Raw genomic sequence first — 121896 nt, forward strand, 5'->3', positions numbered from 1 at the left:
GGTTGGGATTAGGGTTAGGGGTGTGTTGGGCTTAGGGTTGTGATTAGCGTTAAGGGTGTGTTCGGGTTAGGCTTGTGGTCAGGGTTATGGTTAGAATGAGGGTTAGGGGTGTGTTGAGGTTAGGGTTGGAGTTAGAATTGGGGGGTTTCCACTGTTTACGCACATCAGGGGCTCTCCAAATGCGACATGGCGTCCGATCTCAATTCCAGCCAACTGGGGTATCAGCGAACTCAGGACAAATTGGACAACAACTTTTGTGGGAAAAAAATGCTTTATAAACTTTAGTGAAACACTTGGGGGTTTAAAGTTCTCACAGCACATCTAGATAAGTTCCTTGGGGGTCTAGTTTCCAAAATTATGTCAATTTTTGGGGGGCTTCTACTGTTTAGGCACATCAGTGGCTCTGCAAATGCAACATGATGCCCGCAGACCATTCCATCAAAGTCTGCATTCCAAAACATCACTACTTCCCTTCCAAGCCCCGACATGTGCCCAAACAGTAGTTTTCTCCCACATGTGGGGTATTACCATACTCAGGACAAATTGCACAACAACTTTTGGTGTCCAATTTCTCCTGTTACCCTTGGGAAAATACAAAATTGAGGCTAAAAATACATTTTTGTGGAAAAAAATGATTTTTTATTTTCAAGTCACTGCGTTATAAACTTTAGTGAAACACTTGGGGGTTCAAAGTTCTCACAACACATCTAGATAAGTTCCTGGGGGGGGGGGCGGGTCTACTTTCCAATATGCAGTCACTAGTGGGGGGCTTCTACTGTTTAGGTACATCAGGGGCCCTACAAACACAACATGACGCCCGCAGACCATTCCATCAACGTCTGCATTCCAAAACGGTGCTCCTTTCCTTCCGAGCTCTGACATGCACCCAAACAGTGGTTTACTCCCACATATGGGGTATTAGCATACTCAGAAAAAATTGCACAACAACTTTTGGGGTCCAATTTCTCATGTTACCCTTGGAAAAATTAATGATTGAGGGTGAAAAATCATTTTTGTGAAAACAATATTTTTTATTTTTACAGCTCTACATTATATACTTCTGTGAAGCACTTGGGGGTTTAAAGTGCTCACCACACATCTAGATAAGTTCCTTAGGGGGTCTACTTTTCAGAATGGTGTCACTTGTGGGGGGGTTCCACTGTTAAGGCGCATCAGGAGCTCTCCAAACGCGACATGGCGTCCAATCTCAATTCCAGCCAATTTTGCATTGAAAAGTCAAACGGCGCTCCTTCCCTTCCGAGCTCTGCCATGCGTCCAAAGTGGTTTACCCCCACATATGGGGTATCAGCGTACTCAGGACAAATTGCGCAACAACTTTTGGTGTCCTATTTCTCCTCTTACCCTTGGTAAAATTAAACAAATTGGATCTGACGTAAATTTTTTGTGAAAAAAAGTTAAATGTTCATTTTTTTTTTAAATATTCCAAAAATTCCTGTGAAGCACCTGAAAGGTTAATAAACTATGTGAGTGTGGTTTTGAGCCCCTTGGAGGTGTAGTCTTTACAATGTTGTCACACTTGGTTATTTTCTATCATATAGACCCCTCAAAATGACTTCAAATGTGATGTGGTCCCTAAAAAAAAAATGGTGTTGTAAAAATGAGAAATTGCTGGTCAACTTTTAACCCTTATAACTCCCTAACAAAAAAAAATTGTGTTTCCAAAATTGTGCTGATGTAAAGTAGACATGTCGGAAATGTTATTTATTAACTATTTTTCGTGACATATCTCTCTGATTTAAGGGCATAAAAATACAAAGTTTGAAAATTGCAAAATTTTAAAAATTTTCGCCATATTTCCGTTTTTTCATAAATAATCGCAAGTAATATCGAAGAAATGTTACCATTAACATGAAGTACAATATGTCACGATCTCAGAATCAGCGGGATCCGTTGAAGTGTTCCAGAGTTATAACCTCATAAAGTGACAGTGGTCAGAATTGTAAAAATTGGCTCGGTCATTAAGTACCAAATTGGCTCTGTCACTAAGGGGTTAAATTAAGGGGGTGTACGGTCTTAAGGGTCCATATCCATCTAATTTCTAGTTTGGCAAGTGAATTACCAATTTTACCACCCCTTATATTGGAAGGGATCATGTCAATCTCCCTGACTTGCAGAAGGGAGGCATCACAGTTGTGGAAAGCCAAAGTGGCAAGGCAACGTTTTAAATGAGGAAATATCCTCAATAAACATTATATATTTTTATACCATCAATTTTTATCCCATATCTCTGTAGAAAGCTCAGTTCTGCTCCCATATCTCTGTAGTAAGATCGGTTCTGCTCCCATATCTCTGTAGTTAGCTCTGTTCTGCTCCCTTATCTTTGTAGTAAGCTTGGTCCTGCTCCCTTATCTCTGTAGTAAGCTTGCTTCTGCTCCCATATCTCTGTTGTAAGCTCAGTTCTGCTCCATTATCTACGTAATCTTGGTTCTATTCTCGTGTCTATGTAGTAGGCTCGGTTCTGCTCCCTTATCTCTGTAGTAAGCCTGGTTCTGCTACCATATTTCTGTAGTAAGCTCAATTCTGCTCCCATATCTCTGTAGTAAGCTTGGTTCTCCTCCCATATTTCTGTAGTAAGCTCAGTTCTGCTCCCATATCTCCGTAGTAAGCTCGATTCTGCTCCCATATCTCTGTAGCAAGCTTGGTTTTCCTCCCATATCTCTGTAGTAAGCTCAGTTCTGCTCCCATATCTCTGTATTAAGCTCAGTTCTGCTCCCATATCTCTGTAGTAAGCTCGGTTCTGCTCCCTTATCTCTGTAGTAAGCTCATTTCTGCTCCCATATCTCTGTAGTAAGCTCAGTTCTGCTCCCTTATCACTGTAGTAAGGTTGGTTCTGCTCCCTTATCTCTGTAGCAAGCTCAGTTCTGCTCCCATATCTGTGTAGTAAGCTCGGTTCTGCTCCCATATCTCTGTAGGAAGCTCGGTTCTGCTCCCATATCTCTGTAGTAAGCTTGGTCTTGCTCCCTTATCTCTGTAATAAGCTCACTTCTGCTCCCTTATCACTGTAGTAAGGTTGGTTCTGCTCCCTTATCTCTGTAGCAAGCTCGGTTCTGATCCCATTAAGTTAATGTACTTAATGAGATGATGAACACAGAGAGGTATTTATATATGTAGATTGGTAATACAATAAATTGGTTTGATAAATAGAGGCTAAAAAAATGTCTAGTGGTTGTGGTGCCACCTACAGGTTATTGTTTTTTTCTGCAGGTTTCTGAAAATGAATGTTTAAACTGCATTTGTTGATCAAATCGTGAATGTGTGGTTTGTAACTTTTTTTGCTGAAGGGGGCAAGTTTACCTTTCAAATGGTGTATTATTTGTGTGTGAGGGGCGAAGTAATCACCGAAAAAGCAGTGCATGTTTACAAATGTGTTTGCATATGTGACTCACCTGCAGTTTAGTGTGCAATCCTCCAGTGTGCCTGAAATTGGCTGGGCAAGGCATTCGGCAAGCTAGAGCCCCAAGGCAAATGTTATGATTTGTTTGTGATGCCTGTAAGCAGCTTTGTGGTAGTGTGCTATGGGGTAGTGTGGTGCCACCTGCAGGTCATTTTTCCTTACTGCAGGTTTATGAAAATTAATGTTTAAACTGTATTTTGTGATGGTTTGGTTGGCTATTTTCTTAACCGAACAGGGCAAGTTTACCTTTCAAATGGTGTATCATTTGTGTGTGTTGGTGCAGTATGAACGGAGCTACAAAGTAATCACCTGAAAAGTGTTTAGAAATAATATAGGATTTTAGGAGTCGGTCGATTTTATATCAACCCAAACTGGCCAAGGACAGACCCCTCAGCCCTGCTCACCTACTCTTACACTGAATAGGATCATGGAAACCTACATTTTAAAAAAAATGGCAGATCAGCAGTTTTTTTCTCTCAGAAACAGTAATTTTCTTAAAGAAAGACTAAGAAAAGCAGCCAGTGCCCCGGACCTTCCTGGTGTGTGACATGTCACCTAGGTGAGGGCAGCAGGTACAGAGCCGGCATACCGGGCTCTACACCACACATTGCTGGCTTCCTGCAAACTCCGTCGCCCGCTCTTCTCCGCCTCCTCCGTGCGCGCCCCCGCTCCTCAGTGCGCGCCCCCGCTCCATGCTCGGTCCCCTCTTTTCCGTCTCCGGTGTCGCCTTATAGGCACAGCTGACCCGCGGCTCTCCCGTTGCCCTCCGTGTTTCCGCAGCACCACAGACCTCCTCTCCGCTCTGTGCTGCGCCATTTCCCCGACAGCGGAGGCGCCCTTCGTTCGGAGGCTTCGTCCCTTCCCCTAGACCCGATTCCGTCCGTGGAGGGACCCCCACCCGGAGCAAATATTCCGGAGAAAAAGAGACTCCCGGAGAGGACTGCTGCGGAGATGGAGGCGGTGGGGCCCGGTAAGTGGTGTCCGCCTGGCTCCATGTAGGCCGGGGCAGCCCGGGATGGGTAGGCCTCACCTGAGGCAGGTCGGCTATGGTGCGGACGTGATGTGTGGTGTGCCCGGCTGTGCTAGTAATATGCCGCCTGCACGGGAGGGGGGCGCTGCATTCTTCCGGGAGTGCCCGGGCCACAGTGAGACCTTCCCCGGGAAAGCGGCTGCTCCATGGCTGTAGTAGGGGACAACGGTGGGGCAGCACACATGTCATGGGAACGAACAGCACTGAGGTGCACGGTGTGTGTGTGACGTGTGCTACGTATTATACATATATGTGCACGGTGTGTGTGACGTGTGCTATGTATTATACATATATGTACACGGTGTGTGCTACGTATTATACATATATGTGCACGGTGTGTGTGACGTGTGCTATGTATTATACATATATGTACACGGTGTGTGTGACGTGTGCTACGTATTATACATATATGTGCACGGTGTGTGCTACGTATTATACATATATGTACACGGTGTGTGTGACGTGTGCTATGTATTATACATATATGTACACGGTGTGTGCTACGTATTATACATATATGTACACGGTGTGTGTGACGTGTGCTATGTATTATACATATATGTGCACGGTGTGTGTGACGTGTGCTACGTATTATACATATATGTGCACGGTGTGTGTGACGTGTGCTATGTATTATACATATATGTGCACGGTGTGTGTGACGTGTGCTACGTATTATACATATATGTACACGGGTGTGTGTGACGTGTGCTACGTATTATACATATATGTGCACGGTGTGTGTGACGTGCGCTATGTATTATACATATATGTACACGGGTGTTTGTGACGTGTGCTACGTATTATACATATATGTGCACGGTGTGTGTGACGTGCGCTATGTATTATACATATATGTGCACGGGTGTTTGTGACGTGCGCTATGTATTATACGTGTATGTACACGGTGTGTGTGACGTGTGCTATGTATTATACATATATGTGCACGGTGTGTGTGACGTGTGCTATGTATTATACATATATGTACACGGTGTGTGTGACGTGTGCTATGTATTATACATATATGTGCACGGTGTGTGTGACGTGTGCTACGTATTATACATATATGTGCACGGTGTGTGTGACGTGTGCTATGTATTATACATATATGTGCACGGTGTGTGTGACGTGTGCTACGTAGTATACATATATGTACACGGGTGTGTGTGACGTGTGCTACGTATTATACATATATGTGCACGGTGTGTGTGACGTGTGCTATGTATTATACATATATGTACACGGGTGTTTGTGACGTGCGCTATGTATTATACGTGTATGTACACGGGTGTGTGACGTGTTCTACGTATTATACGTGTATATACACAGTGTGTGTGACGTGCGCTATGTATTATACATATATGTGCACGGTGTGTGTGACGTGTGCTACGTATTATACATATATGTGCACGGTGTGTGTGACGTGTGCTATGTATTATACATATATGTGCACGGTGTGTGTGACGTGTGCTACGTAGTATACATATATGTACACGGGTGTGTGTGACGTGTGCTACGTATTATACATATATGTGCACGGTGTGTGTGACGTGTGCTATGTATTATACATATATGTACACGGGTGTTTGTGACGTGCGCTATGTATTATACGTGTATGTACACGGGTGTGTGACGTGTTCTACGTATTATACGTGTATATACACAGTGTGTGTGACGTGCGCTATGTATTATACATAGTAACATAGTTATTAAGGCTAGGTTCATATTGCGTTAGAGTAATCCGTTTAGCGCCTAGCGCTAGCGGATTGCGCTAACGCAATGTTGTTTTATGGGGTTGCATTAAACGTCCCCGCTCTCGCAGATGTCCGCGGCGCGCCACAAAACACCGGCACATCGCTAGCTAGTGATGCGTGTCACCATTGCTGTTAATGGGCGCGCTAATGGACGCGTTGCACGGCGTTAATTTCGCCGTGCAACGCTGTCCGTTAGCGTGGTCACATTAACGCAATATGAACCAAGCCTAATGTTGAAGGAAAACTTTAAGTCCATCTAGTTCAACCCATAGCCTAACCTAACTTGCCCTAACATGTTGATCCAGAGGAAGGCAAAAAAAAACCCATGTGGCAAAGAGTAAGCTCCACATTGGGGAAAAAAATTCCTTCCCGACTCCACATACGGCAATCAGACTAGTTCCCTGGATCAACACTTCATCAAGGAATCTAGTGTATATATAACCTATAACATTATACTTTTCAAGAAAGGCATCCAGTCCCCTTTTAAATTTAAGTAACGAATCACTCATTACAACATCATACGGCAGAGAGTTCCATAGTCTCACTGCTCTTACAGTAAAGAACCCGCGTCTGTTATTATGCTTAAACCTTCTTTCCTCCAGACGTAGAGGATGCCCTCTTGTCCCTGTCTCAGGTCTATGATTAAAAAGATCATCAGAAAGGTCTTTGTACTGTCCCCTCATATATTTATACATTAAAATAAGATCACCCCTTACTCTTCGTTTTTCCAAACTAAATAGCCCCAAGTGTAATAACCTATCTTGGTATTGCCGACCCCCCAGTCCTCTAATAACCTTGGTCGCTCTTCTCTGCACCCGCTCCAGTTCAGATATGTCTTAGGCTACGTTCACATTAGCGTTGCGCGCCGGTGCGTCGGCGACGCAACGCGCGACGCACCAAAAACGCGCGCAAAAACGCTGCGTTTTTCGACGCGTGCGTCGTTTTTTGACGAAAATCGGACGCACGAAAAATGCAACTTGTTGCATTTTCGTGCGTCCGACGCTAGCGTCGAAAACGATGCACATGTCGAAAAACGCAAACAAAAAAACGCACGCGTCCCCTATGTTAAACATAGGGGCGCGTCGCCGACGCAACAGCGACGCACATTAGCGTAACGCGAATGTGAACGTAGCCTTATACACCGAAGACGAGAACTGTGCACAGTATTCTAAGTGTGGTCGAACTAGTGACTTGTATAGAGGTAAAATTATGTTCTCCTCATGAGCATCTATGCCTCTTTTAATGCATCCCATTATTTTATTTGCCTTTGTAGCAGCTGCCTGACACTGGCCACTAAATGTGAGTTTGTCATCCACCCATACTCCCAGGTCGTTTTCATTGACGGTTTTGCCCAGAGTTTTGGAATTAAGCACATAATTATACATCTTATTACTTCTACCCAAGTGCATGACCTTACATTTATCCCCATTAAAGCTGATTTGCCATTTATCAGCCCAAGCTTCTAGTTTACATAAATCATCCTGTAATATAAAATTGTCCTCCTCTGTATTGATTACCCTGCAGAGTTTAGTGTCATCTGTAAATATTGAAATTATGCTCTGAATGCCCCCTACAAGGTCATTAATAAATATGTTAAAAAGAAGAGGGCCCAATACTGACCCCTGTGGTACCCCACTGCTAACCGCGACCCAGTGCGAGCGTGCTCCGTTAATAACCACCCTTTGTTTCCTATCCCTGAGCCAGCTCTTAACCCACTTACATATTTTCCCCTATCCCCATTATTCTCATTTTATGTATCAACCTTTTGTGTGGCACTGTATCAAAAGCTTTTGAAAAGTCCATATACACTACGTCCACTGGGTTCCTTTGGTCAAGTCCATAACTTACCTCTTCATAGAAATTGATGAGATTAGTCTGACAGGAACGGTCCCTAGTAAACCCATACTGATATTGGGTCATGAGGTTATTCCTCTACAGATACCCCAGCATAGCGTCCCTTAGAATACCCTCCAGGATTTTACCCACAGTAGAGGTTAAGCTTACTGGCCTATAATTACCGAGTTCATTTTTTGCCCTCTTTTTGAATATTGGCACCACATTTGCTATACGCCAGTCCTGTGGTACAGACCCTGTTATTATGGAGTCTTTACAAATTAAAAATAATGGTCTATCAATGACTGTACTTAATTCCTGCTTTACTCGGGGGTGTATCCCATCCAGGCCATAGAGATTTGTCAATTTTAGTGATTTTTAGACTCCGCCGCACTTCCTGCTGGGTTAAGCAGGTGACACTGAGGGTATGTTCACACGTCAGGATTTCTGGCCGAAATTTTCCTGACAAAAACCTGACATTTCTGCCAGAAATCCACATGCGTTTTTTTTGCATTTTTCTTTGCGGTTTTTAAGCGTTTTTGATGCGTTTTTTTTCTTGCGTTTTTTCCAAATGCATAGAATAGCGGGAAAAATGCAGAAAATCCGTAAAATTAATGAACATGCTGCTTTTTTTTACAGCAATGCGTTTTTTCCGCAAAATAAACGCATCATGTATTGTGCACAAAAATTGCAGAATGCATTCTAAATGATAGGATGGATATGTAGGCGTTTTCTAATGTGTTCTTATTGCGAAAAAACCTGAACGTGTGCACATACCCTGAATGGTGAATTTTTGTTATCACTGATCATATTGTCTGCCATGGAATTTTCTTGTGTAAATACTGATGAAAAGAAGTCATTTAGCATATTGGCTTTTTCCTCATCCTCATCCACCATCTCACCCAGACTATTTTTAAGGGGGCCAACACTATCATTTTTTAGTTTCTTACTATTTATGTAGTTAAAGAATATTTTAGGATTATTTTTACTCTCTCTGGCAATGAGTCTCTCTGTCTCAATCTTTGCTGCCTTGATTTGCTTTTTACAGAATTTATTTAACCCCTTAGTGACCGAGCCAAATTTTTGAAATCTGACCAGTGTCACTTTATGTGGTAATAACTCTGCAACGCTTCAACAAATCCCAGTGATTTTGAGATTGTTTTTTCGTGACACATTATACTTTATGATAATGGTAAATTTAGTTCAATATTTTTTGTGTTTATTTATAAAAAATATAAAAAAATTGAGAAAAATGTTAAAAAATTAGCAATTGTCTAAATTTGAATGATTATCCCTTTAATCCAGATAGTCATACAACAGCAAACCATTAATAAATAACATTTCCCACATGTCTGCTTTACATCAGCATCATTTGTAAAATGTTCTTTTATTTTGTTAGCATTTTAGGAGGTTTAAAAATGTAGCAGTAATTTTTCATTTTTTCAAAGAAATTTACCACATTTATTTTTTTAGGGACTTATCCATGTTTGAAGTGACTTTAGGGGTCCCATATATTGGGAAACCCCTAAACGTGATACCATTTTAAAAACAGCACCCCCTGACATATTGAAAACTGCTGTCAGGTAGTTTATTAACCCTTCAGGTGCTTTACAGGAATTAATGCAAAGTGGCATGACAGAAATGAAAATGTGTATTTTTACCACCTAAATGTTGCTAACTTCTAAACAGATTGCTACAGCTGTCAGACTCTAAGGCCGCTATTTGGTCATGAATTGCCATGGCAAACATCAGGACAACAAAATCATGATCTGAGGGCACCAATTGGGATAAAGAAGAAGCCCCCACACTCTGTTAACCATTTATAATGATGTAGTCACTATTGACAGCAGCATCTAAGGGGTTAAACAGATTTAGATGGTGCAAATACTGATCGTGGCTGATACAGCAAGTTGTCAGCTATAGTGTACAACTGACAGATGCTGGATTGTCACCTGTATGGGGAGGCTATTCTCTTATATCTCAGGTCAGTTAAAAGACGTATTGGCGGTCATTAAGGGGTTAATTTACTGTAATTATTTAATGCCTCATCACTACCTACTTCCTTTAATTCTCTAAATGCTTTCTTTTTGTCACTTATTGCACCCCTTACAGCTCTATTTAGCCATATTGGATTCCTCCTATTTCTAGTATGTTTATTCCCATACGGTATATACTGTACACAGGTCCTATCCAGGATGCTAATAAATGTCTCCCATTTTCTTTGTGTATTTTTATGTCTCAGGATATTGTCCCAGTTAATTACACTAAGATCCTCTCTCATCCGTTGGAAATTTGCCCTCATAAAGTTTAGTGTCCTTGTCACCCCTCTACTACACATCTTATTAAAGGATACATGAAAACTTATTATTTTGTGATCACAATTCCCCAAATGACCCTCAACCCTTATATTTGCTATGCGGTCTGGCCTGTTGGTTAATATTAGGTCTAGCGGTGCCCCCCTTCTTGTTGGGTCCTGAACCAGTTGTGAAAGGTAATTGTCTCTCATAGTTGTCAAAAACCGATTACCTTTGCTGGAATTGCAGGTTTCTGCTCCCCAATCTATTTCAGGGTAGTTGAAGTCCCCCATAATAATGACTTCTCCTTGAGTCGCAGCTTCATCTATTTGCTTTACGAGGATATTCTCCGTTGCTTCCATTATTTTTGGAGACTTATAACAAACCCCTATCAGTAATTTATTATTTGTTCTCCCTCCCCTTATCTCCACCCACAGGGACTCTACATTTTCATTAAATTCACCTATATTATCACGCAGGATGGGTTTTAAGGATGATTGTACATATAGACACACCCCACCCCCTCGCCTATCCGTTCGGTCATTTCTGTACAGACTATAACCCTGCAAGTTAACAACCCAGTCGTGGCTCTCATCCAGCCATGTTTCAGATATCCCCACTATGTCATAATTATGCTCCAACACCATTAATTCTAATTCGTCCATTTTGTTGGCAAGGCTTCTGGCATTAGTTTACATACATTTTATGTATCTCTCTGCACCTCTATTCTTTCTTAAATTATTAACTGTTCTAACCCCACCCTCCCATGCCACCAACACACCCAACTTCCTTATTTGTGCCCAGGTCTCTATCTGCACTATCTCCCGTTGCCTCTCTGGCCTGGCACGTGGTACAGGCAGTATTTTGGAAAATACCACGTTGGAGGTCCTTGCTTTCAGCTTGCGGCCTAATTCCCTGAAATCATCTTTAAGGACCTTCCACCTACCTCTAACGTTGTCATTTGTGCCAATGTGCACAATGACTGCTGGGTCCTCACCAGCCCCTCCCCAGTAATCTGTCCACCCGATCAGCGATGTGTTGGACTCGAGCGCCAGGTAGGCAGCACACCGTTCGACGATCCCTGTCTTTGTGACAAATTGCCCTATCTGTTCCCCTAATAATTGAGCCCCCACCTACCAGCACCTGTCTGGCCTGCCCTGCTCTCCTATTTCCCTCCTTACTGGAGCAGTCACTCCTCCGGCTTTCTGATATACTGTATGTATATGGGGGTGTGATGTGTGCTACGTATTATACTTATATGTACACGGGTGTGTGACGTGCGCTACGTATTATACATTTATGTACGTGTGTGTGTGTCACTGAACCGTGCGGAATCACCGCGCCCAGTACATTGGATTGGAAATTTATTTTGCAGAGACAGAGCGTCTCCGCAAGATAAATTAACAAGCTGCGTCTCGAAAGACATGCCGCATGTCAGTCTCCACAGGGATGCCGGAGTAGTCCCTGCCCGCATAGTGGAGATGGGATTTCTTGAAATCGCATCCACTATGCTGTAAAATCTGGCCGCTACGGGTTTGACACTGCGGATGAATTCGGCGTCAAACCCGCATCATTTACTGACCGTGGAAGCATACCCACAGACTTTCATTAGATGTGGTAAAACCGCATTATCTTCCTAGTCACATGCGTATTTAGTGCGGGAACGCAGCTTACTACGCATGTGTACTAATTTAAATAATGGTGAATCTTGGGACCCAGCTGGACATACACAACACAGGAAGTGAAGGAAAGCACGGAGGCCCCCCTTAAAAAAAAAAAAAAAAAAAAAAAAAAAAAAAATATATATATATATATATATATATATATATATATATATATATATATATATATATATATATATATATATATATATATATATATATATATATATATATATATATATATATATATTTAGCTATTGAACCCGTTCTACGCCCGGGTGGCGAGCATTTATATTGGTATATTGTCTCCATCCTGGTATGTGCTGCTCCATCCTGCGTCCCCATCCTGTCATGCGCTGCTCCATCCTGCGTCCCCATCCTGTCATGCGCTGCTCCATCCTGCGTCCCCATCCTGTCATGCGCTGCTCCATCCTGCGTCCCCATCCTGTCATGCGCTGCTCCATCCTGCGTTCCCCTTCCTGTCATGCGCTGCTCCCATCCTGCGTCCCCATCCTGTCATGCGCTGCTCCCATCCTGCGTCCCCATCCTGTCATGCGCTGCTCCCATCCTGCGTCCCCATCCTGTCATGCGCTGCTCCATCCTGCGTTCCCCTTCCTGTCATGCGCTGCTCCCATCCTGCGTCCCCATCCTGTCATGCGCTGCTCCCATCCTGCGTCCCCATCCTTATGTGCTGCTCCATCCTGCGTCCCCATCCTGTCATGCGCTGCTCCATCCTGCGTCCCCATCCTGATGTGCTGCTCCATTCTGCGTCCCCATACTGCCTCTGACCCGCTCGGCGCTGGGGGGCCTGAGCAGGCGGGGACACCGGCGCGCTGTGGGGGTCAGGTGCCGTTATCGCCGCCAGCTCAGGCCCCCCCAGCACTTACTATATTCACCTGTCCCCGTTCCATCGCTGAGCGCCGCCATCTTCCCGGTCTCCTGGCTGTGACTGTTCAGTCAGAGGGCGGCGCCGGCGCGCATTAAGCATACATACATACATACATACATACATACATACATACATACATACATACATACATACATACACACACACACATACATACATACATACATACATACATACACACACACACACACACACACACACACACACACACACACACATACATACATACACACATATATATATATATATATATATATATATATATACATATACACACACACACATATATACAGTTAGGGCCAGAAATATTTGGACAGTGACACAATTTTCGCGAGTTGGGCTCTGCATGCCACCACATTGGATTTGAAATGAAACCTCTACAACAGAATTCAAGTGCAGATTGTAACGTTTAATTTGAAGGGTTGAACAAAAATATCTGATAGAAAATGTAGGAATTGTACACACTTCTTTACAAACACTCCACATTTTAGGAGGTCAAAAGTAATTGGACAAATAAACATAACCCAAACAAAATATTTTTATTTTCAATATTTTGTTGCAAATCCTTTGGAGGCAATCACTGCCTTAAGTCTGGAACCCATGGACATCACCAAACGCTGGGTTTCCTCCTTCTTAATGCTTTGCCAGGCCTTTACAGCCGCAGCCTTCAGGTCTTGCTTGTTTGTGGGTCTTTCCGTCTTAAGTCTGGATTTGAGCAAGTGAAATGCATGCTCAATTGGGTTTAGATCTGGAGATTGACTTGGCCTTTGCAGAATGTTCCACTTTTTGGCACTCATGAACTCCTGGGTAGCTTTGGCTGTATGCTTGGGGTCATTGTCCATCTGTACTATGAAGCGCCGTCCAATCAACTTTGCAGCATTTGGCTGAATCTGGGCTGAAAGTATATCCCGGTGCACTTCAGAATTCATCCGGCTACTCTTATCTGCTCTTATGTCATCAATAAACACAAGTGACCCAGTGCCATTGAAAGCCATGCATGCCCATGCCATCACGTTGCCTCCACCATGTTTTACAGAGGATGTGGTGTGCCTTGGATCATGTGGCGTTCCCTTTCTTCTCCAAACTTTTTTCTTCCCATCATTCTGGTACAGGTTGATCTTTGTCTCATCTGTCCATAGAATACTTTTCCAGAACTGAGCTGGCTTCTTGAGGTGTTTTTCTGCAAATTTAACTCTGGCCTGTCTATTTTTGTTATTGATGAATGGTTTGCATCTAGATGTGAACCCTTTGTATTTACTGTCATGGAGTTTTCTCTTTACTGTTGACTTAGAGACAGATACACCTACTTCACTGAGAGTGTTCTGGACTTCAGTTGATGTTGTGAACGGGTTCTTCTTCACCAAATTAAGTATGCGGCGATCATCCACCACTGTTGTCATCCGTGGACGCCCAGGCCTTTTTGAGTTCCCAAGCTCACCAGTCAATTCCTTTTTTCTCAGAATGTACCCAACTGTTGATTTTGCTACTCCAAGCATGTCTGCTATCTCTCTGATGGATTTTTTTTTTTTTTCAGCCTCAGGATGTTCTGCTTCACCTCAATTGAGAGTTCCTTTGACCGCATGTTGTCTGCTCACAGCAACAGCTTCCAAATGCAAAACCACACACCTGGAATCCACCCCTGACCTTTTAACTACTTCATTGATTACAGGTTAATGAGGGAGACGCCTTCAGAGTTAATTGCAGCCCTTAGAGTCCATTGTCCAATTACTTTTGGTCCCTTGAAAAAGAGGACGCTATGCATTACAGAGCTATGATTCCTAAACCCTTTCTCCGATTTGGATGTGGAAACTATCATATTGCAGCTGGGAGTGTGCACTTTCAGCCCATATTATATATATAATTGTATTTCTGAACATGTTTTTGTAAACAGCTAAAATAACAAAACTTGTGTCACTGTCCAAATATTTCTGGCCCTAACTGTGTGTGTATATATATATATATATATATATATATATATATATATATATATATATATATATATATATATATATATATATATATATATATATATATATATATATATATATATACCGTATTTTCCGCTTTGTAAGACGCACTTTATTTCCCCCAAATTTGGGGGGGAAATGTGGGTGCGTCTAACAAAGCGGATATACCGCTTACCATTACAGGCTGGGAGGAGGGGGTGTCCGCCGCCGCTACCGCCTGCCGCCGCTGTCGTCCGCCGCCACTGCCGGGGTTGTCCGCTGCTGCCCCGGGTGATGCTGAAGGCTCCGGTGCTGCGGGGGGCTCTGGCGACATATTGTGAAAGACCAGAGCCCCCCGGCAGTTCTTCCATGCGTTCCAGTATGACTTATTCCGGGAAAATGGCCGCCGGAATCTCGGGAGATGAGATTTCAGCGCTGAGATCTCATCTCTCGAGATTCCGGCGGCCATTTTCCCGGAGTTAGTTCCAGTATGACTGACTCCGGGAAAATGGCCGCCGGAATCTCGGGAGATGAGATTTCAGCGCTGAGATCTCATCTCTCGAGATTCCGGCGGCCATTTTCCCGGAATTAGTCATACTGGAACGCATGGAAGAACTGCCGGGGGGCTCTGGTCTTTCACAAAATGTCGCCAGAGCCCCCCGCAGCACCGGAGACAGCCCTACAGCACAGGAGCCCCCTGCAGACCCCTCATCCCAGCCTGCAGCAAAGGAGCCCCCTGCAGACCCCTCATCCCAGCCTGCAGCAAAGGAGCCCCCTGCAGACCCCTCATCCCAGGCTGCAGCACAGGAGCCCCCCTGCAGCACAGGAGCCCCCTGCAGACCCCCTCATCCCAGCCTGCAGCAATGCTCCACTCCTGCCTCCGGCAACGAGCCTGGGACCCTGATCCACCACAACGACAACCCCTGGTAAGTAATAAGACGCATGGATTATAAGACGCCCCACCAATTTATTAAAAAATAGTTTTTTCCTATTTTTCTCCTCAAAATTTGGGGTGCGTCTTATAATCCGGAGCGTCTTACAAAGCGAAAAATACGGTATATATATATATATATATATTAGATTGTGGCCCGATTCTAACGCATCGGGTATTCTAGAATATACATGTCCCCGTAGTATATGGCCAATGATGATTTGTGCATATTTATGTATGGTTGTCTGTTGTGCGACCTTTATGACATCATCGTCGCCATGGCAACCATTATGACATCATCGTCGTTGTGCCCGTTGCTGATTGGTCGAGGCCTGGCGGCCTCGACCAATCAGAGAGCCGGGATTTCCAAGACAGACAGACAGACAGACAGACGGAAAAACCCTTAGACAATTATATATATAGATATATATAATTTTATTAAATAAATAAATTTAATAAATTAATTATTTATTAATTATTATTATTATTTTTTTTTTTTTATGGCTTGGGGTTTTCCTATATTTAACTAGACAGAGTAAAGCAGACTACTAGGACTGGTATATCAGGCTAGTAAGGATCCAATATCCATGTACCTTACCAGCCTGATACTGGGCTGCAGCAGTCTGCTTACCTTGGATGGTTAGCAAAAATAGTGGGATCCCCTCCCAAAAAAAAAAAAGCGTGGTGTCCCCCTATATTAGTTAACCAGCCAAAGAAAAGGCAGACAGCTGCGGCCTGGTATTCTCAGGCTGGTGAGGCCCATGTATTTTGTCCCTCACCTGCCTAAAAATAGCAGCCCGCAGCCGCCCCAAAATTGGCACATCCAAAGATCCGCCAAATTGTGGCACTTTACCCGGCTCTTCCCACTTGCCCTGTAGTGGCGGCAAGCGGGGTAATATTTGTGAGGTTGATGTCACCTTTGTATTGTCCTGTTACATCAAACCCACGGCTTAGTAATGGAGAAGCGTCAATAAGACATTACTAATCCTATAGTTATATTTTAAATAAAGACACGGCAAGAATAAAATCCTTTAATTGAAATGACAGAGTCCTTTAATATTCGAAATTAAACCATACTTACTTCATCGCCAATTCCACCAAAGCCCTCGATCTCCTGTAAAAAAAGAAAAAAAAGCAACAGTATACCATATTTGTCCGTCGAAGATAATCCATAATGTCGCATGACGAGTCCAAATCTGCTACATCTGGATGCATTTGGCTGAACGGTGGCAATATTCCACCACCCAGCCTGACATCCAGACACAGCAGAGCTTGTAGATGACCACCGGAGATAACTCGGTCTTCGGTGGTCACCTGCAGAGCAGTTCTCACGATCAGCTGACCGTGAGAACTTTGCAAGTGACCGGAGACAACCCTGGTGGTCACGTGCACGGCAGTTCTCGTGCTCAGCTTAGCTCATTGCGAAGTTTCGGCTGTGTCACAAGGTAAGACATGATTTAAATTTGTACACATGAGTAGTAAGCTGCGTTTCCGCACTTAATACGCATGTGACTTGGAAGATAATGCTGTTTTACCGCATCTAATGATGGTGTATGGGAAATTTGTGTTGCGAAGACGGAGCAGGGAGGCCGCTGGTGTCTTTTTAACGCATAGTGGACATGGAATTTCTTAAAATCCCATCCACTTTGCTGTAACATCTGGCTGCTGCGGATGAGCGCAGCGTCAAACCCACAGCGTTTACTGACTGTGGAAACATACCCTTAGGCTACTTTCACACTTCCGTCTTCTGGGCTCCGTCAAAAATCCATCGTTATGGGCAAAAAACGCATCCTGCAAATGTGCTTGCAGGATGCGTTTTTTACCCTTCGCCATGACAGCACCCACTGGAGAGATAGGGATCCGCCCCAAGGGACAGGAAACCTACAGAGACATAAAAGGGGGCGGTCCCCTTCTCCTCCTCAGTTTAGGTTTCCTGTTCCCAGGGGACAGGATCTCTGGATTCTCCAAGAAGACTTACAGAAAATCATACCTGGGCCATAAGCATCCGCCTGTGCGGTCTCTGCGGGAGCGGCAGGGGATGCGGTCCAGTAGCAGCGTCGGGGGAGACTCCGTTAGACGGCTCCCCCCTCGTCTGGCCGGCATGTGGGATGGCTGGGTCCATGGGGGCCGGCCGAATCCTGGTACGATGCTGCGGGAGTGCGGCCGAAGGAGGCGCTGGACGCTGGACCGGCTTATTTGGGGTCCGCGATCCGTGGCTCTGCAGCAGCGGCAGCCGGCACACCGCTCCCAGACGCAGGCCGGAATAATGGCGGCCGCGCATGCGGGGAGCGGTGGAAGATTCCCCTTACTGACCCGGAGGTGTTGGACTACTTCCGGGTCACTCACACAGCGGTGAGGGAAAGCGCGGTTTCGCGCATGCGCAGTACACCGCTGTGTGAAGGGGTGGGGGAAGGGAAAAAAAAAAAGACCGGATCCTGGCAGTTAAAAGGGGATGGTTGCAAACGCACAGGCGATGCAACATGTCGTCCCCAAGCAAGTCAGTGGACCCAGCAGGTGAGCCATCCAGCAGGAGGTCCTCAGATGCCAGCCGTAGAGGTGAAGCCACAGATTCCAGATCCAGGAAGACGCTTCAACAACCTGATCCGGTACCGTACAGCTTCACTGGGTGAGTGTTAAAATCCCTCTGCCTATAAAGCTGACACACTTTTCCACAATATCTTCCTCACCCAGGCCAAAAGGAGACAAAAGTCTAAACACAAACAGTGTGCATTATGTGACGAGCCTCTCCCAGACGCCCACCCCAAAAAACTCTGCAACCAGTGTATCACCGAAACAATGCAGAGTCAATCCATGTCGGTTACGGATATACGGGCCATAATTAGGGAAGAGTTGCAGGCCATTACACAAGCCAGTGCACCCCCTAAAAAATCCAGTAAGGAAAAGGCTGTATCCAGCTCTGAGTCTGATGAGGAAGGCGTCATCCACTCTGATTCCTCACGTTCATCATCCTCATCCTCGACACAATCTGACATTGGAGGTCGAGCTTGTTTCCCCCTTGATGGGGTTGACAACCTGGTAAAATCTATCAGGAATACCATAGGTTGTGAGGATGCAAAAGACGACCAAACTGCACAAGACATCATGTTTGCAGGGTTGGCAGAGAGGAAGAGAAGAGCCTTCCCAGTAATTCCTGCGGTTAAGGCACTAATAAGGAGGGAATGGGAAAAGCAGGACCAGAGGGGCTTTCTCCCATCAGCCTCCAAAAGGAAGTACCCCTTTAGCGACGAGGAATTAAACACATGGACCAAAATTCCTAAAGTGGACGCTGCGGTGGCCTCCACTTCTAAACAGTCAGCCTTACCAGTCGAGGATGCAGGGCTACTCTCTGATCCTCTAGATCGGAAAGCAGAGTCGTCACTGAAAAGGTCATGGGAAGCTTCCACGGGCATATTTAAGCCTACGATTGCCAGCACGTGCACAGCTAGATCTATGCTTGTTTGGATCGATCAGTTGGATCAACAGATTGAGCAGGGGATCTCCAGACAAAAATTGCGGGATGCACTGCCATTAATTAGAGGAGCAGCAGCATTCATGGCCGATGCGTCAGCCGACTCTCTACGCCTTGCAGCGAGGTCAGCAGGCCTAGTGAATAATGCCAGACGTGCATTGTGGATGAAGAGTTGGAAGGGGGATACACATTCGAAAGCTAAGATCTGTGGTATCCCGTGTGAGGGTGAGTTTCTTTTTGGAAAAGCTTTAGATGACATCCTCAAAAAAGCAAAAGAGAGGAAAAAAGCCTTCCCTGACCCCTCAATTCCTTTCTATAGGAAGACCTTTAGGAGGAGACCGTTCGGGAAATGAACGCAAAATGAAAGACCGTCACGGTGGGCTACAAGAGAGGGAAAACAGAGTGGCACTATGTTTAAAGGGCCCCCCTTCCGTAGAGACAACAAATATTAAAGGGCCAGTTACCCCAGTAGGGGGCAGGTTAAAATTTTTCTTTCCCCAATGGCAGAAGATTACATTAAATTCCTGGGTTCTGAATATTATTAAAGAAGGAATGAAAATAGAATTCCTCCAAATTCCCCATGATTTTTTTGTTTTAACAGCCCTTTCCTCACCAGTTCAACAAAGGGCCCTTGAACTGGAAATCCAAAGTCTGATAATTAAAAATGTCTTAGTTAGGGTGCCGAAGGGACAAGAGGGTAGGGGGTTCTACTCTCCGTTATTTTTAATCCCTAAACCCAATGGTTCCTTTAGAACGATTATAAATCTAAAAAAAAACCTCAATACGTTTATAAAAAATTATACGTTTAAAATGGAATTTATTAGATCTGCCATTAAACTCCTGTATCCAAATTGTAAAATGGGCGGCATTGATTTAAAAGATGCCTACTACCATCTCCCTATTCATAACAGGTATCAAAAATACTTAAGAGTGGCGGTAACTCTTGAGGGGGAGATACATCATTTCCAATACACGGCTATGCCCTTTGGTCTCTCTACAGCTCCAAGGATTTTCACCAAAGTTATGTTAGAAGTGATGGCCTACCTCCGCCAAAAAGACACCTTAATCATCCCCTATTTGGATGATTTTTTAGTTGTTGGAAATTCATCCCTTCAGTGTGCTGAGCGGTTTGCGAACACTGTCTCATCCCTAAAAGACCTGGGCTGGATCATCAACTATGAAAAGTCCAGACTCATCCCACTTTCTCTCCAGACATTCCTAGGTTTCAATCTAGACTCCACAAAACAAAAATGTCTACTCCCACAAGTAAAGATATCACTAATAGAGGAGAAAGTAGTAGCGGCCATTCAAAAACCCCATATGTCCTTGAGGGCAGGTATGTCCTTACTAGGATCCCTTTCCTCCTGTACTCCAGCCGTTCAGTGGGCACAACTCCATACCCGAACATTGCAACATCAGATACTTCGGGAACAGAGGAAATTTTTAGGGCACCTCGAATCAAAAATAACATTATCAGGAAAAGTGTTATCTTCCTTGTCGTGGTGGTTGGATAGCAAAAACTTAACGGAAGGTGTCCCTTGGGTGATAACACCATCCCACACGGTAACCACTGATGCTAGTCCCCACGGGTGGGGTGCACACATGGGAGATAAATTCAGCCAGGGAATATGGAATAAGAAGGAGATTTTAGATTCATCCAATTTGAAAGAGTTGAAGGCAGTAAACTATGCACTGCATCAATTTCTCCCACAGCTACGAGGAAACCACGTCAGAGTCTGTTCAGACAACACTACGACAGTGGCGTATTTAAACAAACAAGGCGGCACACGATCAGACGCTCTAATGTCTTCCGCAAAGAATACCTTAACCCTGGCCGAAAATCATCTATTGTCCCTCTCTGCGGTCCACATCAAATGAGAGAACAATCAACAAGCAGACTTTCTAAGTCGACACACTCTACATCAAGGAGAATGATGTCTAAATCCTCACATATTCCACAAAGTGACAGTATTGTGGGGCAGGCCCCAGATAGACCTGTTTGCTACGAAACAGAACAGACAGGTCCAAAAATTTGCATCTCGGTTCCGTGCAGACCACCCGGACATTCTAGATGCTCTTCAAACACCCTGGCAATTCAAGCTGGCATATGCCTTCCCTCCGATAATTCTGCTTCCGCAAGTAATACGGAAGATCAGGGAAGAACAAGCCAGGATAATATTGATCGCACCATTCTGGCCCAAAAGACCATGGTTCTCGTGCCTGCAGTCAATGTCGGTGACAGATCCATGGGTCCTTCCCTCAATCCCAGACCTTCTCTCTCAGGGACCTTTCTTCCACCCTCAAGTGGACAGCCTCCACTTGACGGCCTGGAATTTGAAAGGCAGATACTAAATTCCAGGGGGTTCTCAAAAGGCCTCATTGATACACTCCTGCTCAGCAGGAAACCATCTACAACTAAAATTTATACCAAAATATGGAAAAAGTTTCTTCAGTTCCATACAGGTTCAAACCCCTCTGAGGTTCCAATAAAATCTATCCTAGAGTTTCTACAGAAAGGGAAAGAATTAGGTCTGTCAGTTAACACACTAAAAGTACAGGTGTCCGCTCTAGGAGCCCTCTATGGCCATAATATTGCGGGTAATAAATGGGTATCCCGATTCATCACGGCTTGTGAGCGAGTTACTCCGGTCCACATACCTAGAATAGCTCCTTGGGACCTAAACCTAGTTTTAGACTCTCTAACGGAACCTCCATTTGAGCCTATAGACACAATATCCCTGAAACACTTATCGCTAAAGACAGCCTTCTTAGTAGCCTTAACATCGGCTAGAAGAGTCAGCGACATTCAGGCCTTGTCGATAGATCAACCTTACCTTCTCACATTTCATGACAGACTAGTTTTAAAACCAGACCCCTTATACCTTCCTAAGGTAGCAGGGAAATTCCACAGGTCACAAGAAATACACCTTCCTACTTTCTTTAAAGACCCCTCTACTCCTGAAGAACAAAAATTTCACACTTTAGAGGTCAGGAGAATAGTCTTAAAATATATTGAGAAAACTAGTAGTTGGAGGCAGAGTAGGGCTCTGTTCATTTCCTTTCAGGGTAGAAAGAAAGGGTATGGAGTCACGAAAGCAACATTGTCCAGATGGATAAGAGATGCTATCCGGCTGGCCTACTCCATCAAGAATATAGAGCCTCCGGAGGGCATTAAAGCACATTCCACTAGAGCCATGGCTTCCTCCTGGGCCGAAAAAGGGAACGTTCCAATTGAGGACCTATGTAAGGCCGCAACCTGGTTGGCTCCTTCCACTTTCTATAATCACTACAGGCTTAATCTTTCATCAGACTCTGACCTACACTTTGGCAGGACTATCCTCAGCACGGTGGTCCCCCCCTAGGTGTTGGTCTCTGGAAATCTCTCCAGTGGGTGCTGTCATGGCGAAGGGTAAATAACCGGATTACTTACGGTAATGCTCTTTTAATGAGTCCATGACAGCACCCAGTCACATCCCTCCCTAATAGAGGAAAAATGTAATTACTTCTATGAAGTTTATAACCTGATAATATGTTGCAATATATGACTAACACTGGCGGTCCTCCGGGTACTCTGAAATTAAACTGAGGAGGAGAAGGGGACCTCCCCCTTTTATGTCTCTGTAGGTTTCCTGTTCCTTGGGGCGGATCCCTATCTCTCCAGTGGGTGCTGTCATGGCGAAGGGTAAAAAACGCATCCTGCAAGCACATTTGCAGGATGCGTTTTTTGCCCATAACGATGGATTTTTGACGGAGCCCAGAAGACGGAAGTGTGAAAGTAGCCTAAGGGTATGTTTCCACAGTCAGTAAACGCTGTGGGTTTGACGCTGCGCTCATCCGCAGCAGCCAGATGTTACAGCAAAGTGGATGGGATTTTAAGAAATTCCATGTCCACTATGCGTTAAAAAGACACCAGCGGCCTCCCTGCTCCGTCTTCGCAACACAAATTTCCCATACACCATCATTAGATGCGGTAAAACAGCATTATCTTCCAAGTCACATGCGTATTAAGTGCGGAAACGCAGCTTACTACTCATGTGTACAAATTTAAATCATGTCTTACCTTGTGACACAGCCGGAACTTCGCAATGAGCTAAGCTGAGCACGAGAACTGCCGTGCACGTGACCACCAGGGTTGTCTCCAGTCACTTGCCAAGTTCTCACGGTCAGCTGATCGTGAGAACTGCTCTGCAGGTGACCACCGAAGACCGAGTTATCTCCGGTGGTCATCTACAAGCTCTGCTGTGTCTGGATGTCAGGCTGGGTGGTGGAATATTGCCACCGTTCAGCCAAATGCATCCAGATGTAGCAGATTTGGACTCGTCATGCGACATTATGGATTATCTTCGACGGACAAATATGGTATACTGTTGCTTTTTTTTCTTTTTTTACAGGAGATCGAGGGCTTTGGTGGAATTGGCGATGAAGTAAGTATGGTTTAATTTCGAATATTAAAGGACTCTGTCATTTCAATTAAAGGATTTTATTCTTGCCGTGTCTTTATTTAACATATAACTATAGGATTAGTAATGTCTTATTGACGCTTCTCCATTACTAAGCCGTGGGTTTGATGTAACAGGACAATACAAAGGTGACATCAACCTCACAAATGTTACCCCGCTTGCCGCCACTACAGGGCAAGTGGGAAGAGCCGGGTAAAGTGCCACAATTTGGCGGATCTTTGGAAGAGCAAAAAGAGCATTACCGTAAGTAATCCGGTTATTTGCCCATATACTTGTATTGCAGAAGGATGGGCACACTTCGCATCCGTCGTGCGACGGATCCGTCGTGTTTTGCTGACGCGACGCACAAAAAACGTTCAATGTAACTTTTTTGTGCGACGTGTCCACCATTTCTGACCGCGCATGCGTGGCCGGAACTCCGCCCCCTCCTCCCTGCTTATCACAATGGGCAGCGGATGCGTTGTAAAACTGTATCCGCTGCCCACGTTGTGCTAAATTTTGCACAATGTACGTCGGGCCGACGGAAGTGTGAAAGTAGCCTAAGGGGAAACTGACAGGTCCTCCAACCCACTACATTTGTATAATTGCACTGCCTAACACATGACACAATAACAGATGTTTAAAGAAAAAAAAGTATTTTTAAAGTCCTTTTTTAATATGCGTTTTGTCGATGGGACAATGGTTTCTCCAGACAAGTTGTCCCTCTCGTGAGACATCCTGCCATGATATGACTTGCAAGAGCCGTCATCATTGTACAGACGTGCAACTTTCTTACCTACACGTTATTAAATCCAGGATTTTGATTCTTGGCTACAGAGGCTCACTGCACATGTCCGGAAAGAGAAGGCAGCTGCCGTCTATGGAGGAGCCATAGATCGGCTGCTGATTCGCTGTAATTGCTGTTCGAACGTCATATTGCTTCTTTTCTTCCAAACACGCGCAGTGCTCCTCTGAAGCCAGGAAGCGTACATCCGTCTTCAGAGGCGCAATAACGTGTAGTTAAGAAACTCGCGCATAACCTGCTACATGAGAAGAACAGTCAAAAGTTATTTGCATATTTGAAAGCTCTCTTTAAAGGGAACCTGTCACCCCGTTTTTTCAAGAAGAGCTAAAAATAGCGTTAAATAGGGGCAGAGCTGGGCTTTACATTAGTGTATTTTGGAGCCTTTATTCCCCACCTATGCTGCCGAAATACCTTTGTAAAGTCGCCGTTTTGGGCTGTCACTCACGCTGGTCAGGTCATATGGGCGTGGTGACAGCGCTGTTTCTCCCCCAGATCTCCGTTGGTGGCGTAGTGGTGTGCGCATGTCCAAGTGGCGAATCCACTGCGCAGCTTCAAGGAAAATAGCGCGATCTGCGCTATTCAGCCGTTTATCAGTGGGCGCGGCCATCTTTGTGAGGCCGCGCGTGCGCAGATGGTTCTTCTCGGCTTCCCGGGGCTTCAGGAAAATGGCCGCGGGATGCCGCGCGTGCGCAGCTGACATCCGGCACTATGTGCCAGGAGCTGTCACGTACCGCCCCCGGCACATTAACCCCCGGCACACCGCGATCAAAGATGATCGCGATGTGCCGGCGGTGCAGGGAAGCACCGCACAGGGAGGGGGCTCCCTGCGGGCTTCCCTGAGCCCCCCGCAGCAACGCGATGTGATCGCGTTGCTGCGAGGGTCTTACCTCCCTCCCTCCCTGCTCCAGGCCCGGATCCAAGATGGCCGCGGATCCGGGTCCTGCAGGGAGGGAGGTGGCTTCACAGAGCCTGCTCAGAGCAGGCACTGTGAAGGCTGCAGCGCTGCATGTCAGATCAGTGATCTGACAGAGTGCTGTGCAAACTGTCAGATCACTGATCTGTGATGTGCCCCCATGGGACAAAGTAAAAAAGTTAAAAAAAATTTTTCCAAATGTGTAAAAAAACAAAATTAAAAAAAATATTCCTAAATAATGAAAAAAAAAAAAAAATATTATTCCCATAAATACATTAATTCATCTAAATAAAAAAAAAACAATAAAAGTGCACATATTTAGTATCGCCGCGTCTGTAACGACCCGACCTATAAAACTGGCCCACTAGCCGAACAAAAAGTGGAATAACACGCGATCAAAAAGACAGATATAAATAACCATGGTACCGCTGAAAACGTCATCATGTCCCGCAAAAAATGAACCGCCATACAGCATCATCAGCAAAAAAATAAAAAAGTTATAGTCCTGAGAATAAAGCGATGCAAAAATAATTATTTTTCCTGTAAAATAGTCTTTATCGTATAAAAGCGCCAAAACATAAAAAAATGATATAAATGAGGTGTCGCTGTAATCGTACTGACCCGAAGAATAAAACTGCTTTATCAATTTTACCAAACGCGGAACGGTATAAACGCCTCCCCCAAAAGAAATTCATGAATAGCTGGTTTTTGGTCATTCTTCCTCACAAAAATCGGAATAAAAAGCGATAAAAAAATGTCACGTGCCCGAAAATGTTACCAATAAAAACGTCAACTCGTCCCGCAAAAAACAAGACCTCACATGACTCTGTGGACCAAAATATGGAAAAATTATAGCTCTCAAAATGTGGTAACGCAAAAAATATTTTTTCCAATAAAAAGCGTCTTTCAGTGTATGACGGCTGCCAATCATAAAAATCCGCTAAAAAACTCGCTATGAAAGTAAATCAAACCCCCCTTCATCACCCCCTTAGTTAGGGAAAAATAAAAAAAATGTATTTATTTCCATTTTCCCATTAGGGTTAGGGCTAGGATTAAGGCTAGGGTTAGGGCTAGGGCTAGGGTTGGGGCTAAAGTTAGGGTTAGGGTTTAGATTACATTTACAGTTGGGAATAGGGTTGGGATTAGGGTTAGGGGTTTGTCAGCGTTAGAGGTGTGGTTAGGGTTACCGTTGGAATTAGGGTTAGGGGTGTGTTTGGATTAGGGTTTCAGTTATAATTGGGGGGTTTCCACTGTTTAGGCACATCAGGGGCTCTCCAAACACGACATGGCGTCCGATCTCAATTCCAGCCAATTCTACGTTGAAAAAGTTAAACAGTGCTCCTTCCCTTTCGAGCTCTCCCGTGTGCTCAAACAGGGGTTTACCCAACATATGGGGTATCAGCATACTCAGGACAAATAGGACAACAACTTTTGGGGTCCAATTTCTCCTGTTACCCTTGGGAAAATACAAAACTGGGGGCTAAAAAATAATTTTTGTGGGAAAACAAAAAGATTTTTTATTTTCACGGCTCTGCGTTATAAACTGTAGTGAAACACTTGGGGGTTCAAAGTTCTCACAACACATCTAGATAAGTTTGTGGGGGGGTCTAGTTTCCAATATGGGGTCACTTGTGGGGGGTTTCTACTGTTTAGGTACATTAGGGGCTCTGCAAACGCAATGTGATGCCTGCAGACCAATCCATCTAAGTCTGCATTCCAAATGATGCTCCTTCCCTTCCGAGCCCTCCCATGCGCCCAAACGGTGGTTCTCCCCCACATATGGGGTATCAGCGTACTCAGGACAAATTGGACAACAACTTTTGGGGTCCATTTTCTCCTGTTACCCTTAGTAAAATAAAACAAATTGGAGCTGAAGTAAATTTTTTGTGAAAAAAAGTTAAATGTTCATTTTTATTTAAACATTCCAAAAATTCCTATGAAACACCTGAAGGGTTAATAAACTTCTTGAATGTGGTTTTCAGCACCTTAAGGGGTGCAGTTTTTAGAGTGGTGTCACACTTGGGTATTTTCTATCATATAGACCCCTCAAAATGACTTCAAATGAGATGTGGTCCCTAAAAAAAAATGGTGTTGTAAAAATGAGAAATTGCTGGTCAACTTTTAACCCTTATAACTCCCTAACAAAAAAAAATTTTGGTTCCAAAATTATGCTGATGTAGACATGTGGGAAATGTTACTTATTAAGTATTTTGTGTGACCTATCTCTGTGATTTAATTGCATAAAAATTCAAAGTTTGAAAATTGCAAAATTTTCGCCAAATTTCCGTTTTTTTCACAAATAAACGCAGGTACTATCAAAGAAATTTTACCACTATCATGAAGTACAATATGTCTTGAGAAAACAATGTCAGAATCACTGGGATCCGTTGAAGCGTTCCAGAGTTATAACCTCACAAAGGGACAGTGGTCAGAATTGTAAAAATTGGCCCGGTCATTGACGTGCAAACCACCCTTGGGGGTAAAGGGGTTAATACATTTTTATTTTTTTAATGTCGCAATTTTGTGGTACAGTCAATTCTTCCTGACCAAATAAGCAGTCATGCATCAACACGTAAGTATTTGTTTGGCCATATAATATTGATGTCCTACCCTCTGGATATGTCATCTGTATCGGATCGGTCCTACAGCTGGCACACCCCACTGATTAGTGGTTTTCTAGCTGTTGCAGTGGCCTTATGTGAGCATTGAATGGAACTGAACATTTCCGTTCTGTTTAAGGTTAGAGCTAAGGAGTAGGGTTGAGCGAAACGGGTCGTTCATTTTCAAAAGTCGCCGACTTTTGGCAAAGTCGGGTTTCATGAAACCCGATCCGACCCCTGTGCGGGGTCGGCCATGCGGTACGCGACTTTCGCGCCAAAGTCGCGTTTCAATGACGCGAAAAGCGCCATTTCTCAGCCAATGAAGGTAAACGCAGAGTGTGGGCAGCGTGATGACATAGGTCCTGGTCCCCACCATCTTAGAGAAGGGCATTGCAGTGATTGGCTTGCTGTCCGCGGCGTCACAGGGGCTATAAAGGGGCGTTCCCGCCGACCGCCATGTTACTGCTGCTGATCTGAGCTTAGGGAGAGGTTGCTGCCGCTTCGTCAGAAGCAGGGATAGCGTTAGGCAGGGTCCATTAACCACCAAACCGCTTGTGCTGTAGCGATTTCCACAGCCCAACACCACCTTCGGTGTGCAAGGACAGTGGAAGCTACATTTTTTTTTTTTTTTTCCTCAGCGCTGTAGCTCATTGGGCTGCCCTAGAAGGCTCCCTGATAGCTGCATTGCTGTGTGTACGCCGCTGTGCAAACCAACTGCTTTTTTCAAAGCACAAATCCTCTTGTTCCTTCCTTTCTGCACAGCTATCTTGTTTGTTTGTCCACACTTTTTATTTAATTTGTGCATCAGTCCACTCCTTATTGCTGCCTGCCATACCTGGCTGAGATTACTGCAGGGAGATAGTAATTGAAGGACAGTTCCTTTTTTTTTTTTTTTTTTGTGGGAGATTAAGATTGGCATTTCTGCTAGAGTGCCATCCCTGTCTGTGTCATCTCTCACTCAGTGGGCCATAGAAAGCCTATTTATTTTTTTTGCTTGATTTGGGTTCTAAAATCTACCTGAAAAAATCACAACATCAATCAGTGGGAGATTAATATTGGCCTTTGGGCTTGCGTGCCAGTCCTAAGCGTGCCATCTCTCTCAGATAGTGGGCCATAGAAAGCCTATTTATTTTTTTTTTTTATTGGGTTTATAAATTTTCCCTGGAAAAAAAAAAAAAAAAAGTGGGAGATTAATATTGGCCTCTGGGCTTGTGTGCCAGTCCTGAGCGTGCCATCTCTCTCACAAATAGTGGGCGATAGAAAGCCTATTTATTTTTTGGGTTGATTTGGGTTCCAAAATCTACCTGAAAAAATCACTAAATCAATCAGTGGGAGATAAATATTGGCCTCTGGGCTTGTGTGCCACTCCTGACTCCTGTGTGCGTCCTCTCTCTCAGTGGGCCATAGAAAGCCTATTTTTTTTTTTTTTATTTGTTTTCTAAATTCTCCCTGAAACAATCATTTAATTTTATTTGGTTTATAAATTCTTCCTTAAAAAATCATTTTTTTTTATATTTTTTTTTTCTAAAGTCTCCCTTTTAAAAAAACAAAACAAAAAACAACAAATCAGTGGGAGATTAATATTTACATTTGCGCTTCAGTGACAGTCCTGCGTGTGTGGCATCTCTCTCATTTGTTGCCACCAACAACAGAGTGCAACATTGTGCCTGATTTTCGTTGTGGTCTCACCCACCTGTAAAGGGGTAGCTAAATCATACTGAAGTTATAGCTCACCGTGTAAGTTGTGTGACAGCAACAAATACCGTTAGTTTGGTAACGTTTTTAAATCAATGAGGAAGTCTGGTGGAAGAGGTCGTGGCCGGGGGCGTTCATTGTCAGCTGGTAATGAGGGTAGTGGTAGTGGTGGAGCATCAGGTGGTCGTGGGAAAAAAAATATTGCACCTAAGTCTGGAGCTGTGGAGCCAGGTTCGTCGTCTGGCTACACAAGGCCTCGAACGCTCCCTTTTCTGGGAGTAGGAAAACCGCTTTTAAAGCCGGAGCAGCAAGAGCAAGTTTTGGCTTGTCTTGCTGACTCAGCCTCTAGCTCTTTTGCCTCCTCTCGTGAAACTGGTAAATGTCAAAGCAGCGCGTCGTTAGTGGATGTTCACGGTCAGGGACAAGTCGCTTCCTTGTCCTCTTCAGCAAAAACAACAACAGAGAAGAATGCAGCAGGCGACACAACGGGTTACTCCATGGAGCTCTTTACACATACCGTCCCTGGCTTAGAAAGTGAAGCAGTTAACAGTCCATGCCCATTACAAGTTGAATCTGACATGGAGTGCACTGATGCACAGCCACAGCCAGACTACTATGCTGGTCATTTGACTCAGACCACAACATTGCCCTCGCAGGGTGCTGATCAAGAATCAGACCCTGATGAGACTATGTTGCCCCATCACGAACGCTATACCACCGACCGACACGGTGACACAGACGAAGTTGCACACGAGCTACAAGAAGAGGTAATAGATGACCCAGTTCTTGACCCCGATTGGCAGCCATTGGGGGAACAGGGTGCAGGCGGCAGCAGTTCTGAAGCGGAGGAGGAGGGGCCGCAGCAGGCATCAACATCGCAACAGGTTCCATCTGCCGGGCCCGTATCTTGCCCAAAACGCGTGGCAAAGTCAAAACCTGTTGGAGGACAGCGTGGCCATCCGGTTAAAGCTCAGTCTGCAATGCCTGAAAAGGTATCCGATGCTAGAAAGAGTGCAGTCTGGCATTTTTTTAAACAACATCCAAATGATCAGCGCAAAGTCATCTGTCAAAAATGTTCAACTACCTTAAGCAGAGGGCAGAATCTGAAAAGTCTCAATACAAGTTGCATGCATAGACATTTAACCACCATGCATTTGCAAGCTTGGACTAACTACCAAACGTCCCTTAAGGTTGTAGCACCCTCGGCCAATGAAGCTAGTCATCAACGCAACATCCTTTCCGGCAGTGTAGGGCCACCATTTTCTGCACCACCTGCAGTATCTGTGCAGGTTTCTTTGCCAGGCCAAAGCAGTCGGGGTCAGGGAATCACCAGTTTCGTAGTAGGAAACACTGCATCTAGGGCACCGGCGGCAACAATACCATCTCCCACCGTCTCTCAGTCTGCCATGTCCAACGGCACCCCCGCTAGTTCCACGATCTCCAGCTCTCCAGTCCAGCTCACCCTACATGAGACTATGGTTAGAAAAAGGAAGTACTTAGCCTCGCATCCGCGTACACAGGGTTTGAACGCACACATAGCTAGACTAATCTCGTTAGAGATGATGCCCTACCGGTTAGTTGAAAGCGAAGCTTTCAAAGCCCTGATGGACTACGCTGTACCACGCTACGAGCTACCCAGTCGACACTTTTTTTCCAGAAAAGCCATCCCAGCCCTCCACCAGCATGTTAAAGAGCGCATCGTCCATGCACTCAGGCAATCTGTGAGCACAAAGGTGCACCTGACAACAGATGCATGGACCAGTAGGCATGGCCAGGGACGTTACGTGTCCATCACGGCACACTGGGTAAATGTGGTGGATGCAGGGTCCACAGGGGACAGCAAGTTTGGGACAGTTCTGCCTAGCCCACGGTCTAGGAAACAGTTGGCTGTAGCCGTTCGCACCCCCTCCTCCTCGTCCTCCTGCAGAAGCGAGACCTCGTCCACAGACCGCAGTCGCACAACCACTCCATCCGCAGCTGCCACTGTTGCACACCAGGTCTCCCATTATGGGGCAGCTACTGGCAAACGTCAGCAGGCTGTATTGGCTATGAAGTGTTTGGGCGACAACAGACACACCGCTGAAGTTCTGTCCGAGTTCTTGCAGAAAGAAACGCAGTCGTGGCTGGGCACTGTAGATCTTGAGGCAGGCAAGGTAGTGAGTGATAACGGAAGGAATTTCATGGCTGCCATCTCCCTTTCCCAACTGAAACACATTCCTTGCCTGGCTCACACCTTAAACCTGGTGGTGCAGTGCTTCCTGAAAAGTTATCCGGGGTTATCCGACCTGCTCCTCAAAGTGCGTGGACTTTGCTCACATATCCGCCGTTCGCCCGTACACTCCAGCCGTATGCAGACCTATCAGCGTTCTTTGAACCTTCCCCAGCATCGCCTAATCATAGACGTTGCAACAAGGTGGAACTCAACACTGCACATGCTTCAGAGACTGTGTGAACAGAGGCGGGCTGTTATGTTTTTGTGGGAGGATACACATACACGGGCAGGCAGTAGGATGGCCGACATGGAGTTGTCAGGTGTGCAGTGGTCGAAGATTCAAGACATGTGTCAAGTCCTTCAGTGTTTTGAGGAATGCACACGGCTGGTTAGTGCAGACAACGCCATAATAAGCATGAGCATCCCCCTAATGCGTCTGCTGATGCAAAGTTTGACGCACATAAAGGATCAGGCGTCTGCAGCTGAGGAAGAGGAAAGCCTTGATGACAGTCAGCCATTGTGTGGCCAGGGCAGTGTACAGGACGAGGTAGCGGGCGAACAGGAGGAGGAGGACGAGGAGGATGATGGGGATGATTATATTTTTAATGAGGAAGCTTTTCCGGGGCCAGTGGAAATTGTTGGCGCGGCAAGGCCGGGTTCTGGTTTTTGGAGGGACACAAGTGACGTGGATTTGCCTGAAACTGCCCCTCAACCAAGCACAACCACAGATTTGAGAACTGGAACTTTGGGCCACATGGCGGATTATGCCTTACGTATCCTCAAAAGGGACACACGCATTACTAAAATGATGAACGATGACGATTACTGGTTGGCCTGCCTCCTTGATCCTCGCTATAAAGGCAAATTGCAAAATATAATGCCACATGAGAACTTGGAACTAATATTAGCAACCAAACAATCAACTCTTGTTGACCGTTTGCTTCTGGCATTCCCTGCACACAGCGCCCGTGATCATTCTAACACGAGCTGCAGGGGCCAGCAAACCAGAGGTGTTAGAGGGGCAGAAATCAGAAGTGGCGTTGGCCAGAGGGGTTTTCTGACCAGGTTGTGGAGTGATTTTGCTATGACCGCAGACAGGACAGGTACTGCAGCATCAATTCAAAGTGACAGGAGACAACATTTGTCCAGTATGGTTACTAACTATTTTTCATCCCTTATCGACGTTCTCCCTCAACCGTCATTCCCATTTGATTACTGGGCATCAAAATTAGACACCTGGCCAGAATTGGCAGAATATGCATTGCAGGAGCTTGCTTGCCCGGCAGCTAGTGTCCTATCAGAAAGAGTATTCAGTGCTGCAGGTTCAATACTAACAGAAAAAAGGACTCGTCTGGCTACCCAAAATGTAGATGATCTAACCTTCATTAAAATGAACCACAACTGGATTTCGAAATCTTTTGCCCCACCTTGCCCGGCTGACACCTAGCTTTCCTATGAAAAGGTCTTGCCTGTGGACTATTATGAACGACTTTTCCAATCTCGTAATTTGCAGCACCTGATTGTCCAGCATCCGACATGTTTACACCTCCCTAAATGGCCAAAGTCCCCACACGGGGCCGTGGTATCGCCACTTGGCGCCAGCACCCGTGCGAGTACTGTTTGTCTGAGGAGGTGGGTGTGCCCGCTTTTGGTCGACGGCACTGCCACTAGGTCCCTCATAGTACAATAAAGTGTCTGGCGGTGGTGGTGCGCACCCAACGTCAGACACATCGTTGTAATATGAGGGTCCCTGGGCCTGTACCGCCGGCCACAAGACAGTCCCCCCACCAGCTCAAACAGTGCTCTACCACTTGCAAAATTATCTCACAGCTCCACCAATGTTTAGTCTATGCGCTGACATCCTTCAATGCCTGGCACTGTCAATACCATTGTATTGACATTTTTCTTATGTTAGGCCTTCGAAGCCTGTCTGCGGCCCGTTCTTTACACTACTACTACACTGACCAGGCCACTGCTGCCCGTGTTCCCCTGGAACCAATTTTAAATTGCCTACAGCCAGCCCAATTTATTATGTTAGGCCTTCGAAGCCTGTCTGCGGTCCCTCCTTCCACTAGGCCTCCACTGACCTGTCTACTGCTGCCCGTGTACCCCTTGAACCAACATCAGAAAATATAAAAATAAGTATTTTGCTTATAAAAAAGAAAATACTGGAGAGATATCAAATGCAGACATTTTAACATTAAAAACAAACACATACAACAAAAATCTGGTACAGTACTAAAAATGGCCACCAGCTACAATAACTTTCTCCTGCAAGTAGTTAACTGAAAGTTTTTTTCAATTTAAAACACAGATATGGCATCCACCGAGTGTTGTCCTGTCGCGTCTTCTTTATATTATTGCCAAGAAGATGCAAAACAATGAAAATAATAAAATCGTTATTTACCAAAAAAATAGAGTAAGTCAAAACCACATTGCAAATAAACATTCATTACAAATAAAGAAGCAGGGCGCGTCCCAGGGTGAGTATATACCTAATAAGAATATAATCACCCTCGGACGCGCCCTGCTTCTTTCCGACAGCCTTCCTTCCTAAGAATCAGCCCTTCCGTGGTGTAGAGAGAGGGTTTGTTACACTCCAAGGTGTTCCCCAGGGTTCCTTGCCATTGCTTCGGTCTTCCGACTCTCGTTTAGTAGTTGTAGAAAACTACACTGCATTAGGCCATCTTTTACTAGCACTTGCGGATTACTGCAACATTTTTTCAAACTGAGTGTTTTTGGTTTTACTATTCTCTTTTGTGTCTTCAGGTTTCTTGGTGGTGTGTGAACATGATCATACAGACTTGTTCACTGTGCAAGTAGCCCATGTGTTCCTGTTTCCATAATTGTTCTCTTGTGTCTACAAGACTGGGGAGTTCCACCACTCCTCTTGGGCTATCTGCACAATAGCTGTTCTACCCTGTATGCACACATGGATTTTTCCTCTCTGAACCCTGTTCACACAGGTTATATACAGATGATCAGGTTTTTAAATACATCAGATAGGGATTGCATACATTAGTTAGGACTGCTCTGATAAGGGTATACCGTGAAGATTGGTAGAGCAGCTTAGTATACATTTTTTGCAAAAAACGTATCAACCAAATACCCTGTTTTTTTACATCTTTTACTAGCACTTGCGGATTACTGCAACATTTTTTCAAACTGAGTGTTTTTGGTTTTACTATTCTCTTTTGTGTCTTCAGGTTTCTTGGTGGTGTGTGAACATGAGCATACAGACTTGTTCACTGTGCAAGTAGCCCATGTGTTCCTGTTTCCATAATTGTTCTCTTGTGTCTACAAGACTGGGGAGTTCCACCACTCCTCTTGGGCTATCTGCACAATAGCTGTTCTACCCTGTATGCACACATGGATTTTTCCTCTCTGAACCCTGTTCACACAGGTTATATACAGATGATCAGGTTTTTAAATACATCAGATAGGGATTGCATACATTAGTTAGGACTGCTCTGATAAGGGTATACCGTGAAGATTGGTAGAGCAGCTTAGTATACATTTTTTGCAAAAAACGTATCAACCAAATACCCTGTTTTTTTACATCTTTTACTAGCACTTGCGGATTACTGCAACATTTTTTCAAACTGAGTGTTTTTGGTTTTACTATTCTCTTTTGTGTCTTCAGGTTTCTTGGTGGTGTGTGAACATGATCATACAGACTTGTTCACTGTGCAAGTAGCCCATGTGTTCCTGTTTCTACAAAATGGGTATCGGGTGGAGAGAGATGGTGTGTTACACTCCAAGGTGTTCCCCAGGTTTCCTTGCCATTGCTTCGGTCTTCCGACTCTCGTTTAGTAGTTGTAGAAAACTACACTGCATTAGGCCTACAAAATGGGTATCGGGTGGAGAGAGATGGTGTGTTACACTCCAAGGTGTTCTCCAGGTTGCCTTTCCAGAGCTTCGATCTTAATGCTCTCGTTTAGTAGTTGTTGGAAACTACACTGCATTAGGCCTCCAAATTGGCTATGGGGTGGAGAGAGATGGTGTGTTCCACTCCAAGGTGTTCTCCAGGTTGCCTTTCCTGAGCTTCTATCTTCAGGCTCTCGTTAAATTGTGGTTAAATGGAACAACTGCATTTGGCGTACTAGTTGGTGTGGGGCCTACTAACAGTGTCTGCCGCTCCTTGCTGTTCTCCTGGTTTCCTGTCCTGAAATTCCGTTTTCAGGCGCTCGTTAAGTAGTTGTTAATGTTAGACTGCATTTGGCCTACTAGTTGGGTTGGGGCCTACTATCGGTGTCTGCCACTCCTTGCTGTTCAACTCCACTGAACAAAGCTGTGCCGCCTGTTTACTACGGTTGCCAATTTTGAACTGCATTTCGACTACTTACTGATTTGGGCCTACTCTCTGTGTCAGCCTCTCATTCCAGTTGTCCTCCACTGCAATGCCCCCTGGTTATTCCTGTGTTACCAATTTTGAACTGCATTTAGCCAACTTTATTCTTTGGGCCTATATCTGTGTTTCCTCCTCATCCTGCCCATTGCCCAGCCAGTGATAGATGAGTCTGCTGGTACATTGACCCATAACGCAACATTCCCCGTGCACGCTACACAACAACATTGTGACCCTGCTGAAAGTCAGGTTGCTCTTCCCGCATACCATACCACCTTACACGGGGACAAAGAGGAAGGTGCAGATGAAAGTGCAGGTTCCTTCATCAGGTGGGGGGAGGAATACTAGTTGGCGACGTCACTGGCACAGGGCCTCTCATAGTACGCAAAAGTGTTGCTGCCGGTGGGAGGCGCCCCCGCCGTGCAAACACACCGCTGTACTTTGAGGGGCCCTGTGCCAGTGCCAATGCCAACGAGTGGGCCCCCCCTGCTTGCTCAGGTTCACAGCACTTGCAAAGTTGAAATACTTACCTCTCCCTGCTCCACTGCCGTGACGTGGTCCAGATTTCCTGGGCCCACTAATTACTTGAACCAGCCCTACCCACCACAACTTTAGCCAAATGACCCCCAATTTCAAATGCCTTCCAATTATTATAAGGTAAATTACGCTTGACAAGCTTCATTAAGAAGAATGGATGGTTTTGACATTAAAATGGGCACTCTAGGTGTTTTCCTGGCCCCCACTCACTGCCGACTATGCTGCCCCATTGACTTGCATTGGGTTTCGTGTTTCGGTCGATCCCGACTTTACGTCATAATCGGCCGATTTCACTCGACCCGACTTTTGAGATAGTCGGGTTTCGCGAAACCCGGCTCGACTCTAAAAAGGTCAAGGTCGCTCAACTCTACTAAAGAGTGATGCGTGTCACATTGCGACTCCACATGTAATGATTTTGCATGGTGTGGCATTGTCACCTACCACGACTTCAAGAATTTTCTGTCGCTTTTCTCAAGTTACCATTAACTTCAAATTAAGCCAAATGTGACTGCAACTTGTCTGTGTGGCTTTTGGTAAACAACAAAATCTAAAATATTCACTCAGCAAAAAATGTGGCAGACAAATTGGGCAAATATTCAGTCACATGACATGTTGCTTTGATCGGGTCAGGGCTTATTCGGCAAGCTATAGCACTTACTGAATAAGCTGCAGAGGGAACCTGGATACCTGTTTGTTGGGCTCTCCATGCATGTGTTGTGACAGTGACACAGCCGCGACACAGGCAGCTGTGGCACCGAACAGCTGATCAGCCGGAGTGATCCAGGAAGCTGGGTTCCCTCTGCAGCATATTCAGTAAGCGCTATAGCTTGCCAAATAAGTCCTGACCTGATCAAATTTGCTCATCTCTACTTAGCAGCAACCGCTAAATCAGAAAACGACCTGTTTAACCCCTTGGTGACAGAGCCAATTTGGTACTTAAAGGGAAGGTACCGCGTTTGTAGGTCATTAATAAATCACTGTAATGTAGCATAACATGCTGCTATAAGCAAGTTTGAAATTCATGTGAAACAGATTTCATGTGTTATGAGTTTAAAGAATGCACTGGGGGCTGACATCTTGGTTTTGCAGCAGTAGCCGGGCACTATCAGTGTCAGATTACGGCACTCCATGGACATAGGGTTAGCGCCGGTCTATTATCTCCCATCTGTAACATTGCAGCAGCATTAGCAGTGAGCTGGGCACGCCTCTGTGGGCTGCACAACTCACTGCTGTAGGTGTGACTAGCTGCCATTTTATTATAGCCCTGTGCTATCTGCCGAGCTCCACTTACTCTCTATGGCAGGACAGAAGAAGCCCTCACTGCTCCTCTGTACTCCAGGCAGGCACATCCTCTGCTCCTCACATGCTGCCCTGTGTGCTTCTCCTGCTGTCTCCCCCTCCCCCTCACACAGTCCCTGTGATCTCTGGAAAGCTGCACTCACAGCCTGCAGAGAGGGAGGTGACACCTGGAGAGAGAGCAGGGCAGCTGACAGGACATTATTCACAAAAAATGCTGCTGAGCCCACTGTGTTCTGCTCCTCTGTAAACAGCTGTGCCTCTGATGCAGTAACTGCTGGTGATAGCAGGTCACGGGGCAGTCACACACAAAATGGCTCTGCCCTGTGATGCTGCTCTTCATTCTGCCCCAGGGATATTCGACTACCCAAAAGGGGAGGGAAATGGTGATGTCGGCAGTTACTGCCCCAATTTTCCAGCAAAGAGTTAAGCTGCTAAATCTTACTATAGCTGCTTGAGGTCTAAAACGGAAAATGCTCCTCCTAGTGTAAATATGTACATTTGTAGAAAAATATGTAATATTTTTCATATAGAAATGTTTGCAAACAGTGCAAACATTGCATTAATACATTTTTAATTACCATTTTAAGCTTAATTTCACAAAAAACAAAATACAAGAAAACTGGTGACACCTTCCCTTTAATGACCGAGCCAATTTTTATAATTCTGACCACTGTCACTTTATGAGGTTATAACTCGGGAACGCTTCAACGGATCCCGCTGATTCTGAGATTGTTTTTTCGTGACATATTGTACTTCATGTTAGTGGTAACATTTCTTCGATATTACTTGCGATTATTTAAGAAAAAAATGGAAATATGGCAAATTTTAAAAATTTTGCAATTTTCAAACTTTGTATTTTTATGCACTTATTAATCAGTGAGATATGTCACGAAAAATAGTTAATAAATAACATTTCCCACATGTCTACTTTACATCCGCACAATTTTGGAAACAAATTTTTTTTTTGTTAGGGAGTTATAAGGGTTAAAAGTTGATCAGCAATTTCTCATTTTTACAACACCATTTTTTTTTTTTTTAGGGGCCACATCACATTTGAAGTCATTTTGAGGGGTCTATATGATAGAAAATACCCAAGTGTGACAGCATTCTAAAAACTGCACCTCTCAAGGTGCTCAAAACCACATTCAAGAAGTTTATTAACCCTTTACGTGCTTCACAGGAACTGAAACAATGTGGAAGGAAAAAATAAACGTTCAACTTTTTTTGCAAACATTTTACTTCAGAACCATTTTTTTTTGTTTTTACAAGTGTAAAAACAGAAATTTAACCATAAATTTTGTTGTGCAATTTCTCCTGAATACGGCGATACCCCATAAGTGGGGGTAAACCACTGTTTGGGCGCACGGCAGAGCTCAGAAGGGAAGGAGCGCTGTTTTGGAACGCAGACTTTGATAGAATGGTCTGCGGGCATTATGTTGCGATTGCAGAGCCCCTGATGTACCTAAACAGTAAAAAAAAAAAAAAGACACAAGTGACCCCATTTTGGAAACTAGACCCCCCAAGGAACTTATCTAGATGTGTGGTGAGAACTTTGAATGCCCAAGTGCTTCACAGAAGTTTATAATGCAGAGTCGTAAAAATAAAAAATATTTTTTTTTTCCACAAAAAAGATATTGTAGCCCCCAAGTTTTTATTTTCACAAGGGTAACAAGAGAAATTGGACCCCAAAAGTTGTTGTCCAATTTATCCCGAGTACGCTGATGCCCCATATGTGGGGGTAACGCAATGTTTGGGCGCACGGCAGAGCTCAGAAGGGAGGGAGCACCATTTGACTTTTTGAACGCAAAATTGGCTGTCGTGTTTGGAGACCCCCTAATGTACCTAAACAGTGGAAACCCCCCCCCCCAATTCTAACTCCAACCCTAACCCCAACACACCCCTAATCACAACCCTAACGATAATCACAACTCTAACCCCAAAACAACCCTAACCATAACCCTAATCAAAACCTCAAATCCAACACACCCCTAATCCTAATCTCAACCCTAACCTCAAACCTAACCCTAATCCCAATACACCCCTAACCTTAACCCTTATACCAAACGTAACCCTAATGCCAACCCTAACCCTATTCCTAACCCTAGCCCCAACCCTAATCCCCAGTCCTAGCCCTAAGGCTACTTTCATACTTGCGTCGTGTGGGATCCGTCGCAATCCGTCGTTTTGGACAAAAAACGGATCCTGCAAATGTGCCCGCATGATGCGTTTTTTGCCCATAGACTTGTATTGCCGACTGATCGCGTTGGATGGCCACACTTCGCGTTCGTCGTGCACTGGATCCGTTGTGTTTTGGCGGACCGTCGTCACAAAAAACGTTCAATGTAACTTTTTTTGTACGTCGCGTCCGCCCCCTCCTCCCCAGGACATAGACTGGGCAGCGGATGCGTTGAAAAACTGCATCCGCTGCACACGTTGTGCACAATTTTCACAACGTGCGTCTGTACGTTGGGCCGATGCATTGCGACGGCCCTGTACCGACGCAAGTGTGAATGAAGCCTACCCCTAACCCTAAATCTAGCCCCAACCCTAACCCTAAATTTAGCCCCAACTCCTCTAGCTGCCGGCCGGCAGATCATGGTGGGCGCACTGCACATGCGCCCGCCATTTTCTTAACGGAGGAAGAAGCTGACGGGCAGGAGGGGACGCAGGAGGACCCAGGGACACCGGTAAGTATAACAGGGTCCCCGAATCCCCCTATTTCTTTGTCCTCTGATGTGCGATCACATCAGAGGACAGAGAATGACAGATCACTTTTTTTTTTTTGCGGCCGTCGGTAAACAGTTAACTACCGGCGATCGCAAAACAGATATCTGTAAAAACCGACCCCGATCATGTTCTTTGGGGTCTCGGCTACCCCTGGCAGCCGAGACCCAAAAGATCTTGCGGGTGCCGGCTGGTGGCCAGAGAAAGATGGCGGAGCCCATCGGGAGCCACGAGGAGCACCGGGGGAGAAAGGTGAGTATCGGGGACCCCATTTCTCTGTCCTCTGATGTGCGATCACATCGGAGGACAGAGAAATTAAATGGGAAATTGCGTTTTGTTTGTTTTTTTTGCGACCGCCGGTAAATGGTAAATTACCAGCGATCGAAACCCGGGGGTCGGTAAAAAAAAAAACCCTGAATCATGTTCTCAGGGGTCTCGGCTACCCCCGGCAACCGAGACCCCAGAGAAAATCCGGCTCTGGGGGCGCTATTCACTTAATTAACGGCGCTGTGGTTTAAGTACCCTTAACTGCCACTGTTAAAAGGCGTATCTGTGGTCGTTAAGGGGTTAAATCAGGGTTGAGGAGTCTGAGTCCATTTTGGTGGAGTCATTGTCATGGAAATTGAGGAGTCAGAGGTTTGGCTTACTGTCTCCACAGCCCTGATTTAAATGAGGTTTTTATGCTAAACGTATTGGGTTTTTTTTTTCTTGCTATACAGAACCCTCAATTATTAGCATTTTTCACACTGTCCGCAAAATACACCCTTATGCATTAAATGAGTCGCCCAAAGCAGCTGATTATCTGATTTGTCTCCTTTGACATATGATGTTGATGTAGAAAAGGATCAGTTAGAATTTCAATGCCAGATTCTTTGTTTTCATAAAAATTAAGACTCTGCCAAAGGTGAATAGCAGCATCTCTGTTGAAAGCACGAGAGCCCACGTCTATGGGATTTCAGCCAAACGTTTTTATGGCCATCTCCAGACTAAAGGACCCTGTACACATCAAACTAAAGATGGCCAAACCCGCTGCTATCTACAGGATTGATGGACAGTCTACTGTCCATCAATCCTGAAAAAATCACAAAGGCTGTTGTATTAATTTATTCTACTCTCAATCCACTCACTGAAGATCCTCGATCTGTAAATTTAAAAAAAATAATAAACCAACAATATACATACCTTCCGAGGATCTGGCACGTCCAACGATGTAGATCCATCTGAAGGGGTTAAATTATTTTGCAGACACGAGCTCCGCTAATGCAGGCTGCTCATTTCTGCAAAACCTCGGCGAATGAAGCTAAATATAGGTCAATGACCTATATTTACCTGCATTTGCGGTGAGGCGCCCTCTGCTGGCTGTTCCTAGATCGTGGGAACTTACCTAGAAAGCTCCCAGGCTAGAGTTCATAAGAGGCGCCCTCTGCTGGTTGTCCTCATATGAACTCGAGCCTGGGAGCTTTCTAGGAAAGTTCCCACGATCTAGGAACAGCCAGCAGAGGCCATTGACCTATATTTGGCTTCATTCGCTGGGGTTTTGCAGAAATGAGCATCCTGCATTAGCGGAGCTCGTGTCTGCAAAATATTTTAACCCCTTCAGATGGATCTACATCGTTGGACGTGCCAGATCCTCGGAAGGTATGTATATTGTTGGTTTATTATTTTTTTTAAATTTACAGATCGAGGGTCTTCAGTGAGTGCATTGAGAGTAGAATAAATTAATACAACAGCCTTTGTGATTTTTTTCAATAAATTAATTTTTAATAATGTGTGTGGTTTTTATTTTTTTAACCCTTTACTAGTATTGGATTAATAATGGATAGGTGTCATAATTGACGCCTCTCCATTATTAATTTGGCTTAATGTCACCTTACAATTCCAAGGTGGCATTAACCCTTCATTACCCCATATCCCACCGCTACACGGGAATGGGAAGAGAGTGGCCAAGTGCCAGAATAGGCGCATCTTCCAGATGTGCCTTTTCTGGGGTGGCTGGGGGCAGGTGTTTTTAGCCAGGGGGGGGCCAATAACCATGGACCCTCTCCAGGCTATTAATATCTGCCCTCAGTCACTGGCTTTACCACTCTGGCGGAGAAAATTGTGCGGGAGCCCACGCCAATTTTTTCCGTCATTTAACCCCTTATTTTACTAGCTAGAACGGCCAAATTTTGCATATACACACTACTAACATTAGTAGTGTGGAATATGCAAAAAAATGGTGATTTGAGATGGTTTACTGTATGTAAACCAGGTCTCATATCATGTCGGGTTTGTGAAGGAGATAGCAAAAGCCGGTAATAGCTTTAAAGCTGGTAATTCAATCTCGCGCTGGAAGAAATATATATATATATATATATATATATATATATATATATATATATATATATATATATATATATATATATATATATATATATATATATATATATATATATATATATATATATACACATATACATATACATATATATATATATATATATATATATATATATATATATATATATATATATATATATACATATATATATACATATATATATATATATATATATATATATACATATACATATACATATATATATATATATATATATATATATATATATATATATATATATATATATATATATATATATATATATATATATATAATCTCTATTCTATGTGTATAAATCTACTCTAATCTAACCTGTCAGTGTGATTTTACTGTACTCTGCGCTGAATTGCCGGCTTTTCTAAGGACACGGGTGCGTAAAAATCGGACAGCAATACGGATGTTGCGATAAAAAACTCGCATGGCACTCGCAGACGTTACATCAGTTTTTTCGGTCCGTAAATCGGACCGTTTTTTTCTCACACAAGTGGAAAGGGGCCCGCTTAACGGAAGAACTACGCAGCCCTCGGCAGCTCTTCCCAACGCAAATGTGAAACCAGCCTAAGGATGTGGGGAATGAATAGCAGATGCTGAATAAGGCGATGTTTTTAGCTGCTATGTCACAAAACTGGTGACAGATTCCCTTAAGCTCAGAGCATAAATGTAGGAGATTTCAGCCATGGCTCTAGTGGGTTTTGTCCACGTTTACTTTTTTATGTCTCTACCTGCCCCAATGCATTTGGCAATTTAAAAAACAAACAAACAAAAAAAAAAACATTGCAAATGGCCTCTCAATTCAGATGACTTGGAGAAGCTCAAGTAGGAAAATTGCATTTGAGTGATCATGTGGCGACTGCTGTGGTGCGAAACAGAGCAGAATTGTAATACACTGTCAGGATTCAATGTTTTACACCTGCTTCCTAGTTTTATACAAGACCCAGACAACCTCTTTAAAGGGTTTGCTTCATCTTCTTTCTTCAGAAGTGCTGTGCTTGACTACTTGGAAGGCTGGGGAGCATTGCTGAGCTGCTGGCCCAAACTGTGTACTCTATAATGCTGCAAGCAGAGAAGCCTATTGTGTCTGCAGCATTGCAGGAGCTCTGGCACAATCGCTGGTCAGATCCAGTCAGCTTCAGAGTAACTCTTTTTTTCCAAGTTCTTTAGCAAAGAGTTTGTAAGCGCTGTGCACCTTGCCAAGGAGATCTGCTATTACTGATAGACTGCAAAGGTAGCTGGTAACCTAGGGAATAAACTCTAAACTATAGAAGGCGTGGATGTGTGTTTTATAAAATAAGGTGTAAGTTGCAAATTTGCTTGTTTTTGCAGCCCTTTCCAATTTTACTTATCTAAAAAGATTTAACAAGCTCTTTAGTGTTATATTTTTCCTTCTGACAACTTTATTTCGCTTTCTTAAAGAATTTATATGTATCTTTGTCTGACAACTTGACGTTATAAAGTATTCTAGTGTTAATTTTCTCTAATAGCTGCTAACTTAATTGAGCTTTAATTTTTAATCCCAAGGTCCTCCACCGACCAACCTCTTCCAGCCTCCGCGGCGTCCTGGCTTGGGAACTCTTGGAAAGCCAATTCGGCTCCTGGCTAACCATTTCCAGGTACAAATACCAAAAATTGATGTGTACCATTACGATGTGGACATTAAACCAGAGAAAAGACCCAGAAGAGTAAACAGGTAAATACTTTGAGAATTATAATTGTGTGGGTTCTGCTTTTTTTTCTTTCTTCTCCTCCACCCCCCTCTTTAGCTTATTGCTAACATTTCCTGCCCACATATAGGGAGGTGGTGGATACAATGGTGCGTCACTTCAAGATGCAGATATTTGGAGACCGGCAGCCAGGCTATGATGGAAAAAGGAATATGTATACTGCACATCCACTGCCAATTGGGAGAGACAGGGTGAGAAATAATAAATATATGTATACCGTGTAAGCCGACCCGAGTATAAGCCGAGACCCCTAATTTTGCCACAAAAAAACTGGGAAAACTTATTGACTCGAGTATAAGCCTAGGGTGGTAAATTTCAAAAATAAAAATAGATACCAATAAAAGTAAAAATTGATTGAGGTATCAGTAGGTTTAGGCTGTGTGCACACGTTGCTGTTTTTACGTGTCTTTTTTGTGTTTTTTTTTCCCCGATAAAAACGCTATAAAACCGCAAAAAAAACAGCATACAATAAGCATCCCATCATTTAGAATGAATTACGCATGTTTTGTGCACCAAATGCGTTTTTTTTCCGCGAAAAAAAGCATTTGCGTAAAAAAAATGCAGCATGTTCATTAATTTTGCGGGTTTTTTTTTTTGCGGTTTTCCCACTACAAAATGCATTGGGAAATGTCCGGAAAAAAACGCATCAAACGCAACAAAAACGCATGCAGATTTCTTGCAGAAAATTTCAGGTTTTTCTCAGGAATTTTCTGCGAGAAATCCTGAACGTGTGCACATAGCCTTAGTGTTTTTGAATATCCATATTGAATCAGGAGCCCCATATAATGCTCCATACAGTTCATGATGGGCCCCATATGATGCTCCATACAAAATACGCCCCGTATAATGCTCCTTACAGTTCATTATGGCCCCATAAGATGCTCCATATTAAAATATGCCCCATATAATGCTGCACAAAAGGTTAATGATGGCCCCTTATGATGCTCCATAGAATATTATGCCCCATATGCTGATGCACAAAGGTTGATGGCCCCCATAAGATGCTTCATAGATTATGGCTTATATAATGCTGCACAAAGGATGATGGCCCCATAAGTTGCTCCATAGATTATACCTCATAGGCTGCTGCTGCGAATGAAGGGGGGGAAAAGACATACTCGCCTCTCGTCGCACAGGCCCCCGGCACTTGCGATATTCACTTGTCCCCGTTCCACCGCCATGCGCCTCTCCGTCTTCCGGCTCTCTGACTGTTCAGGCAGAGGGTGCGCACTAACCACGTCATCGCGCCCTCTGACCTGAACGTCACAGCCAGAGGACGCGGAAAACTGAGCCCGGCGGTGGAACGGTGACAGGTGAATATCGCGCAATGCTCACCCTTCCCCATTATACTCGACCTCCCTGATTCTCCGTCGTCCTGGGCCTTCAGCTTGTTCCTGTGTTCAGCGGTCACTGGTACCGCTCATTAAAGTAATGAATATGCGCTCCAACCCTATTGGAGTGGAGTCGCGTCCATATACATTACTTTAATGAGTGGTACCTCGTGACTGCTGAACACAGGAAGAGCTGCAGCGCCCGGAAACCATCGCATCGGAGAAGTAGGGACTGTGCCGGGAGCAGGTGAGTATGATGTGACAGCTGCCACTCCCCTGTCGACCCCCTGGGAATGACTCGAGTATAAACCAAAAGGGGCACTTTCAGCCTAAAAAAATGGGCTGAAAATCTCAGCTTATACTAGAGTATATACTGTAATTCATTTTTTTTTTTTGGGGGGGGGTGGGGGGGGAGTTTGTCACTAGCTTTTTGCTGTCCCATTTCAGAGCACCATGATGTAAGTACAAAGAATGTGATTCCATCGGTTGATCACTTATGAAGCTGTTTTCTGTCATTTTGATAAAATCACTCTTATCTTCTGCAGATCTACCAGTTCTCCGAATGTAGAGCCTTCATAACCCATCCAAAACCACTGACTGCTTTTTGCTCATGCAAAGTGTATACAGAAAGCTGCTAATTGGTGGTGGAGTTATACAGAGCTCATGAATATAACTGGCAAAAAGTTTGCTAGTCCTCTAATGGTGATCTTTTGCTGATAAAGCAGCCCAGTAAGTGACACATCACTGGAATCATCATATTATGCTGGTCTCCGATTACGTGGCAAAAACCTGGTGACACACGCCCCTTTAACACATCCTTAATTTATTTATTTATTTGGCACTTCATAGCCCTGTTTACCTCTTTCTGTAGGTTGATCTTGAAGTGACCCTTCCAGGGGAGGGGAAAGACCAGACTTTTAAAGTGACAATTCAGTGGGTTTCAGTTGTGAGCCTGCAGCTTCTCTTGGAAGCATTGTCTGGACATCTGAGTGAGGTTCCTGAAGACTCTGTGCAAGCTCTTGATGTTATCACCCGTCATTTGCCGTCTATGAGGTATTTTAAGAATTCACTGACTATTATGCTCTACGGCAATCCGTTTAACACTATGTGGGCGCTGACTTGGGGGGAGTATGGAGGGGGCACTGACTGCAGGGGAGTAGGGAGGGGCCAATTTGCGGCCAGACTGTGCCCGTCAATCAATCAGCGGGATTTCTGTGACAGACAGACGGAAGTGACCCTTAGACAATTATAATATACTAGATTGTGGCCCGATTCTAACGCATCGGGTATTCTAGAATATGCATGTCCCCGTAGTATATGGACAATGATGATTCCAGAATTCGCGGCAGACTGTGCCCGTCGCTGATTGGTCGAGGCAACCTTTATGACATCTACGTCGATACTGTGCCCGTCGCTGAACCAGAAACGTGGGATTTCTACGTCCTTTATGACATCGCCTCGACCAATCAGAGACGCGGGATGTCTACGTCCTTTAGGACATCATCATCGCGGTGCCCGTCGCTGATTGGTCGAGGCCTGGCGGCCTCGACCAATCAGAGATGCGGGATTTCCAAGACAGACAGACAGACCCTTAGACAATTATATATATAGATAGTTCTGACTGTTTTGCCCAGTGTTGTTGGTTGTTGCTCTTTTTGTTTTCCTTAACACTTTGTAAATATTTTTTTTTTTATTATTGCAGGTATACCCCTGTTGGACGTTCATTCTTTTCACCCCCTGAAGGTTACTATCATCCACTGGGTGGGGGTCGTGAAGTTTGGTTTGGGTTTCACCAGTCTGTGCGTCCCGCAATGTGGAACATGATGCTCAATATTGATGGTGAGCAAACGAAGTTCTTTTATATTTTATTTTTGATAGTGGATGTTTGGTGGTGTTGGCAGCATTTATCAAAATCAGCAAAGGAATAGCCCTACAATATAGCTATTATTTTGAAATCTAAATTTAAAATCCCCCACAATAAAGAAAATATAAACAGTGCTCTCCCTGTGTGAAAGCAGTTAAGTCCAGTGCAGCTTCCAGATGGTACCTATATGTCACAATAGCGTTTATGATTTATATACAGTGACATGTAAATGTTTGGGCACCCCTGGTCAAAATTACAGTTTATTGTGAACACTTAAACACTTAAAGGGAAGGTGCCATCAAAAAAAAATTTTTTTTTCAGAAATTGTAAAAATGTAAAGAATTAATGATTACATTTTCTTAAATATTATCATTTGTTTATAATTTAGTAAAATATGAAAAATGATTTGAAAAGGTTTGGCATTTCCACTTTTCAACACTAGGGGGAGCAGCTGCTGAAATTTCAGAAAAACCTAGTGTACAGATAGCTCACATTACAGCACTGCAGTAATTATGGGCGGAGTCTGCTGACGTGTGTGATGTCTCCTCTCCTCCCCTTCTGGGTTTTTGCTAAAGGATTAGAGAGGATGATATTCAGGAACCCAGTGAGCAGCCATTTTGTTGGTGACTGCAGAGTATGGCTGCCGTCACACTATCAGTATTTGGTCAGTATTTTACCTCAGTATTTGTAAGCCAAAACCAGGAGTTGAACAAATAGAGGAAAAGTATAATAGAAACATATGCACCACTTCTGTATTTATCACCCACTCCTGGTTTTAGCTACAAATACTGAGGTAAAATACTGACCAAATACTGATAGTGGACGGCAGCCTTAGGCTACTTTCACACTAGCGTTGTTGGCTGTACGTTGCAAGGCGTCGTTCAGGAGAAAAAAACACATTCTACAAAGTTGTCTGCAGGATGCGTTTTTTCCCCATAGACTAACATTACCAACGCATTGCGACATATTGCCACACGTCGCAACTGTCGTGCGACGGTTGCGTCATGTTTTGGTGGACCGCCGCCACAAAAAAAGTTACATGTAACGTTTGTGCGTCGAGTCCGCCATTTTCGACCGCGCATGCATGGCCGAAACTCCGCCCCATCCTCCCCAGACCTTACAATGGGGCAGCGGAAGCGTCGTAAGACTGCTTCCACTGCCCACGTCGGACATTTCTTTCACAGCATGCGTCGGTACGACGCACTGCGACGGGCCCATATCGACGCTAGTGTGAAAGCAGCCTTATACTGACAAGTAGACAGTCACCGAGGATGGCAGGCAGCAAGGATTCTGGGAGATATGTGGTGGAGGGAGCAGGGTGACAGCAGCACAGAGTATTTCAGGAGAGCAGTGTGCTGGTCTATAGGGGCCCCCTGTTTGGTGCGCGGAGCAGCCAGGGATTGTACATGGAGCGCTGTCTTTTATACACATGGATGGACCGTCTGCTCCACAGAAATCCAGAAAACATTTCTGCGGATTGATGGCCTGGTCTGATCCAGACTTTGCATGCAGACCCCATTCCCCTCCTCAGATCCTGTCTTCTCCATCCTGTCCTGGTGATGTGTGAAAGCGAGGCGACAGGCGCAGTCCGGGATGACGCTGGGAAGGAAATGTAGCCATATAGTAACGATAAAAATGAGACCCCTCTCTTCAGCTACCTCACCAGCCTTCCCCTGACTACACCTAACTGGAGGTCATTCTGTCCCCTCTATTACCCCAGACCCGCGTGCAGGTGCTCAGCCAGAACCACCATAGAATGTGTCTGCTTTCTGAAGATAATACTGCCATAGTGTTCTCACATAATACCGCCATATAGATCACACACAATACTATCAAATAGATCACACAATACTGTCATACAGTTCTCACATAATACCACCATATAGATCACACATAATACCACCAGTGTTCTCACATACCGCCATATAGATCACACATAATACTGCCATAGTGTTCTCACATAATACCGCCATATAGATCACACATAATACCGCTAGTGTTCTCACATACCGCCATATAGATCACACATAATACTGCCATAGTGTTCTCACATAATACCGCCATATAGATCACACATAATACCGCTAGTGTTCTCACATAATACCGCCATATAGATCACACACAATACTATCAAATAGATCACACAATACTGTCATACAGTTCTCACATAATACCACCATATAGATCACACATAATACCACCAGTGTTCTCACATACCGCCATATAGATCACACATAATACTGCCATAGTGTTCTCACATAATACCGCCATATAGATCACACATAATACCGCTAGTGTTCTCACATAATACCGCCATATAGATCACACATAATACTGCCAGTGTTCTCACATAATACCGCCATATAGATCACACATAATACTGCCAGTGTTCTCACATAATACCGCCATATAGATCACACATAATGCTGCCAGTGTTCTCACATAATACCGCCATATAGATCACACACAATACCACCATATAATTCTCACAATACTGATCAAGCATAATACCACCATACGGATCACATAATAACGTCATATAGATCTCACATAATGCCATAATACAGCATGACGCCCGCAGATCCTGTTATCGCACGCATTGAGTTGTGTGTGTGCAATGGGGAAAGATATGCAGGGGGGAGAGGAGTGCATAGGAGTGGATTAGATACACGGCTCAGCATAATATCACACAGTACAGGATTAGATGCATGGCTCAGCATAGTATTACACATGAGAGGATTAGATGCATGGCTCAGCATAGTATTACACATGAGAGGATTAGATACACGGGCCAGCAGACAGTATTACACAGGAGAGGATTAGATACATGGCTCAGCACAGTATAGTGATAGATGCACGGTCTGATGTCCTGTGAGGAGCTGCAGTGAGAGGCAGGGTCGGAGCAGCACAGAGGCTCCCCCACCCCCCTCTGTTACCTCTCTGCAGCTCCTGATAGAGGACATCAGACGGCAGCACTTCACCATCTCTAGCGATTCTAGAGATTACAGCCACACACCAGGCAGCAGAGGACAGGGAACGGCCGCTGCTGACATTGTGAAGGGGAGACAGATGTAGCTGCCCTCCAACAGCACAGCTCTGTCACAGTGGAGCTCACAGGTACACTCCACTGTAGGCTGAAGCAAGATGGCGCCGATTTCCAGCCTCTGCTGTGATGTGGAGACAGCCCAGGGGGCGTGGCCACATCAGAGCAGAGAGCAGCTTATAATGATGGCTATGGGGTCGGCTCCCGACCGCAGCCTCCTATGCCCAGGGCTGCCATATTTGCAGAGTGTAAGTGTCGTGCTGAAACTCTTACACTTCTGCAAAGCAAAATGGCGGCGCCCAGTGGCTGCAAAAATAATTAATAATAAAAAAGATATTAAAGTTAAAAAAAATAATTTTGTATTAAATTGTTTATATAAACAATCATTTTTAATACAAAAACAAAATTGTGGCACCTTCCCTTTAAGCAAGTTGAAGATGAAATGATCTCCAAAAAGGCCAAAAGTTAAAGATGACACGTTTCCTTTTTATTTTAGGCAAAAAAATAAATAAATATATATTCTCAAATTTTCCGACACTGAGCGTAATAGTACGCCGATGTCGGACTCCCCCTGTGTGGTGTGGGCTCAGACACTGAACCTGCACCTTTCCGGTTACACGTCGCCTGATATATGCAGCTGACATGTGCCCACAACAGCCGCTGGTGGAATCTCAATCCACCCGCAGCTATTAAATGCCACTGTCAATCTCTGTGCTCAATGGTTCGCAAGATGTTGTTTTCCTGAAATTCTGTCTTTTTTTTTTTTTTTTTTTCACACATCCCTTTGATCATTGTGGCCAAAGAGTTCTATTTTAAGCTCATCGGTCCACAGGACTTGTTTTCAAGATGCATCCGGCTTATTTAGATGTTCTTTTGCATACATCTGACTCTGAATTTAATGGTGAGGACACTGGAGAGGTTTTCTTCTGACTCCTCCATGAAGGCCATATTTGTGCAGGTGTCTCTAAACAGTAGAACAATGTACCACGACTCCAGAGTCTGCTAAATCCTTTTGAAGATCTTTCAGTCAAGCAGGGGTTCTGATTTGCCTCTCTAGCAGTCCTAGGAGCAGCTCTCACTGAAAATTTGCTTCGTCTTCCAGACCTTATCTTGACCTCACTGTTCCTGTTAACTGCCATTTATTATTTACATTTCAAATTGAGGAAAGAGCAACTTGAAATGCTTTGCTATCTTCTTATAGCCTTCTCCTGTTTTGTGGGCCTCCACCATTTTCATTTTCAGAGTGGTAGGCAATTGCTTAGAAGAATCCATGGCTGTAGTGCTTTGGCACAAGGTTAGAGGCGCTGGGTTTTTATACAGCCGCATCAGCCCGCGTTTTTTTTTTCTTTTTTTTTTTTTGATTTTTAAAATTTAAAATATATATCGTCATTTTGTAACTCTGGGCCTTTTTTAGGCTAGGTTCCCATTGCGTTAATGGGACCGTGCTAACGGACAGCGTTGCACGGCGAAATTAACGCCGTGCAACTCGTCCGTTAGCGTGCCCATTAACAGCAATGGGGACGCACATCTCTAGCGCGTGCCATTTTCGGCACGCGCTAGCGATGTGCTGGTGTTTTGTGGCGTGCCGCGGACGCTGCTTCCAGCGTCCGAGGCGCCCGCGGTCCGTTCCCCGCTCTCGCAGATCGGAGATGTTTAACGTGACCCCTTTACAACACATTGCGTTAGCGCAATCCGCTAGCGCTAGGCGCTAAACGGATTGCACTAACGCAATCTGAACCTAGTCTTAGGGTATGTTTCCACGTTCAGGATTATATCCGGAATAGCTGCGGATTGAACGCTGTGTACAACTGCAGCATTTAACCCGCAGCGTCCAGATGTTACAGCATAGTGGAGGGGATTTTCTAAAATCCCGTCTTCACTATGCGTGCTAACACGCACCCGGCGGGCCTGCGTTTACAGACATGCGGAATGTCTTTTTTAGATCGCAGCATATCTGTTTACCTTGCAGCGACGCAACGTAAATCACAGGGCAGTATGAATGGGGTGCGGAGATTCCGGTTGTGTGCAATGAACACATCCGGAATCACTGCGCGTTCAGAAGGGGCGGCGCTTTGGGTGGAACAAGTTTACTGCTCTGTCCAAAGTGCCGTCATTACCAGCGGTGGAAACATACCCTTAGAGATCATTTCATCTTCAACTTGCTAAAATGTTCACAATATCAGTCATTTTGACCATGGGTGCCCAAATTTTACAATTTTCATTTTTGCAGTTATCATTTCCTCTCCCTTCTTAAATTGTTGTAACTTTTTTTTTTTTTTTTGCACTGACATAAACAAATGAGAGCTTATTTTGTGCAGGAAACACCACCCATATTGCCATGTAGAATACAGAAAAATGGCAAAAAAAAGTGGCGAAATGCAATTGCGTTATTTATTGTTTTGGATTTTATTTCTACGATGTTCATTAGATAATAAAAATGACTTGACTCTCAATGCATCCCAGTCCCATATTTTTTTGGGTACAGCTGAGCCCAAACACGTTCGGTCTCTAAAGAGGGGTGTTCACACTGGAATGCATTGAGAAGTGTACTGGCCAGCCCACCTAATTGAAAAGTAGGGGCGTGACTAATAGGCTGTGCACCAGACACTATGCAGTGCCATTGTGTGAACAACGCCCTATACAGGCCTTCATTGTGCAATTGTATACTGGGCAGTCACCCCCTCCAGGAATGGGTAGGTGGAGAGTGACTGTTAATCTGGTATTTTGCACCTGTGGTGCTGGCTGCACCCTGTAGTGCATTTGTTCCAAGATCTGGGCACGTAAGTGTTGCTGCCCTTTTTTCTGCTGTTTAAATCGAATTTTTGGAGACTGAGTCTTTAATGGCTTTGCTATTTAGTTTCCCAGAAAAGTCTGAGCTTTCAGAAAATACATGCACACACATTGTTGTTTCTTCTGACTGATTTGGAAAACTTGAGTTTTTGAAAACTGCAGCATGTCGTTTTTGCAGCTTTTTTTTTTTTTTTCACCCATAAAAAGCAATGAGTAAGAAAAAAAAAAACCCTCAGGCATCTGGCTTTGCTGCGTTTTTAGTGAAAAAAATCATGTACAGCAGTATGTGAAACTCAATTATTTTTGTGATTTCTCCCAATTTTAAACCATAATGTCTTGGTCTCCTCACCTGAGAATGTAAGTTAGGATCAGTACAGTTTCATTAAATTAGTGATGTGTACAAATTAAACATTGGCCGACCAAGATGTGAAAGTAAACTGTGTCCTACAAACTCAATGCTCTGCCAATGTCTTAGGTAAACTTTTCCCGACCCATTCACCTTCCCCACTTTCTTTTGTAATTGTGTATTTTTTCATAAACTCATATGAACTTTGTTCTAATTAGTCACTATTTTTTCAGACCATTTTTTTCCACTAAATAATATGATCAAATTGCCTTTTTTCCTGAAAAATCCAATAAAACCTGCTTTTTGCAAGCGTCTTTACTGCCAAGAGAGCAGGTTTTGCCTGCAGAAAAAAAAAACACTGCAAACGTGTGAACATAGCCTTAGATTGAGTTATTTTTAACTGCTCATTATACTAAATTGGCATTTATTTCCCTTGTGCATTGTGCTTAATTTCAGTACATTTCTAAAAGTTAGCAGGAAATAATGTGGTCTATTGGATAGGACATATCTTCCCGATATCTTAGGGTTTGACTGCTTGGATCCTCATCCCTTATTCTCAAGATATCAGTGTGAATGGATTTGTGGTCTATATTGTACACTGCCTCTATATTCATTGTTAAAGGGAGTGCCAAAGACCATCCGAGCAAAGCACTCAGCAGTTCTAATAGAAATAAATGATGCGGCAGTCACATGATCGACCAATGGTCTAATTACACTGTTCTCATGATCGGTGGTGAACCCAGTGATTACATCCCCAACAATTGGGAAGATATCCCCTATCCAGTGAAACTGGAGAATACCTCCTTAAAGAGGACCTGTTACTAGGCCAAAGGTACCCAGTTTGTGCACTTGTTTTATTCCTGCTGCTTTTCTGTGTATTCAATGTTTGTTTTTTGTTTTCGTTTCTTTTTTCTTTCTCCACCATGTGGTTCCTAAGAAGTGGGCACATTTTATTTAGTGCAAATGTTTGGTTTCTACAAAGAAGTGAATCAGAGCAACGCAAAGACATGCCCCCAGAAAACCTGAGCCATGCCCTCTTGTAAAAAAAAAACGGTTATGCGGTGCTAAATAAAAAAAAAAAAAAAAAAAACATGTCTCTGGAACAGTTTTTGACGGAGTTTAAAAAAAAAAAAAAAAAAGCCTTACTCGGGAAGAGCAGGAATAAAATAAGCACAAAAACTGGCCAATTTGACTTGATCAGAGGTCCTGTTTTAATGTGAGGGAGTTCATCAGATGTCATATATGATTAATGTTATCTAACCTGGATCTTGTATGTATTTTTCTTTTGCAGTTTCTGCCACTGCTTTTTATCGTGCTCAGCCGGTCATTGAGTTCATGTGTGAAGTCCTTGATGTTCAGAACATCAATGAACAGACCAAGCCTCTCACAGACTCCCAGCGAGTAAAATTTACCAAGGAGATAAGAGGTCATTCCTGGGGTTATTGTCCAACTTTTTTTTCCCCCTTTTATTATTTTCCTATATTGGGGACCACTTTTCATCGTGCATACTTGCTTTTTAGGTCTTAAGGTGGAGGTCACACATTGTGGTCAGATGAAGAGGAAATACAGAGTGTGCAATGTTACTAGGAGACCAGCAAGTCATCAGACGTAAGCATTTTAATATTTTCCATTAAACCTCTTTAAAACTTAATACACAATGTCATGTTGAAAGTATAAAAAAACTACCGTATTTTCTGGCGTATAAGACGACCCCCACTTTTCCATATAAAATATGGAATTTGGGATATGCCCTCCGTATAAGACGGGGGTCATCTTATACGCCCAGTCATCTTATACGGCGTGTGGTTCCCAGGGTCTGGAGGAGAGGAGACTCCTTCAGGCCCTGGGATCCATATTCATGTAAAAAATAAAGAATAAAAATAAAAAACATGGATATACTCACCCTCGGACGGGCCCTGGCTCACAGCGCTGCTAGCGTCTCCCTCCGTTCCTTAGAATGCGGTGAGTGAAGGACCTTCGATGACGTCGCAGTCACATGAGCGGTCAGGTTTTTTTTTTTTTTTTTAATTATTTAAATAAATCATTTGAAGAAAAAAGAATGTGTGGGGTGGCACCCATCCTCCCCCCAGCCTAACTATAGCAGCCCACAGCTGCCCAGAAAAGTCAAATCTATTAGATGCGCCAAATCTGGTGCTTTGCCCGGCTCTTTCCACTTGCCCTGTAGTGGTGGCAAGTGGGGTTTTGTATTTGTGGGGTTGATGTCACCCTTGTATTGTCAGGTGACATCAAACCTGTGGCGGCGTAATGAAGAGATGTCTAGAACACACCTATCCTTTACTAATCCTATAGTTGTATTGTAAATAAAGACAGCCAGAATAAAGTCTTTTATTAGAAATAAAACAAAAGTTTTCCATTTTTATTTAAAAAATAACGAGCACAGTTATACTCTCCTAACGCCTATTTCCCCGAAACCCTCGTCTTCTGAAATAAAACGAAAATACTAAACACTGTTGTGTGTGAGCACAGTGCCTCAAATGTAGTTCCTGATTACATGTGAGGTATTGGCGAAATTGAACAATAAACTGAGAGGTCCATTTTTCCTTGTTGGCACTTACACAAATTTAAAACATTGTGACTAAAACATTTTCGCAGTAAAAATATAATTATTCATTCTTCACCACCCACTGGTATAAATTTCTGTGAGGCACATGTGGTGTCCACATGCTTACTGCACTCCTAGATGAATAAATTGAGAGGTGTAATTTGTAAAACGGGGTCACTTAAAGGGGCTTCTTATGTTTTGACACCACAGGAGCTCTGCCAATATGACATTGCACCGTCAAACCAGTCCAGCAACATCTCCAAATCCAATATGGCGCTTTTTCCCTTCTGAGCTTTGAACTGTGCCTCTAAAGTAGTTTTCAACCACATATAGGGTATCTGTGACCTCAGGAGAAATTGTGCAACAAATTGTATGGTCCAATTTGCTTCTGTTACCCTTGTGAAAATGAAAAATTTGGAGAAAAAACATTTTTGTGGGAATTTTTTTTTTTTCCATCTTCTGTGAAGCACCTAGAAGTTAAAAGTGCTTACCACACATCTAGATACATTACTTGAGAGGTCTATTTTCCAAAATGGTGTCACTTATGGTTAATTTCCACTGTTTAGGCTCATCAGGGGCTCTTCAAACACGACATGGCCTCCCCTAATGAGTCCAGCAAATTTTGAGTTCAAAAAGTTAAGAAATTAAATCTTGCCAAATCAGACAAGGTGATTTTCTGGATTTTTCTCATTTTGACTCTCAGGCTGTGTGCAAACGTTGCTTTTTTGTATGCGTTTCTGCTGGGTTTTTTGCTGCTGCGGAAACTCATAAAAACACTTAGGCTAGGTTCACATTGCGTTAGGGCAGTCCGTTTAGCGTATAGCGCTACGGACTGCGCTAACGCAATGTCCCAAAAGGGATCGCGTTTGGCGATCCCGCTAGCGCAGATACCCGATCTGCGCTAGCGAGGAACGGACCTCGGACGCTGCAAGCAGCGTCTGCGGTCCGTCCGAAACTAACGGGACATCGCTAGCGCGTGCCGAAAATGGCATGCGCTAGATATCCGTTAGCACATTGCCGTCAATGGGTACGCTAACGGATCTGTTGCATGGCGTTAATTGCGACAATTTCGCCATGTAACGGAGTGCGCTAGCGTTAACCCATTAACGCAATGTGAACCTAGCCTTAAACGCATTCCCATGCAATCCTATGGGATTCCACAGTTTCTGTGCCAATGCTGTCGTTTTTCCCACTGCGGAATCGCATAGCGGTAAAATCCGCAGCATGTTCATTATTTCTGCAGTATCGTGGGTGATTCCGCCTCCATAAGATTGCTTTGAAACGCTCACTTTACGTATGGTGGGCATAGCCAAATGCGTAAAGTGAGCGCTTCATGTGCGGATGGTACTCAGGGTCTGGAGGAGAGGATGCTCTCTCCTCCAGGCCCTGGGTACCATATTCCTGGAAAAAAAAAAAAAAGTTAAATAAAAAATCTACTATATAATTATCTAAGGGTCACTTCCGTCTTTCTGTCTGTCACAGATATTCATTGGTCGCGGCCTCTGTCTGTCATGGAATCCAAGTTGCTGATTGGTCGCGGCAAAACAGCCACGACCAATCAGCGACGGGCACAGTCCGGAAGAGAACGGCCGCTCCTTCCTCCCCGCAGTCACTGCCCGGCGCCCGCATACTCCCAGTCACCGCTCACATAGGGCTAATGCCGGCGGTAATGGACCGCGTTATGCCGCGGGTAACGCACTCCGTTACCACCGCTATTAATCCTGTGTGACCAAGTTTTTACTATTGATGCTGCCTATGCAGCGTCAATAGTAAAAAGATCTAATGTTAAAAATAATAATAATAAAAAATCATCATATACTCACCCTCCGGCGCCTTTCCCGCTCTTCGCGACGTTCCGGTGCTAAGGATGGTATGCGACGAGGACCTTCCATGACATCACGGTCATGTGACCGTGACGTCATGGCAGGTCCTTCTCGCGCAGGCGCGAAGAAGCTGCGGTACCATGGAACAGGCAGGGACAGCGTCAGGAGCAGGTGAGTATTTCATATTCACCTGTCTGCGTTCCATCCGCCGGGCGCCGCTCCGACTTCCCATCCTCCTGCAGTGACTGTGCAGGTCAGAGAGCGCGATGACGTATTAGTGTGCGCGCCGCCCTCTGCCTGAACAGTCAGTGCGTAGAGACGGGACGCTGAGTAGCAGCGACAAGAGGTGAATGTGTTTTTGTTTTTTTGTTTTTTTTAATTGCAGCAGCAGCAGCATTACATCTGGCACAATGCTGTATGGAGCGTCTATGGGGCCATAAAGAACTGCATGGAGCATTATATGGGACATCTATGGGGCCATAATGAACTGCATGGAGCATTATATGGAACATCTACGGGGCCATAACTGCATGGAGCATTACATGGGACATCTATGGGGCCATAACTGCATGGAGCATTATATGGAGCATCTATGGGGCCATAACTGCATGGAGCATTATATGGGGCATCTATGGGGCCATAACTGCATGGAGCATTATACTACGTGACTGGGCAATATACTACGTGGACATGCATATTCTAGAATACCCGATGCGTTAGAATCGGGCCACCATCTAGTATGTATATACTTACCTTCTGATGGGCCCGGAGTCCTCCCGGCTCTCAGCGGTGCACGCAGCGGCTTCCGTTCCCAGGGATGCATTGCGAGAAAGACCTGGGATGACGTCGCGGTCACACGACCATGACCTCACAAAGGTCCTTCGCGCAAAGCATCCCTGGGAACGGAGCGCCACTGAGGAGATCAGGGGCCGTCGGAAGGTGAGAATAACCATATATATATTTTTAACATTCTATGTTTTACTATTGATGCCGCATAGGCAGCATCAATAGTAAATAGTTTGTCTCGCTTGTCAAACACTATGCTTCACAAGTGTGACCAACCTGTCATTCACTTTTCCAAGTGATGCTTCAAATCGCTTGGAAAGCGCAAGCATTCTGCAAGCTAAAAACGCTTGTGTTTGCGGGAAAACGCATGTGAATTCCGCATGCGTTTTACCCACAACTGGGAGTTGCGGAAAAGCTGCGGACATTTCCGCAGCATTTCTGCAACATAGGCACATAGCCTCATAGTTATGGTCTACCTATGATGTCAATTACAGGCCTCTCTCATCTTTTTAAGTGGGATAAATTGCACAATTGGTGGCTGAATAAATACTTTTTTCCCCACTGTATATTAACTGTTTAGATTTTATCTCTTGGATGATTGTTCATTTAACATTTTAAGAGTCTATTATTAACCCCTTCCCGACCCATGACGCCACGTAGGCGTCATGAAAGTCGGTGCCAATCCGACCCATAACGCCTATGTGGCGTCATGGAAAGATAGCGTCCCTGAAGATCGGGTGAAAGGGTTAACTCAAATTTCACTTGATCTGCAGGGACAGGGGGAGTGGTACTTTAGCTACGATCGCTCTGATTGGCTGTTTCACTTTCAACAGCCAATCAGAGCGATTTGTAATATTTCACCTAAAAAACTGGTGAAATATTACAATCCAGCCATGGCCGATGCTGCAATATCATTGGCCATGGCTGGAAACACTGGTGTGCCCCCCCCCCCCCCCCCCCCCCCCCCCCCCCCCGTCCACCGATCTGTGCACTGCTCCCCTCCATCCTGTGCTCCGCTCCCCTGTCCTCCTGCCCGCTCCCCCCGTGCCCCGATCTCCCTCCCCCCCTTATACTTACCGTTCCTCCCGGTGTCCGCCCGTCTTCTCCCTGGTCGCCGCCATCTTCCAAAATGGCGGGCGCCGAATCTGCCGGCCGGCAGATTCGTTCCAGGTATATTTTGATCACTGTGATAGGTTATATCACAGTGATCAAAATAAAAAAAAAAATTGTAAATGACCTCCTCCACCCCCCCCCCCCCCCCCCCCTTTATCACCCCCATAGGTAGGGCCAATAATAAAATAAAGAAAATTTTTTTTTTTTCTTTTTCCACTACAGTTAGAACTAGGGTTAGGGTATTTGCACACGGTGTGGATCCGCAGCGGATTGGCCGCTGCGAATTCGTAGCAGTTTTCCATCAGGTTTACAGTACCATGTAAACCTATGGAAAACCAAATCCGCTGTGCCCATGGTGCGGAAAATACCGTGCGGAAACGCTGCGTTGTATTTTCCGCAGCATGTCAATTCTTTGTGCGGATTCCGCAGCGTTTTACACCTGTTCCTCAATAGGAATCCGCAGGTGAAATCCGCACAAAAAACACTGGAAATCCGCTGTAAATCCGCAGGTAATACGCAGTGCCTTTTACCTGCGGATTTTTCAAAGATCGTGCAGAAAAATCTCACACGAATCCGCAACGTGGGCACATAGCCTTAGGGTTAGGGTTGGAATTAGATTTAGGGTTGGAATTAGGGCTAGGGTTGGAAATAGGGTTAAGATTAGGCTTGTGGTTAGGGGTGTGTTAGGGTTAAAGTTGTGGTTAGGGTTGGGATTAGGGTTACGGGTGTGTTGGGGTTAGGGTTGTGGTTAGGGGTGTGTTGGGGTTAGGTTTGGGATTAGGGTTATGGCTACAGTTGGGATAAGGGTTAGGGGTGTGTTGGGGTTAGTGTTGAAGTTAGAATTGAGGGGTTTCCACTGTTTAGGCACACCAGGGGTCTCCAAACGCAACATGGCGCCACCATTGATTTCAGCCAATCTTGCGTTCAAAAAGTCAAATGGTGCTCCCTCCCTTCCGAGCCCCGACGTGCGCCCAAACAGTGGTTTACCCCCACATATGGGGTATCGGCGTACTCACGACAAACTGGACAACAACTTTTGGGGTCCAATTTCTCCTGTTACCCTTGTGAAAATATAAAATTGCTTGCTAAAACATCTTTTTTGAGGAAAGAAAAATTATTTTTTATTTTCACGGCTCTGCGTTGTAAACTTCTGTGAAGCAATTGGGGGTTTAAAGTGGTCACCGCACATCTAGATTAGTTCCATGGGAGGTCTAGATTCCAAAATGGGGTCACTTGTGGGGGAGCTCCAATGTTTAGGCACACAGGGGCTCTCCAAACGCGACATGGTGTCCGCTAACGATTGGAGCTAATTTTTCATTCAATAGTCAAATGGCGCTTCTACCCTTCCGAGCCTTGCTGTGTGCACAAACAGTGGTTCCCCCCCACATATGGGGTATCGGTGTACTCAGGAGAAATTGCCCAACACATTTTAGGATCCATTTTATCCTGTTGCCTATGTGAAAATGAAAAAATTGACGCTAAAATAAAAAAATTTTTTTTTTTAAAAAAAGTACTTTTTCATTTTTACGGATCAATTTGTGAAGCAGCTGGGGGTTCAAAGTGCTCACTATGCATCTAGATATGCTCCTTGGGGGGTCTAGTTTCCAAAATGGGGTCACTTGTGGGGAAGCTCCAATGTTTAGGCATACAGGGGCTCTCCAAACGCAACATGGTGTCCGCTAACGATTGGAGCTAATTTTTCATTCAAAAAGTCAAATGGCGCTCCTTCCCTTCAGAGCCCTGCCGTGCGCCCAGACAGTGGTTCCCCCCCCCCCCCACATATGGGGTATCTGCGTACGCAGGACAAATTGTACAATAACTTTTGGGGTCCAGTTTTTCCTTTTACCCTTGGGAAAATAAAAAAATTGTTGCTAAAAGATAATTTTTGTGACTAAAAAGTTAAATGTTCATTTTTTCCTTCCATGTTGCTTCTGCTGCTGTGAAGCACCTGAAGGGTTAATAAACTTCTTGAATGTGGTTTTGAGTACCTTGAGGGGTGCAGTTTTTAGAATGGTGTCACTTTTGGGTATTTTCAGCCATACAGACCCCTCAAACTAACTTCAAATGTGAGGTGGTCCCTAAAAAAAATGGTTTTGTAAATTTTGTTGTAAAAATGAGATCACTGGTCAAATTTTAACCCTTATAACTTCCTAGCAAAAAAAAAAATGTTTCCAAAATTGTGTTGATGTAAAGTAGACATGTGGGAAATGTTATTTATTAACTATTTTGTGTCACATAACTCTCTGGTTTAACAGAATAAAAATTCAAAATTTGAAAATTGCAAAATTTTCTACATTTTAGCCAAATTTCCATTTTTTTCACAAACGCAGAATTTATTGACCTAAATTTACCACTAACATGAAGCCCAGTATGTCACGAAAAAACAATCTCAGAACCGCTAGGATCCGTTGAAGCGTTCCTGAGTTATTACCTCATAAAGGGACACTGGTCAGAATTGCAAAAAACGGCCAGGTCATTAAGGTCAAAATAGGCTGGGTCATGAAGGGGTTAATTAGCACAACATTTGTGTTATGGAAAATGGATTGGTTAGCATGTGCAGCCATGATCGTTCCAGACTATTATTCTGACACAAGGCCACGTAAATGTTTTCTTGGATGTTAACTTCGATATTTTTTTTTTTTTCTTTAGTTTCCCTTTGCAGCTAGAAAATGGGCAGGCAATGGAGTGTACGGTGGCCCAGTACTTCAAGCAAAAATACAGTTTGCAGCTGAAATATCCTCATTTGCCTTGTTTGCAAGTGGGTCAAGAGCAGAAGCACACCTATTTACCTCTTGAGGTAATAGAAACTAGAAAATGAGGTGCTATATTGGCTATTAGAAGTAAAAAGGGTTATGATGCCCTACCCGTGGAGTGAGGTTAGCAGATCAAGACTTTTAATTAAAAAAAAAAAAAAAAAATGGCCAGTTCAACAATTTTCATATAGTGTCCAACACTACTTCTTCTTTCACACTGATGAATTATTTGTACATTTTCTCAGGTCTGTAATATTGTAGCTGGCCAACGATGCATCAAGAAGCTGACTGACAATCAAACCTCCACTATGATCAAAGCCACAGCCCGATCTGCCCCCGACAGACAGGAAGAGATCAGCCGGCTGGTGAGTGTGTGTGTATCTGCATCAACCAAGTGCAGAGTTGCTCATTAACAGGATTTAGTTTTTGAGCTTGTAAAGTGGTGTATCTACTGGAACAAAGGTGGGTCTGGATTGTAATATAACTATTTTTTCCATTAAAAAAAAGTGATTTGCATAATGTAAGCAGATTTCCTGGAAGTTGTCATGGCCAGTAGTGTAAATGGCATCTATTACGCTTTTGCAGATGCCTTAAGGGTTGTCTCGGCACAGATCCTTTTAAATGTAGCCCCCACATACAAAGGTTGAAAGGGTTTTCCAAAATCAATCTATTTATGGTCAATCCTTATGATGGGCCTTCAGTATCAGATTTGTGGGGGTGAGATTCTGCACAACTTCCTACCACCACAGTGGTAAGGATAGCTCCGCAGCCTCTTCTGTATTTTGCATTGCTCCTTATAGGTGCATGAGATCTCAGTAGTGGCTGTGCTGGGTACTCATATGTTGCATATGTGTATGTATGTGTAGCAGCCACTTATGTGATGATATATACGCTTGTGTCAACAGGTGAAGAGTAATAGCATGGTGGGAGGACCAGACCCATATCTGAAAGAGTTTGGCATAGTTGTACATAATGAAATGACAGAACTCACTGGCAGGGTGCTTCCAGCTCCAATGCTTCAGTACGGTGGCAGGGTAAGCATTTGCCTTTTATTACTTGCGTGGTTTTTTTTTTTTTTTGTTTTTTTTTAAGGGGTGGGGGTGTACGCACAAATTACACACATCTTCTTGTTTGCAATGTTTGTATAGAAGGTGCAGTAGGGTGTGTTTCTTAAATGGACGAGTGGTTACTAACAAATGAACAAATGTCAAAGATTGTCAAGTAATAGAGTATAGCTCCTTCATCTAGGGATCAGGGAGTGAGGGGCAAGATGCATGCATAGACTTGTAAGGGTATGTGCACACGTCAGGATTTCTTGCAGAAATTTTCCTGACAAAAACCGGACATTTCTGCCAGAAATCCGCATGCGTTTTTACCGCGTTTTTGACGCGTTTTTACCGCGTTTTTTCCCAAATGCATAGAATTGCGGGAAAAACGCAGAAAATCCGCAAAAATAATGAACATGCTCATTTTTTTTACCGCGATGCGTTTTTTTTTTTCGCGGAAAAAAACGCATCCATGTGCACAAAACATGCAGAATGCATTCTAAATGATAGAATGCATAATGTATGCGTTTTTAATGAGTTTTTATAGCGTTTTTAGCGCGAAAAAACGCGAAAACCTGTACGTGTGCACATAGCCTCAGACTTACCTGTATGTAATGTTACTACCATACCTTACCTAGGCCTGTAACAAAACAAGCTGTTATTCTTTTTTGTGGTATAGTGTGAAAGCTGGAACAATTCAGGATTTTTTTTTTATGTAGACAGTAACAAAAACCTCATTTGTGTAAAAAACAGGTTTAGATATTCAATTTTCTATTGACGCCTTCCCTCTTATGCTAAGTTTTTTGTTAGGAAAGTTTCTTGGACTAAGACTAATGACCTGTATTATTTCTTTGTTTTCCTCCTAGAACAAAACTGTGGCCACTCCAAACCAGGGTGTGTGGGACATGAGAGGGAAGCAGTTCTATGCTGGCATTGAAATCAAAGTTTGGGCCGTTGCTTGCTTTGCACCTCAGAAACAGTGCAGAGAGGACTTGTTAAAGTGAGTTTTATCTAGGCTTGTTTAGAATGCAATGTTAATATTGGATATTGGATAGTGGTTCAAGAATCTGTATATATTTGATTAAAGCACCACTCTAGCTATGTATGTATGTATAGTGCCGGGAAAAAAAATCTTTACAAGTTCAATGAAACCACAAAATCTTAATATTCAAGTGTTTTTATTTTGGATATTTTATTACAATTAGTATTTTGATATGTCACCCTTACATTTTATCACCATCTGCAGTCGTTTAGGCATGGATTCAGCACCCCACACCATCACACTGTCAGGGTGTTCAACAGTCTTAACTGTATATTTTGGGTCATACCGTGACACGGTACTCGGACGACGCACGACCTTTGAGCCTCCCTTGACCAGCCTGAAAGTGCTCTCATCACTAAACATCACTTTCTTCCACTCTTCAGATGTCCAATCTTGATATTTCTTACAAAAGGCAAGCCTTTTCTTCTTCATTGCTGCTGTGAGCAGGGGCTTCTTTGCGGCACGGCAACTTGGTAGACCCAGGTCCTTCTGCAGGCGGTGACGAATTGTCCTAGTTGCGATGTTCTGGAGGAGCATAGGGTACTTGTTTTTTAGTTCAACGGCAGTTATAGAAGGATATGACATCACTTCACGCTTCAGAAGCTTATCAGTCCTTGGTGTAGTCTTCTTAGGTGCACCAGAGCCTGACTTCCTCTGCGGTACCATCCCAGGAAGCAATGATGCCGCCGACCGCTTCAGTTGATAAATTGCTTCTCTTGACACTCCCAGATCTCTAGCTACAGCAATCACCGAATCCCCCTTCTCGAGCAGAGTCAAGGCACGGGATTTCTCTTCCATTTTAAGCTTCTTTCAACCCATTGTGGGAGATAATAAAAGACTCCCTAATAGCAAAACTGGCTGAGCTGCACATAACAACCAGAGTGCAGCTTTCGCTTAACCAGAGAAGTGAAAACTGAGCGTTGATTGGTTGATATTTGCAACAAAGCCAGCTTTAATATTAGACAGTTTTTATTATCTCCCCCATTGTGTACACTTAAGTGAAATTATGATGTGGATTTTACATATAAAGTTTTTTTTTTTTTGCTGCGCAAGTGTAAAGATTTTTTTTGCCGGCACTGTATGTATGTATGTATGTATATTATTCCATGGCGCTTTACTTGTGAGGAGGGGTATACATAATAAAAACAGGTACAATAATCTTGAACAATGCAAGTCACAACTGGTACAGGAGGAGAGAGGACCCTGCCCGCGAGGGCTCACAATCTACAAGGGATGGGTGAGGATACAGTAGGCGAGGGTAGAGCTGGTCATGCAGCGGTTTGGTCGATCGATGGTTACTGCAGGTTATAGGCTTGTCGGAAGAGGTAGGTCTTCAGGCTCTTTTTTTTTTTTTTTTTTTTTTTTTTTTTTTTTTTTTTGAAGGCTTCGATGGTAGGTGAGAGTCTGATATGTTGTGGTAGAGGGTTCCAGAGTAGGGGTGATGCTGGGGAGAAATCTTGTATGCGATTGTGGGAAGAGGAGATCTTGTGCGGATCGGAGGTTGCGGAGGTACGCACGCACACACACACACTCACTCACTCACTCTAGTATTATACTCGCCAGCCACCTTCTTCAACTCTTCCCGGCATTGCTTCGATCCCGATCCACCATCTTGTAACCACAGCTTCTGACTGACAAGAAGTCAGGGGTAACGATCACAAGATCTCAATGCTATGTCTGCAAAAAACGTATTCTTGCTCTCATAGACTTACATTGAGTAGTGATTTCCGGCTCGCCCAGCAAACACTGGAGTGATCTTGCAAGTCACAAACTGCTGAACATCAACCGGAGCAGTGCTGATAACAGGTGAAGACAGTGACTAACTATAATATTAGGGGCAGGGGACTAAAAGAAGTTGCACCTTTCCAGCGTTGCAATAAAACAATTCAAAAACGCTGAAGTGATGCTTTAAGCTTCCAGGTATTGTTTTTTTCTATTTCATGTGGACCATATTGCAGAAAAATAAATTGTCTACTATTCTTCTTAATGGGTAACTGTCATTTTATAAAAGTTTTATAGATTATAGGTGAGGCATAGTGTTTTCGTTCAAAACACACATCTGTGAAGTCAACAGCTGCTCCACGTGATGTATGGGCTCAATGGGAAGTCTGTGTGTTGGTACACTGCTCTGTGAGTAGGCGATTTGATCCATAGACTTGTTAACCCCTTCCCGACCCATGACTCCGCGTAGGCGTCATGAAAGTCGGTGCCAATCCGACCTGTGACGCCTATGTGGTGTTATGGAAAGATCGTGTCACTGCAGATCGGGTGAAAGGGTTAACTCCAATTTCACCCGATCTGCAGGGACAGGGGGAGTGGTAGTACAACCCAGGGGGGGTGGCTTCACCCCCACGTGGCTACGATCGCTCTGATTGGCAGTTTCACTTTCAACAGCCAATCAGAGCGATTTGTAATATTTCACCTATTAAAACTGGTGAAATAGTACATTCCAGCCATGGCCGATGCTGCATTATCATCGGCCATGGCTGGAAAAACTAGTCTGCCCCCCACCGCCACCGATTTTTTTTTTTTTTTTTTTTTTTTTTTTTAAATTTATTTTCCCCCCCCCTCCCCCCCAGTCCTCCGCTCCCCCCCGTGCTCTTGTCCGCTCCCCCCCGTGCTCTTGTCCGCTTCCCCCGCGATCCAATCTCCCGCCCTGCCCCCCCCCCCCCCCCCGCGCGTGCTCCGATCCACATCCAACCCCCCCCCTCGTGCTCCTCTCCCACCCCATCATACTTGCCGAGCCTCCCGGGGTCTGTCCGTCTTCTCCATGGGTGCCGCCATCCGCTGGTAGGCAGATTCGTTCCAATGTGCATTTTGATCAGTGATCAAAATGAAAAAATAGTAAATGACCCCTCCCCCCCCCCCCCCCCCCCCTTTGTCACCCCCAAAGGTAGGGACAATAATAAAATAAAGACTTTTTTTTTCCCCCCCACTAAGGTTGGGGTTAGAACTAGGGTTAGGGTTAGGGTTTCGGTATGTGCACACGTATTCTGGTCCTCTGCAGATTTTTCCGCAGCGGATTTGATAAATCCGCAGTGCTAAACCGCTGCGGATTTATGGCGGATTTACCGCGGTTTTTCTGCGCATTTCACTGCGGTTTTACAACTGCGATTTTCTATTGGAGCAGTTGTAAAACCGCTGCGGAATCCGCACAAAGAAGTGACATGCTGCGGAATGTAAACCGCTGCGTTTCCGTGCAGTTTTTCTGCAGCATGTGTACAGCGATTTTTGTTTCCCATAGGTTTACATTGAACTGTAAACTCATGGGAAACTGCTGCGCATCCGCAGTGTTTTCCGCAGCGTGTGCACATACCTTTAGAATTAGGCTATGTGCACACGGTGCGGATTTGGCTGCGGATTCGCAGCGGATTGGCCACTGCGGATTCGCAGCAGTGTTCCAACAGGTTTACAGTACCATGTAAACCTATGGAAAACCAAATCCGCTGTGCCCATGGTGCGGAAAGTACCGTGCGGAAACACTGCGTTGTGTTTTCCGCAGCATGTCAATTCTTTGTGCGGATTCCGCAGCATTTTACACCTGTTCGTCATTAGGAATCCGCAGGTGAAATCCGCACAAAAAACACTGGAAATCCGCGGTAAATCCGCAGGTAAAACGCAGTGCCTTTTACCCGTGGATTTTTTAAAAATGGTGCTGAAAAATCTCACACGAATCCGCAACGTGTGCACATAGCCTTAGGGTTAGGGTTGGAATTAGGGTTGTGGTTAGGGTTGTGATTAGGGTTATGGCTACAGTTGGGATTAGGGTTAGGGGTGCGTTGGGGTTAGTGTTGGAGGTAGAATTGAGGGGTTTCCACTGTTTAGGCACATCAGGGGTCTCCAAACGCAACATGGCGCCACCATTGATTCCAGTCAATCTTGTATTCAAAAAGTCAAATGGTGCTCCCTCACTTCCGAGCCCCGACGTGTGCTCAAACAGTCATTTACCCCCACATATGGGGTACCAGCATACTCAGGACAAACTGCGCAACAATTACTGGGGTCCAATTTCTCCTGTTACCCTTGTGAAAATAAAAAATTGTTTGCTAAAACATCATTTTTGAGGAAAGAAAAATGATTTTTTATTTTCACGGCTCTGCGTTGTAAACGTCTGTGAAGCACTTGGGGGTTCAAAGTGCTCACCACATATCTAGATAAGTTCCTTGGGGGGTCTAGTTTCTAAAATGGGGTCACTTGTGGGGGGTTTCTACTGTTTAGCCACATCAGGGGCTCTGCAAACGCAACGTGACGCCCGCAGAGCATTCCATCAAAGTCTGGATTTCAAAAGTCACTACTTCCCTTCTGAGCCCCGACGTGTGCCCAAACAGTAGTTTACCCCCACATATGGGGTATCACCGCACTCAGGAGAAACTGGACAACAAATATTGGGGTCAAATTTCTCATGTTACCCTTGGGAAAACAAAAAATTGCGGGCTAAAAAATCATTTTATAAGAAAAGAAATTTTTTTTTTAAATTTTCATGGCTCTGCGTTATAAACTTCTGTGAAACACTTGGGGGTTCAAAGTGCTCACCACACATCTAGATTAGTTCCTTTAGGGGTCTAGTTTCCAAAATGGGGTCATTTGTGGGGGATCTCCAATGTTTAGGCACACAGGGGCTCTCCAAACGTGACATGGTGTCCGCTAACAATTGGAGCTAATTTTCCATTCAAAAAGTCAAATGGCGCGCCTTCCCTTCCGAGCCCTGCAGTGTTCCCAAACAGTGGTTTACCCCCACATATGAGGTATCGGCGTACTCGGGAGAAATTGCCCAACAAATTTTAGGATCCATTTTATCCTATTGCCCAAGTGAAAATGAAAAAATTGAGGCGAAAGAAATTTTTTGTGAAAAAAAAATAAATCACTTTTTCATTTTTATGGATCAATTTGTGAAGCTCACCACACATCTAGATTAGTTCCTTGGGGAGTCTAGTTTTCCAAAATGGGGTCACTTGTGGGGGAACTCCAATTTTTAGGCACACGGGGGCTCTCCAAACGTGACATGGTGTCCGCAAAAGAGTGGAGCCAATTTTTCATTCAAAAAGTCAAATGGCGCTCCTTCCCTTCCAAGCCCTGCCGTGCGCCCAAACAGTGGTTTACCCCCACATATGAGGTATCGGCGTACTTACCATTGGGAAAATAAAAAAATTGTTGCTAAAAGATCATTTCTCCTTCGCCTCATTGGGGGACACAGGACCATGGGTTATGCTGCTGTCACTAGGAGGCTGACACTAAGCTGAGACAAAAAAAGGTTAGCTCCTCCCCTGCAGTATACACCCTCATGCTGGCTTCCAGAGACCCAGTTCAAGCTTAGTGTCCGTAGGAGGCACACTGTTTTTTAATTCTACCCGGACGAAGGGGGCGACGGATTCTTTCATGGTCCGATCTCCCCCGAACCAACAACAGGCGAGCACGGGAGTTTTACCTCTCCGTATCCTCTCCTGCGACGTGGGAGACACTGCCTGAGCTGACCTTTTTTGGGCGACCGTTTTTTCCCTAAAAGGGCGCCGATCTCCCCACTTTGTTCAGACGAGCACTGGTGTTTTACCTCCAGTACCCTCTTCTGCAGCCAGGCCTTTTTATTGCCGGACATCTGCCCTGTCCACCAGGTTTCACCCTCGGCTGTACAGAGGCACTAGTACCCGTGGCGTCCGTGCAGCACACCCTGCATCACCACTGCATGCGGCTGATTCAGGTGGTGGACGGTTCCTCTCCACCCCCCTTTCTGGGGCTGGTGGATGGAGGCTTCCCAACCCCTTCACCGTCCCTGTCTTTCACCCCAGACACTCCTACCTTCAGCCCCTTGTGCGCTGCTCCATCATAGTTACATAGTTACATAGTTACATAGTTACATAGTTATTAAGGTTGAAGGAAGACTATATGTCCATCTAGTTCAACCCATAGCCTAACCTAACATGTTGATCCAGAGGAAGGCAAAAAAAAACCATGTGCAAAGAGTAAGCTCCACATTGGGGAAAAAAATTCCTTCCCGACTCCACATACGGCAATCAGACTAGGTCCCTGGATCAACGCCCTATCAAGGAATCTAGTGTATATACCCTGTAACATTATACTTTTCCAGAAAGGTATCCAGTCCCCTCTTAAATTTAAGTAATGAATCACTCATTACAACATCATACGGCAGAGAGTTCCATAGTCTCACTGCTCTTACAGTAAAGAATCCGCGTCTGTTATTATGCTTAAACCTTTTTTCCTCCAACCGCAGAGGATGCCCCCTTGTCCCTGTTTCAGGTCTATGATTAAAAAGATCATCAGAAAGGTCTTTGTACTGTCCCCTCATATATTTATACATTAAAATAAGATCACCCCTTAGTCTTCGTTTTTCCAAACTAAATAGCCCCAAGTGTAATAACCTATCTTGGTATTGCAGACCCCCCAGTCCTCTAATAACCTTGGTCGCTCTTCTCTGCACCCGCTCCAGTTCAGCTATGTCTTTCTTATACACCGGAGACCAGAACTGTGCACAGTATTCTAAGTGTGGTCGAACTAGTGACTTGTATAGAGGTAAAATTATGTTCTCCTCATGAGCATCTATGCCTCTTTTAATGCATCCCATTATTTTATTTGCCTTTGTAGCAGCTGCCTGACACTGGCCACTGAATATGAGTTTGTCATCCACCCATACACCCAGGTCTTTTTCATTGACGGTTTTGCCCAGAGTTTTAGAATTAAGCACATAATTATACATCTTATTACTTCTACCCAAGTGCATGACCTTATATTTATCCCCATTAAAGCTCATTTGCCATTTATCAGCCCAAGCTTCTAGTTTACATAAATCATCCTGTAATATAAAATTGTCCTCCTCTGTATTGATTACCCTGCAGAGTTTAGTGTCATCTGCAAATATTGAAATTCTACTCTGAATGCCCCCTACAAGGTCATTAATAAATATGTTAAAAAGAAGAGGGCCCAATACTGACCCCTGTGGTACCCCACTGCTAACCGCTACCCAGTCCGAGTGTGCTCCATTAATAACCACCCTTTGTTTCCTATCCCTGAGCCAGCTCTCAACCCACTTGCACATATTTTCCCCTATCCCCATTATTCTCATTTTATGTATCAACCTTTTGTGTGGCACCGTATCAAAAGCTTTTGAAAAGTCCATATACACTACATCCACTGGGTTCCCTTGGTCCAATCTGGAACTTACCTCTTCATAGAAACTGATCAAATTAGTCTGACATGAACGGTCCCTAGTAAACCCGTGCTGATACTGGGTCATGAGGTTATTCCTCTTCAGATACTCCAGTATAGCATCCCTTAGAATGCCCTCCAGTATTTTACCCACAGTAGAGGTTAAGCTTACTGGCCTATAATTTCCGAGTTCAGTTTTTGTCCCCTTTTTGAATATTGGCACCACATTTGCTATACGCCAGTCCTGTGGCACAGACCCTGTTATTATGGAGTCTTTAAAGATTAAAAATAATGGTCTATCAATGACTGTACTTAATTCCTGCAGTACTCGAGGGTGTATCCCATCCGGGCCCGGAGATTTGTCAATTTTAGTGATTTTTAGACGCCGCCGCACTTCCTGCTGGGTTAAGCAGGTGACATTTAATTGGGAATTTTTATCACTAGACATTTTGTCTGCCATGGGATTTTCTTGTGTAAATACTGATGAAAAAAGTCATTTAGCATATTGGCTTTTTCCTCATCCTCATCCACCATCTCACCCAGACTATTTTTAAGGGGGCCAACACTATCATTTTTTAGTTTCTTACTATTTATGTAGTTAAAGAATATTTTAGGATTATTTTTACTCTCTCTGGCAATGAGTCTCTCTGTCTCAATCTTTGCTGCCTTGATTTGCTTTTTACAGAATTTATTTAATTTTCTGTATTTATTTAATGCCTCCTCACTACCTACTTCCTTTAATTCTCTAAATGCTTTCTTTTTGTCACTTATTGCGCCCCTTACAGCTCTATTTAGCCATATTGGTTTCCTCCTATTTCTAGTATGTTTATTCCCATACGGTATATACTGTGCACAGGTCCTATCCAGGATGCTAATAAACGTCTCCCATTTTCTTTGTGTATTTTTGTGTCTCAGGATATCGTCCCAGTTAATTGCACCAAGATCCTCTCTCATCCGTTGGAAATTTGCCCTCCTGAAGTTTAGTGTCCTTGTAACCCCTCTACTACACATCTTTTTAAAGGATACTTGAAAACTTATTATTTTGTGATCGCTATTTCCCAAGTGACCCCCAACCCTTATATTTGATATGCGGTCTGGCCTGTTGGTTAATATTAGGTCTAGCAGTGCCCCCCTTCTTGTTGGGTCCTGAACCAGTTGTGAAAGGTAATTGTCTCTCATAATTGTCAAAAACTGATTACCTTTGCTGGAACTGCAGGTTTCTATTCCCCAATCTATTTCAGGGTAGTTGAAGTCCCCCATAATAATGACTTCTCCTTGAGTCGCAGCTTCATCTATTTGCTTTACGAGGATATTCTCCATTGCTTCCATTATTTTTGGAGATTTATAACAAACCCCTATCAGTAATTTATTATTTTTTCCCCCTCCCCTTATCTCCACCCACAGGGATTCTACATTTTCATTAAATTCACCTATATTATCGCGCAGGATGGGTTTTAAGGATGATTTTACATATAGACACACCCCTCCCCCTCGCTTATCTGTACGGTCATTTCTGAACAGGCTGTAGCCCTGCAAGTTAACATCCCAGTCATGGCTCTCATCCAGCCACGTTTCAGATATCCCCACCATGTCATAATTATGCTCCAACAACATTAGTTCTAATTCGTCCATTTTGTTGGCGAGGCTTCTGGCATTAGTATACATGCACTTGATGTTCCTCTCTGTACTTCTATTTCTTAAATTATTAACTGTTCTGACCCCAACCCCCATGCCACCGCCACCCCCAACTTCCTTATTTGTGCCCAGGTCTCTGTCTGCACTATCTTCCCCTCCTATAAAATGAATACCCTCCCCCCCCAATTCCTAGTTTAAACACTCCTCCAACCTTCTAGCCATTCTCTCCCCCAGCACAGCTGCACCCTCCCCATTGAGGTGCAGCCCGTCCCTAGCGTAGAGCCTGTAGCCAACTGAGAAGTCGGCCCAGTTCTGCAGGAACCCAAACCCCTCTTTCCTACACCAATTCTTGAGCCACTTATTAACCTCCCTAATCTCCCGTTGCCTCTCTGGCGTGGCACGTGGTACCGGCAGTATTTCGGAAAATACCACGTTGGAGGTCCTTGCTTTCAGCTTTCAGCCTAATTCCCTGAAATCATCTTTAAGGACCTTCCACCTACCTCTAACTTTGTCATTAGTGCCAATGTGCACCATGACCGCTGGGTCCTCACCAGCCCCTCCCAATAATCTGTCCACCCGATCAGCGATGTGTCGGACTCGAGCGCCAAGTAGGCAGCACACCGTTCGACGATCCCTGTCTTTGTGACAGATTGCCCTATCTGTTCCCCTAATAATTGAGTCATCCAGGGTAATTGTCTCGTGGGATGGGGGGGTGGTCGCCAGTTCTGCGGTTCGGAGGGCTCCCCCTTACTCTGTGGATTTTTTAGCCAACGCCATCAAATCCATTCAAAATCCTCCCGGGGAACGGGGCAATCCGTTACAGGTCCTAAGAGATCCCTCCGTAGCAGGGGAATCGTCGGCCAGCAGGGGCCGCTCTCTCCATAAAGAGGCACGGTCATCCAGAAAACAGACCCGCACTACCTCCCCTGAGCGCTCACCTCGCCACTCAGACTCTGGCAGCTCCACCTCTCGCTCACCCTCTTTGGGGGCTCGCAGCGTTCACGACTCTGAACATGAGTCCGAAGTTTCTTTGGACCCGGAGGCTCCGGAGTTCAGAGCTACGGTTGACTCCCTCATTGTAGCAGTCAATCACGCACTTAAGGTGGATGATGACTCTAATTCCGCTCCGGAACACGCTGTCTCTTTTACCAGAGCCAAGCGTTCTCACAAAACTTTTGCCTCTCATCCAGATTTTCTGGATATAGTCAGGCGACACAGGGAGCGTCCAGATAAGCGTTTCACGGGTAAGAAGGACCTGGTATCCAAGTATCCCTTTTCAGCAGATCTCGTGAAGGACTGGACGGATCCCCCTATAGTAGATCCTCCGGTCTCGCGCCTGGCTTCTAAAACGCTTCTTTCAGTCCCGGACGGCGCTTCAATTAAGAGTCCCACCGAACGCCAGCTAGACTCTCTAGCTCGCTCTGTGTACGAAGCCTCAGGCTGTTCCCTATCCCCCTCCTTCGCCGCGGCTTGGGTGGCCAAGGCAATGGTTTCCTGGGCGGATGCTCTAGCGAAATCCATTCATGAACAGGACCTCCTGTCTGAGATGGCGGACCTGGCTAAACAGATAGCCATCGCTAGTGATTACGTGATGTACGCTTCCCTTGATGCAGCGAATTGCGCAGCATCGGCGGCTTCTAACGCCATCTCTATCAGAAGGGCACTTTGGCTCAGAGAGTCTCGCGCAGATTCCTCCTCTAAAAAATCTCTGATCTCGCTCCCTTTTCAAAGTGGGCGCCTTTTCGGTGAAAAGCTTGACCAGCTGATTTCCGAAGCCACAGGGGGAAAGAGCAAGTTCCTTCCCCAACAGAGGCCCAAGGCGGCATTCCAGCGCCAGCCTTACTTTCGTTTTCGGCCCTTTCGTACCAGCCCAGCCTGGTCCAATCCTACCGGTCTTTCCAGATCGGACCGATCCACTCGCACAGACAGAGACGCTCGTCCCTCCTTCAGGCCGAATCCTTCCTGGCGCGGAAAGCCGAGGCAGTCCAGAACCAGAGGTGCGAGACCCCCCAGATTCCCGTCTCAATGACTCGGGAACGGCGCCAGTCGATACCACCAGAGTAGGAGGACGTCTACTCCTTTTTCAGCAAGCCTGGCTCTCCGTCATTCACGACGAATGGGTCACAGGGATCTGGTATCGTCTGGCTACAAGATAGAGTTCTCCGCGCCTCCTCCAACTCGGTTTTTCCCCTCTCGTCTCCCCAGCTCGGGAGCTCAGTCTTGCGCCCTCCTTCGCGCCATTCACTCCCTCCGCCAAAGCGGGGTCATTGTTCCGGTCCCGGAGCACGAGAGGTTCAAAGGTTTCTACTCAAACCTCTTCGTCGTGCCAAAGAAGGACAGAAAAGTGCGCCCCATTTTGGATCTGAAGCTCCTGAACAAGTGCATAAGAGTACGGCACTTCAGGATGGAATCGCTCAGATCGGTCATCTCGTCGATGGAAAGAGGGGAATTCTTGGCATCGATAGACATCAAGGATGTCTTCACATTCCGATATTCCCGCCTCATCAGAGGTTCCTCCGCTTTGCCGTTCTGGAGGACCACTTCCAGTTCACGGCCTTACCATTCGGTCTTGCCACGGCGCCCAGGGTATTCACGAAGGTCATGGCAGCTGTCATGGCCATCCTTCATTCTCGAGGAGTCGTCGTGTTACCTTACTTAGACGATCTCCTCATAAAGGGCCCGTCTTTTCAGGCCTGCGAGTCAAGCGTCCACATTACCCTGGATTCTTTCGCGCCTGGGCTGGTTGATCAACTGGGACAAGTCCTCTCCCGTTCCTGCCCGTCGGATCTCCTTTCTGGGAATGATCCTGGACACTTCAAGGGGGCTGGTCTTGCTTCCTCGGTCCAAGGCCCAATCGCTTCAGCAGGGAGCCCGAACGCTCTGCCATCCTCGCCCGCGAACCATTCGGTTCGCCATGAAGATCCTGGGAAAGATGGTTGCAGCAATCGAAGCGGTTCCTTTCGCTCCACTCCATCTCCGCCCCTTGCAACAGGTTTTGCTGAGCAACTGGGACAGGAGTCTCCCATCTCTCGACCGCCCTTGCCTCCTGTCCCCGCGGGTCAGACAATCACTCGTATGGTGGACCCTGGGTCAATCTCTTCTCCAGGGGAAGTCCTTCCTCCCGATCCGCTGGTTAGTGGTAACTACCGACGCCAGTCTTCTCGGCTGGGGGGCGGTGTTTCTTCACCACTCTGCCCAGGGCCGTTGGACAGTTCAGGAATCCAGGCTCCCCATCAACATCCTGGAGATTCGTGCTATCAGACTTGCCCTGAGTCGTTTTCACACCCTGCTCGCGGGTCACCCAATACGAGTCCAATCGGACAACGTCACGGCGGTGGCTTACATCAACCGCCAGGGGGTACCCGCAGCAGAGTGGCGATGCAGGAATTATCTCACATCCTTCGTTGGGCCGAAACCAACCATTCCATCATCTCTGCGGTGCACATTCTGGGAGTCGAGAACTGGGCGGCGGACTTCCTGAGCCGCCAGGGCCTTGCCTCGGGGGAGTGGGAACTCCTCCCAGAGGTCTTTCGACAGATCTGTCTTCGCTGGGGGACCACGGACGTGGATCTGATGGCGTCCAGATTGAACGCCAAGGTCCACAACTTCATTGCTCGCTCTCGGGATCCCCAGGCCATAGGAGTAGACGTGCTGATTTCTCCGTGGCATCCGTTTCAACTCCCTTACGTGTTCCCTCCTCTCCCCTTACTGCCGAAGGTGATCCGGAAGATCAAGACAGAGGGAGTTCCGGTCATTCTGGTCGCCCCAGACTGGCCACGCCGCGCTTGGTACGCGGAACTCGTTCAGCTCGTAGCCGACGTTCCCTGGCGGTTACCAGACCGCCCAGACCTACTTCGCCAAGGTCCGATCTGCCACCAGAGCTCAGGGGCCCTACGTTTAACGGCATGGCTGTTGAAACCTGGATTCTAACTCGCGCCGGTTTCTCTCAGCAGGTCATTCCCACCATGTTAAGTGCTCGCAAGGCGTCTTCCGCCTCCATTTACCACCGCGTCTGGAAAACCTTCTTCTCATGGTGCAGGCTCCGAGGGCACCCTCCGCTCGTTTTCTCTATCCCTTGCATCTTGAATTTCCTTCAGTCCGGTCTGGACTCCGGATTGGCACTGAGTTCCCTCAAAGGCCAGATCTCAGCGTTATCCGTGCTGTTCCAGCGCAGGATCGCCGCCAACCTTCAAGTCAAGACCTTCATTCAAGGAGTCTCCCATGTGGTTCCTCCTTACAGGATGCCGTTAGAAACCTGGGATCTCAACTTGGTCCTGGGGGTTCTTCAGGAACCTCCGTTCGAACCCCTTCAAGACGTTCCGCTCTCTGTCCTCTCATGGAAGGTTGCCTTCCTGGTAGCGGTGACGTCCATCAGAAGGGTTTCAGAGCTCGCCGCTTTGTCCTGCCGGGCACCGTTCCTTGCCTTTCACCAGGACGAAGTGGTCCTACGCCCTTCTCCGGCGTTTCTTCCGAAGGTGGTCTCCTCTTTTCATCTTGACGACATCATCCTTCCCTCTTTTTGCCCGCAGCCCAAACATAGGGTCGAGAAGGCTCTCCATACTCTGGACGTGGTACGGGCCCTCAGGAGGTACATTTCCAGAACGGCTCATTTCAGAAAATCGGACGCCCTCTTTTCGTGCTCCCGGAGGGTCACAGAAAGGGTTTGGCTGCGTCTAAATCCACGATAGCCAGATGGATCCGATCTGCTATCCAGGAATCCTATCGGGTCAGGGGCAGTCCTATCCCGGCGGGGATTAGGGCACACTCCACTCGGTCGATGGGTGCTTCCTGGGCCATCCGGCACCAGGCTACAGCGGAGCAGGTTTGCAAGGCCGCAACGTGGTCCAGCCTGCATACCTTCACAAAGCATTACAATGTCCACATCCATTCCTCTGCGGATGCGGCCCTTGGCAGGCGTATCCTGCAAGCGGCTGTTGCGCATTTGTAGTCAGATGGTACACGGAGTTATTTGGTTGTTTTGTTTCCCTCCCAGGGACTGCTTTGGGACGTCCCATGGTCCTGTGTCCCCCAATGAGGCGAAGGAGAAATAGGGATTTTTGTGTGTACTCACCGTAAAATCCTTTTCTCCAAGCCACTCATTGGGGGACACAGCACCCACCCTGGTAGCCTTACGGCTCGTTACCTTTTTTGGTCTTTGACTGTTTGTTTGACATGTTATATGCTAATGTTACTTGATATATTGTTGTTATTATCCTACTGCTTTTGCACTGAACTGGGTCTCTGGAAGCCAGCATGAGGGTGTATACTGCAGGGGAGGAGCTAACCTTTTTTTGTCTCAGCTTAGTGTCAGCCTCCTAGTGACAGCAGCATAACCCATGGTCCTGTGTCCCCCAATGAGTGGCTTGGAGAAAAGGATTTTACGGTGAGTACACACAAAAATCCCTATTTTTGTGACTGAAAAGTTAAATGTTCATTTTTTCCTTCCATGTTGCTTCTGCTGCTGTGAAGCACCTGCAGGGTTAATAAACTTCTTGAATGTGGTTTTGTGCACCTTGAGGGGTGCAGTTTTTAGAATGGTGTCACTTTTGGGTATTTTCAGCCATATAGACCCCTCAAACTGACTTCAAATGTGAGGTGGTCCCTAACAAAAAAAATGGTTTTGTAAATTTCGTTGTAAAAATGAGAAATCGCTGGTCAAATTTTAACCCTTATAACTTCCTAGCAAAAAAAAATTGTTTCCAAAATTGTGCTGATGTAAAGTAGACATGTGGGAAATGTTATTTATTAACTATTTTGTGTCACATAACTCTCTGGTTTAACAGAATAAAAATTCAAAATGTGAAAATTGCGAAATTTTCAAGATTTTAGCCAAATTTCCATTTTTATCACTAATAAACGCAGAATTTATTGACCTAAATTTACCACTAACATGAAGCCCAATATGTCACGAAAATACAATCTCAGAACCGCTAGGATCCGTTGAAGCGTTCCTGAGTTATTACCTCATAAAGGGACACTGGTCAGAATTGCAAAAAACGGCCAGGTCATTAAGGTCAAAATAGGCTGGGTCATGAAGGGGTTAAGCGCTGCCACTTTTCTGTGTGCGCAGCAGAGTTTGGGAAGGTGGTCTCCTTCAGGACTTGGATCACAAAGATCAGAAACCTCAATGCTAGTCCTGTTGCCATTGAACTTCTGTCAAAATAAACACTTCATGCTCAAAACTAGGAGACTGGTTAGAGTGTGCATTTGTGGCCAGAAGTTTGACACAACTTTGGTTTTCTGAAAGTGTGTTGCTTCAGAGTGGTTACATTTATTTATTTTTGTCAGATGTTTCTATTCTTGTACTGAAGTAGGCATTGTTCACGCTCTACGTTTTTGCCTCATGTTTTAACCCCTTCACCCCAAAGCCTGTTTTCACCTAAGTGACAGGGCCAATTTTTACAATTCTGACCACTGTCACTTTATGAGGTCATAACTCCGAAACGCTTCAACGGATCCTGGTGATTCTGACATTGTTTTCTCGTGACATATTGTACTTCATGATAGTGGTAAAACTTCTTCGATATGACTTGCATTTATTTGTGAAAAAAACAAAAATTTGTCGGAAATTATGAAAATTTAGCAATTTTCAAACTTAGTTTTTATGCCCTTAAATTAGAGAGTTATATCACACATAATATAGTTAATAAACAACATTTCCCACATGTCTGCTTTACATCAGCACAATTTTGGAAACATAATTTTTTTTTGTTAGGACGTTATAAGGGTTAAAAGTTGACCAGCGATTTCTCGTTTTTGCAACAAAATTTGCAAAACCATTTTTTTACGGACCACCTCACACTTGAAGTGACTTTGAGGGGTTTATATGACAGAAAATGCCCAAAAGTGACACCATTCTAATAACTGCACCCCTCAAGGTACGCAAAACCACATTCAAAAAGTTTATTAACCCTTCAGGTGCTTCACAGGAATTTTTTGAATGTTCAATTTTTTTAAACATTTAACTTTTTTTTCACAAAATTTTTACTTCAGGTCCTATTTGTTTCATTTTACCAAGGGTAACAGGAGAAATTGGACCACAAAAGTCGTTGTACAATATGTCCTGAGTACGCTGATACCCCATATGTGGGGTTAAACCACTGTTTGGGCACATGGCAGAGCTCGGAAGGGAAGGAGCGCCATTTGACTTTTCAATGCAAGATTTGCTGGAATTGAGATCGGAGCCCATGTCACGATTGGAGAGCCCCTGATGTGCCTAAACAGTGGAAACCCCCACAAGTGACACCATTTTGGAAAGTAGACCCCCTAAGGAACTAATCTATATGTGTGGTGAGCACTTTGAACCTCCAAGTGCTTCACAGAAGTTTATAATGTAGAGCCGTAAAAAAAAAATTTATATTAATTTTCACAAAAAATGATCTTTTTGCCCCAAATTTTTTATTTTCCCAAGGGTAAAAGGATAAATTGGACCCCAAAAGTTGTTGTGCAATTTGTCCTGAGTACGTCGATACTTCATATATGGGGATAAACCACTGTTTGAGCGCATGGCAGAGCTCGGAAGGGAAGGAGTGCCATTTGACTTTTCAATGCAAAATTGGCTGGAATTGAGATCGGACGCCATGTCGCATTTGGAGAGCCCCTGACGTGCCTTAACAGTGGAAACCCCCCACAAGTGACCCAATTTTGGAAAGAAGACCCCCTAAGGAACTTATCTAGATGTGTGGTGAGCACTTTTAACCCCCAATTGTTTCACTAAAGTTTAGAATGTAGCATTGTGAAAATTAAAAAATCATTTTTTCTTTCCACAAAATGATGTTTTAGCCCGCAATTTTTTTTTCCCAAGGGTAACAGGAGAAATTGGACCACAAATGTTATTGTCCAATTTGTCCTGAGTACGTTGATACCCTACATGTGGGGGGGAACCACCGTTTGAGTGCATGGCAGAGCTCGGAAGGGAAGGAGCACCGTTTGAAATGCAGACTTAGATGGAATGGACTGCAGGTGTCATGTTGCATTTGCAGAGCCCCTGATGTACCTAAACAGTAGAAACCCCCCACAAGTGACCCCATATTGGAAACTAGACCCCCCAAGGAACTTATCTAGATGTGTTGTGAGAGCTTTGAACCAACAAGTGTTTCACTACAGTTTATAACGCAGAGCCGTGAAAATAAAAAATATTTTTTTTCCACGAAAATGATATCTTATCCCCTATGTTTTTATTTTCCCAAGGGTAACAGGACAAATTGGACCCCAAAAGTTGTTTTCCAACTTGTCCTGAGAACGCTGATACCCCATATGTTGGGGGGAACCACTGTTTGGGCACACAGGAGAACTCGGAAGGGAAGGAGCCCTGTTTTACTTTTTCAAAGCAGAATTGGCTGGAATTGAGATCGGACTCCATGTCGCGTTTGGAGAGCCCCTGATGTGCCTAAACAGTGGAAACCCCCAATTATAACTGAAACCCTAACCCTAGCCCTAACCCTAGCCCTAATGGGAAAATGGAAATAAATACATTTTTTTACATTTTATTATTTTTCCCTAACTAAGGGGGTGATGAAGGGGGCTTTGATTTACTTTTATAGCGTGTTTTTTAGCGGATTTTTAGGGTTGGCAGCCGTCACACACTAAAAGACGCTTTTTATTGCAAAAAATAGTTTTTGCATCACCACATTTTGAGAGCTATAATTTATCCATATTTTGGCCCACAGAGTCATATGAGGTCTTGTTTTTTGCGGGACGAGTTGACGTTTTTATTGGTAACATTTTCGGGCAGATGACATTTTTTGATCGCTTTTTATTCCGATTTTTGGGAGGCGGAATGAACAAAAACCAGCTATTCATGAATTTCTTTTAGGGGGGGGCGTTTATACCGTTCCACGTGTGGTAAAATGGATAAAGCAGTTTTATTCTTCGGGTCAGTACGATTACAGCGACACCTCATTTATGTAATTTTTTTATGTTTTGGCGCTTTTACACAATAAAAACTATTTTATATAAAAAAATAATTGTTTTTGCATCGCATTATTCTGAGAGCTATAACTTTTTTATTTTTCTGCTGATGATGCTGTATGGTGGCTTTTTTTTTGCGGGACAAGATGACGTTTTCAGCGGTACCATGGTTATTTATATCCGTCGTTTTGATCGCGTGTTATTCCACTTTTTGTTCGCCTGTATGATAATAAAGCGTTTTTTGCCTTCTTTTTTTTTTTTTTTGCGGTGTTCACTGAAGGGGTTAACTAGTGGGATAGTTTTATAGAGCGGGTCGTTACGGACGCGGCGATACCAAATATGTGTACATTTATTGTTTTGTTTTTTTTTTACATACCGTATATACTCGAGTATAAGCCGAGATTTTCAGCCCAAATTTTTGGGCTGAAAGTGCCCCTCTCGGCTTATACTCGAGTCAATGTGGGTGGCAGGGTCGGCGGGTGAGGGCGCTGAGGTATACTTACCTAGTCCCAGCGATCCTCGCGCTGTCCCTGCCGTCCCACGGGCTTCTGTGCTGCAGCTTCTTCCCCTCTTCAGCGGTCACGTGGGACCGCTCATTAGAGATATGAATAAGCGGCTCCACCTCCCATAGGGGCGGAGCCGCCTATTCATTCCTCTAATCAGCGGTGCCGGTGACCGCTGACAGGAAGAGCTGCGGCACCGAAGACCAGGCAGAGGGACAGCGCGAGGATCGCCAGGACTAGGTAAGTATAGCATATTCACCTGTCCTCGTTCCAGCCGCCGGGCGCCGCTCCATCTTCCCGGCCGGCGCCTCCATCTTCCCGGCGTCTGCGCTCTGACTGTTCAGGCAAGGGGCGCGATGACGCATACAGTGTGCGCGGCGCCCTCTGCCTGATCAGTCAGAGCAGAGACGCCGGGAAGATGGAGGCACCGGAACGAGACGCCGGGAGCTGCAATCAAGGGAGGTGAGTATGTGTTTTTTTTTTTTTTTTATTGCAGCAGCGTATATGGCACAGCAATGGGGCACAATGAACGGTGCAAAGCACCGTATATGGCACAGCAATGGGGCACAATGAACGGTGCAGAGCACCGTATATGGCACAGCAATGGGGCACAATGAACGGTGCAGAGCACCGTATATGGCACAGCAATGGGGCACAATGAACGGTGCAGAGCACTGTATATGGCACAGCAATGGGGCACAATGAACGGTGCAGAGCACCGTATATGGCACAGCTATGGGGCACAATGAACGGTGTAGAGCACTATATGGGGCACAGCTATGGGGAAATAATGAACGGTGTAGAGCACTATATGGCACAGCTATGGGGAAATAATGATCTATTTTTATTTTTGAAATTCACCGGTAAATGCTGCATTTCCACCCTAGGCTTATACTCGAGTCAATAAGTTTTCCCAGTTTTTTGTGGCAAAATTAGGGGGGTCGGCTTATACTCGGGTCGGCTTATACTCGAGTATATACGGTAAATGGATTTATTGGGAAATGTTTTTTTTTTTAATTTGGGGATTTTTTTTTTGATTTTTTTTTTTGCACATTCTATTTTTTTTTTTTTTTTTTTACTTTCTAACATTGTCCCAGGGTGGGACATCTCTGTATTAGATCAGATCGTTGATCTGACACTGTGCATAGCACACTGTCAGATCAACGATCTGACAGGCAGTTTAGCTGGCTTTCCAGAGCCTGCTCTCAGCAGGCGCCGGCTAGCCAGGTCACTTCATGACCCGGAAGGAGTCCGGCGGCCATCTTGGATCCGGGGACTCCTTCCGGGTCACCGGAGCAACGCGATCTCATTGCGTTGCTCCGGTGGGAGAGCGCAGGGAGCCCCCGTCCCTGCGCGATCCCCCTCTATGCCGCTGTCACTACTGACAGCGGCATCAGAGGGGTTAAATGCCCGCGATCGGCGATAGCGCCGATCGTGGGCATTGCTGCGGGGTGTCAGCTGTCATATACAGCTGACACCCGCACCCGATCACCGCAGCGCTCAGCGCGAGACCGCGGTGATCGGTGCGCCATACTAGTACTGCTGCTGGCACTAATGCAGTGCCGGCAGCGCAGTACTAGTACGGCGCATGTCACGAAGGGGTTAAAAAAATTTGCACTTTACAGTACCAGCAAAGGGACTGAGATGAGATTTCTGGAATCTCATGGACATGCTGCTTGTTTGTTCCTTGATGACTTGAACCACGAAAGCATTTTTTATTTTATTTGTTCTAAAATTTGCAGCATGTCTGTTTTTTGTTTTTTTCAGCATTTTTTTTCACCCATTTATATGAATGGGAAAAAAACTCATCAGAAGTGCGTGTTTGTTTGTTTTTGTTTTTTTTGTTACGCTGCTTTCTTCCTGCAAGCACTTGCAGCAGATTTTTTTTCTATCGCTTTATTGGGGGACACAGGAACCATGGGTGTATGCTGCTGCCACTAGGACGCGGACACTGCACATAAGTTAGCTCCTCCTCTGCAATATACACCCCACCGACTGGCACTAGGTTAATCAGTTTTAGCTTAGTGTCAGTAGGAGGTGGACACAGGTCTTTCATTAGACCCATATCTACCTCAGTGTAAGGGTATGTTTCCACGTTCAGGAAATGCTGTGTTTTTGATGCAGCATTGAGCCGCAGCGTCAAAAACGCAGCGTCCAGATGTTACGGCATAGTGGAGGGGATCTCATGAAATCCCATCTCCACTATGCAGTAAAAGACGCATGCGGCATACCCGCGAAAACGCACATGCAGCGCGTCTTTTAAGAATGCAGCATGTCCTTACAATGCAGAAAAAACGCAAGGACAACGCAGGTGACCTGCCAGTGATCTCAGGTGCAGATTTGTTCAGGATTTTACCTGCATAAAATCCTGACCAAATCCTGATGCAATCCTGAACGTGGACACATACCCTAAGTTGTTCCATGGAGGGATACAGTGTGAACGGTCACTGCTCTACTCCCACAAAGAGACGGAGTACGACATGTACTGCCACCCTTTATCATCATATGTCTACTCGGTAGGACCCCAGCCCCTAACACAGAAGCGTGGTTAGGTGATCTGATCATCGGTCCTGCCTCCGTCTCCCACCCACTCTCCCACCAGAGCTTGTTGATTTGAGGAGATGCGGATGTCCCGCTGCGTTGGATTATCAAACGTTCGATCTTTCCTGGATGGGGAGGTACTTCCACTACCCCCTACCCCCCAGGGGTGGCGTATAAGATCGAAGAAGAAAGAAGATGATCAAGCGGGGGGGGAACGGGGGAGATTTTTTCCCTTTATTTTAATAGTGGGCCCCTTAATTCAGATTACCTTTGCGGCTCTTTAGGGCTCTACTCGCAGCTTCCCCATGCTCCGGCACTCACCAGCCGAAATGTAGGTCCCAGCTTCTCCCGTACCTAGCTGCAGAGTGGGGCATCAGTGGTCTTTTTTTCCATTTAATTTCGGGGGTATTGTGGGCTCCAGGCATTCTGTTGCAGCATTTTTCGATCCCCCGCTCTGCTCCCCCATGCTCTGGAGGTCACCAGCTGTAATCTAGGTCCTTCCTCCATTCGGGCCTAGCTGCAGCGCTGGCTCCGCACCCTTCCTGCTTTTCGGGCGGGTTTTTCTACCAACAGACTTGGCTCCTTTCTGCCGAGGCTTAGCACTGCCCTGGCGCTTGGCTCCGCCCCTGGCCCAGCTGCTTGGCTACGCCCCTTTTCCTGTCATAGAGCGGGCTTTTCAGTGTGTTTGTCCCTGCAGTGCACACTTTTTTTCACTCCTGGACCTGGGCATCCTCTTGCGATCGACATTTTTCCGGTTGGTGGATCCGGATTGTACCTTTTTCCTGCGGAGCCTTCTCTTCCTAGCACAGCAGCCTGACACTCTCCTCTGCATCTGTCCCCTAACCTTTCTGGCATCAGTTAGTGGGTCTCATCATCATCATGCCTAATTCTAAGGGAGAGCGCTCTCGTTATCCTTCTTCCTCTTCCTTCTTCCTCTTCATTCTTCCTTCTATTCCAGAGTGGGCTTACTCTGTCGCAGTCCGTGGTGGATCTCACCAAGGTGTCCCAGACCCTGATGTCTGTACTTGACATGGTGCCTCTCCCGACTTCCGTAGTTGCTAGTAGGTCAAAGGAATCAGTCTGGGCCTTCCAACACAGGCCGCAAGAGATCCAGACAGGAGCGCCGTTCTAGGTCCTCTTACCACTCCATCTTGCCCCCCAGTCTTTCCAGGTCTGCCTCTTCCCAATCCTCCTCTCCCGAGTCAGGCGAGGCGTTTTCGGACGCACCATCAGAGGATGATTTGGACCTGGATTCGGAACAAACCTCCTACATGAGGGATATGGTCCAGAGCCTCAGTGTTGCGGTCAACCAGACCTTTAGCATCAAGGACACCTCTACAGAACCCACAGATTGTGCGGTTTCGTTTAGACGGTCTAAACCACCTTCCAAGGTCTTCGCTCCTCATAAAGAATTTGAGGAGGAACTTGCCAGGGAAAGAGAACCCAACCAGATGCTTTCAAAGAGGGAAGAACCTCGGTGTCCTGTATCCCTTTTTCTCCCGAGCTCACCGCTAACTGGACAGCTTCTCTGGCGGTGGACCCGGCAGTCTCCAGACTGTCTACCAACACAGTCCTCCCGCTTACTAATGGAGCATCCCTCAAGGATGCAACTGACAGAATTATAGAATCCTTTGCAAAATCGGCCTTCAAAGCGGCCGCTTCTACATTGTCCGGCTTTTGCCTCCGATTGGGTCTCGAAATCCATAGCCAGATGGGCCAAGCAACTCAGTCAGGGCATTCTTGCTGGAGCTCGACTGGAGGATCTGGGTGATCTTGCCGACAAGATTTTTCATGCTGGGAAGTACTTGGTTTCTGCCTCCATGGATGCCGCGTCTTGCGCAGCTCAGGCGTCCAGCAATATCGTGGCTATACATCAGGCCGTTTGGCTTAAGGCCTGGCAGGCAGACTTGTCAGAAAAGTCCCTTACCAGCCTGCCTTTCCAGGGGTCACATCTGTTCGGCTCTATGTTGGACCAAATTATTAAGGATGCCACTGGGGGCTCGAGTTCCTTTCTCCCCTAGTCCAAACCTCACTGGCCTCCTCCGAAGCGGCAGTTTCTGTCCTTTTTGTTCATTTCGCGTCGAAAGAGGAGGTTTCCCACCAGCAGAGGCCGCAGTCTTGCAAGGTTAGGAAGAGGGTTTAAAACAAATAAGTATTTTTCAGCTCATCCTTGTAGGAAATTTCCCATAGTCCATGGGGATTCCAAGCACGGAAAGGCGTCTTTGCCTGAAGCCAAAACTTGTATGTGAAGACAAAGGGGATCTAGCTCCGGAAATAAAATTTAAGTCTTCATTTCAACATATTTAAAATGGAAAGCTGCTTACAAATAACCGGTCAAATATCGCTGAAGAGTAGCCATGAACCACTGAACGCGGTTCGAACACGTATAGTGTTCTTAGTCCTACAGGAAGGTTCAGCGATTCGTTTCCAGGTCCCGCGATCCTCTCGTGGTGGGCGCCGATGCTCTGGCCATTCCCTGGTCGCAGTTTGTGCTTCCCTATCTGTTACCTCCCTTTCCCCTTCTTCCCAGGCTGTTTAAATAAGATCAAGGTGGAGGGGTGCCAGTCATTCTGATCACACTGGATTGGCCCAGAAGGTTTTGGGTCACAGAGATGGTCAACCTTCTTGCGGATTCTCCCTGGGGGCTCCCAGACAGGCCGGATCTTCTGTCCCAAGGTCCAATCTGCCACCAGAATTCTCGGTCTCTCAATTTAACGGCGTGGCTGTTGAAACCGCGGTTCTGAGAGCGTCCGTTATTCTGATCAGGGTGATTCACACCATGATCCAGGCTAGGAAGCCGTCGTCTTCCAGGGTCTATTATCGGACCTGGAAAGCCTACTTCTTCTGCTGGTGTGAGTCTAATGGCATTCCGCCGATGTCCTTTTCTCTCCCTTCCACTTTGGCATTTCTCCAGGCAGGACTTGACGCTGGCCTTGCCCTTAGTTCGCTAAAGGATCAGGTATCAGTCCTTGCCATTCTTTTCCAGAAGACCTTAGCCTCCTGCTCTCATTTCAGTACCTTGCTTCAAGGAGTAACGCATGCGGCTCCTCCGTATCGGAATCCTGTGGACCCTTGGGACCTCAATCTTGTTCCGGAGGCGATGAGGGGTTCTCCCTTTGAACCTCTCCGAGTGGTTTCCCTGTCCGTTCTGTCTTGGAAGGTGGTGTTTCTTGTGGCCATTAGGTGCGTCTCGGAGTTGACGGCTCTTTCCTGTTGGCCCCCTTTCTTGGTTATTCATCAGGATAAGGTGGTTTTGTGGCCTCCGCCTTCCTTCCTTCCCAAGGTTGTGTCCACCTTTCACCTGAATGAGGATATTGTCCTCCCTTCCTTTTGTCCTGCTCCGACTCATTCTCTTGAGCGTTCACTGAACAGGTTAGACCTGGTCAGGGTGTTGAGGATCTATCTGGTTAGGACCGCCCCCTTTAGGAAGACTGATTCGCTCTGTATTTGTCATTCCAGATGGTGCCGGCCTCCAAGGTTACGATTGCTCGCTGGATCAGAACGGCAATTTCGGGGGCTTACAGGGTCAAGAACAGAGTGGCTTCCCCCTGGGATTAAGGCTCACTCTAACCGGGTAGTGGGTGCCTCCTGGGCAGTACACTATGGGGCATCTGCCCTACAACTTTGCAAAACGACAACTTGGTCTTCCATGCACACGTTCGCCAAATTTAATAAGGTCCATACCCACTCCTCAGCGGACGCCAGCCTAGGTAGAAGGATCTTGCAGGCGGCAGTGGTGAGTTCTCCAACCTGAACGAAGCTTTGGCTGTTCCTTCACCAGGCACTGCTTTGGGACGTCCCATGGTTCCTGTGTCCCCCAATGAAGCGATGGAGAAAACAGGATTTTTGGTTGCTTATTGTAAATAAAATCTGTTTCTTGGAGCCTTCAATGGGAGACACAGCACCCTCCCATGTTTTAACAGCTATTCTCTCTGTTATATTGTTACAGTTGGGTTGTCTGTTTTGTTTTCTTTCTATCTTGTTACCTCTCCTACTGCTTTCTCACTAACTGATTAACCTAGTGCTAGTCAGTGGGGTGTATACTGCAGAGGAGGGGCTAACTTTTTATGTGCGTCGTGTCAGCCTCCTAGTGGCAGAAGCATACACCCATGGTTCCTGTGTCCCCCAATGAAGGCTTTGAGAAACAGATTTTACGGTAAGCAACCAAAAATCCTGTGTTTTTTTTTTTTGTTTTTTTCCAAGATTAGCTGAACGTATGCACATGCCCTCATGTCTCTTCATAAGTTTTAAAACTTTTATTTGACGGTTATATCAAGTTTATGCAAAGACTCAATATTGACTGTATTGACTTGGAATTGAGATGTGGGGCTTTTATTTAAAATGTCAGTGTTTTGTTCACTGAGCCACTTGGTTATCACTTTTACCTTGTGACATGGTCTCCATCATGCTGGGAAAAAAAGCTTTCTTCATCACCCCATTGCTATTTGATGTTTGGAAGAAGTTGTTCTTATATTGGAAGATGTTTAGATTCATGGCCATGTTCGTGCAAAATTGTGAATGAGACACACTTCCTTGATTGAAAAGCAAATTTACACTTGAATGGTCTCTGATTACTTTACTGTAGGCATAAGTCAGGACAGTGCTAATATATTCTTCTCCAGGCACCTATTCTTCTAGATGTCCCATTCAGTCTAAAGGGGACTTCATCAGGGTAAATAACTTTACCCCATTCTTCTATGCAAACCCTGTACTTCATGTCAGTCTGTCCATAATGATTTTCTTGGAGACAAGTGGCTTCTTTGCTGACGTTCTTGACACTAGGCCACTTCTCAAAAGCCTTCCTCGCTGTGTGTCCAGATGCCTGAGCAATCTCTGCACTGGTGTTAAACCTATCCCTTTGTTAGATCTTCTTTAGGAGATGGACCTGGCACTTTCAGGAATTTATTGGGTGTTTTTGAAGAATTCTTCACACAAATTAATCCTCTTTGAAGTTCTTGATGATTGGCTAAATGGTTAATATTTAGGGGCAAGTAGCAATGTCCTTTCTTGTAAAGCCCTTTGGGTGCACAACAATGACTACCCATGTTTCCTTAGAGATAACCATGGTTAATAGAAACAGAAGAAAACGACAATGATTCCAAGCACCAGCCCCTTATCAAACAATTAGTGTGCTCTTATCACTGTCTGTCTGTCCATAATTTATTTAGTCTTACTGTGGTGCTCTGTTTAGGTATTCATACTGATAGCTTATGACAGGTCATTGATCCCTTGGTGACCTGCCCTCTATTTTACATGCTGAATATAATATGTTTAAAGGGGGAAAAAAAAAAAAAAAAAAGCACTTTCAGCAGGCAGGCAGCGCTTGTGCTGTACCATGATCACATCTATAATGTGCATTTAATTATATTAAATGTCAGAAGAATGGGACCAGTAAGTATTTCAATGCATACATTGGTCATGCATCACCGATAGATTAGGAAATTTAAAAAAAAAATAAAAAAAAAAAAAATGCTGGATTGGTGCTTATAAATACCACAGTAATCAACTTGTCTTGTCCCCTTGGTGACCAATCCAAATTTTTCAAATCTGAACATGTTACTTTGTAGCAATAACTCTGGAATGTTTCCACATATCTGGGATTTAGTTTTTTTCCATCACACATTATACTGTTGTTGGTGATTAAATTTAGGTTGATATGTTTTGCAATTATTTATAAAAATATTCATTGTTTGACAATTTCAAAAAAGCTAGCCATACTTTTGTTTTTCTTTAAATCCAGAGTTATACCACACAAAGGTAATAACATTTACCTTATGTCTGCCATTATTTGTAAAATGTCCTTTTAGGCTGCGTGCCCACCATCAGGAATAGCAGCGTTCTACATTACAAGCACAGTGGATGGGATTTATAGAAATCCCATACCCACTGTGCTTCTATTTAACTCTACATAAACTTACCCACAGTGCGGGTTTACGAGCCGCAACATGTGAATTTCTGTAAAGACCCCGTCACACATAGCGACGCTTAAGCGATCCCGACAACAATACGACCTGTCGGGGATCGTTGCTGCGTCGCTATGTGGTCGCTGGTGAGATGTCACACAGTGCGATCTCCCCAACGACGCAGCAGCGATGCGGCGACCTGTACAACGATGCTATTTCATGACGATTCAATGGGACGTCCTGTCAACGAGGTCGTTGGTAAGGTGTTAAACACAGCGATGTGTGCTACCCAGCGGGACCTCAACGATCAAAAAACGGTCCAGGCCATTCCGACACGACCAGCGATCTCACAGCAGGGGCCTGGTCGCTGCTACGTGTCACACATAGCGAGATCGCTACTGAGGTCGCTGTTGCGTCACAAAACTTGTGACTCAGCAGCGATCTCGCTAGCGATCTCGCTATGTGTGACGGGGGCTTAACGGAGACTGCATATTTTCTGCAAGAGTGTCACTACATGTGGTAAAATCTGCATGTACCTAAACACAAGTGTGACAAATTAGAACGCAGCGATTTGGACGCAGTAAAAATACGCTGCATCCAAAGCGCTACCATTTCTGATCGTGGGCACGTAGCCTTATGTTAGGATGTTTAGGTTTAAAAATTTAGCAGCAATTGTTTTTTTTTTTTTTTTTCTGTCAGGCAGAGTGTTGTATGTAGAGGGGTTAAATTGTGAAAGGATATTGATCACCTTTCCAAAGGATGCATTCCGCAGCTCCATTCAGTGTGTAGTGGCCGCTGCCGGGTACTGTAGAACAGCTCCTATTCTCCCTGCTGGAGGTTATAATAGCTGATCAATGAATTTTTGGATCCCACGGATATGATTTTGATTGCCTGTACTTCACAATATCTTCTGACCAGACATCCCTTTTAGGTGCCATTTCTATAACCGAGCTCCTAATGGCTTGCACAGAAACAAAGCTCTGACCTCCTATAAAATGTATCCTGAAATTGATATGGACCTAAAAGTGACAGGGTAAAAAGCTGGACACTCACTTTGAGTCTTGCCAAAGCAAGCAAATATCCATAAGACAATCTACACTTAAATGAGCTGTTCTACTAAAATATTTGTCATGTGCAATAATGTGAAACCTTTGCTATGTTTCTCAACAGGAGCTTCACAGACCAGTTAAGAAAGATCTCAAAGGATGCCGGAATGCCCATCCAGGGCCAGCCATGCTTCTGTAAATATGCACAGGGCGCGGACAGTGTGGAGCCAATGTTCAAACATTTAAAACTTACCTATGTCGGTCTCCAGCTTATTGTGGTTATCCTTCCAGGGAAGACCCCAGTGTATGGTAAGACATTTGTTTTTGTTTGTTTTTAAAATATGTGTAAGAGTGACCATGCAAAATATTTTCTTTGGTAGAACTATGCATTTCTTTCATTTCTCTAATTTATAATATATAAAACTTTACAGGGGTTGTCCTTTCTTAACCTACAAGCCTGCTGTCACTCAGTTGCTGCAGACTTGTGACTCCTAAATATCCAAACTCCTGGCCACATTCTGACTAGACTGTATCCAGCCTCTCTCGATACTCTTGCATTGAGCGAAGATGCCCATCTAGTCGGCACGTGACCACATGTTGTAAGTAAGTCAAATACTTGTGGTCATGCGCCTACCACTCCTGGCATCGGAGAATCCTCACAGTGCACACACAGTGAGGATTCAGAAGTTTGTAGTCACACAGTGACTGTAGACTTATAGCTTAAGACCGGACAGTTTTTTTTTTCTCTGGGATTGGAGAGGTTCAAAATGTGAACTTGAATTTACCAGTTGATATGTGCAAGACGTACAACTGAATCTTTACTAATGATGTTGCAACATGACTCAAATTGTAAATACTTTGTATTTTGTGCATTAAGTTGTCATTTTCTCTTATGTCAGCTGAAGTCAAGAGAGTAGGGGATACACTCCTTGGCATGGCCACTCAGTGTGTGCAGGTTAAAAATGTTGTGAAGACTTCTCCGCAAACGCTGTCCAATTTATGCCTGAAAATCAATGCTAAGCTTGGAGGAATAAACAACGTTCTTGTCCCACATCAAAGGTAATCCAACTATGTGCAGAGAATCCAAGATTCTGTCAAAGGGAACCCCATGAGGATGTATGTACAAGCGCTTTCATGTTTATTAAAGCCATACCTTGATTGTAGACATTAGTTTTGCAATTAATGAGAAATCCAGCATTGAAAATCATGGAAATGAGCTGCAAGTACACTGGGATGGGGCATTGCACTTGCAGCTCTCCTTCCTTCCCTGACTACTTCGCACCTGCCTCCTGTGCTTGACTGACAGGTCAGGGGAGGCAGATAACTGAAAGTGACCTGTCGGACACATAAGGCAGACAGCTAATTGCAAGGAAGAGAAATATAGCTGTAAGTGCAAGGCCCCACTGATGCATTTGCACCTCATGTGCATGTGATTTCAATGCTGGATATATCAAATGCCAAAACTGATTCTAAAATTAAGGTATGGATTTAATCCGCTTCAAAACTTCTGTATATAAATGCCTTTAATTGAGGTATAAAATCCTTGTGACAGGTTTCTCTGAAACATCACGAATACAAAAACTTTAGTCATTATGCTTCAGAAAAGAACTTCTCTTTTTTTTTTTTCTTTTAAATTGTTTTAGTGAGTGACTTTTGACTAATGAGAAGAAAATTGTACTTTTTTTGTAATTTTTATGCTTTGTTTTTTTTTCTAAAGCTGCATTTTGTATTTGCAGACCGTCTGTGTTCCAACAGCCAGTTATATTCCTGGGTGCTGATGTGACTCATCCTCCTGCTGGTGATGGCAAGAAACCCTCTATTGCTGCTGTAGTGGGCAGCATGGATGGTCATCCTAGCCGTTATTGTGCCACCGTGCGTGTTCAGACTTCCCGGCAGGAGACATCTCAAGAGCTTTTGTACAGTCAGGAAGTTATTCAAGACCTTAGCAACATGGTGCGTGAGCTTCTCATCCAGTTCTATAAGTCAACTCGATTCAAGCCCACACGTATTATCTATTACCGTGGCGGTGTGTCCGAAGGTCAAATGAAACAGGTAGGTCTAGAGCTTTTGAACCCATTTTCCTTTGTTTAGAATCTGTTTTTCATATGCGTGTTACAATGCTTTAGTCACCACTCAGCTTTAATAAAAGAACTAGACCCCAGAAATGAAAATCAAGTATATCAAATAACGAAAAGCAAGTATGTTATAGAAATATCATATATCTTTATTGAATACAAAAATACTAAAAGGTGGCACTACAAAGATGTGCCTGTGCTTGGAGACATACAATAAATCAATGTGTGCTATCAAAGAAATAGTAGATAAAACGGAAATATTCCAGTACCTATAGCACTAAAAAAAGTGAACGGACATAATCAAAGGGTAAAATTACAATATTAATCACTTAATCACCTGGAGCTAGGGCGCGCAAGGTGAATGAAAAAACACACCCATATGCCTGTAACACCAGAGGGAGCCTCAAGGTAAAGAGCCAAATCTCATAAGATAAAATCAAGAAAAGTGCAAAGTGCTAACACAATATAAAATGTATATATGTGCATTGCATCACAACAATGTGTGAAAAAAATACAAAAGTGCATCAGTGCAAAGTAACCTGCAATCAGCGTGTTGGTGTGTCTAAACAATAGTGAACAATGTAGAGGTTTAAGTCCGTCTATAGGATATGAGTCTGAACCCTGCACCAGAGTCCGCCCGGTTCCAAGTGATGTAAAGAATATACCCAAATAATTGTAAAAGGTCACTACCTGTAAGGGTCCGTTCTCTCCAAGCACAGCGCACCCCGACGCGCGTTTCGGATATACTCCTTCGTCAGGGGGTGTCGTGCAGGAGGGACCGGAAGGCTTATATATACAAGCGACATAACCGCCAATGACCGGAGCAGATGCACAACGGCGCATGCGCAACCAGGAGGACTCGGAAGTGTGCAGCGCCGGCGTCACGTAACCTGGAAGCAAAGAGTCGCTGTCCAGGCAACCAAGACGCCGGATGCACCACCCCAGGACGCAGGCCGCACACGCGCACAGCGGCCGCCCACGGACATGGGCGAGTAGGTTAAGAGAAGAGGGGGGAGTTCCAATGGAACAACGGAACCTAAATAGATGTACGCTGAAAATCAATTGCTGCAGTAACTAATTTGGCATATATTATGAATGCCCACAAATACCAAGAGATAATATACAAAAAAAGAGATAAAAGGAAAAAGATGAAAAAAATTATGTATAAATCCGAAAATATACGTTATATATGACAAAAATAACACGTGCATAAGCTGCATAACTACATAGTTGAAATATGGATAATACTCAGAAAAAACTCAGAAAAAACTATGGGCCATAAAATAGCATAGAAACATATTTACACAAAAGGTATAATATTCCACGCAATTAAGCGTGGTCATAATGGTCATCCAATGAAAAGTCCATATAAATTGGGCAGCAAATTGTATGCATCAGAAGGTACTAGATGAGCAAATAAGATAATCTTGGTGGTCCAGGTGGAATATTTCCATGTGATAATAGGTCCATTCACAAGACAGACATGTTGCATGCACCAGAAGGTACTGGATGAACACTTTCACAGCGGTTCCAAAGATAAATATTTTAGTATATACAACTCTAAAATAGGAAAAAGGAGAAATAATCAATAATTGTTACAAATAAGCAATTTTATGTACACCAAGATACAACCTACATGATGATATACAAAAGTCAGAGGTCTTGTAAAAGCCTTGTAAAAAAGTGTGTACAAGATAAAAACATCCCAACATCTAAAACACAATATCCACACATGTACAGATACATGCATACATGCACACATATGTACACACATACATATACTTGCATACACATATATACATACAAATACCCACATACACAGGAAAATATGAAATAATTAAAAAATAATAAATTCAATTAATAGAGAAAATATATATATATATATATATATATATATATATATATATATATATATATATATATATATATATATATATATATATATATATATATATATATACATATACATACACATACACATTGATACATGCATCCCATACACACACAAAGATAAGCAGAATAAAAAAGTACAAATATTTCAAATATTAAAAACAATTAAAATAAAATAAATCCGGTCACAGAAAGGTTCACAGAAACGAAGCGAAATTAAAATTCTCATTAAGACCTAGAGGTGAGACAGTTTTGAGAGTCCAAATCCACTTGGATTCCAATCTCGCCAGGGGTACACTGATCTTCCCCCCTCTCATGTTTGGTTTGATAGCATCAATCCCAATGATCCGTAATAAGGTCGCGTCCGAATTATGGTATAATTTAAAATGCTTAGGAAGGGTTTTCAAGAGTGACAGGTCCCTAACTTCTTTTGCAGCAATAATCCCCAAGACGTGTTCCCGAACCCTAACTTTTAATTGTCGGGTAGTTAGACTCACGTAAATTAGCGTACAGGGGCAGGTGGCATAATATACCACCGCCTTCGTGGTACAAGTTATGGGTGACATAATTTTAAAGGTGTTCAGGCCATCGGAGCTAGTAAATTCAGTGGCTTTAGCTACATTTGGACAAGCCACACATTTCCCACAAGGGCGGCAGCCAACAGATAGTTTAAAATCAGATAGAAAGGTTTTGTTTTCATCCATATAATGGCTCTTGACCAGCTTATCCCCCAAATTCATAGATCTTCTGAATGTCAGACTTGGTTTCTCACCAATGTATTGGGAGAGCACAGGATCAGCCAAGAGAATAGGCCACGATTTCTCCAAGCATTGTCTCATCAGGTCTGCCTGGCCATGAAATTGTGTGATATATCTGACTAATTTATTTGATTTGGTGGGTTTTGTGGAATATAATGCTTGGTGCCTAGTGGTATTTTTCGCCCGGTTATATGCCCTTTTAATGGATCGATGGCTATAGCCTCTGTCCAGGAATCTCACTTTGAGATCGGCGGCTTGTTTCTCAAAGTCATTGTCCGAGGAACAAATCCTGCGGAGACGTAGAAATTGACCAATTGGTATGGAACGAATCATTGCGGGTGGGTGCGATGATGAAGCATGTAAAAAAGCATTAACCGCTGTATCTTTACGGTATAAGTCAGTCTGTAAGCAGTCATCCGTACCCCTAAAAACCTTCACGTCTAAAAATTCGATTTGATCCCTGTCAGCATGGTGGGTTAATCGAATATTATAGTTATTACAATTTAGTAACACCATAAATTCGTTGAGTGCCTCTACGGAACCCTGCCAGATCAAAAAAATGTCGTCAATGTACCGTGCCCAAAAAAGGACACGGTCCATTGGCGACAGATGATCTGACAGGAAGAGGTCCCTCTCCCACAGCCCCAGGAAGAGATTAGCATAGGCGGGCGCAAATGACGCCCCCATTGCTGTCACCTGGAGCTGCAGGTAGAGGGACCCCTTGAAAAGAAAAAAATTATGTGATAATGCAAAAGATAAAAGTTGTTCCGCAAAGGCACCAGTGGTCCTGGGAATGACAGATGAATTTAAAAAGAACCGGGCAGCTCGCAATCCATCCACATGCCGAATATTAGTATACAAGGATTCAATATCACATGTTACTAATAAGGTGTCAGTGCCAATATGCAAACCATCTACTTTCTTCAAGAAGTCATTGGTATCCTTGATGTATGATGGTAAGACTTCTACCAATGGTTGCAACTCAAAGTCTATGAATCTATTTACGTTTTCCAGGTAATTACCACATCCGGAGATGATGGGCCTCCCAGGGGGCGATGTCTGATTTTTGTGAATTTTTGGCAGGAAATAAAGGGTGGGAATGGATGGTTCATGGATTTGCAGAGTTGTGAAGAGTTCCTTACTAATCACCTCTTCTTGCCTAGCTGTCTCAAGAATAGTCAATAGCTCAGTCTGAAATTTAATTAAAGGATTGTAAGTCAATTTCTTATAACAGACCGTATCATTCAATTGGCGAAATGCTTCTATCTCATATTGAGATTTTGGCCAAATCACCACATTCCCACCCTTATCTGCCGGCTTATAAACCACATCATTAAGGCCCTGTAATCTTTTCAAAGCTAAATTTTCTTCCCTAGTTAGGTTATTAAATTCCGGGTAGCGGGGAATTTTTTCAAAGTCCCTACTAACCGTCCTCACAAAAACGTCAACCGTAGAGCATGAAGAAAGGGGAGGGAATTTTTTAGACTTCGGTTTAATAGATGGGGGAATCTTACCTCCTGGTGGAGTATCATGTTCTCGTTGTAACTCCTCAAGGATAGCTAGCGCCTCCTGTTCCGTCTCTGTTGGGAATAATTTCAAAAGAGTCTCATCATGGAAGTGTCGCTTGAATATTAGTTTTCTAGCAAAAAGGTGTAAGTCCTTTGTTGCTGAAAATCTATCAAATTGTGAAGTAGGACAGAACATGAGACCTTTACATAATAGTTCATTCTCAATTGGTGATATGATGTGTGTACTTAAATTAATTACCTTTAGACCATTTCCATGATTTTCAGGAGAAAATCTGAATGATCTCTTAGATGGTAGAAACCGTAGATCCCGTTTACGTTTCGGAGTAGAATCAGTTGTATGCAGACCAGAGACGGAAGAGGAGGCGCCAGAAACATCACTCATAGATAGATTGGATGACACTGATGGGGTCCGAGTTCCAGATGGGTTACGTGTATTATCTCCCTGTGGTTGTTTACGCCACCTATAAATCGTTCCTTGGTTAAAGTCTCTCTGATCCCTCGCCAATTTATTGGACTGGTTACCTTGTATGTCTTTAACCCATTGGTTAATTAGCTTATCCAGCTGTAAATCGATGGTTTTGAGTTGTTCAGTGGTCAATTTTTCTTTAGCGTCAACATATAATGAATCTAGGGACTGATCCATCTTTGTTATAGAGTTTAAGTGGAATTTGATCAATAGCTCCATTAATTTTTTTGAAGTGTCATTACACACACTTTCCCACTCTTTCACAAAATCTACATCATTCACCAGAAAGGCGGGTGTGACCTGGACTCTCAAGCCTCTAGGAATAAGTTGCTTCTGGATATAATTGTCCAGAAATGCTTGGTTCCACCAAGTCCGTGTCCTCTTATATGTTAAATTTTTGATGGATGTAAACAAGTTATCAAACTGTGAACCTTTAATTGTTGAAGTACTAGTACCACCATTACCAAATACTTCATTGATTTGGCCTTTCCAAGAAATTTCTCTAGCTTTGAAATCCATACTGGGGACCCAGGGCGAGCCTGTGCGAAACACAGTAGATTAAGTGAACAAAATAGCAAACCACAGACCACAAATAAAAATATAAATGTAAGAATTATATATCAAAGACATAAATGGAAAAATGTAGTCATATGGCTGCTATAGCATGGGAATGGCAGACCATTCGGACTAATGATAAAAGAACTAGACCCCAGAAATGAAAATCAAGTATATCAAATAACGAAAAGCAAGTATGTTATAGAAATATCATATACCGTATATACTCGAGTATAAGCCGAGATTTTCAGCCCAAATTTTTGGGCTGAAAGTGCCCCCCTCGGCTTATACTCGAGTCACGGTAGCGGTGGGGTCGGCGGGTGAGGGGCTGAGGGCGCTGAGGTATACTTACCTAGTCCCAGCGATCCTCGCGCTGTCCCTGCCGTCCCACGGGCTTCGGCGCTGCAGTTTCTTCCTCTCTTCAGCGGTCACGTGGGACCGCTCATTACAGAAATGAATAAGCGGCTCCACCTCCCATAGGGGCGGAGCCGCTTATTCATTTCTCTAATCAGCGGTGCCGGTGACCGCTGATAGAGAAAGAAGCTGCGGCACCGAAGACAGGAGGGGACAGCGCGAGGATCGCCAGGACTAGGTGAGTATAGCATATTCACCTGTCCTCGTTCCAGCCGCCGGGCGCCGATCCATCTTCCCGGCCGGCGCCTCCATCTTCCCGGCGTCTCTGCTCTCTGACTGTTCAGGCAGAGGGCGCGATGACGCATACAGTGTGCGCGGCGCCCTCTGCCTGATCAGTCAGAGCAGAGACGCCGGGAAGATGGAGGCGCCGGAACGAGACGCCGGGAGCTGCAATCAAGGGAGGTGAGTATGTGTTTTTTTTTTCTTTATTGCGGCAGCGGCGGCACAAATTTATGTGGAACATCTATGGGGCACAGTGAACGGTGCAGAGCACCGTATATGGCACAGCACAGCTATGGGGCACAGTGAACGGTGCAGAGCACCGTATATGGCACAGCACAGCTATGGGGCACAGTGAACGGTGCAGAGCACCGTATATGGCACAGCACAGCTATGGGGCACAGTGAACGGTGCAGAGCACCGTATATGGCACATCTATGGGGCACAGTGAACGGTGCAGAGCACCGTATATGGCACAGCACAGCTATGGGGCACAGTGAACGGTGCAGAGCACCGTATATGGCACAGCACAGCTATGGGGCACAGTGAACGGTGCAGGGCACCGTATATGGCACATCTATGGGGCACAGTGAACGGTGCAGAGCACCGTATATGGCACAGCACAGCTATGGGGCACAGTGAACGGTGCAGAGCACCGTATATGGCACAGCACAGCTATGGGGCACAGTGAACGGTGCAGAGCACCGTATATGGCACAGCACAGCTATGGGGCACAATGAACGGTGCAGAGCACAGTATATGGCACAGCACAGCTATGGGGCACAGTGAACGGTGCAGAGCACCGTATATGGCACAGCACAGCTATGGGGCACAGTGAACGGTGCAGAGCACCGTATATGGCACAGCACAGCTATGGGGCACAGTGAACGGTGCAGAGCACCGTATATGGCACAGCACAGCTATGTATGGGGCACAGTGAACGGTGCAGAGCACCGTATATGGCACAGCACAGCTATGGGGCACAGTGAACGGTGCAGAGCACCGTATATGGCACAGCTATGGGGCACAGTGAACGGTGCAGAGCACCGTATATGGCACAGCACAGCTATGGGGCACAGTGAACGGTGCAGAGCACCGTATATGGCACAGCTATGGGGCACAGTGAACGGTGCAGAGCACCGTATATGGCACATCTATGGGGCACAATGAACGGTGCAGAGCACCGTATATGGCACAGCTAGGGGGCACAATGAACGGTGCAGAGCACTATATGGTTCACACCTATGGGGAAATATGAACGGTGCAGAGCACTATATGGCACAGCTATGGGGAAATAATGATCTATTTTTATTTTTGAAATTCACCGGTAAATGCTGCATTTCCACCCTAGGCTTATACTCGAGTCAATAAGTTTTCCCAGTTTTTTGTGGCAAAATTAGGGGGGTCGGCTTATACTCGGGTCGGCTTATACTCGAGTATATACGGTATCTTTATTGAATACAAAAATACTAAAAGGTGGCACTACAAAGATGTGCCTGTGCTTGGAGACATACAATAAATCAATGTGTGCTATCAAAGAAATAGTAGATAAAACGGAAATATTCCAGTACCTATAGCACTAAAAAAAGTGAACGGACATAATCAAAGGGTAAAATTACAATATTAATCACTTAATCACCTGGAGCTAGGGCGCGCAAGGTGAATGAAAAAACACACCCATATGCCTGTAACACCAGAGGGAGCCTCAAGGTAAAGAGCCAAATCTCATAAGATAAAATCAAGAAAAGTGCAAAGTGCTAACACAATATAAAATGTATATATGTGCATTGCATCACAACAATGTGTGAAAAAAATACAAAAGTGCATCAGTGCAAAGTAACCTGCAATCAGCGTGTTGGTGTGTCTAAACAATAGTGAACAATGTAGAGGTTTAAGTCCGTCTATAGGATATGAGTCTGAACCCTGCACCAGAGTCCGCCCGGTTCCAAGTGATGTAAAGAATATACCCAAATAATTGTAAAAGGTCACTACCTGTAAGGGTCCGTTCTCTCCAAGCACAGCGCACCCCAACGCGCGTTTCGGATATACTCCTTCGTCAGGGGGTGTCGTGCAGGAGGGACCGGAAGGCTTATATATACAAGCGACATAACCGCCAATGACCGGAGCAGATGCACAACGGCGCATGCGCAACCATGTCCGTGGGCGGCCGCTGTGCGCGTGTGCGGCCTGCGTCCTGGGGTGGTGCATCCGGCGTCTTGGTTGCCTGGACAGCGACTCTTTGCTTCCAGGTTACGTGACGCCGGCGCTGCACACTTCCGGGTCCTCCTGGTTGCGCATGCGCATTATTTTTGTCATATATAACGTATATTTTCGGATTTATACATAATTTTTTTCATCTTTTTCCTTTTATCTCTTTTTTTGTATATTATCTCTTGGTATTTGTGGGCATTCATAATATATGCCAAATTAGTTACTGCAGCAATTGATTTTCAGCGTACATCTATTTAGGTTCCGTTGTTCCATTGGAACTCCCCCCTCTTCTCTTAACCTACTCGCCCATGTCCGTGGGCGGCCGTTGTGCGCGTGTGCGGCCTGCGTCCTGGGGTGGTGCATCCGGCGTCTTGGTTGCCTGGACAGCGACTCTTTGCTTCCAGGTTACGTGACGCCGGCGCTGCACACTTCCGGGTCCTCCTGGTTGCGCATGCGCCGTTGTGCGTCTGCTCCGGTCATTGGCGGTTATGTCGCTTGTATATATAAGCCTTCCGGTCCCTCCTGCACGACACCCCCTGACGAAGGAGTATATCCGAAACGCGCGTCGGGGTGCGCTGTGCTTGGAGAGAACGGACCCTTACAGGTAGTGACCTTTTACAATTATTTGGGTATATTCTTTACATCACTTGGAACCGGGCGGACTCTGGTGCAGGGTTCAGACTCATATCCTATAGACGGACTTAAACCTCTACATTGTTCACTATTGTTTAGACACACCAACACGCTGATTGCAGGTTACTTTGCACTGATGCACTTTTGTATTTTTTTCACACATTGTTGTGATGCAATGCACATATATACATTTTATATTGTGTTAGCACTTTGCACTTTTCTTGATTTTATCTTATGAGATTTGGCTCTTTACCTTGAGGCTCCCTCTGGTGTTACAGGCATATGGGTGTGTTTTTTCATTCACCTTGCGCGCCCTAGCTCCAGGTGATTAAGTGATTAATATTGTAATTTTACCCTTTGATTATGTCCGTTCACTTTTTTTAGTGCTATAGGTACTGGAATATTTCCGTTTTATCTACTATTTCTTTGATAGCACACATTGATTTATTGTATGTCTCCAAGCACAGGCACATCTTTGTAGTGCCACCTTTTAGTATTTTTGTATTCAATAAAGATATATGATATTTTTATAACATACTTGCTTTTCGTTATTTGATATACTTGATTTTCATTTCTGGGGTCTAGTTCTTTTATCATTAGTCCGAATGGTCTGCCATTCCCATGCTATAGCAGCCATATGACTACATTTTTCCATTTATGTCTTTGATATATAATTCTTACATTTATATTTTTATTTGTGGTCTGTGGTTTGCTATTTTGTTCACCACTCAGCTTTAAGTATAGGGTATGCTTCAATGCCTGCTGTTCCATGGTTTGTTTTAAAATGGTCACAATGCCACATTAATAATAATAATAATAATAATAATAATAATATTCATTTTTATAGCACCATTTATTCCATGGCGCTTTACATGTGAAAAAGGGGCATACATATACAAGCACAATAAACATTTGCAATACAAGGCACACACAAGTACAAAAGGAGAGGACCCTGTCCACGAGGGCTCACGGTCTACAGGGGATGGGTGAGTATTAGTGATGAGTGAGCACTAAAATGCTTGGGTGCTCGTTGTTCGGGTCGAGCAATTTGTAATACTCAGGTACTCGGCCAGAACATCGAGCCCAATGTAAGTCTATGGGGAAACCCAAGCATTTTTCCTGCGAAATATGTTAATGAACCTCCTTTCCAGGGTAATGAATTTAGAAAAATGTTCCTCCACCACTTTGGCTATGTTTACACGTAGCGTGTTTGAAGCGTTTATCAACTTTAGCATTGCTTTCAACCAATACAAATGCATTCACTGGGAAATGTCATTACAACATTGAACAACCATAGCTGGCCATGTGGTGTGTGACACATAAGCAGACCCATCTTGTTTCATTTATGAAAGAGGGACTCCTAAAGTCACAGAGCCTATTTTTACTGGTGCATCAGGCGGCATTAATATTCTTAAATTGCCATGATTATTCAGTGGGTTTCCTATACTGTTATTGCCTATTCAATGAGTGGCTGGGCTGCCAAAAATTACAACATACCCCAATACCTCTTTCACGAGACGTACTGGATGTCCTCCTGAAAAAATGTTCCCATTATAAGAAAGTGGGTCTCCCATAGCGTTTGCCTATGCGTTGAATGCAAGGCCAGCCCTGCACCAAAGTAACAAGCACCCCAATAAGCCTTGGAGGAGACGTAGAGGTGGGCCTCCTGAAAACAATGTTCCCATTATTAGGAAGTGGGTCTCCCATAGTGTTTGCCTATGCAGTGAATGCAAAGCCTTCAAAAAATTAGGAGGCACTCCAATGCCCCATGAAAGAAATGTGGAGGAGGGCCTAATAAAAAAATAAATAAAATAAAAATGTTCCTATAATAAATGGGTGGTCTCCTATTCTTGTAATGCCCATACACTAAGTGTAAGGGCTGACAAACGTTTCCCCCTGGGGGGGTACACATTTTTTTTTTTTTTTTTTATTTAATTAGTTACAGACATTATAAACACCCTTGCCAAAAAATTAGAGTGGCTGTTGCATCATGGAATCCGTTCACCCTCGTGTTCTAGTGGTGGTGGATGTTGAGGAGGATAACACCAAATAGCCAAAATAGACCTCCCAAAAAGACACTGTATTGGAGGTTATGTTTCACTGTTATCATTCGGCGGTGTAGAGAAGTCTGGCCCAATCCAGCCCTTGTTCATTTTTATAAGAGTCAGCCTGTCAGCATTTTCAGTTGACAGGCGGATGCGCTTATCTGTTATAATTCCACCAGCGGCACTAAAAACCCACTGTGACAGAACACTAGCAGCAGGGCTGGCCAGGACCTCCAAGGCGTAGAGAGCCAGTTCATGCCACATGTCATGCTTGGATACCCAATAATTAAAAGGCACAGAGGAATCACATAGGACGTTGGTATGGTCAGCAATGTACTCCCTCAGCATCTTCCAAAACATTGCACTCCTTGTGATGGTACCCTTTCCCTCTGTGCTAGGGCGATGGGAGGGTGTGAGAAAACTCTCCCAGAACTTAGCCAGTGTTCCCCTGCCTCTGCTAGAGTGGAGTTCTCTCTCTCCTGTACTCCTTGGTTGTCCAACGAACTATGACGTCTGCCACCAGCGTTCTCAGATGGGAATTTTTTTAGTAATTCCACAACAAGGGCCCTCTGGTAGTGCACCATTTTAAAATACCTATTTACCTCTGGAAGAAGAGATAGAAAGTTCTGCTGGTAGCTTGGGTCTAGAAGTGTCACCAACCAGTAATGAGTGTCACCGAAAATTTTCAAAATTCGAGGGTCATGGGAAAGGCAGCGCAACATAGTCAGCCATGCGTGCCAGACTGCTAACAGGCAAGACTTCAGTGTCCTCACCAACAGGACGACTGACCATGCCCTCCTCCTCCTCCCTGTCCTCAGTCCATCCACACTGAACAGACGGTATGACAGCTGTGCTTGTAGTACCGTCTATATCGCATGAAACTAGCTCCTGTTCTTCCTCCTCTTCCTCATTGTCAACCAGTCCACATTGGGACGACATGAGGCTGGGCTGTGTAATCGCCCTGTATGGTTCCTTGCTCCATGTCCTCGTGCTGCGCCTGCAATGCATCCTTTCCTTGAGAGCAGAGAGATTTTCAGAATGCAGAGAAGCGGGATGGTGACGCTATTTATGGTGTCATCGCCACTCACCATCTTGGTATAGTCCTCAAAGTTCTGGAGGATGGTACAGATGTCTGACATCCATGTCCACTCCTGAGGTCTTATATGTGGAGTCTGAACTAAATGGCGATGGCCTTGTTGATGCTGGTAGTCAACAACTGCCCTCTTCTGCTCACAAATCCTTTTCTACATATGCGGCATAAAGTTCCAATGTATGGGGACATCACACAACAGTCGGTGAGTTGGAAGCTGCAAACGCTGCTGAAGCACTGCAAGGTCGGCCTGAGCTGTAGCTGACTTTCTGAAATGGGCACACAGGCGGCATACTTTCACAAGCAGATTCGGCAGCTCCGGGTAGCTTTTGAGAAACCGATGAACGATGATGTTAAGCACATGGGCCACGCATGGTACGTGTGTGAGCTCACCTCACCTCAGAGCCGCCACCAGGTTCTGGCCATTGTCACATTCGACCATGCCTGGCTGTAGGTTCAGCGGTGTCAGCGGCAAATCTGACCGCTCTTTCAGAGCTGTCTAAAACTTCAGCCTTGTGTGGTTTGTCACCTAAGCACATTAGCTTCAGCGCAGCCTGTTGCCAGAGGTGGTGCAGCAGTGATTCCAGCTTGTGACTGATGTGCTCATTTCAGAGATGGAGGCTGAAGATGAGGAGGATGTGCAGGAGCTGTAGACTGTGGGGGCAACCCTGATTGACGTAGGGCCCGCAATCCTTGGCGTCGGGAGGACGTGTTCCATCCCAAGGTCTGACTTGGTCCCAGCTTATTATGTTAGCCCAGTGTGCTGTCAGTGAGATGTACCGGTCCTGCCCACAAGCACACTTCCACGTATCCGTGGTTAGGTGGACTTTCCCAGTAACAGCCTTGTTTAGGGCACAGGTAATGTTGTGGGACATGTGCTGGTGTAATGCCGGTACGGCACACCGGGAAAAATAGTGGCTGCTGGGGACCGAGTACCTTGGGATGGCTGCCGCCATCAGGTTGCGGAAAGCTTCTGTCTCCATGAGACTAAAATGCAACATTTCTACCACAAGCAGACTAGAAATGTGTGAATTTAGTACTGTGGCCTGTGGGGCGTTGGCGGCGTATTTCCGCTTGTGTTCCATTGACTGGAGTATGGACAACTGAAGGCTGCGCTGGGACAAGGACGTAGATGTGCTTGATGATGGCGCTAGTTGACTGGGCAATGACCGGTGCAGGGCACGAGGCATCTTCGCTTGCACGCAAAACAGTGGAAGAAGCAGTGGTGTCACCCGCAGACACTGTTCCTGGAGCCTGGGGTTCGGCCCACTAAGTCGGGTGCTTTGCTGCCATGTGCCTGATCATGCTGGTGGTGGTCAGGCTGGTAGTTTTGCTACCCCTGCTGATGCTGGCATGGCAAATGGTGCAAATGGCCTGTTTGGGGTTATCGGCAGAGTCTTTTAAAAACAACCAGACTCTGGAAGACCTAAAAGTTGAAATGGCAACTCCAGTCATATTGGTTTTGCGGGGAATGGAGGCACGCCTTCTGTCTGCAGCCACCACACTGCTTCCTGCCTGTTGGGGTGCTATGCCTCCTTCCCCATGTGCTGCTGTCCTCACTCTACATGTCTTCCTGCTAGGTTGGGTCAGTTACTATATCATCCACCACCTCGTCTTCCACATTCACACCCTGGTCCTCCTCCTGACTTTCTGGCAATTGTCTCATCATCGTCCGATGTCACCGCTCTGCTTTCCGGCTGCCCGGCGCTCACAGCCAGAGCAGAGAAGCACAGCGCCGAGGACAGACAGCGGTAGGTAAGTATGTAGCGTTTGTTTTTTTTACTTTTAGGATGGTATCCAGGGTAAACATCGGGTTACTAAGCGCGGCCCTGCGCTTAGTAACCTGATGTTTACCCTGGTTACCGGCATCGTTGGTCGCTGGAGAGCGGTCTGTGTGACAGCTCTCCAGCGACCAAACAGCGACGCTGCAGCAATCCGGATCGTTGTCGGTATCGCTGCAGCGTCGCTTAGTGTGACGGTACCTTTAGTGAGGAGAGAGACCAGTAAATATGTGGCTTCCAATGACACCTCTGTGCTTGTTTAAAAGGTTGATCACCGCCACTCCAGCAGTGATAAGCATATTAGTTGTCCCTACCTGTCAGCAGTTACTCTTTCTATCACTGTTGCACTGGTATTTTCTCTTACCAGAGCGTTTTAACTCCGATCAGAGTACAGACCAATGTGACAATAGTAGATGATGCTGCAGACGGGGAAAACTCTTCTTATAAAGTAGTAGCATGGACTCTGGAGCAGTGTGCTTCTGGTCTTTCTGCTTGTGCAGGCATATTAGAAGCATGATTAGTGCAGAGGGATCAGTGACAAGCCATGTCATACACAAGATGGCAGCGCGCTTCCATTGAAAAAAACAAGGGTTCTTGGGTAGGTACTATCTAAAATAAGTAAACGCGTTTTTTTTGTTGTTTTTTTTAAATAAAAACAAATTTTGGTCATCGGTCTTCTTTAACTTAATTGGTTCGCAAAATATTTGTTTCCCTAGCTATGACTGTATAAAGTAAAATGAAACCTAAGAAAACATGCATATTTTCTTGTAGGTTGCGTGGCCAGAGCTTATGGCTATTCGGAAAGCCTGCATAAGTCTGGAGGAAGATTACAGACCCGGAATTACATACATAGTTGTTCAAAAGCGTCATCATACCAGACTTTTCTGTTCTGATAAAACTGAGAGGGTAAGTTTTCTGAACCATACGGTATTACAGAGAAGCTGTAAAAGTAAATTCTATATTGGCCTCTTTTATGGCACATGAAAGGACACATTTCAACACTCTATTCTTTTGAAAAGCGGATTACACCCATTTAAATTTTCACATACTAGAAACGCCATACTAGCGATGAAAGGAAGTGTTGTCATGGGGGCAATGACATATAGCAGGCAAGTAGCCTTCACATTTTAACATTGAAAATAAATATGGGTACTGAACGCTTAATATTTTAAAAGTAACCTCTCACCTCCAGAAATGCAAATGTCTGGGTAATTTGTGATTTCAACGCTATTAAACCACACCTTGCTGGATTACTTGAGAAATGGCTACAGGGAGAAAACTTTGTTTTACTTTCCCTGCAGCTGCTGGTTTACTGTCTTAAAGGGATGCAGGGCGCTATTACAGTCACTACTCCCTGGCACATAGATTGACAACCTGCTCCTCAGTATGTGCAGTGTGTGTGCAGAGCAGGATGTCTGTCATTGTGCTGAGTGATTACTTTGCACTTATAGTGAGCTGTGACTGTAACCGATTCCTGCACCGCCCATATGACTAGGTGAGCAGCTACAGGAAGGATATAACTTTACTATCTCTTTAACCAGTTCTACGCCCTGGTGGTGTGCATTTTTATTGGTACATTTTGTCTCTTACTCTCTCGCTTTCTTTCTTGCTCGCACTCTCTCTATAGATTTTCACCCAGTAGCCAGATAAGCAGCAAGTAAATAGCTTTCTGGAGATGACAACAGGTTTCCTTTCACTGTACTTTTAAATCTCCTCTGTAAGTCATAATAAAGATTTCATAATTCAAACTGCATTTGTTACATTTTTTATTTATTTTTTTCATAAGGTGGGTAAAAGTGGAAATGTGCCAGCAGGAACTACAGTAGACAGCACCATTACGCACCCATCAGAATTTGACTTCTATCTCTGTAGCCATGCAGGCATTCAGGTATGTCTCTTGGTGCATTCCTTTTTTGACTGCTGACATTGCAAACATTAGAACAATTTTTTTTTTTTTGTTTCCTTTAGGGAACAAGTCGCCCATCTCACTACCAAGTTCTTTGGGATGACAACTGCTTCACAGCCGATGAGTTGCAACTCTTAACTTACCAACTTTGTCACACATATGTGCGATGCACTCGCTCAGTCTCTATCCCTGCGCCTGCATACTATGCTCGCTTGGTTGCTTTCAGAGCAAGATACCATCTTGTGGACAAGGATCATGATAGGTGAGCAGTTTAGCTTAGTTTAGTTCCTTCCATTTCTGCCTTTCATCATATATTTTGTCAAATGCTTTTAAATGGTTGCCTTTCTCAGTGTATAATTTTATTCTATATTCGTGTGAATTTTTTTTTACCCCCAAATACTTGCATTTAACACTTTCATGACGGATCCCTTTTTCGTTTTTGCGTTTGTTTTTCACTTTCCTTCTTCCCAGAACCATAATTTATTTATTTTTTTCCGTCAATATGGCCATGTGAGGGCTTGTTTTTTTTTAGGACGAGTTGTACTTTTGAACGACCTCATTGGTTTTACCATATAATGTACTCTAAAACGGGAAACAAAATTCCAAGTGCGGTGAAATTGCAAAAAAAAGTGCAATTTCACAACTGTTTTTTGGATTTAGTTTTTTTACCATGTTCACCAAATGCTAACACTGACCTGCCATTATGATTCTCCAGGTGATTACGAGTTCATAGACACCAAACATGTCTAGGTGTTTTGTTTTTTTTTTATATTGAATTGGTGGGAGGTTGATCTCCCGTTATTGCATTTTAATACAATGTTGCAGGAACCTAAAAAATGTTCTGGGGTTTTGACTTTTTTTCCGCTACGCTGTTTACCGATCAAATTATTATTTTTTTTTATAGCTTGATAATCTGGTGATTCTGAACACTGCAATACCAAATATGTGTATGTTTTATTTTGAATGGGGCTAAAGGTGGGGTGATTTGAACTTTTTTATTTTTTTCAATTTTAAAATATTCTGCTGGAGACTTCTAGTTGTCATGCTGACCCATCAGTGACCCGTGAACACCTGACAGGGTCACAGATTGGCGGGATTTCTGGCGCGCTTCCCAGAAGCTCAAGTTAAATGCTGCTGTCTGAGATGACAGCAACATTTAACAGGTTATCAGCTGCAAGGTGGATCGCGATTCCACCCGCAGCTGTTTGAGGCACATGTCAGCTGTTCAAAACAGCTGACATGTGCCGGGAAAGATGTGCCGGAGCCCACATCAAAGGAGGAGATACGACTTGCGCGGCACATGTACATCGCATGTTGTGAAGGGGTTAAGTAAGTAAAATTCACCCAGAAGTGGACGACCCCTTTAATTTCAATGTTCCTTTTCATAAGATTTAATTTGGATATTGTAAGACGTGCACACATCTTGGTCAATAAAGTGATCTTAGTGTGTTTGCAATTGGTTTAACTTCTGAGTAATTGTAATCTTCTCTCCTCAGTGCTGAGGGAAGCCATGTGTCTGGACAGAGCAATGGTCGCGATCCTCAAGCTCTGGCAAAAGCCGTTCAGATTCATCACGACACCCAGCATACAATGTACTTCGCCTGACAAAGCAGCAGGATGCCTCACCAATCTCCCTTCTCCTCAGAGCCCTAAAACACATGGTTGAAACAGTCTCCTGTGATTGTCAGGGATGGCGCTCTTGGCTTCCTACCAGCACACTTTGGACTTTTTGCACTGAATCTCTTCACAGTCTGATCCGAATTGAGGAAAGTTGTGGAATAGTTTGTTTTTAAATGTTTTTATTTAAGTATATCAAAAACTTAAGCTGTCTTCTGATGCATTGGACTGAATCTTTACCTCAAACTTGCAAGATATCTGAAGATTTTGCTCCAAATGGTTGTCTGTTAATTACTTTTTATTTGAAAGCCAGCATTTCTCCATCCTTGGTTATACAAAAGTTGACTTACTTTGTCTTAACTACATGCTGCTTTGTGAGTATATACATACGTGGTAAGGTATAATTGTGTGGGGCCATAAACTTGCTAAATGAGGTTTTAGTCTTTACTGTAAAATACCTTTTTAATTTTTTTACAGGTATTGCGGTCTGTCAGGTTCTTTACCATTGCAGACTTGTACTTTTTAGCACGTATGAGCTGCAAAACTATTGCACTATATTGCAAATGAATTAATTTTTCTGTATTAAATGAATGTGTATTATAAATAAGATTTTACTATAAGGGCCATGTGGCGCACACTGCCATTGGTTTTTAGAAATGCAGATTGCCATTACGTTTCCTTTTTCCCTTGCTGCCCTCCCCAGGAGACATCCACTTTCCCATCCTAACAAAATGTAAGTATTTTGCCAGCACATGAAAACGCCCAGGTTATGCTGCTGTGGTTTGATAACTATTTTTACTCTTGTATGACTGGGTGAGGTTTGAAATATTTTTCCGGCAATAATTCTATCCGTAGCCTCACACAGCGTTTCTATGTGTAGTTTTATTGTGTAGCGTCCCACTTTTCTGTCTTAAAAAGACTGCTGCAGCTGAGGCGGGCGGTCGCGGGGTTTCTTTTAGTCTTAAACATGTTGGCAGGGTGCCCACAGATGTCTGAAGCACCAGGTGCTTTCTGACCTCAAAAGCCTCTCTGCCAATGGGGCGGGCCCTGTTATTGGCACGTAGTTCCCGATTGGTTGAATAACTAACGCAGCAGTCATGACTCAGTAGAAATGTCACAATTTGATACCAGCATTTTCCAAGTGTGATGTGTCTTTGAGCTAGAAGCCAACCATATTGCACAATATGCTTTGTGACCCCATCCTTTTTTATGTGTGATTACGTATAATATACATGATTTTTTTTTATTTTGTTTTTTGACCCCCAATTGCTGCATTGCTCCTTTTGTTTCAGAAAGGTGTCAGTAAATCTCTACTGTGCTGTCTCGACCTGTACAATGTTCTGTAATGTGATAATGCCAGCCAGCTATTCATTCTGTTTTATCTCTGTACATACCTCAGATCACTTACTGCTATGGTTGCCCTGTCCTTTCACCCCACTTTTAATTTTGCAGCATGGCTATAGGTTTGACCAGCACTTTTTCCAGCTTCTGCTCTTTTTTTTTTTTTGCTTTCTCCCACACACGCAAACAAAATATACCTCACTCGGATAGTGGAAGTTATCTATAAATATATACCGTATATATGTCTTTTGTGGGGGAGTATTAATGCTGCTTTTGGGCTTTGCTGCTTGTTAACCCCTTCATGCCAGGTGGGGGTGCGCCAGTCTTCAGTTTGTGACATATATTTGTATGCAGTAGGTGATGTATTTGTGCGGTAGAAAATGAGGTCTTGTCTGCCGATTTTTTTTTTTTTTTTTTTTTTGGGCTTTTTGGCATCTACAGCAAAATACAGTGCCTATTGCCTGGTGTTGAAGGGGTTATGGACTGCTCTTTTAATGGCTGAGGTGACATACAGTGTTCATATCTGCAGCTTTTTGTTTTTGTTTCAGCTGTGCATAAGACAAACCTAACCCGTGCCATTAGTTTTGCAGATGTCACTGCAATATCAAGTTTGCCTGCTTGTGACTGGGGAGGAAGGGTCAATTGCACGTTTCTGTACATATATTTAAAACTGAGCCAGGGCGCATTGAGAAGAAATCATTCAGATCTGTGCAGTCAGCTGAAAGTAGGGTTAAATACTGCTTAGAATATGAACATGGCCCTATGCTTTTTGTGTTCAATTTCTTGATGTATGTAGGAATTTGGGGGTGGGGGGTAGCGCCATGTAGGTGTTTGTACGTTTTTAAAACCTTTTTCAGATTGTGTTGCAGCAATACTATAGTGAAGTGTATTGGATTTTACAATATTGTAAACTGGGCGCCGGGTGGAACACGTTGGGGCTGTGTATGTATGAAATCCTATAGGGATTATTGTGTCAGAATAATGACTTTAAACTTGGATTGAGTAGCCCAGCTTACACTTTCAGCCAGAGGATGAACTGTGAAAGCACGAAATTCAGCAGAGGAAGAGGAGGCTTTAGTTTCAGTCAAGCAGATGCCGCACTTACAAAATAAACTTATAAAATAAACTGCTGTCTGCAAACTGCTCTACACAATGGTTGTTGGAACCAACATCCATTAAGTACAATGGAGATTTGGTTGAAGAGCTCTATCTTTCCCCAGCTAGAATGCCAGCAATTATGGGGGCGATTTCTTTTTCCGAAGTTCCCATATAAGTGTCATTAAATTGATGTTAATGTGTATGTAGCGGCCTCGCGTGTTTCTTTGAGGATTGGATGCAGAATATGAACCAATGGGTTTTATTGTAGCATAGAAGTCTAAATATGTCTAGGAAGTGACAAAATTGTGCTAATGACAATCTTACAAGTGGAACGTGTGTGACCTTATCACAGGCAAATAGTTTGTCAGTGTCTGACTTAAATGTAATGAATTTTCCTGAATAGCGGTGGTCTTAGAATAACGTTTCATTGTGATCTATGGGATGTCAATTTGGCTGTTAAAACATTTTCCCAAAGGCATGACTACTAAGGGCATAGATGAACTTGTAGGTATCCACAGTTGCTTTCTCTTCCCTATGAGAAGATGGGTAACACCTATGCTCCTACACCTGTCCTTGAAGCTGGGTGGAAGTTGTGTAAGACTGTATAGGCTTAAAAGTAAGACGCCTGCTTTCCTCGAGGGCATTTAAAAAAAATAAAATAAGAATTCAACTTGTGTTTTGTTTTTGTTTTTTTTCTTCTTCTTCTTGGGCTAATTTTATGATGTGTGAACTTTGACAACTTATTATCACTTTTTTATTCTCCTAATGTATACGTATAATACTTTACCATGTTATTAATTTCTATAGTGTTTCTATGTCTACAGAGGGGATTCCTTGTACAGGACTTTGCATTTGTTTTGATTTTGATGTAAAAAAAAATTGTTTTGTTTCTATATTGTTGCTAGATGTGTAATGTTTAAATTGTGTTTTATGAAATTCTGAATGGATGTCTATAGCAATACGAGGTAAATACACTTTTTTTTTTTTTTTTTTCTCTTTTTTATTATCCCCCCCCCCCCCCCCCCCTCTTCCCTATGCTATTTAAGGGCAATCTACAGCCCATGTTGCTAGATTAAGATGCTGGCTGTATTTTCTTTTTTTTTTTACCTTGCAGGGAAATAATTTGTTTGTTTTTTAATGTGTAATTAAATGAAATATATGGCAAGTTGCCAAATAGCGTTTTGTGCTTTCAATACATTGATATGTATGTGGAAAGTGTGACTAGTGGCTTTAAAATGCACTGCTCAAAAAATAAAGGGAACACTAAAATCCCACATCCTAGATATCACTGAATGAAATATTCCAGTTGCAAATCTTTATTCATTACATAGTGCTTCTGATTGATTGACAAATCCTAGCAGCTGCCTCGTGTTTCCAGTAGCCCAAACTGTGCTCCCCTAAGCTGCAAGCAGAAGCTTTGCTTTGGCAGCTCTGGAGAAGTTAAGTGGCACTGAAGCTACTTGAGGCCAGTCTCACACGTCCAGATAATTCCGGTACCGAAGAAATCGGTATCGGAGTTATCCGTGTCCGTGTGCTCACGTGGCAGCCGTGTGCCGACTGAGGACCACACGGACCGTGAAGGAGACAGCGCTACAGTTAAGCGCTGTCCCCTGCTTTTGGTGCTGAAGCCGGCATTCATTCCTTCTCCCCAGCAGCGTTCGCTGGAGAGAAGGAATGAAAAATCAAGGTGGTTTTTTTTTTGTTAAAAATAAAGTTTGGGGTCACCGCCCGCCCGCTTGCAGAGAAATACTCACCCAGCTCCCGCGATGCCTCCTCTCCGCGCCAGCAGCCTGTCCTGTGAGCGGTTTCGTGGTACCGCTCATTACAGTGATGAATATGCAGCTCCACCCCTATGGGAGGTGGAGCCGCATATTCATCGTGGTAGTGAGCAGTACCACGTGATCGGCACACACAGGACAAGCTGCCAGCGCTGAGAGAAGGCATTGCGGGAGCTGGGTGAGTATTTCTCTGCAGGCGGGCGCACGGGGGGTGAGAGGTGGGAGGTGACCCCCAAACTTTATTTTTAACAAAAAAAAAAAACTTTGATATTTTTTATTTTTTTTTTTCTTTTCTCCTGCAAGTGCTGCTTTCAGCCGAGCAGGACAGAAGGGATGAATGCTGACTTCAGCACCACACACAGGGGACTACACTTACAGTAGTTCTGTTCCGTATGGTCCTTAGGCGGCACACGGACAGCATCCGTGTGTGGTACGTGTTTACACAGACTCATTGACTTTAATGGGTCCGTGTGATCTGTGCGCTCTTATGAACACTGACATGTCTCCGTGTTTTTGCAAACGGGCACACATTTACTTTAATGTGTCTACGTGAGTTGGTGTCTCCGGTACGTGAGGAAACTGTCACCACACGTACCAGAGCCACTGACATGTGAAACCGGCCTGACTCCAGTTATCTGGCTTGCTTATGAGCAGCACTGGCGTGCTCTATAGTAAAAGATGTTGTGAATGATCTACTTTTTGACAGAGAACGTTCACTAACCTGGCAAAGAGCAGTAAACCACAAAACTAAACATCCCTCTGAATGTGAGAACGTTAAAGCATTTTTAATAATATATAATATCTAAAGTTGTTTGTTTTTTACATGTAGATTTCAATTTTACGTATTTATGATATTGAGGTAATCCATTTATTTGTCAACAAAACTGTGGAGGGAGCTAGATGACATGGATTTCCATTGGTGAGATGTTACATGTTAGCCTTACATAACACAGCTCAATAAGAAGCATCGGCTGGCGAGCAGTGGAAACATGTTCTGTGGAGTGACAAATCACACATCTCTATCGGACTGTCTGTTATGAGTTTTTGGCAAATGGTAGGAGAATGTTACCTGCTTGACTGCAATGTGCCAACTGTAATTTTTGGTAGGTTAGGTCCCTTAGTTGAGGTAATATTAATGCTATAGCATGCAAAGACATTCTGGACAACTGCATACTTTCAACTCTTTGGGAAGACACATTTCTGTTTCTCATGACTGTACCTCAGTGTGCGCAAAACAAGTTCCATGGTTGGGTGAGTTTTGTGTGGAAGATCTTGACTGACCCTCACCCATCCCTGACTTCAATACCACTGACCACTTTTGAGATGAACAGGAACATCAGTGCCTGACCTCGCAAATTCTCTTCTGGATGAATGACCAAAAAATTTCCACAGCCATACTCAAAAAGCCTTGTAGCAAGTTCCGAGACTGGAAGCTGTTGTAGCTGCAAAGTGGAGAACAATTCTTTACTAATGCCTGTTTTTAGAATAGGATAATATAAAAGCTCAGGGAGTTGTAATCTGTCGTCGGTGTCTAATAACTAGTCCATAGAGTACATGTATCTTGCGTGCTTAATTGCTTGGACAATCCCATAGAGCTGAGAGGGGTTAATCAGAAAAGCACAGAGACAGAGGGTGCACCACTATCACAACAATTATGTATATAATATAAGTCAGGGTGCTCCAAAAAGCAAGGAAAATACAGGTCCTTCTCAAAAAATTAGCATATAGTGTTAAATTTCAAAAAGCTCTGGATGAGCTTAAGGCCGCTATTGAAGCATCCTGGGCCTCCATAACATCTCAGCAGTGTCACAGGCTGATTGCCTCCATGCCACGCCGCATTGAAGCAGTCATTTCTGCCAAAGGATTCCCGACCAAGTATTGAGTGCATAACTGAACATTATTATTTGTTGGTTTTTTTGTTTGTTATTAAAAAACACTTTTATTTGATTGGATGGGTGAAATATGCTAATTTATTGAGACAGGTTTTTTGGGTTATCAGGAGTTGTATGCCAAAATCATCAGTATTAAAACAATAAAAGACCTGACAAATTTCAGTTGGTGGATAATGAATCTATAATATATGAAAGTTTAATTGTAATCATTACATTATGGTAAATAATGAAATTTAACACTATATGCTAATTTTTTGAGAAGGACCTGTATAAACTGCAACAAAAGAAAAGAAAAAAGGCCAATGCATATAAATGTGCACACCTGCTATGGAATGCCAAAAAATACAAATTTTATTATAACAGCAAGGACACAAACATCAATATAAAACCAATTAAAAACATGACCAAAACACCCTTCCCCATATATACATATCAAAAAATGATGCCCATCTATTAGTGCTGTACAACCGTACCCAACAGTCTTTGATAAAGAACCGTATTTAAACTCATAAATTACAGCAATCATGTATGAAAAAACACTACACATATAGAAAATGGAGACATATATAACGCTAGACCATGGTTTTGATATAAGTATAGTGAGACGAAAAGTGGGCGTCCCCAAATTTGTCATGAACAATTGCCCAGCAATGTGTAATGTAAGACAATGGACTGGTAAGGCCCTGTCAAAGTAAAGAAAGCCTGCAGCCAAATAACCAGGCAATATCAACGTGTAAGGTGATGGCTGGAAAACCTGCCAGGTAAAGTAGCTGAGCCCCGTACCAAAGATAATAAGCCTACCCCAAGCGTGGTACAATAGCTGGATCTGAGGAATGACAGTCTGTACAAGTGCACAGAAAAAGATGCAGGTGGAGTACAACTCCAAAACTGACAGGGCTGAGCGTGACAAGGGGAAAGGTGTGGGAAGATCCCCCGCGTATCGCTGCTGCTGGGCAACTTCGTCAGGGAGAGTAACTTCCCAGCAATGTGTCCACTCTATATAGCTGCAATAAAGATATGAGATCAGTTTCCAGTGTGCAGCGTTCTCGGAAGTGGACCGGAAGCCAGTGTAGCGACAGGCGGCGGAAGCGCAAGAGCAGTATAAGGGTGAAGTGCAGTGCGCATGTGCTGTGGATTTACAGTACAATTCCATCACCAGTCTATCCCATTCTGCAAATACTTTAAGATCCAGAAAAATTGCTGAGACCAGGGAGCTAGAGTGTGTTCAAAAGATATTGAGCATATTTTCATTCAGTTCCCTCAGAAATTGTACGCATCGTCTAAATAACAGTGCCAATGTCTGACGTGATTCCAGAGTCCCTGGGAGCAGAAAACGACAGTCTCTTCCCACCATCCAAGAAAAATATTTGCGTAGGCTGGCACGCAACGTGCGCCCATGGCCACGCCTGATACTTGCTTGTAATACGTCCTGTTAAAAAGGAAAAAGTTATGATGCAGGACAAAACTAAGAAGATCTAAGATGAGGGAGTCATGGAGCCGGTTAGTCCCATTGAGTCGATTGAGAAAAAACTAATGCCTTAATGCCCTTGGAATGATTGATGTTGGAATATAGTGATTCAACATCACAGGTAACAAGTAGCTCTTGTATATGGGGAAGGGTGTTTTTGTCATGTTTTTAATTGGTTTTATATTGATGTTTGTGTCCTTGCTGTTATAATAAAATTTGTATTTTTTTGGCATTTTGTAGCAGGTGTGCACATTTATATGCATTGGCCTTTTTTTTCTTTTTTTTTGTTGAGAGGGGTTAATCAGACATGACAGGGCCAGTTCTATTATGAACCGCTTAAGAGGTGGGCAGAACAGCTGTTCATCATATCTCCACCCTAGCGAGGAGTCAGAGGTGAAAGTGAAGCCTTTGGACTTAGGCTACGTTCACACTAGCGTTCTGCTAGTGTGCGTCGCCTTAGCGTCGGGCGACGCAGCGGCGACGCACGCGTCATGCGCCCCTATGTTTAACATGGGGGACGCATGCGTTTTTGTGTGTTGCGTTTTGCAACACTTGCGTCTTTTTTGCCGCTAGCGTCGGACCAAGAAAACGCAGCAAGTTGCATTTTTCTTGCTTCCGATTTTCGGCAAAAAACGACGCACGCGTCGCAAAACGCAGCGTTTTTGCGTGCGTTTTGCCGCGTTTTTGTGTGCGTCGTGCGTTGCGTCGCCGACGCAGCGGCGCGCAACGCTAGTCTGAACGTAGCCTTAATGATGGTTTTGTGTACTCGGGAGGGGACCTGACCTCCAAAGTTGGGCTCTTTGTTAAACAGAGCTGAATCCTTTTTCCTGTGCGGGCCAGCCCTGCAGTTATAAGGATTATAGTAAGTGCTGTTTTGTGACTGAGTATGTCTTTCTTTTGTTTGGACTGGTTTATGAAGCCTGTTCTAATAAACCAGTTAAAAATTTAAACGAGAAGCATTCCTGTGGCTACCTCATTAAGCAGCCGACTGAGCCGATCTACCACACTGTGTACAGTTTCTTTTAAAGCAAAGATTATTGGACATTCCCTAATCATTATATTTCTCTGTCCCATGATGGCACCACGGAGAGAGGGGATCCGCCCACCAAGGACAGGAAACCTACAGATAAAAAGGTGGTACCTCTCTCCCCCATCAGTTTGGTTTCCTGTCCTTGATGGGGAACCTGCAGCAGATCTTACCTCAGATCATCGTTGGATTCTGGGGCCAGACAGACCGGATCAGGCAGCGGGGGTTCCCTGCCTCGGCTAGGCTGGGCCACCCAAAGCGCCACCGCTGGGATCAGTAGGTCTCTAGGGTGCGCGGGGAGCAGCAGCAGCGTTGCTGCTCCAAGGAAGAATCCTCAGAAAGTGGGGGCTTCCAAGATGGCATAAAGCCCGCAAACACACCGTGAAGGGGTCCCTCCAGTGGTGGAACGCGGCGCATCATTAAAAGAAAATGGCGGCATCCGGGCTTCCTGCGGCAAGGTAACGCACATGCGCGGTGACGCGGCCGCGCGCGGCGTGAAGCAGGTGGCCACATTCTATTTAATGGGGGTCGCCACACTGACTGGTTGCTCTAAATGGAGTCCAGCCAATGCTCCCCAGCAGCCATGAATGACCATGAACCGCAGGGATCACCAGCGCAGCAACTGCAGCAGCAGCAGAAACACCGGCAACAGGGGAAAGGAGCCTCTCATTGCCAGCAGCGTGGAACTGGGGCACGGTCAGGATCTCAGCACAGCAAGAATTCTAGTGCTGCATCCGGACCAAAAGAGCATCCCATAGTAGATATGGACCGTCCACAGCCAGTACTGAGGGGTACACCAGGTGGTGAGTGATCTCCGAGAATGCCCCGGCTAATAGAGCCCACTCTTTTCTCTTGCTTGTCTTCTTAGGGAAAGAAAAGCTCAGGGAAGTCCAAACACAGAAGCTGCACGCTTTGTAAAGAAGATCTACCTACCACATGGGAAAACAGATTGTGTAGATCTTGTATAGAGCAAACGCTCTGCGAAGGGCTTCCC

The 121896-nt window shown here is 44.6% G+C and overlaps 2 protein-coding genes across 3 annotated transcripts; both read left to right on the forward strand.

The window, feature by feature from the left end:
* The first annotated feature begins 4082 nt into the window (after positions 1-4082).
* On the forward strand, positions 4083-115913 carry AGO4 (argonaute RISC component 4). Of its 2 annotated transcripts, none has more exons than XM_069756844.1 (18): positions 4083-4385; positions 44711-44879; positions 44984-45104; positions 47116-47297; positions 47947-48083; positions 55579-55713; positions 55808-55895; positions 63222-63369; positions 63571-63690; positions 64231-64359; positions 65238-65371; positions 93234-93418; positions 94009-94168; positions 94846-95161; positions 109547-109681; positions 110562-110663; positions 110744-110943; positions 112178-115913. In XM_069756844.1, exons 1-18 carry the CDS (start codon positions 4367-4369, stop codon positions 112284-112286), a joined length of 2589 nt encoding a protein of 862 aa, XP_069612945.1. In that variant the 5' UTR covers positions 4083-4366; the 3' UTR covers positions 112287-115913. The 2 variants fall into 2 exon arrangements, with proteins under 2 accessions (XP_069612945.1, XP_069612944.1); XM_069756843.1 differs by having other exon boundaries at positions 4230-4385; positions 55579-55725; positions 112178-113494.
* On the forward strand, positions 18208-19593 carry LOC138671474 (lamina-associated polypeptide 2-like). Its single transcript, XM_069759652.1, has 2 exons — positions 18208-18377; positions 18463-19593. Exons 1-2 carry the CDS (start codon positions 18252-18254, stop codon positions 19591-19593), a joined length of 1257 nt encoding a protein of 418 aa, XP_069615753.1. The 5' UTR covers positions 18208-18251.
* Positions 115914-121896: the final 5983 nt, after the last annotated feature.

Source organism: Ranitomeya imitator, chromosome 3 (genome assembly GCF_032444005.1).
Source record: "Ranitomeya imitator isolate aRanImi1 chromosome 3, aRanImi1.pri, whole genome shotgun sequence".
NCBI lineage: Eukaryota > Metazoa > Chordata > Amphibia > Anura > Dendrobatidae > Ranitomeya > Ranitomeya imitator.

Coding starts and splice junctions, on each gene's coding strand:
- AGO4 (XM_069756843.1), top strand. Junction 63,370..63,570: donor ACACCTATTTACCTCTTGAG/GTAATAGAAACT, acceptor ACATTTTCTCAG/GTCTGTAATATTGTAGCTGG. Junction 109,682..110,561: donor GTTCTGATAAAACTGAGAGG/GTAAGTTTTCTG, acceptor TTTTTTCATAAG/GTGGGTAAAAGTGGAAATGT.
- LOC138671474 (XM_069759652.1), top strand. CDS start 18,252: ATGTCGTCCCCAAGCAAGTCAGTGGACCCAGCAGGTGAGCCATCCAGC. Junction 18,378..18,462: donor CGCTTCAACAACCTGATCCG/GTACCGTACAGC, acceptor TTCCTCACCCAG/GCCAAAAGGAGACAAAAGTC.